Source organism: Dendrobates tinctorius, unplaced genomic scaffold (assembly GCF_039654945.1).
Source record: "Dendrobates tinctorius isolate UK_male_01 unplaced genomic scaffold, ASM3965494v1 ptg000287l, whole genome shotgun sequence".
Taxonomy (NCBI): domain Eukaryota; kingdom Metazoa; phylum Chordata; class Amphibia; order Anura; family Dendrobatidae; genus Dendrobates; species Dendrobates tinctorius.
The window spans coordinates 1-144179 of NW_027361954.1; the positions used below are offsets into that span (position 1 = coordinate 1).

General features: G+C 44.2%; 3 protein-coding genes and 1 long non-coding RNA gene across 5 annotated transcripts in view; 3 read left to right on the forward strand and 1 right to left on the reverse strand.

The window, feature by feature from the left end:
* Positions 1–9200: 9200 nt before the first annotated feature.
* Positions 9201–26452, reverse strand: LOC141072817 (RNA polymerase II-associated protein 3-like). Its single transcript, XM_073559976.1, has 4 exons — positions 26422–26452; positions 16817–16982; positions 10495–10638; positions 9201–9359 (listed from the first exon to the last, which is right to left on the reverse strand). Exons 2-4 carry the CDS (start codon positions 16967–16969, stop codon positions 9216–9218), a joined length of 441 nt encoding a protein of 146 aa, XP_073416077.1. The 5' UTR covers positions 16970–16982; positions 26422–26452; the 3' UTR covers positions 9201–9215.
* A 226-nt stretch (positions 26453–26678) lies between these two features.
* LOC141072816 (mitochondrial inner membrane protease ATP23 homolog) lies at positions 26679–48298 on the forward strand. Its single transcript, XM_073559975.1, has 6 exons — positions 26679–26946; positions 27387–27432; positions 27993–28074; positions 33446–33583; positions 35032–35115; positions 47856–48298. Exons 1-6 carry the CDS (start codon positions 26805–26807, stop codon positions 48057–48059), a joined length of 696 nt encoding a protein of 231 aa, XP_073416076.1. The 5' UTR covers positions 26679–26804; the 3' UTR covers positions 48060–48298.
* Positions 48299–51153: 2855 nt separating this feature from the next.
* On the forward strand, positions 51154–63131 carry LOC141072818 (mitochondrial inner membrane protease ATP23 homolog). 2 transcript variants are annotated; one of them, XM_073559979.1, is made up of 6 exons: positions 51154–51317; positions 52429–52474; positions 53040–53121; positions 57633–57770; positions 59909–59992; positions 62283–63131. In XM_073559979.1, the coding sequence occupies exons 1-6, from the start codon at positions 51269–51271 to the stop codon at positions 62484–62486; spliced, it is 603 nt and encodes a 200-aa protein (XP_073416080.1). In that variant the 5' UTR covers positions 51154–51268; the 3' UTR covers positions 62487–63131. The 2 variants fall into 2 exon arrangements, with proteins under 2 accessions (XP_073416080.1, XP_073416078.1); XM_073559977.1 differs by having other exon boundaries at positions 51173–51394.
* A 41209-nt stretch (positions 63132–104340) lies between these two features.
* The window catches only part of LOC141072823 (uncharacterized), a 58397-nt gene continuing 18558 nt past the window's right edge, over positions 104341–144179 (forward strand). The window contains exon 1 of the long non-coding RNA XR_012226871.1: positions 104341–104534. This is a non-coding gene — a long non-coding RNA (uncharacterized lncRNA). The remainder of the gene's footprint in view (positions 104535–144179) is intronic.

Consider the following 144179-nt stretch of genomic DNA (forward strand, 5'->3'; position numbering starts at 1 on the left):
GAAGAAAGAGAAGAGAAGAGAGAGAGAAAGAGAGAAAGAAGAGAAAGAAGAGAGAGAAAAGAGAGAAAGAAAGAGAGAGAGAAAGAGAGAGAAAGAGAGAAAAGAAAGAGAAGAGAGAAGAGAAAGAGAGAGAGAGAGAGGAGAGAAGAAAGAGAGAGAAAGAAAGAGAGAGAGAGAAAGAGAGAGAGAGAAAGAGAGAGAAAGAGAGAGAGAGAAAGAAAGAGAGAGAGAAGAGAGAAGAGAGAAGAGAGAGAGGAGAGAAAGAGAGAGAGAAAGAGAGAGAGAAAGAGAGAGAGAAAGAGAGAGAGAAAGAGAGAGAGAAGAGAGAGAGAAAGAGAGAGAGAAAGAGAGAAGAGAAAGAGAGAGAGAAAGAGAGAGAGAAAGAGAGAGAGAGAAGAGAGAGAAAGAGAGAGAGAAAAGAGAGAGAAAGAAAGAAGAGAAAGAAAGAGAGAGAAAGAGAGAAAGAAAGAGAGAGAAAGAGAGAGAAAGAAGAGAGAGAAGAGAGAGAAAAGAGAAGAGAGAGAAAGAAAGAGAGAGAAAGAAAGAGAGAGAGAAAGAAGAGAGAGAAAGAGAGAGAAAGAAAGAGAGAGAGAAAGAAGAGAAGAAAGAAGAGAAAGAGAAAGAGAGAGAAAGAAAGAGAGAAAGAAGAGAGAGAGAAGAAAGAGAAAAGAAAGAGGAGAGAAAGAAGAAGAAGAGAAGAAAGAGAAGAGAGAGAGAGAAGAAAGAGAAGAGAAAGAGAGAGAGAAAGAGAAGAGAGAAAGAAGCGAGAGAGAAAGAAGAGAACGAAAGAGAGAGAGAGAGAGAGAAAGCAAAGAGATCAATTCTGGGTTAATTTTCTCCCTGACTTCGTTTCTCCAGGCATGCGCAACGGAAAATGCGGATCCAACAACAAAAAAAGTTGCAAGGTCCATCAAGCATGCCGGCGGACGAAAATAATTTGGCGGATCCTCACAAAGACGGATCCAACGGATGGCCATCCGTCAAGATCCGCCAGTAATGCAACTCAATGGGGAAAAAACGGATCCGCAAGAAAAAAATGGCGGATCCGTCTTTTTCAAAACCTGGCGGATTTTGACTGATGGTCAAAAACAGAAGTGTGAAAGAGGCCTAATGCAGGACATGTTTACTGTTTTCAATATGGCTATCTGCAGTGGTTTTATGTGTTATTAACCTCTAATTTGAGCAGGCTATGCCTTTATATATTATATCAAATGGTTGTCTCACTTTTTTCTGTCCTCCCTTTATGGGATACATTGAAGAAGCATGTGTGGACAATGGTGTCTTGATATTTTTGTGATGAGCTATCAGCTACTATTTTATATCTTGTATTGTTCCTTGCCCTGTGTCCAATCAAGCAATTTTATATTTTGACCTTTATTCACACTAAGCAGTAGGTGGCGTTCACACAAGCAATGAGGTTTGATCCAAATGTGTGTCGTTTTTCTGCTTTCCTAAAACTCCAAGGGATTCATAACCAAAAAAAGACCTCCTCTGGAACAAAAGTATCACAGCAATGAACAGTTCATCAGAAGGCACATATATGTCAGAGTGGGTTCACCCAAACAGATTACAGTCTTTTCTCCCAGAGAAAACTTTACACATAGAAGAGGTACAGTCCTACAAAACAGAAGTGTTCAACCTCGGGAACAGTTCACAAGGACCAGCTGCAGTTTCTACACGTTTTCTCTGCAGCTCCACCACACCGACAGCTCCTCTTTTCTAGCTGATCTATGTGTTCTGCCTTCAGAGAGCGACTCTGGCATGTCTGTCCACACAGCAACAACTCACAGTTTAGCTGGTCACTCGCCATCTTCAACACATTCACTCTGCTGAACATCCCCAGCAGATTGAGCACTTCCAAGTGAACAAGTCATGGTTCTTAGTCACAGCTAGTCAGGTGCATCTAATCAAGAAATGCAGTGCTAGTATTTAACCCAATCCTACCTGGTTTCCCTAAAAATATACATTTATACATATATTTGTTTTGTTTTGCTATGAAAACGAACAGCCTTCTTTCAATTAGCAACAGAAGCTCTACAATGTTTCAAATAAAATGTAATGCAATACTCTAGAAAGGGTATTCCAATGTCTGCCATTCATGGCTGAAGTAGGAGTATCCATCTCAATGCAGCAGCCAAAAGAGCTTGGGACTATGGAAGCAGCCGTGTAGAGACAGACAGGAACACCCTTTAAGCAACGGCATTTTTAATAGAAATCAGTCTGCATATTCCAACCACACCTTTGCCATGTTCATGAGTACTTTCAATGATGTACCACTATTTATCAACTTTCTCTCTATGCACAGTAAGTCCTGAGGCTCACAGCACTCTGCTGAAGCTACACCAGATAAACTATGATTTGCTGAATGTTACACCTCATTGACAAGTAGTAACACATCACTAAAATCCGAGTCTGTCACTATTTTATTCTGTTCGATCTAAGGTGAATAACCCGGTGAATAATTTGCTTTCAAGTCATAAACAACCTAAAAGGAAATCCATGTCAAAATTAAGCTTAACTTCACTGCAAACTATGGACACTTCAGCAGTCAGAGCGCCTGTATTCCTCACAAAAGAGTGGAGATTTTCACATTTATGGATCTCTCTCTAGAACCACCATGTCCATCTCAGGGCTCATTGAGTAGAGCGTATTGTACAGACGTGTTGTTAGGGTATGTTCACACGCTGCGGATTACTCTGCGGATTTGGCCCTGCGGATCCGCATAAATCTCATGCGGTGTACAGTACCATTTAAACCTATGGAAATCCAAAACAGCTATGCACATGCTGCGGAAAATTCCGTGCGGAAACGCAGCGGTTTATTTTCCACAGCATGTCAATTCTTTGTGCGGATTCCGCAGCGTTTTTACACCTATTCCATTCTAGAAATCCGCAGGTGTAAAAACGCACAAAAACCACAGTTAATCCGCAGTGAATCTGCAGGTAAAATGAAGGTCATTTTACCTGCGGATTCTGCAGATTCCACACGGAAAAATCTGCACTGTAATCCGCAACGTGTACACATACCCTTAAAGTTAAAATAGAACAGAACCCTGACCAATGTTATTGAATAGGGATGTGTAAATGACTAAGTCTGTTTGAAAAAAAAAAAAAAAAAGAAAAATTTTAAAAAATTACAGCATGCACTATTTTCTTCCTAGTATCATATGAGACTCATCTATTCAATTCTATAGGTGTGCAAAAAAATGTTGAAAAAAAAAAATCAGCACCCTAAGGCCGGTTTCACATTAGCGCTTTTTAAGCGCACGCACGGCCGGGGGTAGCTCCGCCCCCGAGCCGGCTCTCTGCCCGGCGTGCCCGCCCCTTGCTTGTAGCGCCGCCTACTAGCGGACAGAGGCGCCTGCGATCGGCGCACCCTATCTTTAGCATAGGGTGCGCAGATCGTGCGCAGGCCGTGCGCTAGTTGCGCTTTGACCTGCGCTGCGCACTTTTGACGGTGCGCCGTGCGCGCCAAAATCCGAAAAGTTTGATTTTGGCGCGCACGGCGCACCGTCAAAAGTGCGCAGCGCAGGTCAAAGCGCAACTAGCGCACGGCCTGCGCACGATCTGCGCACCCTATGCTAAAGATAGGGTGCGCCGATCGCAGGCGCCGCTGTCCGCTAGTAGGCGGCGCTACAAGCAAGGGGCGGGCACGCCGGGCAGAGAGCCGGCTCGGGGGCGGAGCTACCCCCGGCCGTGCGTGCGCTTAAAAAGCGCTAATGTGAAACCGGCCTAATAGATGGTCCATATTGCAGCTGACTTAACGATGCACTATTATTAACATAAGAATCTACTTCATTATAGTCATTTTAGACTGATGATCTATAAATACAATGATTCATGAATGACAATACAAATAAAAATTTTCTGAGTTTTCTGACTGAAAGAAATCAGACTAGTTTTCATACGATCATCTGCACCTGCCCTAATGTCCCCATACTGCTCATGGTAATTAAACACTACTCACATTGCTTACTAGTATTCTCTAGACTACCTCTGTCCTACAGAAAAAAGAAAAAAAAAAAAAAAAGTTTACTCCTCTTTTCCCAGCAAAAATATAAATTCAGTGGGCCTGTGCTTCATCAGGATTCAATTTCATCTCCTCTCTCCTGCCACCAGCACGGAGAAACAGTCAAAGCCTACCCATGTTTGACCACAGACATACTGTCCACATAACATTCATGTATGATCTTGCAAATGGTGCAGATGTCATTAGAAACTGTTATTACACACATAGTGCTGCTGGAAGATGGGTCTTTCTTACAGTAGCACCATGGACACAGCAAATTCTAAGCATGGGCCGGATTTCATCAATGGGAGCAGAGAAAAGAACCTGTCACTCATGCTAGGTGTGTGGTGATAGTTTGCAGCCTGAATACACTTGGAATCTGGCAGTGCACAGCTGGACTCATAACATGCTGAGCGTCATTCTGGGAAGGATCGTCCTCATCATGGCTAGGTGACTTATTTCATGAAACAGATTGTTAGATCTGGTGACCAATCCTCTTTTGAAAAGGTTATCTGTTCCAAAATATTTACGTAACAGTCCTAGGAAATGTCAAATAATCAGCGATGGAACCTGTACACAAGTGGTCAAAATTGTTGGTACTCCTCGTGCAATGACAGAAAAACCCACAATGGTCACAGAAATAACTTGAATCTGACAAAAGTAATAATAAATCACAAATCTATCAAAACGAATAAATGAAAGTCAGACATTGCTTTTCAACCATGTTTCCATAGAAGTTAAAAAAAAAAAAAAAAACTCATGAAATAGGCCTGGACAGAAATGATGGTACCCCTGAAAATAATGTGAGAAAAGGGACATGTTAAATCAAGGTGTGTCCACTAATTAGCATCACAGGTGTCTACAATCTTGGAATCAGTGAGTGGACCTGTATGGACTACCGGTGCTCACTGTGCTGTTTGGTGACATGGTGTGTATTATACTCAACATGGACCAGAGGAAGCGAAGGAAAGAGTGGTCTCAGATTAGGAAGAAAATTATAGACAAACATGTTAAAGGTAAGACCATCTCCAAGCAGCTTGATGTTCCTGTGACTACAGTTGCACATATTATTCAGAAATGTAAGCTCCATGGGACTGTAGCCAACCTCCCTGGACGTGTCCGCAGGACGAAAATTAATGAAAAATCAAAGAGACGAATAATACGAATGGTAACAAAAGAGCCCAGAAAAACTTCCAAACAGATTAAAGGTGAACTTCAAGCTCAAGGAACATCAGTGTCAGATCGCACCATCCCTTGTTCTATGAACCAAAGTGGACTTCATGGGAGACAACCAAGGACACCATTGTTGAAAAAAAAAAAAAAAAATCATCGAAAAGCCAGACTGAAATTTGCTAAACTACATGTTGACAAGCCACAAAGCTTCTGGGATAATGTCCTATGGACAAATAAGACAAAAATTGAACTTTTTGGCAAGGCACATCATCAAAAATAAAGCATATTATGAAAAGAACACTGTCCCTACAGTGAAACATGGAGGAGGTTCTGTTATTTTCTGGGGCTGCTTTGCTGCATCTGGCACAGGGTGTCTAGAATCTGTGCAGGGTACAATGAAATCTCAAGACTATCAAGGTATTCTAGAGAGAAATGTGCTGCCCAGTGTCAGAAAGCTTGGTCTCAGTCGCAGGTCATGGGTCTTGCAACAGGATAATGACCCAAAACACACAGCTAAAAACACCCAATGGCTAAGAGGAAATCACTGGACTATTCTGACAGGGCTGTGGAGTCGGAGTCGGTGCTCATTTTGGTGGAGTCGGAGTCGATATAAAATGTACCGACTTCGACTCCTAAAATATATAATAAATTGGGTACAGTAGTTCAATGAAGAATGTGCTTAATATTTTTTCATAGGAATTTGGGAAAGTTATGAAATGTCCTATAAATGGCTGCTCTATTCCTGATCTAAGGCTACATTCACACAAGAACTGGTTCTTGCAATTGTAACGGACAATGCTTCAAACATAAGTAGAATTAAACTGATGAATGAGAATAATGAACAACAGCTAGAAGAAAATTTAGGATTCAGTATGTTTGAGATAGAAGGCCACAGTGCTGTTCATGTAACTGAGGAACAAAGAGATATTACAACAGAAGAACAGCAACATTATACTGTAGAAACAGATGATCTTGTTGAAGGTGCTTCAAAACACTTTCCTATTCATCACATGCGCTGTTTTATGCACACGCTGCAGCTGGCAATAAGAGATAGTCTGCAAGAGGGACATGCTGGAAATCTGATTGGAAAAGTGAGGAAATTGGTTATTGCCTCCAGAACCCCTAAAATTGATTCCATCTTGAAGAGACGTGCTGGGAAAGGGGCAATTGTCGATCAAGCCTCTCGATGGGGCAACACTTATTTAATGATTGAGCGATTGCTTGAACTAAAACCGTTTCTTATAGATATGGCGAACCCTCAGGTAACCCTAAATGAAGGTCAATGGACACAGGTGGCCGAATTGAAGAAATTGCTTCATCACCTATTTACCGTGACTAAAAAATTACAAGCTGAGGATTTAACTCCTGACATTTTCATAAGGGAGTGAAAGAACTTGCTGTTTTGACTGTCCCAAAGAGGAGGTTTAATCGCATATGGCATTTCTGCTTCAATGAAATGGAGAGAGACACAGATATTGGAAAATAAAATTTTTCTGGCAGCTGTTTATGTGGACCCAAGTCATCTTATACTGCATGATGATCAAAAGTTTACTAAAGGGAAAGAAGCTCTGACTGAGGTAGGGATGAGTGGTCTACAGGAGGACTACCAGGCGCAAGAGGACTTGGGTCCTGACAGTGCTACTGCTGCCATATCTTCATCCTCATCAGATGAGGCGTTTGACTTTGACAAGTATTTGCATGACATGGAGCAGGCAAAGCGTTGCCGCAAGGAAAAAGATTTCACTCCGTCTCCTATAGCAAGAAGGTTGACCATATTTCAGCAAAATGTTTCACTTGCTCTCAAAGAAATAGAAAATTCAACTGTTCATCAAAACTGACTGCACATGAGGCAATTCCTTTATACCCGGAAATTGTTAGAGATGTGCCCATGTGGTTACTGCTTTGCCTCCAACCCAAGTTAGTGTAGAGAGGTTGTTCTCTAGCCTTAAAATTATTAGGTCAGATTTGAGGTCATCTATGAAGGAGGATCTGATGGAGGCAATTCTAGTTCTTAGAACAAATTCATAGACTGCAAAAATCTTATTTAGTTAGTTATGTTTTTGTCGAAAACTGTGTTTTGCCACTCACATAGTTTATTACATGATGATATATATATATATATATATATATATATATATATATATATATATAATCTATCACCATGTAATCGATATTACATAGTGTATTACATATTTACAATTTATTACAGTTTTTTGTGTTCTAAAGTTGTATTCCAATAAATATATATTATGTTCTATCTAAATATCTTGATTATTGTATCATAAAAATGATTAAATGTCTGATGTTCACATTGTACTACAATACATTTTTCACTTAAATATAAGCAATATATGTTGGAGTCGGAGTTGTGGGGTCGGTGTAAGGGAAATTGAGGAGTCGCAGGTTTGGCTTACCGACTCCACAGCCCTGTATTCTGAAGTGGCCTTCTATGAGCCCTGACCTAAATCCTATAGAGCATCTTTGGAAAGACATGAAACATGACATCTGGAAAAGGCAACCTTTAAACACGAGACAACTGGAGCAGTTTGCTCTTAACGAGTGGCCAAAAATATGTGTCGAGAGGTGCAGAAGTCTCATTGAGGCTGTGGGCACACGTAGCGTTTTAAAACGCTCACTAAAAACCGCACTCCTTCCCAGAAATCGCGCGTTTTTTTTCTGTGCGATTTCACCGCGATTATGATAGCGATTTTGCCGCGATTTTCGCGTGCGATATTCAAGCACTTTCCAAGCGATTTGAAGCATCGCTTGGAAAGTGATTGACAGGTTGGTCACACTCGTCAAACATAGTGTTTGACAAGTGTGACCAGGTTTTTACTATTGAGGCCGCCTATGCGGCATCAATAGTAAAAGATAGGATGTTAAAATGCTAAAAAAAAATAAAAAAAAAAAAAAAAAAAATCGGGGTATATTTACCTTCCGGCGTCCCGCGATGCATTCCCGGGCCTCAGCGTTCCCAGTAATGCCTTGCGAGACCTGTGATGACGTAGTCTCGCGTTGCTATAGCGATCTCGCGAGACCGCTAGAGTCACGCGAGACTACGTCTTTACTGGACAGTGCCGCAAGGCATTACTGGGAACGCTAGGCCAGGAATGCATCGCGGGACGCCGGAAGGTAAATATACCCCGATTTTTTATTTTTTATTCTTTTTTTACAGGGGTATGGTACCCAGGGCCTGGAGGACAGTCTCCTCTCCTCCACACCGTGGGTACCAACCGCACATGAGACGCTTAACTTCGCGCATGGTGGGCATAGCCACATGCGGGAAGTAAGCGATTCTCATGCATTCCTATGGGTGCGGAATCGCGGCAATTCTTTGCGATTCCGCACAAAAGAATGAGCATGCTGCGATTTTTTCCGCGATGCGATTCCGCCGCGGAAAAAAGCGCAGCATTAGCACAGCATGTGCGGAATGCCATAGGAATGCATGGAGGGCGTTCTGTACACAATTTTTAAGCGTTTTCGCGCCGAAAATCGAGGCAAAAACGCTTAAAAATCGCTACGTGTGCACATAGCCTCACAGTTACAGGAATCATTTGATTGCAGTTATTGCCTCAAAAGGTTGTGCAACAAAATATTAAGTTAAGGTACCATCATTTCTTTCCAGGTCTATTTCATGAGTTTTATTTTTTTTTTAAATTCTGTGGAAGCATGGTTGAAAAGCAATGTCTGACTTTCATATGTTCTTTTTCATAGATTTTTGATTTATTATTACTTTTGTCAGATTGAAGTTATTTCTGTGATCATTGTGGTTTTTTCTGCCATTAAACGAGGGGCACCAACAATTTTGACCACGTGTGTATGCCTCAAGAACAAGGCTTTGTCGCACGACACGGGAATGGATGTGGTGGAATCGGATGTGCACTGCTATCTCCACTCATTTGTGGAACTATAGTAAAATGTTGGAAATAACATTTAATACCTAAATTAGACAAAGTAAACAAAGAAATTTAAGAAACAGCAGAGAAAAAAAAATGTCTACCAGACGCTACCCAAATTATTAAAATATTTAATTTTTATAAGTGTTTGAATACCTTTTCTTTTTCTGCTAACGCTTTTTCTGTATCAATTATAATGCCATCTTCGCCCTCAGAATCAGATTCGGCAGACATTGATTCATTAGTGTTTTCTTCTTTATCAAGTTCCTGTAAGGCTTTGTCCTAAAATGATAAGATATAGAACTTACATGCTTACACTGGAAAATCTACCATGCGTGTGATAAAATAAATAGAGAGGAGTCTACTACAAAGACAACATGTAATAAGCTACTCTATCAAAATTACGCAAAAAAATACTTATGTAGTCATTAAGTTACACCAAGGCAACCCATTTTTTAAAACTAAGTTGAAGCGGAAATCAGTGTTACTGTGGGGTCCAGCTTCTCTAGACCCTGTCAACCACACTTAGAGGGAATCTGTCAGCAGGTCTTTGTCAATTAATCTTACAGCAGCGTGATTTTCCGACAGCGATGTATTAGATGTGACATAATCAAGTTTCTCTGCTGCATATCTAGCAGTGCTCTAAATGCTGAGCCCTGTATGACACACAACGGATTGGCAACTTTCTATGTACATAGTATATTGACAAAAAGCTGCTAATAGATGGTGTGGGCAAGGTGGGACCAGGAGGCAGGAAAAACCTACCCCTCTAGTGAGCATGTCATTCTGCTAAAACACAGACTTTATTGAAAACAACAAACCACAGCCCAGTAAATGACAACACTGGAATCAGGGTCTCTGCCCCTATATTGTGCTGCTTTCACCTTACATTACAAAAACAGACAGATTTCCTCCAGCTATCAGCCTCGATCACGAATCAGAAGGTCCACAGGAGAGAACGACTTGTGTTAGCACTAGTGATCAGCGAGCATGCTCAGGTGCTAATCGAGTGTCTAACGGCTGCTCAACAGCCATAACACATGCATGGAATTCCTGTTTGTTAGGAAATCCCTACACGTGTTGTGTCTGTTTAACAGCCGCGAGACATGCAGCTGCGGGACCTTGAACATATTATTCGAGCACATAGCGAAGACACTAGGTTAACAACAGAGCACCCTTGGATAACACCGAGCGTGTTCGTTCGTCACTAATTAGCACATCTTTACATACAGAGAGGCCGCTTTGAGATGACCACCTAAAATACCATAAATACGTGGTCTTTTAGGCGGGTAGTCTTCTCAAAGAAGATGACCAGTATGAGTAATGTATGGTGGAATATAGAAAATCTAGTCTGGATAGACGGATCTTCTGAAAAGAGGTGGTCTTTTAGAGCTGCATTACTACAAATTACAATTACCACATCCAGCTTGTCCCAGTAGTCATAATCATGTAATTTTCCTTTCGGATTTTGATTCTTTTCATTTTTCTTAGTTTCAGTAGATACTTTACTTCTGTTCTTTTTCTTTTTTCTATAGTCTTTGTTTCTAATTGGTGGTAGAGTCTATAAGAAAAATGTATGAAAATATTAATATAGGGTACAAAGTGTTCCAGTTCTTATACCAGTAATATATTGACCGACATAAAGGCACAATCTGTCACTACGATTAAGCTGCTCTGTGGGCAGAAAAAAATATTGACACAGACCATTATTCCATTGCTGGATGACTTATTCACCAAGAAATGGAATAAGGGTCTGTGTCAACATTGCAGGACTTATATAAAGTAGATATGACAGGCTCAAACCCCAACTTAGGTGCTCTGGGAAAAAACAAGACTAAAGTATAGGAGTAACCCCGGCACACTAATAACATGAAAGTAAAGTCTTCTCAACGACAGTCTTTAATTGTTGTGATTTTATTGATTGTGAAAAAAAAGGGTGGTGTTACAATCCAAAAAAGGGTGGTGTTACAATCCAACGTTGGATTGTAACACCACCCTTTTTTGGATTGTAACACCACCCTTTTTTTTCACAATCAATAAAATCACAACAATTAAAGACTGTCGTTGAGAAGACTTTACTTTCATGTTATTAGTGTGCCGGGGTTACTCCTATACTTTAACATTGCAGGACTTGTCATAAAAACTGACCTGTTAGTCGACGAGGAGCAGAGATGACATTTATTGGGCTTTTTTTTTTTTTTAGGGTTTCAGCATCCGAGGTCAGTGATGAAGCTGTTGGAGAAATCAGCGAAAATAGGGTCTTATCCAATATATATTACAAGTCTGTCATCAGATTATACTAACCTGATTTGATCCTTTGACTAAATTGAGTAAGGGTTACTTCACACTTAGCGACATAGCTGATGCGTCACCGATTTTGTGACGCATCAGCGATCTCGCTGTGTGTGGCACGCATCAGCAACCGCCCCCGCCGGGTATCGCTGATCGTGCAGGAATGTCCTGGGCCATTTTATGATCGTTGGTCTCCCGCTGGCCGGCGCGCATCGCTGCATGTGGCAGCGGGAGACCAATGATCAGCGAGCTCCCAGTGCTATATGCAAACGCTGGGAGCTTGTATCCACGGTAAATAGCGGGTAACTAAGCACGCGCGTCGCTTAGTTACCCACTGTTTACCCTGGATACCAGCTCCGAGTGCGAGCACGCTGGTATCCATGTTAAACAGCGGGTAACTAAGCGATGCGTGCGCTTAGTTACCCGCATCCTCGCTGGTCCTGATCGCTGGGGAGTCTTCCTGTTTGACAGCTCACCAGCGATCATGTAGCGACGCTCCAGCGATCCTGACCAGGTCTTATTGCTATCAGGATCGCTGGTGCGTCGTTTAGTGTAACGGGAACCTAATACAATGTGGGAGATATCAGCTGCAGTAGATCCACAGGTCAGCAGGTGACCGTATCAGAGCCAGAGTATGGTAGAATGTGGATATTATCCGTGCTGCTGAATAAAACATTAATCCAGATATGATGAAATAGAAGATGGTGGTTTATTCAACGCGTTTCAAAGTATAAGTTTGGTGTATACATGTGGTAATTTCCTGATGAAGTAGTAACTTAGGCTACTTTCACACATCAGGTTTTCGGCGTCAGGCGCGATCCGGCGTCGTGCCGGAATGCCGGATCCGGCAAATGTTTTGTAAAACCTGATGTGCCGGATCCGGTTTTCTGCCGGATCCGTCTTGTTCTTGACAGACAAAACCGGATCCGTCTCATCCGGTTCATCCGTTTTTCTATCCGTTTTTTCGACGGATTACGCCGGATCCGGTTTTTAAAATTGACCCTTGTGGCCCCTCAAGGCAGAGTACACTGGCAGGATGACAGAGTGTGAAAGATTTGTGCCCTAACCAAACTTGTGTACCTTCTGGACCAACAGTATATACCTTTGCCAACCAAAGTTGGCTATCTTGTCATGGTCTACTATTTTTAGCTTTAGGCCACAGGTGTGTACCTGGTTGTGTTTTATGCAAAGTATTTCACCTTTTAACAAAAGTTGTGTACATTGTTAGGAAATCACCAACAATAAACACAACTTTTTAGGTGAAATACTTTGCGTCAAACACAACCAGGAACACAACTGTGGCAAAAAGCTAAAATTTACCCACAGTTATACCTGGTTTTGAATACCTTTTTACCTTTGAAATACCCTGTATTTAACCTTTTTTTTAAACATAGTTCGCCGCAGAAAGAAAAGACAGACAACCATTGTGAAACGATAATTTAACTCTTATTTAAAAAATTTTTTTTTTTGTAAAATGTTTTTAAAGTGCAAAAAACTTTTTTAATAAAGGTTTTAAACCCAATGGGCATTTTTATTAAAAAACACACATTACAAATCTGTGTATTGTGGGGTGGAAATACTGCTGGAGGGGCTGCGGGACACTTCGACACTGGGTGTGTGGAGAGAGGACTGGGATCGTGGTGGGGAAGGAACAGTTAGAGGTGAAGGTGTGGAAAAAACTACAGAATGGGTGGACATGTGGGAAGCAGAAGAGGTGGTGGAGTGGAGGGTTGGGCAGGGACTGTAGGAGCAGATGATGTTGATGGAAAGTTGTATGGGGAAGGAGTTTGGTACGGGGAAGGAGTTTGGTACGGGGCAGGTTGCTGGAAGTGGGGAGATGACTGGTACTGGGGAGGTTGCTGGTACTGGGGAGGTTGCTTGTACTGGGCAGGTTGCTGATATGTAGTAGGAGGGGGAGGATGAAAAGTGGCTGGAGGGGGTGCAGATGTAATAGGAGGGGGAGGATGGAAAGTGGCTGGAGGGGGTGCAGGTGGAGGAACTACAGTGGTGGGAGGTGGAGGTTGGGAGGTAACCTGCTGTAGAGCACCGTGGCACGAATGCATTACATGCATCTGCTGGGCAGGAGAGAGCGTTTCCATGCGCTCCACAACAGACCTGAAAAAGGTGTGGTTTGGCGAAGATCTTGCTTCTGAATGCATGGTTTGCAGAAGTGTCTTCACCTCCAGAATGCTGGAGTTGATCTGCTGAAAGCCTGCGGAGATTTGCTCTGACAAGACTTTGAGACAGTTCTGGAAAGATGCATTCAGATGCAATAACTCTTGCGCATAACTCTTTTCCTGACCCCTCTGCCGCTGCCGCCCAGTACCCGCAGGTGTACTAGAGGCGGCAGGGGCAGAAGGGTGGGGTAAAGGGAAAGCGATCTCCTCACCAGCAGCTTCATGTAATGTAGGCGGCCACGATGCTCCTGTGCTGGTGGATGGGACAGATGGGTCGAATGTGTGGGAAGGCAGGGAAGGTGCAGATGTACCGGGGCGGTCGAAGTGTCCCTCGGTGCCGGTCTCCTCAGGGATCGCCTCAGAAGGGTCCAATCGTGCAGGCTCCCGAGTGCTGCTCACCGTGCTGTGGAATAAAGAGAAAAAAAAACAATTAAAATACTGACATGGTATGGCCCTGGCTGAAAAAAAAAAGTTACATCTTTTTCACATGTGGTGTGTAATATTTACCTTCTGGTGAGCATTGTTTCCCGGAGGAACGACAGGGCTTGTGCGTACTTGTACTTGCTCCTGCGTCCTCCAGATCCACTCGGGGCCCGCATCTCTTTATTGAACTCCTTCTTGAAACGATCCCTCACAGACCGCCACCGATTCACAATTCTGTTCCCTGAAACGAGAAAGGAGTGGTTAGTATACAACATCAGTGTTTCACAAACTCCAGTCCTCATGGTCCCCAGGGGTCATGTTTTCAGGATTTCAATAGTAAATAGAAATCCTGAACACATGATCCGTGGGGACCACGAGGACTGGAGTTCGGGAAACACTGGTTTACATCAAGCAACCGTTACTGTATATACTTACGCTCTTTAATCTGGTCCCGAGCTTCGAGGTCCTCCCAGCGGCCCACAAGGAGAGAACAGATTTCCTCCCAGAGTCGTCGGGTAATGATCAGGTCAGCGTGGCGGCGGTCAGCCATATTCCAGAGCGGCTCCCTTTCTCTGACGAGATCGATGAGGCCGTCCACATCAATCCCTCCATCCTCACCGTCAGAGTCGGGAGCACGCTGTGAAGGCTGTTAAAGAAAAAGACAAAAATAACATAATTAGCCTCCACAAAAGAAATGAAATAAAAAGTGCAAAAAAACAAAGCAAAAATATTTATACTTACACGCTGGTGACTGCCGCGTTGCTGTCGCCGACGACCCTGGGAGGCACTGCGAGGACCTCTTGGCCGAGCACCAGATTGGGAAGACTAGAGAAGAAAACAAAAAATGTTATGAGTTTGGATGTAGGCATTTGTTTGCTGTGTGTGGTCTGCAGAACATTGTTTTCTATGTGTTGTGTGTAGTGTGATGTTGTGTTTCTGCGTTTGATGCAAAAAACTTACGAATTGTGAGCCCACTCCAAGCGTCTGTCCACCCCTTCCTTCTTCTTCTGGGAGCTCCTCTTCATCTTGTGATTCCTGTTTTGAAATAAAAGGCAATGAATAGACATATATTACAGAGATGATGGATTTTGGAAATAAAAACTTACCGTCAAACGCTGACGATGCGAGGGAGGGCTCCCAGAAGAAGATGTGCTGTCCTGTTGATGGCCAGACTCCATGGCTGTGGGTATTGCTGCTGCCAGTGATGCCATTTCTGCTGCTGCTGCATCTCTTTGGCGGCTGTTGAATAAAGAGAAACAAAGGGCCAATGAATATCTTGATATTCCATGGCCCTAGTTTGGAGGAATGGGGGATTTGATAATTACCGTCTCTCATCTGCTTCTGGACTCCCCTCCCGTTCAGCATGCTGCTCCATTTGGGGTGTTGCTGATGGTGCTGCTGCTGCATTTCTTTGGCGGCTGTTGAATAAAGAGAAACAAAGGGCCAATGAATATCTTGATATTCCATGGCCCTAGTTTGGAGGAATGGGGGATTTGATAATTACCGTCTCTCATCTGCTTCTGGACTCGCCTCCCGTTCAGCATGCTGCTCCATTTGGGGTGTTGCTGATGGTGCTGCTGCTGCAGATGTCTGCTGCCTTCTCCTGCGCCTGGTTGCTGTCTTGGGTGGCATGTTGGGTGTGGCTGAGGGTCCCATTGTCTTGCTTTTATATATCTCCTGTGGGCAGAGCTACTGAGCATGCTCAGACCAATTGCGGCGCTCATAGGCTTTCATTGTGTGAAAAAGCCGGACGCGCCGGATCCGGCGTGTCCGGCTTTTTCGCCGGAGACAAAAAACGTTACAGTAGACGTTTTTTCCAGACGCCGGATCGCGACACATTGCGACACATTGCCGGATCCGGCGAAAACCGGATGAAACGCATGGCCATCCGGCGCGATCCGGCGCAAATGCAAGTCAATGGGGGGGAAACCGGATCCGGCATTGCATTTCGCCGGATCCGGTTTCTGTCAAAAGCGCCGGATCGCGCCTGACGGCGAAAACCTGATGTGTGAAAGAGGCCTTATACTTTGAAACGCGTTGAATAAACCACCATCTTTTATTTCATCATATCTGGATTAATGTTTTGTTCAGCAGTGCAGATAATATCCTTATTCCATTATACTCTAGCGTCTGAGGTCAAATAGGGCAGATATCGAGGTTCTTCCAGAGATATCACAGTGGAAATCGTGGCTGTGGAATCAGTAACCCAAACCTCCGACTTCCCAGCCCTGGTCACTGCTGAGCATGTATATAAAGCGCAGCACAGATTCATCTCATCTACATCTCCACAGCACTGGTCACTACTGAGCATGTATATAAAGTGCAGCACAGATTCATCTCATCTACATCTCCACAGCACTGGTCACTACTGAGCATGTACATAAAGTGCACCACAGATTCATCTCATCTACATCTCCACAGCACTGGTCACTACTGAGCATGTACATAAAGTGCAGCACAGATTCATCTCAACTAAAAGCCCAGATCCTCAGATCAGGAACAGATCAGACATTTATAGGACATTTTATAACTTTCCCAAATTCTCCTGAACACTTAACAGCACATTCTGCACTGTACTACTGCACCTAATGTATTATATATTTTCAGAGTCAGTCCAGTTTTTACCGACTCCACAGCCCTGGCAGACATCCGATTGTCTTCTTGTCACTTTATTTTACTTTGCTTCTCCAAATCTAAACACTTTAGGGGAAGCTAATTGGCTGCAGGGGGCACTGCAAGTCAGTATAAGGTCTAACTTTATTTATGCATATGGGATTAGCTAAAAAGCTGCAAATAACAAGTAGAGAATGGTTCTTCTTTTTGTACACGTATTGCAGACACGCTTACCTCTTCACCCACGACTGTCTGATTACTCAGCTTAGCATCCTTCTGCTTTATGTCCGTTTCCCAGGTTTCTAGCTCTCTCATAAAGTCTTGCAGCTCCTCGGCATTCTGCTTCATTTGTAACTGCAACTCAAGAGCTTTGTTTGGAGAAGACATGTTGGTGATGTGCCTTGAAAGAAATATTATACATGTTACATATATCCATACGTACCTCCTCACAGCAACAAACAGAAAGCAAAACTATCCTACTACAACAAAATATCAGTGCTATAAGTGGGACAGCTTAGATACTGAGCAATAGCAAGGGAGCAAAGCCTTAAAGATGTCCGGTCTTCTGAGAAAAGACTGCAGTTACTCTATGTGACGGCTGACTTCTGAATCATGACAGCATGTGGTGCCCGAGGTGCCAGGAGTCACCGGTATTGTCGGTGAGAGCGGGCGGTCATATGCCTGCAAATATGAGGTCACATGCCAACTAGATGTGCCGGACTTCTCTCAAATCACTTGCATAAAGTGAGGCCAAGTCTGTCTAATCAGGACATGGCTGGGAGTAAGTAAATCACATTCCTGTGGACACGTGCCTGCCCGCTCTCACCAGTAATATCGGTGAATTCTGACAGCATATGCCCTGCAAACTGTAAAGATTCAAAAGTATGTGGTCAAATAATGACTACAGACATCAGAAGACAGACAACCCTTAAATTGAACCTGTCACGTCATTTTTCGCATCTACACTGACCCCAGTGTGTTATTGGTGCAATGTGCATTACCAACAAGTTGTTTTCAATCAAAACGGCGCCGTAATGATCTCCAAAAATCACTTTGTATAGTTATATAGGACCTCTCCTTCAGTCATAGAGGCGGTGCTTCATTCTCTTTCAGTCACATGCTCGTCATATTGTTGATGCCCACGTACTCTGATTGATGTTCCGGGGTGCACAGACGTCATGGGAATCTGCTCTAAAATCCAGCACTAGCTCAATGTCGCGCTGCTACCAGTGCTTGCGCAGTGATGAGTGTGGTCACAGATACCATGACTCGCAGCAGCTCCGGCGCATGCGCGCACAGTCAATGAAACTGGCTATGTACACCCAGACTGTGCACATAAGCGGGGAGCCACTTCACACTGCGCAAATGCAGAGATTTGCAAGTTCGGGATTTTTAGGGAGTCGACAATATGACGAGCCTGTGACTGAAAGAAAATGAAGAGCCACCCCTATGACTGAAAGGGAAGAGTCTAGTATATAATTATACAAAGTGATTTTTGGAGATGATTACGGCGCCAATTTGAGTGAAAACGTGCTAGTGATGCACATTGCACCGATAACACGTTGGGAACAGTTTATTTGCTAAAAGGGACGTGACAGGTTCCTTTTAAATGCAGAGCTGTCAGTATTATACACTACATGCACAGGATACAAGCCTTAATATATTGCATTACTGTCCATGGGGGTATATTATAATCATATCATGGATACGTTATCATTAATGGTAACATTTGTAGGATAGACATGGAAGGTAAAGAAGTGGCTCAGGAGGACCTAGCAAGTAGCCGGGTTAATGTAGTTAGGGACCGTGGGAAAAGGTCTAAGAAAAGGAAAGCAGCTCCTGTTTCTGCACTTCTAAGGAAAATTGGGTGATGGTGCAAGGGTGTCATTGTCTGAAGTGGCCACCTTAGTTGATATTGCTCTCCTTAACAGCTGGAAGGCTGGTAATGGTAGGGGAACACAGTTGCTGGACATAAGGAATTCTTAAATCAAGAAGATGGATAGAATCATTTATTGTGAAGACCACCTCAACTGTCCTCCTCGTGCCAGAGCTCGGGATGTGGTGGAACTGGTTGATAAATTATTGGTGGTGGAGGGGGGGGTGTATTGGTGATGATCCAGCTGTTGTGGTCCATGTGTGAGCCAATAACAGAATAAGTGGTTGGTGAGTGATCCTTAAGAATAATTTTACAGGGAACCTGACGTCAGAAAAGGGCCAATAACCTGCAGGTTAATAGTATTAGTAACCTGCCTGGCACCTGCACGTAGCATAATGCTTGCGAGGTGAAAATGAACTTCATTCCCCCAGCAGCATGAGAATACAGCGCGACATCTATAACTGCACCCCTGACTGACACTGGCTCTGCATTAATGCCATCATTCTCATGGCCATCTGTGGTGAACTCACTGACTTTTTCTCACAGTGCTGAGATCACCACAGTTCAGCCCGGCTGGGAACGCAGCCCCAGTGATTGGCAATAACAGTGATGAGGTCACCGCTGGTCACTGACTCTATGCTCACAGAAGCTCATTCATCAGTAGTTCTCATCCTGGACAGTCGCATATTGGCACCGTCCAGGTTTAAAACAGTTTATCCCCAGACATGGATTACAGTGTGGCACAGAACAACGGACAGGTATGGTATATTGTTGTTTTATTACAGGAGAGAAGGGCTTCGGTGGAATTAGGCGTTAGGTGAGTATAAATGTGTTTGTTATTTTTAAACAAAAATGGAAATGTGTTTTATTTAAAAAAACAACAAAAAAAAAAACAACACTTTACTCTTGCTGTGTGTTTATTTAACCTTCCAACTAGAGGATTAGTAATGGGGGTGACTATAGACTCCTCTCCATTATTAATCTGTGGGCTTGATGTCATCAGACAATACAAAGGTGACATCAACCCCACAAACATTACCTCACTTGCCATCGCTACAGGACAAGTGGGAAGAGCCAGGCAAAGCGCCAGAATTGCTGTCTACTTCAGCAAGGCTGGTTGTCAAAAGTGAGGGGGACACCACATCTTTTTTTTTTTAACTTAAAAAAGAAAAAAAAAAAAAAACTATGTTGGGACCCCTCTATTCTTGATAACCAGCCTTGCTGAAGCTGACAGCTGAGGGTTGCAGTCTGCAGGTGTCAGTTTTGCCTGGTTGGTTATCAAAAATACAGGGGAAACCACTTTTTTTTTTTTTTTTAATTCATTTATTCATTGAGCAGGTGGCGGCTGATGAATGCTCCTATCAGCCATCGCCTGCTCTCACTGGTATTAGCGGCAGCAGGCGTAGGCTGATTGGAGTAGTAGTCCCATCAGCCACCGCCTACTCTTGCTGTTATCAGTTGAATATAACTCACTATTCTCCCCTGCTCGCGCTGATCACAGTACAAGCAGGGGAGAATGAGGAGAGCCGCCTTCAGCACCCGTCGCTGGGGAACAGCACTAACTGTACCGCGGATTCCCAGGTGCCGCTACGTGTCACACTTATGTCATCCGTGTGCATATGTGCGAGATGCTTTGCTGCTAATAAAAACTAAACATGTCAGTGCATTTTGCCCATGAATACACGGTCCGTGGAAACACCCTGACATGCGAATGTGTGTAAGGATCGCTGGTACGTGTGAAAACTGTCACAAGTACCGGACACACTGACATCCGAAAGAGGCCTCACACATGGTAGGGTTGGATACATGAACGTACATTCACAACTTAAAATCCTAGAGAATCCTTCTGCCATTTTTACCATATCAATAAAAAAATAAAAGATGGATTTTTGGTTCTTACCGTAAAATCTCTTTCTTGGAGCCTTCATTGGGGGACACAGAATACCATGGGTGTATGCTGCTGCTGCTAGGAGGCTGACACTATGCAAAACAAGAAAATTAGCTCCTCCCTGTCAGTATACACCCACCGACAGGCACTAGGCACCTCAGTTGGTGAAAAAGCAGTAGGGGACGCAACGAAACCACTCTAAACATATGTACCAACCCAACAAGGGACTCAAAGACCCAACACGGTACAATTTAAACAGGGAGGGTGCTGTGTCCCCCAATGAAGGCTCCAAGAAAGAGATTTTACGGTAAGAACCAAAAATCCATCTTTCTTTATCGCCTTATTGGGGGACACAGAATACCATGGGACGTTCCAAAGCAGTCCCAAGGGCGGGAACAGCAATAAGGAACGAAAGAACAGGAAGGGCTTAGGTCGGCCGGTGCGCCACCGCCGCCTGCAGAACCTTCCTACCAACAACTGCATCAGACGCGGCCTGGGTATGAACCCTGTAGAACCTTGCAAAGGTGTGCAAGGACGACCAGGTAGCAGCCCTGCAAATTTGTAAGGCCGAGGCCTGGTGACGAACGGCCCACGACGCCGCCACGGCTCGGGTGGCATGAGCTCTCACTCCTGGAGAGGGCCGTTTTTCCTGTAGCCGGTACGCTTCCAGAATGGTAGAACGAATCCAGCGAGCGATCGTGGATTTGGATGCCGGAAGTCCTTTCCGGCGACCTTCATAGATGACCAGCAAAGAATCGGACTGACGAAATGAAGAGGTCCTGGCGAGATAGACATGCAAGGCTCTAACTACGTCCAGCTTGTGGAGACTTCTCAAGAGAGTGAGAAGGAGGAGGACAAAAAGATGGAAGAACGATATCCTCGATGTGGAAAGAGGACACCACCTTCGGAAGAAAGGCAGGAACGGGCCTGAGGACGACCTTATCTTGATGGAGGACCAGGTAAGGGGAACGACATGACAATGCCGCCAGCTCAGAAACTCTTCTGATGGACGTAATGGCAAACAAGAAGATTACCTTCCATGAGAGAAGGGACAACGGAATGTCCTGGATAGGCTCGAACGGCGCTAAGGACGAGATTGAGATCCCACGGTCTATCGGTGAATGATGAGGAGGAGCCACGTGGGCAACCCCTTGGAGAAAGGTCTTAACCTGCGACAAGGAAGCGAGCTTTCTTTGGAAGAGGATAGACAAAGCGGAAACCTGACCCTTGAGGGTACTGAGAGAGAGACCCGAATCTAAGCCAGACTGGAGAAAACCCAGTATGGACGGAATGAAAAAGGACATTGGAAAGACTTTCTTATCGTCGCACCAACGGAAAAAAGCCTTCCAGTACCTGTGGTAGATGTGGGAAGAGGCTGGCTTTCTGGCTCTGATCATAGTCTGAATAACCTGGCTGGACAGACCTGATCCTTTCAGGATGGCGGCCTCAACGGCCATGCCGTTAAACTCAGAGACTGAGAATTCTCGTGGTAAAGGGGGCCTTGCGAGAGAAGGTCTGGAAGCCTCCAGGGAACGTCTGCGAGCATGTTCAACAGCTCCACGTACCAAGGACGTCTTGGCCAGTCTGGCGCCACTAGAATCACTGGTACGCCTACCGATTTTATCTTTTTGACCACTCGCGGGATCAAGGCAAGGGGTGGAAACAGATACGGAAGTTGGAACTGGGACCCTGGAATCACTAGGGCGTCGCAAGCTACGGCTAGGGGGTCCCTGGACCTGGCCACGAAGCGCGGAACTTTGTCGTTCATCCGAGATGCCATGAGATCGATATCCGGAGTGCTCCAGCGCTGGCATATCTGATCGAAGACTGTGGGATGAAGAGCCCATTCGCCTGATGCTAGGCCTTGACGACTCAAAGTCGGCTGCCCAGTTTTCCACCCGTGGAATGTGAACGGCGGAGATTGCCGGAACGTAACGTTCTGCCCAGCGCAGTATCTTGGCCACGTCTGACATGACTTGCTAGCTGCGAGTGCCCCCCTGGTGGTTTATGTACGCCACAGCCATGGCGTTGTCCGACTGAATGCGTAACGGCTTTGCCGATGAGGAGAGGCTGCCATTGAAGAAGGGCCAGGGAGATTGCTCTGATCTTCAGAAGATTGATAGGAAGATGAGCCTCCTGTGGACTCCAGCGTCCTTGGGCCGTTTTCTGATGGAACACCGCTCCCCATCCGAGAAGGCTGGCATCGGTGCTGATGACTTGCCACTGGAAAGGGAGAAAAGACCTCCCTTGTAGAACTGATGCTGGCATTGCCCACCAAGTCAGGGATTGCCTCACTCTGAGAGGGAGGAGAATGGGATGGTCCAAAGACAGCGTGGTCCTGACCCAGGCTGAAACAAGGGACAGCTGGAGGGGGCGAAGATGAAATTGTGCAAAGGGCACTGCTTCCATGGAAGCTACCATCTTCCCCAGAACCTTCATGCAGAACCAAAGGGGAATGGGAGTTGGCCGTTTTAGGATTCTGATGCCTTTGGAAAGAGCCGCAAATTTGTCCCTCGGAAGAAACACCCGGGCTAGGTTCGTGTCGAATTCCATGCCTAGAAAGGTCAGACGCTGAGTGGGAATTAGAATGGACTTCTCTTTGTTGACTATCCATCCCAGACGGCGGAGAGTATCCAGGGTTAACTGAAGACTCTGAAGGCAGTCTTGACGGGACGAGCCCTTGACCAAGAGATCATCCAGGAAAGGGATGATGAGGATCCCCCTGTAGCGAAGGATGGCCATGACAGTCACCATTACCTTCGTGAAAACACGGGAAGCGGAGGCTAGGCCGAAGGGAAGCGCCGTGAACTGGTAGTGATCTTTCTGAATCGCAAATCGAAGATATTTCTGATGTTGCACACAAACAGGAATGTGCAGATACGCATCCCGTATGTCCACAGAGCACAGGAATACCCCGGGTTACATTGAGTCTATCACCGACCGACCGAAGGGACTCCATTTTGAAATGAAGAATCTTCACGTGGCGATTGAGCAACTTGAGGTCCAAGATCGGACGAAGGGAGCAGTCTTTCTTCGGGACTACGAAGAGATTTGAGTAGAACCCTGAAAACCGTTCGTTTGGGGGAACGGGAACAATCACTCCGGCGGAAAGTAGGGAGGGAAGCGAATTCGATTTTGTATCCGGATGCGATGATTTCCCTGATCCAAGCGTCGTCGACAAGAGAGAGCCAAGCATCCACGAAAAAGGAAAGTCTGCCTCCCACCCTGGAAGAAATTCCAGGTGGGGGTGACCCGTCACTTAGGAGGAAAACCTGCCGGAACTGGCGCCTGAAGATCTGGAGTATTGTCCTCTAGATCTCCAGCGAGGAGCGGGTTTGTAAGGTTTTTTCTGCTCCAGCTCCCTGGTGGTGGACTGACGATCTTGCTGGGCAGATCTTTCCGTGGAAGAGAAGGGATGAAAGGGCCTGGAACGGCCGAAAACCCTTTCTGTTGAAAAAACGTTATGGTCGAGACTGGGGGCGAGAGTTGCTTTTACCACCCGTGGCATCGGAGATTATCTGATCCAGCTTGGCTCCGAAGAGCCTAGAGCCCTGGAATGGAAGATTAGTAAGCGACTTTTTTTGAAGTAGTATCCGCATTCCATGACTTTAGCCAAAGGACTCTGCGTATAGCTACTATGTTGCTGTTAGCCCTTGCTACGCAGCCGGCCGCGTCCAAGGAGGCGGCTAAAAGATATTTTACCGCATGGTTAATCTGATCCGCTAGATCTGCCAACTCATCTTGAGGAGCTGTCGCTAAGACGCCCCTGCGAAGAATTTTTGCCCAAGCGGAAATGACTTTCGCCACCCAGGCGGATGCAAAAATAGGGCAGAGGGAGGCCCCGGCTGCCTCAAAGATTGAATCTCTGGCTAAATCTATCTGCCTGTCAGTAGGATCTTTGAGCGATGCCCCATCTGGAAGGGATAGAACCATTTTTGAGGCTATCCGGGAAACTGGGGGATCCACCTCGGGAGCCTTAGTCCACTTTGTGAGCAGGTCTGCATCAAAGGGGTACAGCACGTCTAAGTACTTGCGGACTGAGAAACGTTGCTTCGGGCGCTCCCAGTGTTTGGACAAGGTAGTATCGAACTCTTTGTGATTGGGAAAGGTTCGAGATGAGGCCTTGCTCGTTTAAAGAGAACAGAGCATTCCTGAGGGGAAGCCTTATCTTGCTTAATTTTAAGGGTTTGGAAGATAGCCGAAATGAGACTATCAACCATGTCCCGTGTTTTAGAAACGCTGTCTGCTTCTGAACTAGATACTGATTGAGAGTCATCGCCAGACTTAAGGTCGTCATCCGAGGAAGAAGGGAGCCTGGGAGAAGTAGAAGGACCCTGCGAGCTAGAGGACGAATTAGATAAGGCTTGCTTCCTAGAACTCCTGCCCTGTCTGTCTCTCTGAAGGTCGCGGTCAGGTGCGGACGACTCACCCTGAGAGGCGGTCGGAGCACAGGTGGCTGTAGATAGCTAAGGTAATCCTTCTAAGACCTGGACCAGCGACTGAGAAACTTTTGTCAAGTCAGATACTGACTGAGACATTAAAACGGCCCACTCCGGGGGGGGGTGGAGTGTCCACAGGCAGGGACTCGGTGCGCTCCTGAGATGCAGACATAGTGGAAGGACTGCAGGATGGGCAGAAGGGGGACGACTGACCCGATGCCCACTTCTTTTTACTGCACGCGCAGGCGTGATGGGTAGCGGTGGGCCTGAAGCAGAGATCCCCTGAAGGGTTGGGCATAAGTAAACTGTGCTGAATGGCCGAAGGAATTAGGGAAGAACTGCCGAGGAGAGCTAATTCCAGCCTCAGAGCAGAGCCTACCGAGATTCAGGCGAGCAGCAGAAACGACGAAGTGTCCCCCAAGCAGCGCAGGAAGAGAAGTGAAAACCCAGGAAATGCTTGATGATGGAAGTTGGGGGCGGAGCTTAGCGGCTGAGCCGCGATTGGATAAGAGCAGCGGGGGGAGGGGGAGGCGAGGAGGAGGGCTGGCCAGGCCAAAGAGAAGGAGCCCTGTGATGGGCTAGAAAAAGCGCGACAGAAAGCGCGCTCAGAAGGAGGAGTGAGCGCGCTGAGAGCGGCGAAAGTGAAACTGACGTCGCCGCAGCCCCATGCATGATAACTCAGGACAATAAAAAATGCCGCTATTAAGGTATCTATGCCCGCAGATTTCTTGAAATCCCTCCCCAGGCCATGTGCTGTGCCCCCATGAATATAGAAAGGGAGGCGCGCGCTGATGAGAGCGGTGCGCGGCAGGCAGGGGAAAGAGGCGGGAGATTCAAATGCCAATGGGTTCTGAGAGTTGCGATGTGGGATCCGCCACACTGCTCGCTCAGCCGCCTGATATGGGAAAGCAGGGTGAAACTTACACCCTGTTTCCAGACTTGAATCTGAAAAACAAAAGACAAAGAATTAAAACGTTCTACTAGAAAACCTAAGGAAAAAAGTTAACTGCGGATCTGGGGAGATCCCGATCTGCCTCCTACAGACACTAAGCACAAACTGAGGTACTTGGTGCCTGTCGGTGGGTGTATACTGCCGGGGAGGAGCTAATTTTCTTGTTTTGCATAATGTCAGCCTCCTAGCAGCATACACCCATGGTAATGTGTCCCCCAATAAGGCGATAAAGAAATTAGAATTACCCTTGTTTGTAGGGTTTTTTGTCACAATTTCACACCATGAACAATTAATGGTGATATTCAAAACTCCATCTCATTCCCCGGAATAAGAAGCCCATGTATGGGGACAACAGAATAAGAGGTATGGCTCTTGGAAGAAAGAGAGCGCAAGAATGGAGACTGTCCAGGCCTGACAGGTACTACACGGGGGAGAGGCCTTGTCATGTGTCTACAGCACATGGCGGCTTCCTCACACTGCGGGGACGTCCTGGACAGTACCAGACCCAACCGTAGCCAGGTGGGGGCACTGTGCCTGACAGAGGAGGCATGCTTCTCTAGTGTACAGCCCCTAGTATACATAACCTCGTGCTGTGCGCACAGTAAGGCACAATACAGACACCCTGCACAATGCCACACGCTCCGCCGGGCAGCACACGTGACTGGCATGGCATAGTACACCTACAGCCGTAAAGCAGACCCGTGCCTGTCACTCACCTCCAGCTTCTCCCGCAGCCGCTCGTCTCTCTTTAGTCTACTATCACTTCCCACTCAGTCCCGGCATGCTCTGCGCACACACTGTAGCCATAGAGACCAACGTCGCCAAACCACCTATCGCCGAATTATGCAGCAGCGCACCCTAGTGACACGTCCGGTGTACTGCAACTTATCAGATACATACACAGAGCATGGGGAATTTGGAGACTTTAGTTTGCCACAAATAAAAATGGCTGAACGTGTTCCGCGTGCTTAGCACGTCACGGAGTCACGCGTGCACACAGTCCAAGATGGCGGCTTCCTGTGCGGGCTCGGAGGGGTTCGTAAGAGAGTTGTAAAGGGGGAAGACAGATGGAGGGAGACAGGGCGGCCCATAGAGACCATGGCTGCCCTCCGTCCGCTGACAGAAACAGCAGGGGCGAGCGGCTCCAACCTGAGGCCCAAGGAGCTCACCACAAATGCCACAAGATGCTGCAGATGGCCATGGAGACAAGTAGGTGACAGCAGCCTGTACGTGTGGGGAGAGTGATCTGGCGGGTGTGTGCATACACTATGTGTATATAGAATATATGTGATGTGTGTGTGTATATATATATATATATATATATATATATATATATATATATATATAATGTGTTTGCAATGTGTGTGTATATATATATATATATATATATATATATGTGTGTGTGTGTATATATATAATGTGTGCATGTAATGTGTGTGTGTGTGTGTGTATATATATATATATATATATATATATATATATATATATATATATATATATATAATGTGTGTGTGTATATATATGTGTGCATATATAAATGTGTGTGTATATATCTATATATTATGTGTGTTTTACAGAGAGCCATACATGCAATTAACATCTAATATCTATTACACTAATGCTGACCCCTGTCACTTTCTGCCCCTCAGGTCCATACGCCAGGCTCCTTTTAGATGCCATGAAGAGGTCTGGTTGGTAAGTGTCACTTCCGGATCAGTAGAATTCCTTCGTTTTCCCCTGTCAGTGTCCCTAGAGTAAGGTAAGCCTTGTCCTGTTTCAGTGCTGCAGTTATAGAGATCATTTATATAAGGGTGGGCCCTTACTATGCTCCATTGCCTAATTGGCACAGGAGCTGATTTCGAGGACCTCCAATCATGGCGGGCACTCAGCAAACCTCACATATCCGCATCGGAATGGTCATAGTGGCAAAGCTGTGTTAGCTGCTGCCACACATTGGATAAACAAGCCATGCCGAGCGGGCTGATAGAGGTACCCTTGTGTCTCCTTTGGGATTGAAAGGGAGCAGTGGGCAGCAATAGAGGGAGATGTGGGTGGTCACAAGTGCTAGATACAGATTGTATGATTAGGCAGCTGACCATCGTGGTGATAACCGCATTTTCTTGGCCAGAGTAACACACTAGAAATGTTCTCTGCTTTCTTGAATGGACCAAATACAACAGTTGGGACATAGCAATGAAGCTTTGATGTGTTCCAGCCCTCCAGAAATCCCTTTAAGTGCACTTTGTCTTTTTCAGCACAGTTTCCCGAGATCGACATTTTTCCTGTGAGGATTGTGATGGATCAGTAAGTGGAGGCTTTGATGCAGATACGTCTGAAGTAAGTGAACATCTTAAAATCAAAGATTGTCCTTTAGCAGCGACACCTGTTGTGCGACCAATATTCACTCGATGCTGATACTTCATGGCAGCTTGCAACAAGCACGTTGCTGAGAATCCAACAAGGTTGGTCACACTACCATTCAATGCCCCCCATTCCCTTGTATCACGCTGCAATGTAGGAACAACACCAAACACACCTTGTTTGCACAAGTGTCATGGCCGAGGTTGCTGTGTAACTCCAGCCTTAATATATTTACAATGTCTCATTGCCATTGGGTCATCAATATCAGTTCAGTGTGAGTCTGACACCAAGCACCCCCGTTGATCAGCTGACATCTCTGGCAGAGGCCGAATGAAAGCAATGTGTTTAGCAGAACACAACCGCTCCATATATTGCTTACTGGCTGTTGCTGAGTACTGCCGTCTATTCTCCAATCTCATCCATCTTCTGCCAGTGCAGCCATCAGCTGATCTGTGGGAGTAGCAGATGTCGGACCCCTGCCGATGAACAATCCTATGGTTAGGTATCGGGAACTTTAGTCCTGGACGGCCATTTATTATTATTATGATAGCACAATTTATTCCATGACGCTTTTCATGTGAAAAGGGGTATACATAGCAAAAACGAGTACAGTAATCTTACACAATAGAAGTCATGATTGGTATAGTAGGATGGAAGAACCTGCCCGCAAGGGCTCACAATCTACAAGGATTGGGTAAGGATACAGTAACTGAGGGGAGAGCTGGTTTTGCAGCAGTATGGTGGAGCGATGGTTAGGCTGAGTTCACACGTGGCGTTTTTTTCGCATTTCCGCGGCGGTTTTAACCGCGCGATTTTGCCGCGAAAAATAAGCATCCCATGCATTCCTATGGGATTCCGCAATGCTGTGCTAATGCTGTGGTTTTTACCGCGGCGGAATCGCTTCGCGGTAAAAAACGCAGCATGCTCATTAATTTTGCGGAATCGCGGCGATCCCGCACCCATAGAAATGCATTGTTCCGCTTACTTCCCGCATGTGGCTGTGCACACCATGCAGAAAGTAAGCAGAACAATTGCGGATGGTACCCACGGTCCGGAGGAGAAAAGACTGTCCTCTGGGCTTTGGGTACCATATCCCTGTAAAATATAGAATTTAAAATAAAAAATATTGTTATTCTCACCTTCCGACGTCCCGCGCAGCCTTCCCGCCTCTCTCCACACTCTCGTTCCCAGTAATCCTTTGCGAAAATGCCCGCAATGACGTCCGTTCTCGCGGGATCGCAAAGTCTCGCGGTCATTCGCGCGACGTCATCGCGAATTACCGCGAGACATCGTGATCCCGCGAGAACGGACGTTATCGCGGGCATTTTCGCAAAGGATTACTGGGAACGGCTGCTCGGGACGTCGGAAGGTAAGAATAACACCATTTTTTAATTTTTTTTTTTTTAACATCCTATCTTTTACTACTGATGCCGCATAGGCAGCCTCAGTAGTAAAAAGTTGGTCACACTCGTCAAACACTATGTTTGACGAGTGTGACCAACCTGTCAATCAGTTCTCCAAGCGATGCTACAGATCGCTTGGAAAACGCTAGCATTTTGCAAGCTAATTACGCTTGCAAAATGCTAGTTTTTCCGCGGGAAAATCGCGGGAATTTAAAATGCGATTTTCCTGCGGAATGGAATCGCTGTAATTTCCGCGAGAATTCCGGTACGTATGAACCCAGCCTTACTGTACGTTGTAGGCTTATTGGAAGAGGTGGGTCTTCAGGTTCCTTTTGAAGGTTTCCACTATGGGCGAGAGTCTGATATGCTGGGGTAGAGAGTTCTAGAGTAGGGGGAAATGGGAAACACAGAAGAAATCTTGTATACAATTATGGGAAGAGGGAAGTAGAGAAAGAGATATTGTGAGAATCAGAGGTTACATGCAGGTCAGTATCGGGAGACTAGGGCACAGATGTATGGAGGACACAGGTTGTGGATAGCTTTGTATGCCATGGTTAGGAGTGTCTGAGTAATGGGGAGTCAGTGAAGGGATTGATAGAGGGGAGAAGCTGGGGAATATCGGTGGGACAGGTGGATTAGTTGGGCAGCAGAGTTTAGGATAGAATGGAGGGGTGCGAAAGTGTTAGAAGGGGAGGTTGCAGTAGTCTAGGCGGGAGATGATGAGAGCATGGACTAGGGTTTTTGAAGATTCTTAGTTGAGGAATGTATGGATCCAGGAAATATTTTTGAGTTGGAGTTGGCAGAAAGTGAAAAGGTCTTGGATATGTGGTTTAAAGGAGAGATCGGTGTCAAGGTTTACCCCGAGGCAGCAAGCTTATTGGACTGGGGAGAGTGGGCAGCCATTTACTTTAATGCATAGATCTGTTGGGGGGATTGAGTGACATGTAGGAAAGATGATGAATTCTGTTTTGTCCATATTAAGTTTTAGAAATCTAGCTGAGAAGAAGGATGAAATAGCGGACAGACATTGAGATTCTGGTTAGTAGGGAGGCGCTATCTGGTCCAGAGATGTAAATCTGTGTGTCATCAGCATAGAGTTAAGTTTGCCAAAAGGCAACAAATCCCTTATCTAAAGATCTAAAAATGTAACTTTTATTATTAACTACTAAAGGAAACAAAACATTAAAACTTGCACTAGGTCAGTTTCAATTGGTGGACACTAGCCTGCTAGTATTAGAATAATCTTCCATCCTGTTTGTAGTGTTAATAGTCCTACCTATATATCTATATCATTTCATTCAGGTATATGGGTGAAGGTGTGGCCGCTACCTCTATACCATATCTGTTGCCCCAAGAGAGTTCACTGACGTGCTATGAAAAACTGCCCTAAGCCTCCCCAACATGTTTCACCAGTACCACTGGCATCATCAGGGGATTGAGCCTCCATTAGGTTTTTAGATAAGGGATTTGTTGCCTTTTGGCAAACTGTTAATTATTTTTATTACCTTCACTGACAGCAATTAATGTGTTAAGTCATCAGCATAGAGGTGAATAATAAAGTAACTTGGCCCTCAACTGAATAATCCTTTTCAAGACAAGGTTTTATTTTGGCAGTCACAAAAGCCGTTTCGGCCTACAATTGGCCTTCGTCAGTCTGCTGTAATTTATACAAACAATATATAAGAGGCAAGATCAAAATCTATCCTCAAACGGTACAGCAAAATGAGATCTGCATTTACAATTTATATGTCCAGACATGCAGGATAATATAAGAATACCTATAAAATGAAACACGTTAACCTGTGATGATATAGAAAGAGAACCAGGTGGGAGAAAAGTAGAGAAATGAATAAGAAATGGCGGCCTACCCGACTGCTGTAAATAATGAGGTTAAAATGGAAGACTCTGTAAGATCCTATAGTGGAAAAAGAGGTGGTTCAAGATTGTCCAATCGGATGAAAAAGACAATAAAGTGCAGTGCTGGAGAAATCATACCTATTATGAGGCAGTGGTTTGAAAGCTACTGCAACATCCAACCGTCTATAAGACGTATAAAATGGGTGAGTAAATAATTAGTGGTAACTCATTAGAGAGAGAGTGACGAATAGAAATATATAAATATACACCTGGTAAATCAGGGAGAAATTGATGTTGGTAATGGAGATTGAATCTCTGAGGCTTTGTGCCTGTGGGGATATATGCCTAAGAAAAAATGGAGATTCATCAATATATCATACAAATGTTGAGAACAGATAAAAACTATGAGATTATATATATATATATATATATATATATATGTATGTGTGTGGTATCATATAGGGATTGATACCTGGTGGGTACAGGTTAATGCCTGTTGATGCTTTATCAGACTTGTGTTGGAGAAGCAGGTTTCATGCGACACTGGGAACGAGAATGGTGGCCAGTAAAAAAAAAACTGGGCCGTGAAAAATGCGGACAAAATAAATGGAAACCCAGAGGACTATAAATACATAGTATCACACAAAGGGTTGATACCTGTTAGCGCTTTACCATGGCAGTGTTAGGTTACATCCAGACGGACGCAGCTAGTGACTTCCGGTCCTTGAGTTCCGGTATGCGTGGACTAAGTCCCGCCTCCCTTCTATTTAGACTGACCTGTTACAATCCACTGGGCGTCCGGGCTAGCAGCGGATACTGCGTCCAGGTCTACACGCCCAGGCACTACACCTGCACAGTAAGCTCATAATGGCACAGTCCAGTGTAAACTCTTGTACCGCGGTTACACACCCGCAGTCCTTACCACCTAGCGCTTTTTTTCACAGCGTCACATGTAACCTGACCCGTCAATACAAGCATGATAAAGCGCCAACAGGTATCAACCCTTTGTGTGATACTATGTATTTATAGTCCTCTGGGTTTCCATTTATTTTGTCCGCATTTTTTACTGGCCACCATTCTCGTTCAGTGTCGCATGAAACCTGCTTTTCCAACACAAGTCTGATAAACCATTAACCTGTACCAGCCAGGTATCAATCCCTATATGATACCACACATATATATAATCTCATAGTTTTTATCTGTTCTCAACATTTGTATGATATATTGAGGAATCTCCATTTTTTCTTAGGCATATATCCCCACAGGCACAAAGCCTCAGAGATTCAATCTCCATTACCAACATCAATTTCTCCCTGATTTACCAGGTGTATATTTATATATTTCTATTCGTCACTCTTTCTCTCTAATGAGTTACCACTAATTATTTACTCACCCATTTTATACGTCTTATAGACGGTTGGATGTTGCAGTAGCTTTCAAACCACTGCCTCATAATAGGTATGATTTCTCCAGCACTGCACTTTATTGTCTTTTTCATCCGATTGGACAATCTTGAACCACCTCTTTTTCCACTATAGGATCTTACACAGTCTTCCATTTTAACCTCATTATTTACAGCAGTCGGGTAGGCCGCCATTTCTTATTCATTTCTCTACTTTTCTCCCACCTGGTTCTCTTTCTATATCATCACAGGTTAACGTGTTTCATTTTATAGGTATTCTTATATTATCCTGTATGTCTGGACATATAAATTGTAAATGCAGATCTCATTTTGCTGTACCGTTTATGAGGATAGATTTTGATCTTGCCTCTTGTATATTGTTTGTATAAATTACAGCAGACTGACGAAGGCCAATTGTAGGCCGAAACGGCTTTTGTGACTGCCAAAATAAAACCTTGTCTTGAAAAGGATTATTCAGTTGAGTGCCAAGTTACTTTATTATTCACTTTTGTCTGGGTAACCTACTTGTGCACCCTGTAGTAGTGCCACGCTATACTTTACATCAGCATAGAGGTGACACAGAAAGCCGTGGGACTCTTGAGTGGTCCCAGGACAAGCCATAGGGATTCCATGTAAAACAGCAGAAATACTATCCGATGTCTGAATAATATTTCCCTGCTTTCAGATTGTGTTGTGCCAGAATAACATCCACAATCAGCCACACATGGACCGCGTGGTGACACACGAGCTGATTCATGCATTTGACCACTGCCGTGCACACGTAGACTGGTTTAGCAACATTCGCCATTTAGCGTGCTCTGAGGTAAGCAGATCACTTGCGTACATGAAGATGGCTTTCTGCATATGCCCATTATCAACTGATCGCTTAGTGATCTAAGCTGGCAAAGAAGGGTTACTAGCATTATAAAAGATCTGGTCCAGCTGTTGGATCCTTCAAGCAATAAAAGGGATATGCACCCAAAACATAAAGCACAAGGGTGGCAAACAAGATGGCGGAACCTTCTGTTTTCATATATTAGATCTGCCACAACACAACATTGTCTAACCTACTTCTCCACCTCCTGATTTACTGATACAAGGCTAGTTTTCAATGTGGGTGGAAATGTATTTTTTTTTTGTTCTGTTTTTGATATTTTTTTTTATGCTCATATAATAGAAAACTTGGGAAGTACAAATGTATAATATTTTTTACAATCTATATTTATTTAGAGGAAAGTGATAGACCTCGTGAGAAGTGTCCATATGTGTATACGGCTTTCTGATTGGCGTACAGATAAAGTACCACTCCAGCGCGGATCTTTTTATGTCCCTTCTGTATGCTACCAGTGTTTTATGTTAATTGTATGCATTAAAATACTTATTGGTCAGTGTCTTCTACCATTTTCAGCACTCCTCTGTCTCAGCAATAGATGACTGACGTTGTTACCAGCCCCCACAGCATTTCTAGGTGTAAGTTTATGAGACTCTGAAGGTCTCCTAGACCTACAGTAATAATGGAAGTAATGGTCTCTAGTGTGAGTCTGCAATCACATGATGCCGAAGAGGGCACTTTAGAGATGGCAGAAGACAGCGACCAGTCTTTTAATGAACATACTACACACCTTACTAATTGCCTACGAAGGGGGCGAAAATATAAAAAAACAAAATAAACTCCCCTGAGTTCTCCTTTACCTAATAAGGAGAGAATCGTTGTCTAGGAGAAGTGCACAGGGCCCTTACTCTCCCTTCATATCTTATATTGGATGTGAAGACCTCAGTGGGCTCTGGTAGGTACAGTTATGGCATCCATACAACGTTTGAGGAGTCTCATGAATGAGTCCCATTAATTAGGAAATGACAATGCGCAATAATCCTTGAGCGTGCAGAGACGCTAATGCCAACTATACCAGCCGGAGTGCGTCAGTTTCTCCGCACACCTGATTGGGAGGGAGTGTAGAGGCACCGTGACTATAAGGCCAATTTCACACCTTCAGTATTTGGTCAGTATTTTACGGCAGTATCTGTAAGCCAAAACCAGGAGTGGGTGATAAATGTAGAAGTGGTACATGTTTCTATTATACTTTTCCTCTGGTTGTTCTTCTACTGTTCTAGGCTTATAAATACTGAGGTAAAATACCCACCAAAACTCAGTATGTCCACATGGGCCAAAAGGACACGTGTTTCTCAGTAGTGACCAGTACAGATGTCGGTTTGACGGGCCAATGCTCCACTTTGATATTCTTGTAATTTACATTTTGCCATTTTCTACAGATCAGAGCTGCCAATCTCAGTGGGGACTGCTCACTTAGTAATGAAATTAGCCGCTTTAACTTTGGCTTGAAACAACATCATCAGGTATGTCCCGAAGTGTGGGTACCTGTAGTGCCCTGAAAACATTCAGATAGCCTAATAAAGGGACACCAGATCTAGAAGTGAATAATAAGCTAGTGGGAGATAAATGATTATTTCTGTGAGGTAAAACATTGCTCAAAAACGGGCAGTGAAATGTTTTACCTCACAGAATCAGCTGTGATTCCAGTGCTATCTTGTCTATATTCTCTTTTGCTTCCTCCCCTGTCCAGGAGCTGTGGTACGATCAGACCATGTCCCTGTACGATCCGACACGGCCATTACACAGCACGGGCACATTTATAAGATTATCTCAGCACAGGGACTTTTTTTAACCCCTTTCTGACCTTGGACGCAATAGTACTTCCAAAGTCAGATCCCCCGCTTTGAGGGCTCCGGCGGTGAGCCCGCATCAAAGCCGGGACATGTCAGCTGTTTTCAACAGCTGACAAGTGCCCGCAATAGGCGCAGGTGGAATCGCGATCCACCTGCGCCTATTAACTAGTTAAATCCCGCTGTCAAACGCTGACAGCGGGATTTAACTAGTGCTTCCAGCCACCAGGCCGGAAATACGCGCATCGCTGACCCCTGTCACGTGATCGAGGATCAGCGATGCGTTGCCATAGCAACCTGAGGTCTCCTAGAGACCTCTATGGTTGTTGATGAGGCATTGCTATGAGCGCCACCCGGTGGTCGGCGTTCATAGTAATGCTGTAATTCTGCTACATATAGACGATCTGCTCATCGCTTATATGTAGCAGAGCCGATCGAGTTGTGGATGCTTCTAGCCTCCCATGGAGGTTATTGAAGCATGGCAAAATTTAAAAAAAAGTTTTAAAAAATATGAAAAGAATAAAAAAATAAGTTTAAATCACCCCCTTTCGCCCTATTCAAAATAAAACAATTTAAAAAAAAAAAAATCACACATACACATTAGGTATCGCCGTATTCAGAACCATCCGATCTATCAATAGAAAAAAGGATTAACCTGATCGCTAAACGGCATAGCGAGAAAAAAATTGAAACAATAGAATTACGTTATTTTGGTCGCCGCGACAATGCATTAAAATGCAATAACGGTCAATCAAATCACTGTATCTGCACATAAATGGTATCCTTAAAAACATCAGCTCGGCGCACAAAAAATAAGCCCTCACCCAACCCCAGATCACGAAAAATGGAGACGCTACAGGTCTTGGAAAATGGCGCAATTTTTTTTTTCTTTTTTTTTTTTTAGCAAACTTTGGAATTTTTTTCACCACTTAGATAAAAAAGAACCTAGACATGTTTGGTGTCTATGAACTCGTAATGACCTGGAGAATCATAATGTCAGGTCAGCTTTACCATTTAGTGAACCTAGCAAAAAAGCCGAACAAAAAACAAGTGTGGAATTGCACTTTTTTCGCGATTTCACCGCACTTGGAGTTTTTTTCCCGTTTTAGAATACACCACATGGTAAAACCAATGATGTCGTTCAAAAGTACAACTTGTCCCGCAAAAAATAAGCCCTCACATGGCCATATTGACGGAAAAATAAAAAAAGTTATGGCTCTGGGAAGAAGGGGAGTGAAAAACGAAAAAAGCTCCGTTCATTAAGGGGTTAAACACATCAAATAGTGTTACAGTATTTTTATTCTAAGATATATTGATTAAAATACACTTTTGTTCGTGGGAAAACCCCTTTAAAGAGAATCTGTCAACTCATTTTTGGCCTATGAGATGCGGCCACCGCCATCAGGGGCTATTTACAGCATTCTGTAATGCTGTAGATAAGTCCCTGATGTAACCTGAAAGATAAGAAAATTGAGTTTTTGAAATAGAAATCCCTAATGCCATCTCTAGGAATATAATACTTACATGGATGAAGAATTTCACTTTATTAATTAATGCCTCTCCCATCACCTCTAGTTAGAGTAATGGATCTACCAGGACTATATTTGGACCAAATTAAACTTAAGTCCACAGACTCGCTACACTCATTCAAAGAAGACTTAGATAATATTCTAACAGAGGGTACATTATTACCACTTTCAGAACTACAAAATAAATTCCCAAGCCAACATATTAATTTTCTCCGCTATAATAGGCTTTAAAAAAAACAGTTAATTCGTACTTACAAACCAGACTCCCAATTAGAGAATTTACGACTTTTGAATCATTAATAACCCAACACAAACAGCCCAAAGGAATTTTAGCAAAATTATACCAAACTCTCTTCTAGCAGACTCGCTACTGTAAGGTAGCGCTGTTATTCAAGTAGGGGATACTCGCTAAGCCGCCACAAAACCAGATCCGGCACGGGTTGTCCATAAACAATCATAGTCCATGCGGTTTATTTAGCATCATAAACCCACAGCAGCAACATAAACTTCATAATATCAGCATAGCGTCCATGACACAGTTCAGCTTTGTAATCCCTGTGGTCACACAAGTTAGGCATACACAGGCTCCTCAGCCTCAGTTATCTCACCCACGTCAGGGTTTCCTCATAGTCCCTTCATCATGCTGCAGATGTCCATTCCATCCAGGGAATCATCAGGCACATGCAGCCATTCAACACAGCGTTCCTTGCTGTCAGGAAGACAGCCCCCATCTCTCCCAGACGGGCCCTTCCAAAACGGACCAACCAGGTCCCTGCATTCACCTATGTGACCTACCCTGGCCACCTTATATGGTCCGTAGCCACGCCCACCGGGTCACATGGCTATGACCTCATCACAGGTCCTTGAACCACTCATATACACTTTATACTAGCGTTCTTAAACACATCCCCTGGGTGGGTTTGTAGGTAACTAGTCCCTGACACATTGAACCAGCTCCTCAGCAATATCACTGCTGATCAACACACACACAAATCTCCATCTCAAGGCCACCCACCTTGAGATACATAACGGTCATTCAGTATTTTGCCATTCATCCACTCTCCTGGGACATCCATACAGTGCCCCCTAGCGGACACGGTGGTCACTACACCACACTACCTATTAAACGGGCCTATATTTCAGCAAGGGAGAAAGAACTTGACATTAGACTACAGGACTGGGAGGTTGAGCACATATATAAAAATTCGTTTGGCCCATCCAGATGTGTAAGAGTCCTTAGAAAATTCGTATAAGACCATTATAAGATGGTACAACACCCCAGTAAAGATGCATACATGGTGCCCCAATGTATCTCCAACCCGCTGGAGATGTACTAAAGAGAACGGGACATTTCTGCATATTTGGTGGTCATGCGATAAAATAAAACCGTTTTGGGATATCGTCTTGAAAATTATAATCAGTGTGCAAACTTTCAAACCCCCCCCCCCATCTACGCCTCATCTTTTTAAATTGGTCAAGTGACGTTCCTAAGATCAAAGATAACTCACTGCTTCTATAGCAGCGGCCAAATTAATCATCCCCACGAAATGGAGATTATTATTATTATTATTATTTATTGTTATAGCGCCATTTATTCCATGGCGCTTTACATGTGAGGGGGGTATACATAAAAACAAGTACAATAATCTTAAACAATACAAGTCATAACTGGTACAGGAGGAGAGAGGACCCTGCCCGCGAGGGCTCACAATCTTCAAGGGATGGGTGATAATACAGTAGGCGAGGGTAGAGCTGGTCGTGCAGCGGTTTGGTCGATCGGTGGTTACTGCAGGTTATAGGCTTGTCGGAAGAGGTGGGTCTTCAGGCTCTTTTTGAAGGTTTCGATGGTAGGTGAGAGTCTGATATGTTGTGGTAGAGAGTTCCAGAGTAGGGGTGATGCGCGAGAGAAATCTTGTATGCGATTGTGGGAAGAGGAGATAAGAGGGGAGTAGAGAAGGAGATCTTGTGAGGATCGGAGGTTGCGTGCAGGAAAGTACCGGGAGACGAGGTCACAGATGTATGGAGGAGACAAGTTGTGGATGGCTTTGTATGTCATGGTTAGGGTTTTGTAATGGAGTCTCTGGGCAATTGGGAGCCAGTGAAGGGATTGACAGAGGGGAGAAGCTGGGGAATAGCGGGGGGACAGGTGGATTAGCCGGGCAGCAGAGTTTAGAATAGATTGGAGGGGTGCGAGAGTGTTTGAGGGGAGGCCGCAGAGCATGAGGTTGCAGTAGTCAAGGCGAGAGATGATGAGGGCATGGACTAGGGTTTTTGCAGATTCTTGGGTGAGGAATGAACGGATGCGTGAAATATTTTTGAGTTGAAGTCGGCAGGAAGTGGAAAGGGTTTGGATATGTGGTTTGAAGGAGAGATCAGCATCAAGGATTACTCCGAGGCAGCGAGCTTGTGGGACTGGGGAGAGTGGGCAGTCATTTACTGTAATTGATAGGTTCGTAGGGGGGGTCACGTGAGATGGGGGAAAGATGATGAATTCTGTTTTGTCCATGTTGAGTTTCAGATATCTAGTGGAGAAGAAGGATGAAATAGTGGACAGACATTGAGGGATTCTGGTTAGTAGGGAGTTGATATCTGGTCCAGAGATGTAGATCTGTGTGTCATCAGCATAAAGATGATACTGAAAGCCATGAGATTCTATGAGCTGTCCCATCTCAGAACTGCCCGAGTGTTATTGAGTGGATCCAAAAGGTAGATCAGATTTATTATATAGAACAAATTGGAACTTACACTCGTTTTTTGAGAGAGAAATTTAGGGTAATATGGGCGCCGTGGATATCCTATAGAGTCTGCTGAATATCTTAAGGCAGTAAACCGGGAGTCTGAGGCAGTGGATTAGTGTCGGTCAGATCTCCACTCCAAAACCCATCAAACTATAACCAGTTACCAAAGCTCTGCCTGCTAGGTCTCACGGAATTGGCACTCATTAACCCCCAATACCATTACCCATCCTTGAAATTAAAGTGTACCATCGTCCCTTCCCCCGCTCCCCCTCGAACCCCCATTTTCTATACTTTCCATTTATGTTTATCTATACTAATGTTGTATAGGTATGTAAGCATTGGTTCACTATTCTACGAGATACAGCAGTAGGAAAAATACAGATAATTGCTTTAGCATTAAGATTTGAAACTACTAGTTCTAAGAAACTTGTCATGTAAATTGCTATCGCTTATAGAAGGATAATACTGTAATATCTTATTGTACCTTTTTTGGATGCATACCATGTTAAGATACGATTGTAATTTTCATAAAAACCTAATAAAAAGATATTTAAAAAAAATTAAATTAACTTTTTGATGATTATCTAATTTTGTGAGAAGGACCTGACTCTTGCACAGGACACTGGTAAATCCTTTCTGAGCACTTCTATTTTTGACTGGCAGATGGCTGAGGAAGGGGGTTAGCCAGGTGGGCTGGACTGGAGGCAGTTGTCTTTCTAGAAGACACCAAGTTTCATCTAACTGAATTGAGAACTTTGAGTTAATAGAGGAGAAGGCGTCCATCTTTCAGATTCTTCATCTCTTGGTCATGGAGAGCAGTTACAAAGAGATTTTGCACAGACAATGTATCTTTTGGTGGCATAAGGGATATTGAACTGTATAATGTGCCTGACTATAGCGCACTTCCAGGTTTTAGATCAGTGAAAAGATATGAATTCTAATTGAATTTTCACTGTCTTTGGATGATTGACGTGAACAAACTCCAAGTCCAGTGCAGTGGGATATGGAGATTTGTGGCAATTGCAGTCGGTTGGTTTTGACCAGGTTCTTGCGACAACACACTTAGAGGACAAGTGAGAATTAAAGGGAATCTGTCACTTATTTTTGGGCCTATCAGCTGCTGGCACTGCCATCAGGGGCTTATCTACCGCATTCTCTAATTCTGTAGATAAGCCCCCGATGTAACCTGAAAGATAAGAAAAATGAGTTATAATATACACACCCAGGGGCGGTCCGGTTTTGGTCCGCTGGGTGTCGTGGTCCGGTCCGGCGCCCCCCATCTTCTAACGGTGACGTCCTCTTCTTTGCTTCCCGGCGCAGGCGCACTGCTCTGCCCTGTTGAGGGCAGAGCACTGCAGTGCGCAGGCGCTGGACCTCTTCCGGCGCCTGCGCACTGCAGTACTCTGCTCTGCCCTCAACAGGGCATAGCAGTGCACCTGAGCCGAGACGGGAAGCAAAGAATAGGATGTCACTGCATAAAGACGGGAGGCACCGGACCGCGACACCCATCGGACCCGACCCCGGGGTGAGTATAATCTAACTAATTTTTCTTTCAGGTTAAATCGGGGGCTTATCTGCAGCATTACAGAATACTGTACATAAGCCCCTGATGTCGGTGCCGGCACCTGGTAGGCCCGAAAATAGGTGACAGATTTCCTTAAGTCTTATATTTTTGTAAAAGGACCTTGGAGGGATCGTATGGGTAGGAGATGTGAGAGGTTCATAAATCTTTGTGGAATGAGGCTCTACTCCAGACCAGGTCTCTGATGCACTGTGTTGAACAGCATTTCCAAATGTGTTTTCCCTTCACCCATGACAGCACCACATGAGAGAGGGATCCGCCCCGCCAGGACAGGAACCTACTGAAACATAAGGGGCGGCACCTCTCCCCCGCTTCAGTTGGGTTCCTGTCCTGGAAAGGAATCCCTCTGACAGCGGCGGCGCCTGTCAGGATGAAAGACCCAGGGCCGTCCCGGCGTTTAAATTGCAGGGCTGACTTACCTGCAACGCCGGCCGTCGGCAGCTGGTAGCGCAGTCCCGGGGTGTTGCCTGATCCGGGCCCCGGGTTCGTGCGGGCACGTCCCGATGTCCTCCCTTCGGAGGTTCCTCCACGTGCCGCCCTCCCCCTGCGCGCGCGCCCGTCCTTCGCCTGCATGCAGGGGAAGCCGGGGGCGGAGACCGGCGTCCGACGTCAGCGGCGCAGAGGACTCTGGGAGCGCGACCGCTGACATCATCAGGACGCGACGGTCATGGCGCCGGGCGCGACGCCGGCCAGGAGAAGCGGCTGGCGGTCGCGGGGGGGGAGGGGTAATGAGGGGCACTCACCGATTAAAGAAGGAGCAGAAGCGGCTGCAGGGGTGACAATGGCGTCTCAGGAGGATCGCTCACCGTCCCCATTGTCTCTGCCCCCATCACAAGCTTCTGGTCGCAAGAGCCGCTCGAGCGGCAAAAGCAGCAGCCGTCCAAGTCACCGATCGAGGGATTCCTCGAGGTCAAAAGAACGCAGAACGCACGCTCCTTCGCAGCCCCAGAGCCCGGTATCGGTCTTTCCTGGGTGGTGAGTGTTCTCTGTGAAAGTAGACAATGTTGTAATAGGCCTTCCTACGTCTTTTTCTTTTTTTTTTTTTTTTTTTTTTTTTTTTAGGGAGGCAAAAAAGCTATAAGCAAAAAGAAAAATAGAGTATGTGCCATATGCCACAGCCCTTTAGCGAAAGACTACCAAAAGGACTTATGTGTCAGCTGTATCCAGCGGACTATGGCTGAAGAGGCACCGAGCCTGGCAACAAACCTCAGATCAATAATTAAGTCGGAGGTACAGGGCTCGCTTAAAAAATTATTAAAAAAGAAAAGTAAGAGTAAAGCCTCCCCGAGTTCCTCGTCAGGCTCCTCCTCTTCGGAGTATCAAGTTGAGCACGGGTCATCTTCATCCTCAGACAGTGATACGGGGGGCAGACCTTGCTTTCCCATAGAAGATACGGACGCCCTCCTTAAAGCCATCAGGTCCACTATGGGCCTGCAGGAGGAGAAAGTAGAGAGATCACTGGAGGATGTAATGTTTGGCGGCCTACAAGAAAGGAAAAAGCGTACCTTTCCGGTCAATGACAAGATTCACGCCCTAATCGAGAGAGAGTGGAAGAAACCGGAGAAGTCAGGTAGCCTTCCCTCCTCTTCAAAGCGAAGATACCCCTTTGAGGCTAAGGATACGGACATCTGGGACAAGGTCCCAAAGATTGACGCAGCAGTGTCTAGGTCTTCCAAGAAGTCGGCCCTGCCCCTGGAGGATTCAGGGGTTTTGAGAGATCCCTTGGATAAAAAAGCGGACTCATACCTAAGGCACACTTGGGAGGCAGCGGCAGGGGGTCTGAAACCAGCAATAGCCGGCACCTGCACAGCCCGGTCATTAATGGTCTGGTTGCAACAACTGGAAGAAAAATTGGTCTCCAAAGTACCAAGAGAGAAAATATTAGGAGAAATGTACCTGCTACACGGAGCTGCCGCCTTCTTGGCTGACACCTCCGCCGACTCGATGAGGTTAACGGCAAGAGCAGCGGGGCTGTCGAACGCCGCAAGACGGGCGTTATGGCTCAAAGGCTGCCCTGGGGACATTCAATCTAAGGCAAAATTATGCTCGTTGCCATGTGATGGGCAGTTCTTGTTTGGAAAAGACCTGGATGACATCCTGGAAAAAGCCGGTGATAAAAAGAAGGGCTTCCCCAGATTCATGGGTGATCAAAGGAGACCGCCCTTTCGGAGGGGAAGGTTCAATCGAGGCCGTCCCCCGGGAGAACGGAAAAGGTGGGACGACAAGAGGAAAAAAGAACCAGGGTTCATGTTTGGGGGAAATACCTCAACCGCCAAAAAATCCCCGCAATGACACCAGTCCTCCTGTGGGGGGAAGATTGAGGCTCTTTTCTCAAGAATGGGAGAAAATATCGGCCAACAATTGGATCCTGAAAATTATAAAGAATGGCCTAAAAATCCCCTTCTTCCAGTATCCAAGAGCTTCATTTGTGGTGACCCCCGTCAGAAAGGAACCAGGAGAGCAATCAGCCATAGAAACAGAAATCTTAGGACTATTGGAGAAACAAGTTCTGGTAGAGGTCCCGAAAGATCAAGAAAGAAGTGGGTTCTATTCTCCCCTCTTCCTAATAAAAAAACCCGACCTTTCCTTCAGAACGATAATAAATCTCAGGCGCCTCAATCAATGGATCATGAACCAAACATTCAAAATGGAATCAGTGACTTCGGCCATAAAGCTGTTACACCACAACTGCTTCATGGCCGTAATAGATTTGAAGGATGCCTATTACCATATCCCGATGCACCAAGAGTACCAGAAATACCTGAGGGTAGCCCTATACATCCAGGGCGACCTCAGGCATTTTCAATTTACAGCTCTTCCGTTTGGCATCTCCATAGCGCCAAGGATTTTTACAAAAGTAATAGCGGAAATGACAGCTTTCCTTCGAATCCGCAATGTGATTATGGTGCCTTACTTGGACGATTTTCTGGTCATTGGCAATTCAGAACATCACTGCGCACATCAGGTAGAGAAGATAACAGAGACCCTGCAAAGACTGGGTTGGATGGTAAACTTAAAAAAATCAAAACTTCAACCCCTAAGGAAACAAACGTTTCTAGGTTTCGTCTTGGACTCCGACCGTCAAGTTTGTCTCTTGCCAGAGAAAAAACTAGAGAAGGTGAGAGAAATGACCCTTCCGGCAATACAGCATCCTCACATGACCCTAAGAAGGGCAATGTCCCTGTTGGGCACGCTAACAGCCTGTATCCCAGCGGTCAACTGGGCACAGTTTCATACCCGACAACTGCAGGCGGAAATCTTGTCAGCCCAGAGACGATTGAAAGGGCGTTTAGAAGGGAAGCTGGAACTTTCCGAAAGGGGGAAAAACTCTCTCACTTGGTGGCTAGACGACTCAAATTTAGCAGGGGGAACTTTGTGGCACAGGCCCGTGTCCGATGTAATATTGACGGACGCAAGCTCCTCGGGATGGGGGGCACACCTGAGAGAACATATGGCCCAAGGGTCCTGGGGTCACATAGAGCAGAAGGCTTCCTCCAACTTAAGAGAGTTAAGAGCGATAAACAGAGCCCTAGAGGCATTCATTCCCATGTTACAGGGTCAAAACGTCCGAATTATGTCAGACAACAGGGTGGCAGTGGCGTATGTCAACCACCAGGGAGGGACAAGGTCAAACTCCCTAATGGACGAAGCCAAAAGAATCTTCCTCAAAGCAGAGCAACATCTAACCTCCCTAACAGCCCTACATATCAAAGGGACAGAAAATGTTCAAGCCGACTTTCTAAGCCGCAACAAGTTAAAACAGGGAGAATGGACCTTAAATCGTGTAATATTCCAGAAGATAGTACAGTTATGGGGGCAGCCAGTAATCGACCTCTTTGCCACCAAAAGCAACCGGCAAGTGAGGAGGTTCTGCTCATTAAACCCAGGGGAAAACCCGTGGGCAGTAGACGCTCTACAAATCCCGTGGCTGTTCAAACTGAGCTATGCCTTTCCCCCAGTAGCGTTAATCCCGGCAGTGGTAAAAAAGATAAGAGACGAGCAAGCCAGAGTAATCCTCATAGCCCCGTTCTGGCCAAAAAGACCGTGGTTTTCACTACTACAAATGATGTCTCTCTCGGACCCGTGGGTACTGCCAGAGATTCCAGATTTGTTAGCTCAGGGGCCGATATTCCACAAACAAGTCAAGGGGCTCCATCTGACGGCGTGGAATTTGAGAGGTCACTTTTGAGAGATAAAGGGTTTTCCCCGGGGTTGGTGACTACTCTAATGAAAAGTAGAAAACCAATAACAACCAACATATATGGCAGAACGTGGAAAAAATTCCTACAATTCCTGGGAAAACCGTTAGGTCAAGAACCCCCAATCGAGTCCATCTTGGAATTCTTGCAGGCAGGCCTACAGCTAGGCCTGGCGGTTAATACCCTCAAGGTACAGGTTTCAGCGCTGGGTGCATTATACAATTGCAATATAGCGGCAAACAGATGGGTAGCCAGGTTTATTAAATCTTGCCACAGATCTAGGCCAGTTTCCTTACCGAAAATAGCTCCATGGGATCTAAATCTGGTGCTGGAAGCCCTTACGAAGGAGCCGTTTGAACCCATACAGCAGATTTCAACTAAAAATCTCACTCTAAAAACCATCATTTTGGTAGCTCTAACGTCGGCACGTAGAGTTAGTGACTTACAGGCCCTTTCAGTCAACCCACCATATACCCAGATATACCAGGATAGGGTGGTTATGAGAACAGACCCTGCTTACTTGCCGAAAGTAGTAACTAACTTTCACCGAAACCAAGAGATTGTCCTCCCTTCCTTTTGCGAGAATCCGAAAAACCCAGGGGAGGAGAAATTTCATAGCCTAGACGTTAAAAGAACCCTAGTAGAGTATATGTCTATAACCAGCCAGTGGAGGAGGTCCCAGTCCCTATTTGTAGCCTTCCAGGGTGCTAGGAAAGGTTATGGAGTGTCAAAGGGGACTATTGCCCGATGGATTAGGGAGGCCATTAGTGTAGCCTATTCAGCTAGTGGCGTCCCGGTTCCTGACGGCATCAAGGCTCATTCCACCAGAGCCGTGGCGACCTCCTGGGCTGAGAAAGCAGAGGTATCAATAGAGCAAATTTGTAAGGCCGCTACCTGGGCCTCACCCTCAACTTTCTTTAGACACTATAGACTAAATCTGTCCTCCTCTGCTGACTTGACCTTTGGTAGAAGGGTGCTGCAAGCGGTGGTCCCTCCCTAAGGTGTTCGAAGTCTCCAGAATCTCTCATGTGGTGCTGTCATGGGTGAAGGGAAAACCACCATGGTTACTTACCGGTAGCCGGTTTTTCCGGAACCCATGACAGCACCCGTATATTTCCCCCCCTTTTTCACCGTTTGGGTGTGCACAATAGTCGGGTGTATTTGCGTGATGTGGTGTTGGATAAATATGTAACTAACCGGGAAGTCCTCTCAAATGCTCTGTAATCCAACTGAAGCGGGGGAGAGGTGCCGCCCCTTATGTTTCAGTAGGTTCCTGTCCTGGCGGGGCGGATCCCTCTCTCATGTGGTGCTGTCATGGGTTCCGGAAAAACCGGCTACCGGTAAGTAACCATGGTGGTTTTTCATCTGCTTCCGCATAGCGGATAAGACGACGTAAGACTAGAGACTAGGCCTTGTTCACATCAGAGGCTGCGCCGCATATTCCTTACTAACTGTAAGATATATGCAGAATAGGGAGGACAAGGAGTAACAAAATTCTGTTTAAAAGTTATAGAAATATATTTTATTGATAACAATAATATCACATTCCATAAATATATTGGGAAGAATGATAAGGTCAAATAAGCATAAACAAATTTAGAGTGAAGGACTCGGATGTAGTGGTCTGAGATCAACACAATAAGTATAAAGATCAGAAACTCGCATTTATAAGAGTAAGAAGATTTATGTCCCAGGAGTGCAAGACATAGCAATTCACACTGCTAACAATATTCCCATATATAGATGAGTATTTTTAGGAAAAGGATCACTCAGTACTTGTTTATAACCAAGGATAAGCCTATAATACATATATAAAACAATAAAGTGTTGCAGGATTGCTCCTTACCCATATAAATCCCTGTGTGACGTCAGACCACATAGCCCCAACGCGCGTTTTGCGTGGGCATTTTCAGTGGACCATGATGATGCACTGTATTGAACAGCATTTCAATTCAGGAATCCAAATGTGTTTTTCTTCTGCTTCCCTATAGTGGATAGGAAGCCATAAGACTTGAGAATAGGCCTTACTGCCCCGCATATTCCCTACTTTACTGTAAGATATAGTGTAGTAGGCCGTGCTATTTCTTACAGGATAGTGACTGACCCCATCGGCCAGGTGATGCATCCATCTGCTGGAAATTCTTTGTTCTGTTGGTTTTCCAGGTTTTTTTTTTTTCTCAAACCAAATTATTAACACACGTGAAAAGACTCTTGAATAGAAGAATGTATTAATGCATGCTCTGTTCTTCTCTTAATAAAAAACAAATGATATTGATTTTATGCCTCATGCAAATAAAACATGTTACTGGACGTGCGTGATAATGATTTCTGGTGTCACCTAACCTTTTCCATATTTCCCTACCAGGCCTGTGTAAGAGACCGTGCTCTCCGCTCCATACTGGCAGTCAGGCAGATCAGTCGGGAGGCAGCAGAAAAAGCCATAAATGACGTGTTTGAATCTTGCTTTAATGACCATGAACCATTTGGTCGTATTCCTCATTGCCCAAGGGAAGCTGATATGGCGCACAGAGATCTTAAAAACCAAGGAAGACCTTACGCAAACCTTTGAGCTACAGAAAAGCACATATAAATCAGGGTTCAGATGAATTCTTGCTTTGATCTAGTAATCGTGAATGAGAATTGCACCCCTCTAGCAGCTTTTCTCAGATATGATAGAATGTATGAGGTTATGCCTCAATTTCTGTTTGTCTGTTTATTGTATGTCCTTTTTAATTTTATATTTAATTCTGTGATTTTTAAAATTGATTTATGTGTTGTGAGGAATATAATAAAGTTTATATGACAGTGTTTTCTTTACTCACTGGAAGTAAAACAAGGTTTTATGTACGTTCTTATTTGTGGATTCACTCTGCTCAAACTTTTCCAGTGGAGTTTACCGTTCTGTCCTCCGCACTGTGCGCACAATACACTATAGGGATTGTCACGTTTCTGTCTTCAGCGTGCATCCCTTCTGTGCTTGGCCTTCTGATGATTGACAGTTTGTGGTGGCAAAATGGTTGTACTGCTGGCCAGAACTATTCATTCTCCAATGCTGGCAGAGGAAGCTTTACCACTGCACCATCGGGAACTGAGCTTGGTGAGATTCAGCAATCTGGCCGGCATTAGAGCTGCACCTTCAAGCTGTATAGCAAACCGCTTACAAGGACACGCGTCTTTCCTAAAAGATCATCCACCTCTGGCTTATTTTGCATCAATATTTTGTTCTATAATTTGGGTCCTTTTTGGCATACTGTTGTTATTTTGAAGTCATGCTGTCTTTGCTGGCCAGTCACCTCTTCTGCTTGGCCCCTGTGTTTTAGCAAGTAAAAAAAAAGGAACTAAACACAAATTAATTGTGGTGCAAACATCAAAAAGATGGTTTATGTAAATGTATCCAGAATTCCAGAGCACGTATTTCTAAAATCTTACCAATTCGTGAAACAGTTTGTGAGGGTGAACTTTCTTGGTGATACGGAACAGAGTGCATTAGAGGAAAACCATCTAAGAAGACCGGTTTGAAGCTGTTCATGAGACTCATTCAAATGAATGACTGTGTGTAAAACACGCTGACGTGTCCGTTTTTGAGCGACAGCACGGATCACACAGACCCATACAAGTCAATGGGACCGTGTAAACGTTCCGAACACGGATGGCGTCCGTGTGTATTTTAAAAGTCATAGGGTTAACATTGAAACAAATTGTTTCAATACACGGACAGCACACGGATGATACACACGGATAGCACACGGATCACACACAGATGATACACATGGATAGCACATGGATGCCACACGAATGTGACAAATTGACACATGGACACGGATATCTCCGGTACCGAAAACACTAGGACGTGTGAAACCGGCCTAATTCACTAAGAAGCATATACCTCTTAATGAATGAATTGTCTTAGGAGTGTCATCTGCCTCCATGTGCGCCTTACTACAACTCTTAGTCCAGTCAGAAACTGGTGTAAGGAATAAGACCGATTGGTATGAGTTAGACGAGCTGTGGTGTCATGCCCCCCTTTTCATCCTACCTGTGTCCATTTTTTTTTTTGCTTGACACAACTGATGTGAAAATGCCGAAAGTCATAACGTTTTTGTGCAACTCGACAAAAAATTCAAACATTTTGGGGATATACACAAGGAGTGGACTGCTGCTGGAGTCATTTTTTCAAGAGCCACCACACACAGACATAACCAGGACATGGGTTACAAGTGTCACATTCCTTGTGTCAAGCCACTCATGACCAATAGACAATGCCAGAAGCGTCTTACCTGGGCCAAGGAGAAAAAGAACTGGACTGCTGCTCAGTGGGTCCAAGGTGTTGTTTTCAGATGAAAGTAAATTTTGCATTTCATTTGGAAATCAAGGTCCCAGAGTCTGGAGGAAGAGTAGAGATACACACAATCCAAGCTGCTTGAGGTCTAGTGTGAAGTTTGCACAATCAGTGATGGTTTGGGGAGCCATGTCATCTGCTGGTGTAGGTCCACTGTGTTTTATCAAGACCAAAGTCAGCGCAGCCATCTACCAGGAAATTTTAGAGCACTTCATGCTTCCCACTGCTGACAAGCTTTTTGGAGATGGAAATGTCATTCTCCAGGACTTGGCACACTGTCCACAGTATCACTGTGCTTGACTGGCCAGCAAACTCACCTGACCTTAACCCCATAGAGAATCTAAAGGGTATTGTCAAGTGAAAGATGAGAGACACCAGACCCAACAATGCAGATGATCTGAAGACTGCAATCCAAGCAACCTGGGCTTCCATAACACCTCAGGAGTGCCACAGGCTGATCGCCTTCATGCCACGCCACATTGATGCAGTAATTGATGCCAAAGGACCAAGTATTGAGTGCATTTACTGAACATACATTTCAGTAGGCCAACATTTAGGATTTTAAAATCATTTTTCAAGCTGGTGTTAGAAGTATTCTAAGTTACTGAGATAATGATTTTTGGGTTTTCATTGGCTGTAAGCCATAATCATCAACATTAACAAAAATAAACACTTGATATAGATCACTCTGTAATGACTCTATATAATATATGAGTTTCACTTTTTGTACTGAAAAACTGAAATAAATGAACTTTTTGATGATATTCTAATTTAGTGAGAGGCACCTGAAACTCTCCTCATTCTCCCCAGCTCACACTGATCGCCGGCAGAGCAGGGGAGAATGATGAGAGCCGTCGTCAGCACCCAGTGGTGAGGAACAGCACTCACTGTACCACGTGCGTGTGCTACTGACGCGGCACACGGTTGCCACACACGTGCTGCAACTATTACAGACACTGACATTTCCACTACCATTTTTTTACAGTACCAGAAAAAAAATGGACGTGTGAAACCAGCCTAATGGATAGTCCAACTACTGCGCCACCTCTATGGCTGTCATTACACACTAGTAGCCATTATTTGGTAAGATGATGGGATACATGTCCTATAATGTTAGATTTAGATACACAGGGGGCTTCCAAGGGCAGAAAAAGCTACTTGTTGTCATAGCAACCAGTCCCCCCACCCACATGACAACAAGCACAGATGTGACCTCCTCATGTGCAGCCCTGCTCCCTCCAGCTGCCAGTATCCAGAGCACCGGACCTGTAAGCAAACAGTGCTATGCATATTCTTTGCCCACATCTAACATGGCCGCCGTGGCTCCGGGGCGCCTGACGTCATCTTCCTGCGCCTGAAGGTCAAGGCTGCGGGCTCTGACAGCTGCATGTGTATCACACAGGGTCGGACCGGTATGGGTGACGGTAAGGACGGAAAGGATGAGCACGGTTACCACCTGTTCCCGGAGAGGGATCCCCGGAATCCCAGGCAAGAACCGTTCTTATCCAGGGTGTACGGGCTGAAGATCAGATGTAAAGCGAGGCTGAAGATCGCAATGGACACGAGTAGGTGTGATGGCTCCAGTGCACCGCCGGGGCTATATGCTGGAGTCTGTGCGCTGGAGATATCCTTGCTAGTTTTGGGGGATCTGATCATTAAAGAGGACATTTTTTTTCTTCCAACTTGAATGTGTGTCTCTGGGACTAAAAACAATATGTGCAGTTGAGATATATTACAAATGTCGCAGTTTCCTTTCTTTGGCCTCTGTGGTGCACTGTCTATTTCTGGCTGCAGAATGGGTTTTCTGAGAATCCATCAGTGAGCTCATTCTGAATGACAGGGAAGTTGGTGACTGTTGTACGCCTTTTCCTCAGCTTCTCTGATTTATGACGGCAGGACACATCAACGTTGAATATACAGGGAAGCAAAGAGCTTGTGAAAGCCAAAAGGTCCAATAGTTTTAATGCGACCCAATTGCAAAAATGATTTTTAGCCCCATATGCATGCATTTAAGTTAAATAAAAAAAAGTGTACATCCCATTTAATGGACATGATGAAATGTATGCCTTTACTGTAAACTAAGAATGTTACACGTCACGTGTGACCATATTTAAGATACATGTTACAGACGTGCTCATCCGATCGCTGCCGTCCTCAGAGATAAGACATTTTCTAGAGCCTGTCTCTGAGGAGGTGGCGCTCATCTGGGTACGCCTTCCTTCATGTTACTGATTGCGGGGGTCACATCACACATCCCACCCCCCCCCACCTGCAGCATTGTGCTTTTATAGGATTACTTAGTGACCAGACATTGGAAAAGCCAAGAATTGTTGATTAAAGGGGCTGTCCGGTCTTCAGTGATTCTATGTAAATCCTCACAGTGCGCTCCATATGTATGTGTTGTGTACACTCCTGGCCAGAATCCTACACAGATGTCCTGGTTTTGGTCTCCACTGTGTACTTATTTCCTTTACCTCCTTACTGACCGCTGTGGCAGCTATGTTGGCGATTACTAATACAGTGGAGGATTACATTATCCCTTATGTGAAATGACAAGCTGTCAGTGTATTCTTGTACTAAGCCTTGTGTTCCTCGTTAGGTCCTCATGTCAAGTTACTTTTAGACGCCATGAATCAGGCTGGGTGGTAAGTTCCTTATCTTTGTAAACCCCTTTTATACATTAGAAGTTGGATGCTTGTAGCCATGACGTATCAACACCGGCGTCCGTTGTACGGATTTATTATCTGTCGCCCTCATTGATACAGTGCTCCTCTGTAATAGGATTATTGGAATTTAAAGGGGGTTTCTGGTTTTGGGAAAAACGTCCTTTCCTGACCTCAGTTGAAACAACCACACTGTGCATTACTCACCCTCCCTGGGTCCAGCACTGAGTCTGCCCCATTGGCTCCAGTGTCTGTTCTTGCCTGCAGCCAATACCAGAGCTCATTGGGTCTATGTGACTGGTGGCAGTGGTGTTGCTGGTGTGCCAGCTTCCGACAATGGCAGACATTTGGAGCGGTGGCAGAGACTCATTGCCGGACCCAGTGAGCTAGGTATTAAAAAAAACCTGCCAAAACTGGAAACCCCCTGTAATGCTGACTATTGATTACAGTTTCTACTTTTCTCCACTTTAGGATTCATGTATGTTTTTGTTTCAGTATAACAAGATACGACATGCCATCTGATTTTCCATGGATTTGTTTTTTTCAGCACAGCATACAGGGATAGACATTTTGCGTGTGAAGAATGTGATGAAAAAGTTGGAGGAGGGTTTGATTCTTCGACCTCTGAGGTAATTCAAGCCAAGGTATCTGGTGCAAAAAATGTCTTGAAGGGACTCTCCGAGGAGAATAAACAAATCCACATTTAAATATGAAACCTTTTTCTGATTCCCATTATTTAGCTTTACCTACTGCGCTCTGTCAGGATCTTACGCATGGCAGCTGCCTGGTCATGCAGTAGGGCGGAAGCACTAAGCTGCCAGGACATGCAGTAGGGCGGACGCACTAAGCTGCCAGGCTGCTTACTTCTCCATTACTCCGGCTTCGCTCAGGGTCCTGTCAGGGTGACTGATCACAGGGATGCGCGTCACGTTGCCTGACAGGACACTGCTCTGACGCCATCTCCATCCTACTACGTGTCATCTGAGCTCGAGAACGGGGTGTGATTGATGGCAGTTGCCATGTTTAGAATCCTGACAGAGGGCAGTAGATAAAGCAGACACTTTTTTTGCTAAATAAAAGTATTTAGAAAATTGCTTAACATTTAAATGTTATTTATTTTAGTACATTTCTCTGAGAACCCCTTTAACCTCTTCACGACATTTGATGTAAGTTTACGCCATGGTAGGGAAAGGGTTCCCACAAAATGGCGTTAATTTACGTCACGGCGATCATGCGGGAGCAGTGCCTGCACAATCGCCACCTGGAGCTCGGATTAAGTGAAAGCTGAGCCTCGGCTATCACTGCCCACATCATCTCTGGCCATTATATCCCCTAAATGTCATGATCGATAGCGATTGTACCATTTAGAAAGCAGGGAGAGGGAGGAGGCACCTTCTCCCTTCAGATCGGCGTCATCTAGAGGACCCAATCATTGCTATGGCAATCTGTGACAACATCCGGTCACCCAGCTACAGAAAGACTGTCAGATCATGCTCAGAGCATAGTCTAAAAGGCTTATGTCAGTGCAATACTGGTGCATTGCAGTGCATTATACCAGCAATCAGACTAATAAAAGTTAAAGTCCCATAGGGACCTAGTAAAAAAAAAAAAAAATTGTTAAGGCAAACCTGTCGCCAGGTTTGGCCGATATAAGACTGTGCCATCACCTTTCAGACTGATATACAGTTTTCTATAATGCTGTATATCTGCCCCCAGTGCGACCTGCAGGAGAAGAAAAATAAGTTTTATTATACTCACCCGGGGGGCAGTCCGGTCCAAGGGGTGTCGCTGGTCCTAGTCCGGCGCCTCTCATCTTCTTGCAATGCAGTCCTCCTGCTTGCTTCATGTGGATGATGCGCCCGAGTCATCCACGCAGTCTCCCTGGCATCGCGTTCTTGCGCAGGTGTACTTCTCTGCCCTGTTGAGGGTAGAGCAAATTCCTGCAGTGCACAGCTGCTGGGTCTCTCTGACCTTTCCCTGAGCCATGCAGTACTTTGGTCTGCCCTCAACAGGCCAGATAAGTACACCTGCGCAAGAGCGCGATGCCTGGGAGCGATAATGAAGATGGGAGGCGCCGTATTTAGAAGTGCGACACTCCTCGGACCGGACCGCCCCGCAGTGAGTAGAATAAAACTTATTTTTCTTCTCTTGCAGGTCGGATCGGCGACTTAGCTACAGCATTATAGAATGCTGTAGATAAGCCAAAACAGCTGACAGGTTCCCTTTAAAATATGTTTTAAAAATATTATACCACTAAATACACAATTATGTAAAACTAAACAAAGAATTCACATATTTTGTATTGCTGGACCAACCTAACCTATAAAATGCACACTATTTAACCCCTTCAGTGAACTCTGTTGAAAAAAAGAAACCTATAAAAAACGTGGCAAAAAAATCTATGCTTTCACCATACCTCCCAAGAAAAGTGGAATAAAACACGATCAAAAAGTCAAATGTAAATGAAAATGGAATCGCTGAAAATGTCATCTTGTCCCACAAAATACATTGGGAGAAGATGACGTTTTCAGCGATTCCATTTTAGTGAGTGGAGAAATAAAAAAGTTATAGCAACAATTCTTTTCTTTCTTCTTCTATAAATGTTTTTTGTGTAAAAGAGCCAAAACTTTAAAACAAAAAATAATACTGACCCGAAGATAGAAGCTGCTTAATGCTGTTCACCGTATGGTAAAAGTGATAAGAAAAGCGCCCAAAAAAATTCCTGAATTGCTGGTTTTTGTTCGTTCTGCCTCCCAAAAGTCGGAATAGAAAGCGTTCAAAAAGTGTCATGTGCCCGAGAATGGTACCAATAGAAACATCAACTCGTCCCGCAAAAAAACAAATCCAGACATGACTCTGTGGGCCGAAATATGGAAAAATTATAGCTCTCAAAATGTGGTGATGCAAAAACTAGTTTTCTCAATAAAAAGCGTTTTTTAGTGTGCGACAGAAGCCAAACATAAAAACCCAATCTGGTATCACTGTAATCACACTGACCCGAAGAATAAATCCCTTGTATGTTATCTGTGTATACAGAGCGATGGCTGTAACTGCGCCCCCGGCACTGACTGACACTGCCTATGCATTGGGGCTGGCTGTCCGTCTGGGCCGGGGTCGCGGCTACAGCCGTTGCTCTGTATACTCAGTCATGACTGATACTGGAACGCTGCCAAGTGCCATAATAATGCTATTATCCTGCAGACTAACCCCATATCTGCAGGTTAATAGCTGTTTTTCTGCTCACTGGTTCCCTTTGACTAACACTAGCCTTTCTGGGGCCCGTTTTCCACATGGACATCACTTGGACTGAGACTCTGTTCATGTGAATGTTGCCTTATGTTTGTGGGATTTGCAGAGTTGGGTTGCCTTTTGATAAATATGTGCTTGGGAGGTTGTATGGTGGATGAAAGATGGCTGTAGAATGATAAAGAAAAGGTCCGCTGTCTGATTATACTCCCATTGGGGTACATTTATATTCGGATCAGTACTGTATGGAAGCTTAGTACGGCTTTTCAGGCGTGTCCTTATTTCATTGTAGAAATATTGTGGAGAAAATAACAAGTCTTCCTGGAGCCTTCTGCTCATTGTCAAAGGAGTTTTTTGGTTTCTGCAAATGAATCTTATTATTTTTACAATGGAAAGTTATTCAGTTGTCAATTTCTCATAATTTGTATCAAATAATTTTGTATCCTAACATGTGGGGGAAAAAAGCACTATTAACTTGCATGGGGTCAATCTGCAGACCTAACCTAAAGTTATGGGGTTATGTTATGAATGGGTCACCGAGGAGGAAAAAACAACACAAGCCAAGTCTCAGAAAACCAGAGAGGTTGGTAACTATGCAGATTGCAGATCCCTGATCTTACCACACAACTAGCAGCAGTCGTGGAGCATACCTACGATGATCCTAGACGCCTCGTCACAACCGGAGAGCTACATAAGCCTAAAGCAGGAAAAGAGGAAAACTAACTGCCCCAGAGCAGACCCCAAAGGAAAGACAGCCCCCCACATGTATTGATGGTGAAACAAGATGAAAACACAAACAAAGGCAGAAAAATAGGCTGAGCAAATGATGGGGCCCGACTAACTAGAAAGGAAAGACACTGCAATCTGCCAAAAAGCCTACCAAAATAATGTCCAACACTTCTGATAGCAAAATTAACCCTGAAGTCACTAGACTTCTCCCACTATATCAGCACTCTGAAATATTCTGAGACAGAGCAAAAAGAGGCCAATCTAATAAGGGACCAAAAGGCAAATACAGATAAATAGGAGTGGAAACTCAGCACAACCCCAGCAGGGGCTGGCTGACCACAAAAAACTGAATTGACCAACAAGAGCAAGTGAGAACAATAGCAAAAACAAACTTAACTTGAGAAGACTGGAACAGAGCTGAAGTCCAAGACCTGAGAAGCAGACTGTATCACCAGCACCAGGATAGGGCGTCGGCTGTCTTATATCCAGTCTGATACTCCAGAGATCCAATCATTATCCTCCTCATCAGGTGGCAGATCACTACCAATTAAACCAACCTCACTACCTCCTGTCACCACCAGAGGGAGAACGGAAGGAAGAGCAGAAAATGAGTTCAAAACAGGGTTAATTTACAGGTTACTAGCATCCTGGATCCATGTGGCTGCCGCACTGACAGCCCGGCTGCCGGGAGGAAATTACCATTATTTCTCCCAACAGCCTCCATCTTTTAGACATAGAGACACGGCCTCAGTCACCGCTCAGTACATAGCGAACAGCAGCTCAAACCGCGCCCCACACCGCCACTGACTGACAGCCAGCTCTATACTGATGCACTGCAGAGCCGGCTGTCAGTCAGTGCAAGGACATGGTTACCGTTGTCGCTCCATACATACTGACCTCCATGGCTGGAGGCTACCGGGAAGAATAAAGTTAATTTCCTCCCTGCAGCCGAGCTGTTCATACAGCAGCCACAGGGATTCACAACACTAGTAACCTTCAGATTAATTCTCTATCTGCAGGATGGTAGGTATGTGTGTCCTGGACATGGATGCCATTCTGGTAAAAATGACAGCACAAGCATCAGTGCTCTGATTTTTTATTTTTACAAACTGTTTATTACAATATTTTGGGAATAATGTATTTTTTTTCTTTTTTTTTTTTCTAGATTGTAATATGTCAGAATAATATTAATGATCAGACAACCATGAACAGAATGCTCACACACGAGTTGATTCACGCTTATGATCACTGCCGCGCACAAGTTGACTTTTTAAGCAACATTCGGCATTTGGCCTGCACTGAGGTAAGTTCATTTTCATATCATAATATTTCAGTAACTTTTTAGGGGAATGTTTTTTTTTTTTTTGTTTTTTTTTTTAATAAAGGATGGTGAATTAAAGGGTCAAATTTAGAAAAAGCATTCCTTAGGGAATTTACACCCAAAATGCAAAGTCTATAGATTCGCAGAATGGGTGATGACTTGCTGATCACTTGGGTCTCATCACCGGGCCCCCACTGATTATGAGACCATGGCTCTGGTGCTGTGGTTTGCAGGCAGGACCGTTGCTTTATTCAAGCTAGGATTCCCAAGCCTCTTTTATAGACCTGCGGGGTCAGGCCAAAAGTTATCACATGCCATTCAGGACAAAAGATGACATACAGCTTAGCCACATTCATTAAAACTCATTTTTGTTTTAATTCATGACAGGTCCTAGCACATATTTCCTCTCTGAGGGTCTATATTTCAAGCATGTGAATTGTCACAATAATAAGAGACAATTTTCTTTTTTTTTCAGCTGTTATTTCTATTATCACATTTCCACTGGCTCAAATTTTTTTACATACACATGGTTATTATTTAGTAATATTGTCCACCTTTTGTCACAGATTTTGGGCAGCCTTCCACAAGCGTCTCACATTAAGTTCCACTTTTTTTTGTGTATGGGTTAATATACTCACCTGCCGCCGTTTTCTGCATGATCCAGCGCTTTTCTGCTCCTTTTTTCAGTGACTTTGCTGCTCTTCAGACTGTCCGGCTCACTCGATGCTATATGAGGAGGCCGGAAGTCTCTTACAGTCTACCCTATGGGGACTCATTCTCACGCTCCCATTATAATGCAGAGCGCATAGTCAGCCGGACAGTCTGAAGAGCGATAAAGTCACTGAGAAGTGGGATGGTGTTGGATTCCAGCGAAGGCGGCGGTAGGGGAGTATATTAACACACACTACAGTATATGAATATATATTTAGGCAAAAAAGAGTTCATGGGAGGGCTTCTTTAATAAATTACTACAGTGGCTTGCGAAAGTATAACTATTCACCCCTCCATAAAGTCAGTACTTTGTAGATCCTCCTTTTGCAGATGCAAGTCGCTTTGGATAAGCTTTCCACATCTTGCCACTAGGATTTTTGCCCATTTCTCAAGGCAAAACTGCTCCAGTGTCATTTTGTAGAATTTTCTAAGCTACGTAAAGGCTGAGTCAGCTTGGAGTCTGTAAACTTCTGTCCCACCTGAATTTTTAAATCGCGACTTATAAATGAGAATATCTATCTTTAACTATTTTTGTAGGAATATTTGTGTCTTGTACAAAGTAGATATCTGAAACCACTTGTTAAAAGTAGAGTGTGACACGGGAGCTGTGGATGGGGATAAATACAACTTCACCCCGAGTGGATGTAAACCAATGCCGTCAGCTGTATACTGTGGCTAGACCATTCCTTACATTAATAGTACAATCACGCTAAGGCTAGTTTCACTTTAGCATTTGGAGGCGCAGCGGGCACTCGCCGTGAAACTCCGCCCCCTGCCGCTCCTCCTCCGGTCAGCTTCGCCTATGGGCGCATGCCGCTGCATGTGGCCTGCGTACCCTATGTTTAGCACTGGGTACGCAGTCCATGCGCAGGTATGCTTTTGCCTCCGCATGACTCCTTTTGACGGTGCAGCGGCCGCACCAAAATGCAACACGTTCGTGGGAAAACCCTTTTCATGTGACCAGCTTCCTCTGCCTGTAGACACGTCGCGCATATGCCGCCGGGACCAGTCGAATGATTGCCTGCGCGGATTTGGCGCAGTGCGACGTTGTTCCGCTGGTGGTATCGCGCAAGAGGCTGTGTGAGTGTGTGGTGCGTATAGTGTGTGTGTGTGTGTGTGTGTGTGTGGTGCAATGGTGTTCCGCTGATATAGGTATAGGTTGGTACCAGCAGCAGTTTCCATATTGAGACACCCATCACTTGGGTGTCCTAATATGGCGGTCGGTGAACTTCCTCCGCTTGGAATTCTGGGATACGGTGACATCTGGACAGGACAGAAAGTTATAACATTACAAGGCAAATAAATATATATCTCATAATACTGTAATCTGTAAAAGCAAGGCTGTCACAGATTTTTTTTTTTTAATTGGACGTTCATATCCTTCAAAGCTTCTTTGTATTTTGCTTTAGATCCGAGCTGCGAGTCTTAGCGGAGATTGCTCCCTTGGCAATGAAATGTCACGGTTCAAATTTGGTGTAAAGCAGCATCATCAGGTATGTAAGGAAAATGTCCCCCCTTGAAACGCTGCCCAGATATCATTGTGATATATTCGTCTTCATTGGTTCCTCAACAGCAGCTAAAACATATTTTGGAAATGCCTGACAGCTCTGTGTTCATGAAGCATATTCATTCATACCATATTTTAGCAGAGTTTTGTTTTGATGATAAAGCGATCTGGTTTCAAATAAACCACTGATAGTTTTTTTTTTTTTTGTTTTTGTTTTTTTGTTTTTTAATATACAGTATATAAAATTCTGCTCACATTTCTTATACATTTGTAATATTTCAAGCAAAATGATTTTGTACCCAGATTAGTCTTGTCTAGTATATCCATAGATAGATGCATGGAACAGCACTATAAACTTCTCAATAGGTTAAATGTGGCAAGTTTTGCTCTTATTTTCACTGCATGCCGTGGTATTGCAATATAGTCAAAATGAAATGTACCAAGACGGCGGCACGCCATGATCGCATTACAGGTTATGGGAGGAGGCTATGGGACCTGGGCTTGCACCACTTACATGTCACAAAGTTATGTAAGGGGTAAAATTGTTAAAAAGTAGATGTCGGCTTTATATATAATGGAGAAGAAAAAAATTTGAAAGTCCAGGATTTTTCGGCTACAGCGCTATCTTATTCCGCAGTGCCTTACATACATTATCATCGCTGTCCCCATTGGGGATAACAATCTAAATTCTAATTGTCTTTGGAATGTGGGAGGAAACCAGAGAACTCAAAGGAAAGCCACGCAAACACGGGGAGAACATACAAACTCCTTGCAGATGTTGTCCTTGGTGGAATTTGAACCCTGGGCCCCAGCGCTGCAAGGCTGCAGTGTTAACCACTAAGCCACTGTGCTACCCAACCCCTATTTAAAATCAGCAAAAAGTAATCGTATGAACCACACATTGGTCCCAATAAAAATGCCAGCTCAATACTCGAAAACAAGTCTTCACTCCGCTTCATCAATGGAAGAGTAAAACAGTTAAGAATCTCAAATAAACCCGTCTCCCCCGTCCGACCCAAACAAAACATACAGGTTTAGTAATATCGCTATAATCATATTGACCTGAAGAAGCCTACTGCCAGGTCACTTTTAGTACTCAAAGACCACCTTAAATACAAAACACAAAAATCGATGGCAGAAATGCATTTTTTACGTTTTCTTCCACCATTTCAACCCACTTGGATTTTTTTACTGTTTTTTTTTTCCTCTGTGTATAATTTGCTAAAATGAATGGTGTCATTCATAACTACATCTCATCATGCGAGAAACAAGCTTTCATATGGCTATGTCAACAAAAAACTAAAAATGGTTATTGGAAGATACGTAGAAAAAATAAAAGCACAAAAAAATTGCCTGTAGAGCAGGGGTTAATATTCTCACATATTATGTTTTGTTACGACGACTCCTCATGGTGCTGGACAGGAGTTACTCCCTAGTTTTGAGGACTGTTTGGAGTAAGGTCTGTGCAACCTTAACCGAGTCAACCTTATAAGGTCTCTGGCACAGAGAAATAAAACTTGTAAGGTGAGTACTGGCTCTGCTCCTTTGAAACCATGCTCCAGACTTTAAAGGGGTTGTCCACTACTAGGACAACCCCTTCTTGATCTAAATGTTTGGTGCTGATAAAACAAAAAAAAAAGCTTATACTCTCCTCCCATGCCAGCGCCGTTCTATTGATGTCGGCAGTTGCGTTCCCGGGCTCATGTGAGCATGTTATGACACGTGAGCCTGGCACCCAATCATCACTGGCGTCACTGGCCCCGCCTTCTGCTGCTGCGCTTTCAATTCCTCTTGATGTTCAGTTCGTCTGAGGGCAGGGCCAGTGATGATTGGGTGCCAGGCTCACATGTCATAACCACATGAGAGCCCTGGGAGCGCGAGTGCCGGCACGAGACGTGAGTATTAGCATTCTTATTTTACCACCACCAAACATTTAGATCAATAAGGGGTTGTTCTAGCAGTGGACAACCCCTTTTAAGGGAGTTTTTTCTGTTGATTTTGGAGCAAAATCTTGCAGGTTCTTCTCCTAAACCTCTACAAATAGACTGTGCACATGCCCTGACTTTTCTTACAATGCTGCAACCCAGGAGACGACAGCCCTTACTATTGTAGTTGGTATCTGCTATTCCCAGCTTATCTGCCATATTACAGCTTCAAGATATTGCTACCAATTGAAGAAAATGTTTCTTGTGTGTTTTTTAGCTTTTCTGCCTTGTATTAATATTTCATGTACGGCCGAGTAACACAAAACTTGTTTGTATTTCTTTCTCTAATAGACATGTGTGCGAGACCGAGCCGTTCGCTCCATTATGGCTGCAAGGAAGTTCAGTCAAGAGACTGCAGAGAAGGCTGTGGATGACGTGTTTGACTCGTGCTTTAATGACAGAGAGCCCTTTGGTCGCATTCCTCATAACACAGCTGAAGCAAATATGGCATACAAGGAGTTTAGAAATCGTGGAAGATATTATGCGAATATATGATATAGATAACATATTAATCCTCCAGAAGTCTAATGTAGAACCTGTAGTTGAGGACACAGCTTTCTACAGTCTTCTTCTGAAGGGTCTGTGCACACAATTTTTTTTTTCTTTTGGAGAAGATTTTAGTTTTTTTGATATTTTTGTAGCTTTCTGTGAGCACAGTGCCTAGTTTCGGAGTGTTTTCCATCAGAAGTCACTTCACAGAAAAGGAGACATGCCCTTCCTTTATTTTTTCTCACCTGCTATTTTTCAAAACCTGAAGTAGAAGTAAGACGCTCAAAGGACTGAACATACAAACAGCAAATTATTACTTGTATCCTGTGTTTTTTCTTTAGTTTTTCCCCCTGTGGGTTCTAGCGCTCTAATTTTCAGTTGTCTCTGAGCTATTGGGTGGAAACTCGCTGCTCTGATGTGCTCCATATGCTGTAATATAAGGGATTCCTGCTCTTCTGTCTCAGATGTTGAGAAGCAGCATGGAGGACACTATGCTGCTGTGAATCTAGCTGACTGGAAGCTGCAGCACGATCTGCCTGTCTCTCTGCCTCTGATTGTTTTCTGACTGCTCCTGTAGAGCAAGCTGATGAGTTAAGTGAGGAAGTAATGAAGTGGCTCATAAATGGCGAATTAAACATTTTTCTTGGATAAGATGTGAGTTTCATCTATTATCGTGTACTACTGATTTATGGAAAGTTTATTGAAGGCCAGCGGCCATTTTAGTTGTTGCGGGTGACTATTTTCAATGCCCTCACCATGTTGAATGAAGCTCCACTCACTACAAGATAATTCTACTGTGTAGCCCTAGGCTTAAGAGATTTATAAGAATCTGTTGGTTTTCAGAAAACACTTATTACTATGTCATTTGTAGAAAAGCTAAATTAAATACGCTTAGTAGTCAAAAACGCCCCTAACACCACCGGAGCACTGCCTCTACCTACGCTGGTGATATGTTTACAGTATGTTCCTATGTGGTGAAAATGCAGCAGATTTTTCTCAGCAGAAGATCCTCTATGTTGCAGACCTCATTCAGACATTTTTTCACGTACGAGAACATTTTTACTGAGTTTGGTCCAAGTGTCATCAGCTTTTCTTGTACGTGAAAGAAAAAAGTTTCTCTTTTCTATTCCTATCGAACAGCGCATGAAAATCGAGCCGCAATCGAATGGCAACCGAGGACTGTCCGATTTTCTTTTACAGACCAATAGACTTGCATTGCTAATTTTCAGCCGACAGTTGGATGAAACGTGGCTATATCTCTGCCATTTTGCACGTATCACTCAGCCCACGGAAAATCCGTCTTATAGGTACAAGTGCTGTGAAAAACATGAATAGCTCTTATATGGAACTACCGGGCGTGCGAATGAGGTCTTACATTAGCGCCATTGTATTTTTAAGAAATGTAATGCACACGCAGGGAAAAATTGATCGATGTTGAAATTAGCAGTATATTGGTTTGATGCATATGATTTGCTATGCAAAGGGTGAAATATGGACTTTAACCACCCACCTTCACAATGCTTATTACCGTATATACTCAAATATAAGCCGAGATTTTCAGCCCATTTTTTTGGGCTGAAAGTTCCCCTCTCGGCTTATATTCGAGTCATATACACCAGAGGGGGGGAGGGGGGCGGGGGTGTCAGGTCATACTTACCTGTCCTGGCACGGTCTCTGCAGCCCCCCGCTTCTCTGCGATCTCCCATCCTTCAGCGGTCACATGGTACTGCTCATTACACTCATAAATATGTGCATATTCATGAGTGTAATGAGCGGTACCACGTGACCGCGGAAGGCAGGACGTGAGATCGCGAAGAAGCTGGGGGCTGCAGAGACCGTGCCAGGACGGGTAAGTATAGCGATACTCACCTGTCCGGGGTCCATCGCTGCTTGCTGCTGTCTGGCACGTCTTCTGTCAGTGACGTTCAGACAGCAGAGGGCACGGTGACGTGGTTAGTGCGCGCCGCGCCCCCTGCAGTCTGAACGTTACTAACAGATGACGTGCCAGACAGCAGAAGCAGCGATGGACCGGGGAACAGGTGAATATATCAGGTGCCAGCAGTGACACCGGCACCTGGCCCCCAGCGACGGAGAGGTGAGTGTGTCTTTTTTTATTTTTAAATGCAGCAGCGGCAGCACATGGGGGGCATAATCTATGGAGCATCTTATGGGGACATAATCTATGCAGCATTTTACGGGGGCAGCATATAGGGGTATAATCTATGGAGCATCTTATGGGGGCAGCATATGGGGCAATAATCTATGGAGCATCTTATGGGGGCTGTTAGGATTGGGTCACCGAGGAGGAAAGCAAGACCAAACTAAGCCACAGAAAACCAGAGAGGTTGGTAACTAAGCGGATTGAAGACCCCTGATCCTATCCACACAACTAGCAGTAGCCGTGGAGCGTACCTACGATGATTCTAGACGCCTCGACAGAGCCGGAGAACTAAATAAGCCTAAAGCAAGAAAGGGGAAATCTAAACTGCCCCAGAGCAGACCCCAAAGGAATAGATAGCCCCCAAACATAAATTGTCGGTGAGACAAAATGAAAACACAAACGCAGGTAGGAACATAGGCTGAGCAAACGATGGGCCCAAACTAACTAGACAGGAAAGGAAAGACACTGTCTGCAATCACGCAAAAAACCCTGCAAAAAATGCCCAACACGTCTGATAGAAAAAACACTGAAGTCACTAGACTTCGCCCACTATATCAGCACTCTGGTATATTCTGAAAGCAGAGCAAAGAGAGGCCAATCAAATAAGGGACAAAAACAAACTGGCACAAACAGTAACATAAGGATTGAAATTCAGCACAGGCCCAGCCGGGGCTGGCTGACCACACAAAACTGAAATAGACAAAACCAAATCAAATGTGAACTATAGCAAAAGAACACTTAGCTTGAGCATGCAGGGACTGGGCTGGAAACTAAGACCTCAGGAGGCAGGAAAAAATCACCAGCAGGGATAGAGGGAGTCAGCTGTCTTAAATCCAATCAGAAACTCCAGATGTCCAATCGTCCTCCTCATTATCAGGTGGCAGACCTCTGTTAATTAGATCAGCACCATTACCTCCTGTAACCACCAGAGAGAGCCCGGAAAGAGAACTTGCGACCCCTCTGTCAATACAACCAGCTCCACTACCTTCACTAGTAACCAGAGGTAGGCCAGAAAGTGAATTTACAACAGGGGGCATCATATGGGGGCATAATCTATGGAGCATCATATGGGGCCTATTCTATGGAGCATCTTATGGGGGCAACATATGGGGGCATAATCTATGGAGCATCTTATGGGACATAATCTGTGGAACATCTTATGGGGCCATAACCTTTATGGAGCAGCATATGGGGCATATTCTATGGAGCATCTTATGGGGCTATCATGAACTGTATGAAGCATTATGTGGGGCTCCTGATTCAATATGGATATTCAAAAACATTTAACCTACTGATGTCTCAATTTTACTTTTATTGGTATCTATTTTTATTTTTTAAATTTACCAGTAGCTGCTGCATTTTCCACCCTAGGCTTATACTCGAGTCAATACATTTTCCCAGTTTTTTGGGCAAAAATTAGGGGGGCCGGCTTATACTCGAGTATATACGGTACCACTGCAGTGCCATCACTATGGACAGTATATCGCATCCTGCTACTCTATATGGAGAACTACTATTAGAAGCAGCACGGAGGCAGTAGTTTATTGGATGGTAAGACTTCCTACATATGGGATCTTAGAGCTGTATTATATTACCAGCAAAAGCCAATGAGCTTTCACAAATCTTAAATACTCGCTGCAGAAATTGCCGTGCGGTGCACATTTTGAGATCTACAGCACATTCATTCGTTCTGAATTTGCACCAAGGATTTCACCCGGTACAATATGAAGCCAATGGAAATTCATTATTAAACTTGCACCAAATCTGCATGGGATAAATATAGCTAATTTTTCACTATGAAATTCGCAACAGATGGCAAAAAAAGTCTAGAAATTGTAGATATTCGGTGCAGATTCCGCAATGAAAAGTTGCAGCAATGTGCATTTTATTTACTGTATGTCTGGATTTGTTTTTTGTTTTTTTTTTTCTCTAGGGAAAGGTTTTCTGTGGCTTCAAAGCAAGAGTGTCAATTTTGTAATGTAACAGTAGGAGATTAACACAGAATTCTACAAAAAAAAATCACATAATAACTTATTGGTTTCTCTGCCAAATCCACAAAGGAAAACTACATGATATGCGGCTTTAGCCTAAATATTAATCTAGTGGTTTAATTTCCTACACAGATCATAGCTGAGGAGGTTTTCTGAAAAAATTCAGCCAAATATTTGAAAAGCCTAAAAATAGAAAATAACTCCCCTGCCAATGTACAGAAGCAAAGTTTTATTTTATTGTATCAAAACTATTCCACCAATGCACAATTCTGACTAAAATGACAAAAAAAATGTTTCCAATTACGAACATAAAATAAATGCGTTCCTGGGTGTATTATTTGCACTATGTGATAATAGTACAGCATGAGCATAGAAGAGGCTCGCACAGCACGCGGCCCACCGAAGGATGTATTGAGGCCTGCAGAGAAGCGGGACACTCTGGTTTTCATCCTCCTATATTCAACTGTATTCACGTCTTTCAGCACAGCGCTTATCAGACCCTGCCCCGACGTGCTGCGGTGGGATGAGGCCATGAGCTGGTGAGTACACGGCCGGCAACAGCGTTCCATTGAGATGATTAAATATCCCATTATAGAAGGAATTGGGTTGGTGTTACCATGTGGGCACCTTATGTGGCAAAGGGGAGGGGTGATTGTGAAGGCATAGTATGCAAAAGAGCAATGTGGGGGAATATTTTGGAGAGAGGCAGTGTGGGGGGGAGATATTACAGAGAGGAGGTGTGTGTGTGTGTGTGTGTATATATATATATAGCTAGGGGGCGCTATGTGGGCTGCCCAGGTCATGCATACAGGTGTTCCCTTTGTGGTGGTGCAGAAACAGTGACTGGCAGGTTTGTGAATGGCCGACACAATTAGGTCCATATATATTTGGACAGAACATTTTTCTAATTTTGGTTCTAGACATTACCACAATGAATTTTAAACAAAACAATTCAGATACAGTTGAAGTTCAGACTTTCAGCTTTCATTTGAGGAAATACACATTAAAATTGGATGAAGGGTTTAGGAGTTTCAGCTCCTTAACATGTGCCACCCTGTTTTTAAAAGGACCAAAAGTAATTGGACAATCCCTTCGTTATGTTATTCTCAATTAAGCAGATAAAAGGCCTGGAGTTGATTTGAGGTGTGGTGCTTGCATTTGGAAGGCTTTGCTGTAAAGGAAACATGCGGTCAAAAGAGCTCTCCATGAAGGTGAAACAAGCCATCCTTAAGCTGCAAAAACAGAAAAAACCCATCCGAGAAATTGCTACATTAGGAGTGGCAAAATCTACAGTTTGGTACATCCTGAGAAAGAAAGAAAGCACTGGTGAACTCATCAATGCAAAAAGACCTGGGCGCCCATGGAAGACCAGGGCTGCCACTAGGAATTTCGGGGCCCCATACTGGTAAAATTTTCAGGGCCCCCTGTGTGACTCCACTCCTCAAACTGTCCACAGTCCCACCGCTCTCTCTTGGAATAACTCCACTTCTCACCTATCACACATTATCAGTTCCCATCACCAGATCACACATATAGCTGGCAGCTTTTGCTTTGGACAAAAGATTTTTTTAAGCCGCCACCATAACAGGGTAGACACTTTTGGCCTGGCTCTACTGTAACCTATTAAATATTTGTTAAAATATGCAATACACTGTAGGTATATTTTTATTTATTTTTCAATTTTTTAAATGACCAAAAATATCACATACAAGGAACAAATACCACTACACCATGTCCAGACCACATATTACCACCACATAGTGACCTATAATACCGCATACAAGGAACAAATACCGCCACACCATGACCAGACCACATATTACCATAGTGACCGAATAATATCACATACAAGGAACAAATACCATGGCACCATGACCAGACCACATATTACCACCACAAAGTGACCAAATAATAGCACATACAAGGGGACAAATACCACCGCACCATGCCCAGACCACATATTACCACCACATGGTGACTGAATACTACAATAGTGATCATTAATAAAAAAAAAATACTATCACCATAAGTGCCATTATACACAGGAGATCTGTATTTAGTATGCAGTGTCTGTGTACAGGTAATATAGTGATCAATGACGTTATACACAGGAGCTCTGTATATAATGTACAGGTAACACAGTGATCACTGGTGACATTATACACAGGACCTCTATATATATATATATAGTATACAATGTATAGTGTCAGTGTACAGGTAACACACTAACTCACCAGTGATGTCTCTAGGTGAAGTCCTTCATCCTTTTCATGCATCCAGCACAGACCGCCATCACGTCTTCCAGCCAGGGCTCATCTCTGCAGGAAATAACAGTTATCTAGAGCTCCGCTTGCAGAACACATTACTTATTTTTTCCCAACTTCTACATTACACCACATGAAGAAAAAAAGGCGACATAGTGTCGCTCTGCACAGTAACAGGACCGCCCCCCCATTTAAAAAGGTATCCTCAAAAAATTAAATACATCACTGCAGTAATAATATCCCTTAATTAGCCCCTATGGTAATAATATCCCCTATCCTGACCCCCGTGTGTCTCATTCCTGGCTTTAGCCATGTGTTCTCACATTCTGCCCTCATGAGTATCCATTCTTCTCCATATGATCTCCATCGTATCCATCCTGCCCCATGATCTTGTGCGGTCTGTCTCCAACCCTGCCCCATCTGTCTCCAATCATGCCCCGTATCTCCATTCTGCCAGTGTCTCGCATTTTGCCCCCATGTCCAGCATTCTGCCCCAGTCTACAGCATTCTGCCCCAGTCTACAGCATTCTGCCCCCATGTCCAGCATTCTGCCCCAGTCTCCAGCATTCTGCCCCAGTCTCCAGCATTCTGCCCCAGCCTCCAGCATTCTGCCCCAGCGTCCAGCATTCTGCCCCAGCGTCCAGCATTCTGCCCCAGTCCAGCATTCTGCCCCAGCATCCAGCATTCTGCCGCATGTCCAGCATTCTGCCCCAGCATTCTGCCATCTGCCCCGGGCCCTCCAGATCGCCGCTGTCAAAAAAAACAAACAAAAAAAAAACAAGTTCTTCTTACCTGGCCGCGCTCCAGCGGCGGGCGAGGCTCCGTCCCTCCAAGCTGCTGAAACGCGCTCTAGCCGGCGACTGACACTGACGTCAGACACCGGCGAGGTTTGCGCTGCGGCTGACGTCAGCTGCCAGCCTCCGATTGGCTGGCGGCTGTTTCACTGCACATTGCAAGCCACTTATCAGCATCAAGAATAAAAAGGCTAGACTGGACCATGCTAAAAAAAAACATCTTAAAAAGCCAGCACAGTTCTGGAAGAACATTCTTTGGACAGATGAAACCAAGATCAACCTCTTCCAGATTGATGGAAAGAGAAAAGTATGGCAAAGGCGTGGTACAGCTCATGATCCAAAGCATACCACATCATCTGTAAAACACGGCGGAGGCAGTGTGATGGCTTGGGCATGCATAGCTGTCAGTGGCACTGGGTCACTGGTGTTTTTTGATGATGTGACACAGGACAGAAGCAGCCGAATGAATTCTTAGGTATTCAGAGCCATACTGTGTGCTCAGATCCAGCCAAATGCAGCCAAACTGATTGGTCGTCGTTTCATACTACAGATGGACAATGACCCAAAACTTAAAGCCAAAGCAGCCCAGGAGTTTATTAAAGCAAAGAAGTGGAATATTCTTGAATGGCCAAGTTAGTCACCTGATCTCAACCCAACTGAGAATGCATTTTACTTGTTAAAGACTAAACTTCAGACAGAAAGGTCCACAAACAAACAGCGACTGAAAACCACCACAGTGAAGGCCTGGCAGAGCATCAAAAAGGAGGAAACACAGAGTCTGGTGATGTCCATGAGTTCAAGACTTCAGGCAGTCATTGCCAACAAAGGGTTTTCAACTAAGTACTAGAAATGAACATTTTATTTACAATTATTTAATCTGTCCAATAACTTTTGGTCCCTTTAAAAACAGGGTGGCACATGTTAAGGAGCTGAAACTCCTAAACCCTTCATCCAATTTTAATGTGGATACCCTCAAATGAAAGCTGAAAGTCTGAACTTCCACTGCATCTGAATAGTTTTGTTTAAAATGTATTGTGGTAATGTCTAAAACCAAAATCAGAAAAATGTTATCTCTGTCCAAATATATATGGACCTAACTGTATATGTCACAGAGATGGATGCTCCCTGAGATGCAACCCAGAGTGTTTTGTTATTAGTGCACGTGAGCACTAATATTACGGTTAGTGCACCTGGGTCTGGGTTGCGGGTAGCTATGAGAGATGGGAGGGTCAGGCTACCCATATTACCTCACTTTTGGGTGAGGGTGCTGGCTGTACCCCTGTTTTTCTTTGGGACCTGCAGGTATTTTCAGGAACTGCAGTGAGGTCATGACCAGGTGACCAGCCATGTGATCCATACCTCAGCTGGGGATGGGGTTACAGCCTACATAATGAAGGTGTGTTTAGCACAAGAGATAGTGTTGGGAGTCTGGATTATGCACAGACTTCCATGTGACCAGGTGGGACACTACTGAGTTGTCTGTAACCTGGGAGGTAGAAGGCCTCCTGTGTGTGTGGATCCAGGCCAACCCTGCTTGCTGGATATCGCACAGCCTGGGGAAACAGTGCTGGCTTTCCTGAACCAGCGGAACGAGGTCTGTGAGATACCTCCAGAGTGGACGGTCGGACAACCGTGAGTGGCACTGACCCCGGTCAGTAAGAGACTGTACTGTCCTATGCAACTGAGTGTTTAATGGACATTGCCCTGGCTTGTGTGTGAACAGGGTCTGAGGGAGCAAAGCCCTGTTTATGGACATTATTATTTTATGTTGCCGGACCTAAAGGCTGACTACTCTGTGTTTGGGCTGCTGGGGATATAGAGCAATAAACCCAGGAGAACTTTTAAGGAAATTGAGTCTTCCTGTATGTTATAGTGCTGCCAAGTGGGCGTTCCCCAATGCACTCAGTGAGCGCTGCCTTACAATAAATATATACAGTGCCTTGCGAAAGTATTCGGCCCCCTGGAACTTTTCAACCTTTTCCCACATATGCTTCAAACATAAAGATACCAAATGTAAATTTTTGGTGAAGAATCAACAACAAGTGGATCACAATTGTGAAGTTGAACGAAATTTATTGGTTATTTTAAATTTTTGTTGGAATTCAAAAACTGAAAAGTGGGCGTGCAATATTATACGGCCCCTTTAAATTAATACTTTGTTGCGCCACCTTTTGCTGCGACTACAGCTGCAAGTCCCTTGGGGTGTGTCTCTATCAGTTTTGTACATCGACAGACTGAAATTCTTGCCCATTCTTCCTTGGCAAACAGCTTGAGCTCAGTGAGGTTTGATGGAGATCGCTTGTGAACAGCAGTTTTCAGCTCTTTCCACAGATTCTCGATTGGATTCAGGTCTGGACTCTGACTTGGCCATTCTAACACCTGGATACGTTTATTTGTGAACCATTCCATTGCAGATTTTGCTTTATGTTTGGGATCATTGTGTTGTTGGAAGACAAATCTCCGTCCCAGTCTCAGGTCTTTTGCAAATTTCAAAAACTGACCGTCACATCCAAGCATAAACATTGTGTGAACAGGTGCTTAACCTAGAGTCACCAACTCATATACATGCAAGCAAAAAAGGAAGCACACTGTAGAGCCATAACATGCAAACATGAAAAATGAATTGCATTACTGCATTAGAAATATGAAAAATTGAGAAAGTTTAGCGCATAAAATGGCCAAGTTATGTGTACCTGGAAGCCAACGTTAAGGCATTTCTCGTTTTCCAGGTCCCTGCCTATGCCAATTTGTATTCATTTACTTTCTGACTGAGCACTCCACCTGTTAGCCGCAGGCGGTTTTAATCAAAGCAGGGCCACTTCCCCTCCACAGAGATATAGACTTCAGTCTAAACAGAGGATTTTTCATAGGTTCCCATTCAGATGGAGACTTCAGTCTTAGTGAGGATTGGCATAGGCAGGGACCTGGAAAACAAGAAATGCCTTAACGTTGGCTTCCAGGTACACATAACTTGGCCATTTTATGCGCTAAACTTTCTCAATTTTTCATATTTCTAATGCAGTAAAGCAATTCATTTTTCATATTTGCATGTTATGGCGCTACAGTGTGCTTCCTTTTTTGCTTGTATGTATATGAGTTGGTGACTCTAGGATAAGCACCTGTTCACACAAAGTTTATGCTTGGATGTGACGGTCAGTTTTTGAAATTTGTATTCATTTACTTTCTGACTGAGCACTCCACCTGTTAGCCGCTGGCGGTTTTAATCAAACCAGGGCCATTTCCCCTCCACAGAGATATAGACTTCAGTCCTAAGGACTTTTCATAGGTTCCCATTCAGATGGAGACTACAGTCTTAGTAAGGATTGGCATAGAATAGGGACCTGGAAAACGAGAAATGCCTTAACGTGGCTTCCAGGTACACATAACTTGGCCATTTTATGAGCTAAACTTTCTCAATTTTTCATATTTCTAATGCAGTAATGCAATTCATTTTTCATTTTTCATATTTGCATGTTATGGCGCTACAGTGTGCTTCCTTTTTTGCTTGCATGTATATGAGTTGGTGACTCTAGGTTAAGCACCTGTTCACACAATGTTTATGCTTGGATGTGACGGTCAGTTTTTGAAATTTGTATTCATTTACTTTCTGACTGAGCACTCCACCTGTTAGCCGCAGGCGGTTTTAATCAAAGCAGGGCCACTTCCCCTCCACAGAGATATAGACTTCAGTCTAAACAGAGGATTTTTAATAGGTTCCCATTCAGATGGAGACTTCAGTCTTAGTGAGGATTGGCATAGGCAGGGACCTGGAAAATGAGAAATGCCTTAACGCTGGCTTCCAGGTACACATAACTTGGCCATTTTATGCGCTAAACTTTCTCACTTTTTCATATTTCTAATGCAGTAATGCAATTCATTTTTCATTTTTCATATTTGCATGTTATGGCGCTACAGTGTGCTTCAGTTCTTTTGCAGACTCCAACAGGCTTTCTTCAAGAATGGTCCTGTATTTGGCTCCACTGATCTTCCCAACAATTTTAACCATCTTCCCTGTCTGTGCTGAAGAAAAGCAAGCCCAAACCATGATGCTGCCACCACCATGTTTGACAGTGGGGATAGTGTGTTCAGGGTGATGAACTGTGTTGCCTTTACACCAAACATATCATTTGGCATTGTTGCCAAAAAGTTTGATTTTGGTTTCATCTGACCAGAGCACCTTCTTCCACATGTTTGGTGTGTCTCCCAGGTGGCTTGTTGCAAACAAATGACACTTTTTATGGATATCTTTGAGAATTGGCCTTCTTGCCACTCTTCCATAAAGGCCAGGTTTGTGTAGTGTACGACTGATTGTTGTCCTATGGACAGACTGTCCCACCTCAGCTGCAGATCGCTGCAGTTCATCCATAGTGATCATGGGCCTCTTGGCTGCATCTCTGATCAGTCTTCTCATTGTTTGAGATGAAAGTTTAGAGGAACGGCTGAGTCTTGGTAGATTTTCAGTGGTATGATACTCCTTCCATTTCAATATGATCGCTTGCACAGTGCTCCTTGGGATGTTTAAAGTTTTGGAAATCATTTTGTATCCAAATCCGGCTTTAAACTTCTCCACAACAGTATCACGGACCTGCCTGTTTTGTTCCTTGGTCTTCATGATGCTCTCTGTGCTTCTAACAGAACCCTGAGACTATCACAGAGCAGGTGCATTTATACAGAGACTTGATTACACACAGGTGGATTCTATTTAGTCATTTAGGACAACATTGGATCATTCAGAGATCCACAATGAACTTCTGGAGTGAGTTTGCTGCACTGAAAGTAAAGGGGCTGAATAATATTCCACGCCCCACTTTTAAGTATTTTGATTTCCACAAAAATTTAAAGTAACCAATAAATTTAGTTCAACTTCACAGTTGTGTCCCACTTGTTGCTGATTCTTCACCAAAAATTTACAATTGGTATCTTTATGTTTGAAGCATGATATGTGGGACAAGGATGAAAAGTTCCAGGGGGCCGAATACTTTCGCAGGGCACTATATATATATATATATATATATATGTGTGTATATAGGACATTACGGAGAAGGGCAGGACGTGAGGGGGAATATTATGGAGTGGGGCAGTGTAGAGGGGACATGATGGATAGGAGCAGTGTGTTTGGGGAGAATACTATGAAGAGGGGCAGTGTTGGGAGGTATATTTTGTGTAGAAAGCACAGTGAGGCTCATTTACTGAGGGTCATAGCATGGAAGATATTTTTATTTATGGGGCAATATAATGATGCTTTTATTTTTAGGGGCACAGTGTTGGGAAGTGCTGCAGACGACTGGAAAAAAGGGAGGTCTGGAGAGATGAGCTGTGGGCATGGAATCTCAACATGACGTCTGTACTGCATGGAGACAAAAGAGATGGGAACGACTTCAATCAGAGAAGATACAAAAAAAACTCCAGATTTTCAAAGCCAGCTTACCCGTACACCCCGGTGTGTGAGATCCAATATCAATCCAGGAGAAAGTCTGCACGGAGACCAGAGCAGGAGCCAGCCACGAAAAATTCAAATGAAAAAATGTAACTTTAAACTCCAGCGGACAAAATCCAGGATGCAAAATTTTAAAAAGTTTTTCTTTGCATTAGCAAAGATTTTTATTATTAAAGTCCATCATAAAATAAATCCACACTTCTGGACAGTAGATAAATAGATTAGGGGAAGGGGGGGGTTAGCTTCTCAGACTACGCGTTTCGGCGAATTAAGCCTTCTACATGGTCTGTCCAACTGAAAATTAAGATACCAATATATAAGGAAGAGGGGGGAAGGGATGAAAAAAGGAATTAAAATCAAGAGTAAGTCCTCCCATACTTTAACCCTATGATGACAAAACCTCAATCAATAGTGATACATGGAAAGAACATATGAAAAATCAGTTAACAAGTATACAAATATATATATGGGAAAAAAATGTTCCGACATTCTACATCATAATAATGTCACTAAATAAATATCTTGACACAAAAATACAACAAACAAAAAATATATATATATATGCATAAATATACATTCACCAGATGGATAGATCATCAATTTTAATTATAAATTTATTATTTCTTATTTATTTCTTGTTCGATTCCCTTTAATCCTTCTCTCTTAAAAAAAAAAAAAAAAAAATTAAAAAAAAACAAAATAAAAAAAATATATATATAAAAAAAAACAAAAACGGAAACACATTCAATAACAAGTAATAAGGTCCTGTCTCTTATTCATGCCATCTGGTGTACGACTACCTAAAGTAAAAATCCAAAAACTCTCCCTATTTAATAATTTGCATTTATAATTACCGCCACGTGGAGGTGGAAAAACCTTTTCAATGCCCATAAAGGAAAATGAATCTGTGTTTCTTCCATGGACTATCACAAAATGTCTAGATGCAGCAGAAATAGTAAGTGCCGTAGTGCTCTCAATATCGCTCAGATGTTTACGAATACGCCTTTTTAAGGGTCCTGAAGTACAACCAATATATTGGATCAAACAAGTGGTGCATTCTATTGAATATATGATATAGTCAGAACTACAATTAATAAAGTTGTTAATTACATAAGTATTTTTATAAACAAATGAAGAAAAAAGTTTCGATTTTTTCGCAAAATCACAGCACTTGCACTTTCTTGCACCACATGGAAAAAACCCTTTCATATCCAACCACGTTGTTGGAGTGGTGGATTTTTCAGAAAAATAACTCGGGGAAAGAATATCCCTTAAAGAAGGTGCTTTTTTGGCAATAAATTCAATTTTGTTATTTCTCAAGATTTCCCTTAATTTTGTGTCCTGATTAAGAATGGGTAAATATCTCAGAAGAATTTTCTTGATATTATAAAAATCTGTACTATATTGTGTTGAAAAAATTATTGTAGATTTCTAGTATCAGAATCTTTTTTCTTTTTGCCAAAAAGGTCACTACGTTTTACTTCATTAACAATTTTATCCGCTCTATCAAGACACCATCGGGAGTATCCTCTTTTCTTTAATCTCTTACAAGTTTTTCATTTTTCACTCTCAAAGGTAGCAGGGTCTGTACTATTCCTTTTAATCCTTATTAATTCACCAATGGGAAGATTTTTTATAACATGGGGTGGATGGCAAGAATCCGCCGCTAAAATGTTATTAGAGGTTGTAGGTTTTCTAAAAGGTAAAATCTCAACCTTCCCATCTGTATTAGTCCTCAAAGTAACATCCAAAAAATTAATCGAATTTTTGTTAGAACAAAAGGTAAATTTCAAATTGAAATCATTGATATTAATATAATATATAAAATTCTGTAATTCCAATTGTGTACCTCTCCAGATAAACAGCAAATCATCAATGAATCTACCCATCCATACCACATTCCTTTTAAAGGGATTACTATCATTATGTAAAAATAATTCTTCCCACCTCCCCATTACAATATTTGCAAGGGAGGGGGAGAATTTAGATCCCATTGAAACACCAGATCTTTGTAAAAAAATACCGATCATTAAAGGAAAAATAGTTATGTGACAACAAAAAATCAACTGCTAATGCTAAAAAATCTTTAATGACAATATCATAGCTACTGAAATGATCCAAATAATAAACAAGAGATTTTAAAGCTATAGAATTTGGTATGGATGGATAGAGAGCAGTAACATCACATGAAAGCCAGATATAATCGTCCTGCCACTGAAACCCCTCTAGCATGGATATAATTGCCTTAGTATCACGAATAAAACTTGGAATTTTACAGGCAAGAGGTTGTAGATAGAAATCCACTCACTCACTCAGCCTCTCCCCTAAAGATCCAATACCTGCTACTATAGGTCTTAAAGGTGGAGGAAATATATTTTTATGGATCTTGGGGAGGGAATGATAGAGCGGGACAACAGGATCACAAACATAAATATATTCCATAAGATTTTTATATATGGCACCTGTATAACATCCTTCCTCAAGTAATGATTTCAATGCAATATTAAATTCTTTAGTAGGATTCCTATTCAACTCCATATACATCTCCTTATCCTCCAATACCAGAAGGTTCAGTTTAGCATACAATCCCGCATTAAGGATCACCACTGCACCTCCCTTGTCTGCAGGGCGTATCAAAAGATCAGGATTATTTTTAAAAGGAATGTGGTATGGATGGGTAGATTCATTGATGATTTGCTGTTTATTTGGAGAGGTACACAATTGGAATTACAGAATTTTATATATTATATTAATATCAATGATTTCAATTTGAAATTTACCTTTTGTTCTAACAAAAATTCGATTAATTTTTTGGATGTTACTTTGAGGACTAATACAGATGGGAAGGTTGAGATTTTACCTTTTAGAAAACCTACAACCTCTAATAACATTTTAGCGGCGGATTCTTGTCATCCACCCCATGTTATAAAAAATCTTCCCATTGGTGAATTAATAAGGATTAAAAGGAATAGTACAGACCCTGCTACCTTTGAGAGTGAAAAACTAAAAACTTGTAAGAGATTAAAGAAAAGAGGATACTCCCGATGGTGTCTTGATAGAGCGGATAAAATTGTTAATGAAGTAAAACGTAGTGACCTTTTTGGCAAAAAGAAAAAAGATTCTGATACTAAAAAATCTACAATAATTTTTTCAACACAATATAGTACAGATTTTTATAATATCAAGAAAATTCTTCTGAGATATTTACCCATTCTTAATCAGGACCCAAAATTAAAGGAAATCTTGAGAAATAACAAAATTGAATTTATTGCCAAAAAAGCACCTTCTTTAAGGGATATTCTTTCCCCGAGTTATTTTTCTGAAAAATCCACCACTCCAACAACGTGGTTGGATATGAAAGGGTTTTTTCCATGTGGTGCAAGAAAGTGCAAGTGCTGTCATTTTGCGAAAAAATCGAAACTTTTTTCTTCATTTGCTTATAAAAAACTTATGTAATTAACAACTTTATTAATTGTAGTTCTGACTATATCATATATTCAATAGAATGCACCATTTGTTTGATCCAATATATTGGTTGTACTTCAGGACCCTTAAAAAGGCGTATTCGTAAACATCTGAGCGATATTGAGAGCACTACGGCACTTACTATTTCTGCTGCATCTAGACATTTTGTGATAGTCCATGGAAGAAACACATATTCATTTTCCTTTATGGGCATTGAAAAGGTTTTTCCACCTCCACGTGGCGGTAATTATAAACGCAAATTATTAAATAGGGAGAGTTTTTGGATTTTTACTTTAGGTAGTCGTACACCAGATGGCATGAATAAGAGACAGGACCTTATTACTTGTTATTGAATGTGTTTCCGTTTTTTTTTTTTTTTTTTAAGAAAGAAGGATTAAAGGGAATCGAACAAGAAATAAATAAGAAATAATAAATTTATAATTAAAATTGATGATCTATCCATCTGATGAATGTATATTTATGCATATATATATATATTTTTTGTTTGTTGTATTTTTGTGTCAAGATATTTATTTAGTGACATTATTATGATGTAGAATGTCGGAACATTTTTTTTCCCATATATATATTTGTATACTTGTTAACTGATTTTTCATATGCTCTTTCCATGTATCACTATTGATTGGGGTTTTGTCATCATAGGGGTATGGGAGGACTTACTCTTGATTTTAATTCCTTTTTTCATCCCTTCCCCCCTCTTCCTTATATATTGGTAGCTTAATTTTCAGTTGGACAGACCATGTAGAAGGCGTTAATTCGCTGAAACGCGTAGTCTGAGAGGCTAACCCCCCCCTTCCCCTAATCTATTTATCTACTGTCCAGAAGTGTGGATTTATTTTATGATGGACTTTAATAATAAAAATCTTTGCTAATGCAAAGAAAAACTTTTTAAAATTTTGCATCCTGGATTTTGTCCACTGGAGTTTAAAGTTACATTTTTTCATTTGAATCAGAGAAGATGTCACCTATAAGGTATCCGCAGTCTGATGACTATTAACAATTTTCAACATCTCTTTGCTGTTAAGGACCTACTAAGAGTTGCAGGTTCACTTGATAAATGTGCAGATTGAGATGACTTTAAACTGCAATTGATCACTGTACTAAGCTTGATGATGTGTTCTTGTAGTGATGGTGGTTCTGGTGCTGCATTCGTGGACTGACGGTGGTTGTGGTTCTGGATTCATGTACAGTGGGTAAAACTCAGTGAAAAAGATTTGGATGTATTGGTAGATGACAAACTCCACATTAATGATCAGTGACAGGCAGCTGCTGTCAGGGCAAATAAAATAATGGGATGCACTCCAAAGACTAGATGTTCAAGACGAGAACTTAGTTTTGCCTCTATACAAGTCACTAGTGTGGCCACACTTAGAATACTGAGTACAATTTTGGTCTCCAGTTTATAAGAAGGATATGACTGAGTGGGTGCAGAGACAAGAAACCAAGGTTATTAAGAGAATGGGTGGACTGCAATATCAGGACAGGTTATTAAACTTGGGGTTATTCAGTTTGGAAAAACGAAGGCTTAGGGGTGATCTTATTACAATGTATAAATAAATGAGGGGACAGTACAAAGATCTAGTGATCTTTTTACACTTAGGCCAAGGACAAGGGGGCATCCTCTATGACTAGGGGAAAGAATGTTTAATCCTAACAGTGTATGGTTATTGGTAGTGGTATTCAGTGATTTTGGTGCCAATGATGTCTTAACGGCAGAGGCGTAGCTAGGGTTTTGGTTCAGGGGGGGCGAAACTTCTGAGTGGGCCCCTAACCAGAGAACCTCAGCAGATGACCACGCTGTTGCCAAAAATAATCTATATAATATATATATTCCATTATTGCGGCGTCAGCGCAGCCCCCCTGTGCGTGCCGTAATAATGGAAGAGGGAGCGTCACATGACGCTCCCTCTCCCATCATTGCCCTCTTCCTCTGACATACAGTGTGTGCGCGATGTGTTGCGTCCCAGCTGTGTGCCGGTCTGACTGCAGCGCAGCTCCTGATATCAGAGCAGAGCCGCTGCCGAAATCAGCGTGGGAGCGAGGAGGAGAGGCGTGTATAATTTTTTTTTTAAATTTATATATTGAGTCCTGGTTGCTTGATTATGATACCCCGTATGGGGGGGGCAGCATAATACCCGTATGAGGGGGCAGCATGATATACCCCATATGAGGAGGGGGCAGCATGATACCCCGCATGATGGGGGGCAGCATGATACCCCGTATGAGGGGGGTAATATGATTCCCCGTATGAGGAGGGGGCAGCATGATAACCCGTATGATGGGGGACAGCATGATACCCTGCATGAGGGGGGCAGCATGATACCCCTATAAGGGGGGGCAGCATGATACCCCATATAAGGGAGGGCAGCATGATACCCCATGAGGGAGGCAGCATTATATTCTGAATGGGCTACATTATAATCTTTGGGGGGGGCTGAATTATACCATATAAGGGGGCTACATTATAAAGAAAGAAAGACAGAGAGAGAAAGAGAGGAAAGAAAGAACAGAGAGAGTGAAAGAAAGAACAGAGAGAAAGAAAGAGAACAGAGAGAGAAAGAAAGAGAACAGAGAGAGAAAGAAAGAGAACAGAGAGAGAGAAAGAAATAACAGAGAGAGAAAGAAAGATTAGAGAAAGAAAGATTACAGAGAAAGAAAGAGGGGAAAGAAAGAAAGAACAGAAAGAGAGGAAAGAAAGAACAAAGAGAGAGAAAGAACAGAGAGAAAGAAAGAAAGAACAGAGAGAGAGAAAGAAAGATTAGAGAGAAAGAGGGGAAAGAAAGAACAGAGCGAAAGAAAGAACAGAGAGAGAAAGGAAGAGGGGAAAGAAAGAACAGAGAGAGAAAGAAAGAAAGAAAGAATAGAGAGAGAAAGAAACAGAGAGAGAAAGAAAGATTCTTTAAAGATACTATAGCAGCCCTGCTCCCATTGTAGTGCTCACCTGAGCCTCCCGTTGCAGTACATATCATGATCCGTTCATATGCCCGACATCACCGAGTCCAAGGCGATCCCGCTGTCCGCGCTGTCGTAGACGGTGTTGGATCGTAAGCATTCCCTGAGGTGCCTCCATGGTTCTGTCACAATCTACTCCCGAAATGACCTCATTTCCGGTCAGCTTCCAGCATGTCACTTCCGGTGGAACGTCACAAGCAAATTATAAAGTGCTCCTCGTAGCTCTACCGTGTACTCCTGTGTCCGCAGGAAAAGTAATGCTCCTGACCGGGGCAGACTCTCTCTCAAAATCGAGATGGTTGGGAGGTATGAATGCTCCCCACCATACACCTCATACACACATGGTTCTGCTTTCTATGCCTCGTATACACACGGCTCCACTCAGTACACACATGGCTTCACTCCATAAACCTTTTACACATGCGGCTCTGCTCTGTACACCTTGTACACATGCGGCCACTCTCTGTACACCTTGTACACACATGGCTCTGCTCCGAAAACCACGTACACACGCGGCTTTGCTCCGTACACCTCGTACATACATGGCTCCGCTCCGTACACCTCGTACACACGCATCTCCACTCCGTACACCTCGTACACACATGGCTCCACTCCGTACACCTCGTACACACGCGGCTCTGCTCCGTACACCTCGTACACACGCGGCTCTGCTACATCCACCCTGTAAAGTTCTCCTTACCCCACACAGAAACTTCCCTTCAACCAGCACCATGACAACCAGCACGGCAGAGTCCTGCATACAGAGAGCCCCCTGATCATGTGACCTCGACTCCTCCCCTTCTGTGACCTCATCACAGGTCCTGTGGCAGTCGGAGAAGACAACATAGCAGCGGCAGAGCAGGGAGATGATCGATTCTCCCTCTCTGCCGCAGATACAGTAATTACAGTGCAAATCCAGATGGGCCCCCTCAGAGCACGGGGCCCGGGGCGACCGCCCCCTCTGCCCCCCGGTAGCTACGCTATGCTTAACGGTTTTATATAGGTTATGGTGCTGATTAAGAATATGACTTTGGTTTGCTGGACTGGATCTAGTTTCTGAGATATTTAATAGCTAATTACAGTAGAATTCTGGCTTCAAAAAATTGTTTTTATAGCATTGCAAGCCTGCAAATTGAAATGCAAAATAATTAGATGAGACACGATTAAAAGAATCAAACGACCAAGAGCTATTGCATTTGTTATCACACACACAAGTCGCATTGGGGGAATGCATTATATTCATGGATGAATTATCTGAAAAACTAGAACCAATTCAGTAAAATCTATTCAAAAAACCTTGGCACCTGAAACATTTTTTTACAGACCTGTCGAATCTCTTGCAAGAGCAGTGAGACTATTGAGTCCTCTACCACAGGATTGTAAAGGTAGATTCAGTACGAAACTTCAAGCAGGGCTTGGATGTCTTCATTGATAAATATAATATTGCAGGTTATGGACACTAGATTCTGTGACGGAGCGATGATCCAGAGAACTAGTCTAATAGCCATATGTAGAGTTGAGCGATACCTTCCAATACTTCAAAGGAATCTTAAAAAAAAGTATCGGTATTGCCGATTCCGATACCAGAAGTCCTATTCAAGTCTATGGGACTTCCGGTATCGGAATAAGAAAAACCCTGTTTTTGCCTTGTACAGCCTCTCTGGGGTCTGTACGGGCCTTTCGGGGGGCTGTGCCGGCCTGCCAGGGGGTCTGTGCAGGCTCCGGTGGTCTGTGCCGGCCTGCCGGGGGGCTGTGCCGGCCTGCCGGTGGTCTGTGCAGGCTCCGGTGGGCTGTGCCGGCCTGCCGGGGGGCTGTGCCGGGCTGCCGGTGGTCTGTGCAGGCTCCGGTGGGCTGTGCCGGCCTGCCGGGGGGCTGTGCCGGCCTGCCGGGGGGCTGTGCAGGCTTCGGGGGTCTGTGCAGGCATCGTCCGATGGGACTACAAGTCCCATCGGGCGATGCCTGCTACCATGACAGTGATTGACACATTAGCCAATGATGGGACAGTAGTAGTCCCATCATCCGGCTAATGTGTTGAATGTAAAAAAATAAAAATAAAAAATTACATGCTACATACATGCTACATACATACAACATGCATACTACATATATACTACATTCATACTACATACTACATACATGCTACATTCATACTACATATATACTACATGCATGCAACATGCATACTACATATATACTACATGCTACATACATACTACATATATGCTACATACATACTACATATATACTACATGCATGCTACATACATACTGCATGCTACATACATACTACATGCTACATACATACTACATATATGCTACATACATACTACATATATACTACATGCATGCTACATACATACTGCATGCTACATACATACTACATGCTACATACATACCACATATATACTACATACATACTACATGCATGCTACATGCTACATACATACCACATACATACTACATACATACTACATGCATGCTACATGCATGCTACATGCTACATACATAACACATATATACTACATGCATGCTACATACATACTACATGCTACATACATACCACATACATACTACATACATACTACATGCATGCTACATACATAATGCATGCTACATACATACTACATATATACTACATGCATGCTACATACATACTACATGCTACATACATACCACATACATACTACATACTACATACATACTACATGCATGCTACATACATACTACATGCTACATACATACCACATACATACTACATATATACTACATGCATGCTACATACATACTGCATGCTACATGCATGCTACATACATACTACATACATACTACATGCATGCTACATACATACTACATGCTACATACATACTACATATATACTACATGCATGCTACATACATACTACATGCTACATACATACCACATACATACTACATACATACTACATGCATGCTACATACATACTACATGCTACATACATACCACATACATACTACATATATACTACATGCATGCTACATACATACTGCATGCTACATGCATGCTACATACATACTACATACATACTACATGCTACATACATACCACATATATACTACATACATACTACATACAATACATTCATACAATACATACATAGACATACAGTACATATAACATAGAGTAACATACTTACCAATACTTGTCACATTGTTCCCCGAAGCCATTGTCTTTTACGGAATAAATATTAACATAACAAACCACAAAAATACTCACCCACGATCCGAAGCAGTCCACGAGTGTGTCCCACGACGATCTTGGGTAGAGAACTGCAGCATCAGTTGATGCTGCCGTTCTCTACGGGCTGCAGGAATCCAATGACGGAAGGTAGGTATCCTTCCGCACTGTATTCCTCCGCCACTTAAAAAAAAAAAAGTCCCTAGTCTCACTTTATGCCATTGCTGTGTGGGAATTTCCCACGCAGCAATGGCATAAAGTGAGACTAGGGACTTTTTTTTTTATGTGGCGGAGGAATACAGTGCGGAAGGATACCTACCTTCCGTCATTGGATTCCTGCAGCCCGTAGAGAACGGCAGCATCAGCTGATGCTGCAGTTCTCTACCCAAGATCGTCGTGGGACACACTCGTGGACTGCTTCGGATCGTGGGTGAGTATTTTTGTGGTTTGTTATGTTAATATTTATTCCGTAAAAGACAATGGCTTCGGGGAACAATGTGACAAGTATTGGTAAGTATGTTACTCTATGTTATATGTACTGTATGTCTATGTATGTATTGTATGAATGTATTGTATGTAGTATATATGTGGTATGTATGTAGCATGTAGTATGTATGTAGTATGTATGTAGCATGCATGTAGCATGCAGTATGTATGTAGCATGCATGTAGTATATATGTAGTATGTATGTAGCATGTAGTATGTATGTAGCATGCATGTAGTATATATGTAGTATGTATGTAGCATGTAGTATGTATGTAGCATGCATGTAGTATGTATGTAGTATATATGTGGTATGTATGTAGCATGCATGTAGTATGTATGTAGTATATATGTGGTATGTATGTAGTATGTATGTAGTATGTAGTATGTATGTAGTATGTATGTAGCATGCATGTAGTATGTATGTAGTATATATGTGGTATGTATGTAGTATGTATGTAGTATGTATGTAGCATGCATGTAGTATATATGTAGTATGTATGTAGCATGTAGTATGTATGTAGCATGCATGTAGTATGTATGTAGTATTTTTTTTTTTTTTTTTTTAACATTTAACACATTAGCCGGATGATGGGACTACTACTGTCCCATCATTGGCTAATGTGTCAATCACTGTCATGGTAGCAGGCATCGCCAGATGGGACTTATAGTCCCATCGGACGATGCTTGCACAGACCCCCGGACATCAGCACAGCCCCCCGGCAGGCCGGCACAGCCCCCCGGCAGGCCGGTACAGACCCCCACAGGGTGCACAGACCACCGGCAGGCCGGCACAGCCCCCCGGCAGGCCGGTACAGACCCCCACAGGGTGCACAGACCACCGGCAGGCCGGCACAGCCCCCCGGCAGGCCGGTACAGACCCCGGGCAGTCCACACAGCCCCCCGGCAGGCCGGCAGAGACCCCCGGAAGGCCCGAAATGACGGCGCATCATGATGACGTCAGGCTGTCAATCAACTTTGAACTTCCGATTCCGATGCCGACTTCCGATATTGAAAAAATATCGGAAGTCGGTATCGGAATTCCGATACAGCAACTATCGGCCGATACCCGATACTTGCGGTATCGGAATGCTCAACACTAGCCATATGTCGTCGAGAAGGAATTTCCCCCCTAATTTGGAGCTATTAATGTCTGTCCCATGGGGATTTGTGCCTTTCTCTGGGTCATTATGCAAGGCTATAGCTGGAACTCAATGGATTTAAGGCTAACTTCAACCGTAAAATTATGAAACTATGTACTGATGGTTGTTCTGCCACTGCGTTCATGTACTGACTGTGTTTCTGATCATGTTCTGAGACATCCTCAAAACTTAGTTTGGACTCTAAGGAGGATTTGGTTGAGTTTTTGTAAATTTGGGTGTGTTCACACAATTTTTTTGTGCCGAAACTCCAAATCCTTCTCAAATACTCAACACTTGGTTCTGCTGATGTATTAACTTACTGACTGTGGTTCTGATGCTGGATTTATGTAAATACCCCTTTAAAATTATTTGTGGCTTTTTGGATAGGTTTAATATGACAATGTGGCCATTGGACCAGTAACTGTGGCTTAAACAGTAACTTTTTGATGCGTTATGCAGTGCATTGGGGCTGTAAAATTTAGTATATTAGTAAGTAGTGTAGGATTTCTCTACAATTTTTTTTTCTTGAAAAATATGATTAATTTTACTATATAAGATAGAGAATATTGTCTAGAAGTCCTGCTTTACCGCCATGTTGAAAATAATGTGGTTATTAGAGATGCTATGCCTTACAGCCAGACTTTGATTCCAGCCTATTACTTCTGCCTGAAATTGGAATGGCACGGTGTCTGACTATAGCTCCTGTCTAGTTACTGTATCTCAGTCTGCAAGAACATCCCAGAATGCCGCGCTGTTCTTCACAATAGAACCAGTGTATTACTGGGGTCTATTACAATCCATCATATTTCAGATCAAGCATAGCATTTTGGCTTCAGCAGTGGAATCCTAGAATATAAATTGAAACAGGTGCACTTAGCCTACAGTATCGCGGGAACATTTAACCACCTATACTGTAACTTGCTTATGGGTCTCCAGTCAACAAACTGAGGCCAAAAGTGTGTTCTGTCGGCCTCCATCTAGCCAGTATGCAATTTCATATCGTTTGATTATATATAAGGACAAAGCAGACTGCACTTTGCTATACAGAGAGCTACTTCAAAGAAAGCATTTTATTGCATGAAATAAGTATTTGATACAAAAGAAAAACAGAACTTAACATTTGGCACAAAACATTTGTTTGCAATTACAGGGGTCAGACATTTGCACACACTGCAGCAGGGATTTTGACCCAGTCCCTCCATACAGATCTTCTCCAGGTCTTTCAGGTTTCGGGATGGTCGCTGGGCAACATTGAGTTTCAGCTCCCTCCAAATGCTCCTTATGGAGCCACTCCTTTTTTACCCTGAATGTATGGTTTGGGTCATTGTCATCCTGGAAGATCCAGCCATAACCCATCTTAAATGATTTTACTAAGGGAAGGAGGATGTTTGCCAAAATCTCACGACACATGACCCCATCCATCAGCTCTTCAATATGGTGCAGTTGTCCTGACCCCGTTGCAGAAAAGAGCAAGTAAATTTCTCCCACCAAGCTTCATGGTTTGGGACGGTGTTCTTGGAGTTAAACTTATCCTTCTTCCTCCAAACATGAGTGGAGTTGATACCAAAAACTTCTATTTTGGTCTCATCTGACCACGTGACCTTCTCCCAGGCCCTACTCTGGGTCATTGGTGTCATGCCCTCAGCTGCAGGCCCAGTCTCTGCTGCTCAGGGAGACCGGCGCCTATCTCACAGCTCCACTGGTACTACTCACCCTGTCCGTGGCTCCAGACAATCAGCGGCCCCTTTCTCTGCTAAGAACTTGCATGCTCTTGGCAGGTCTCCTGGTAATGCTCTTAGGAGATGTGTCCCGCTTCCTGCACAAACTTAAAACAGCAGGGCACCTGTTCTCTATTAGGGATATGATGCTCTGTGCATAAAAGGCCTCCTCCCTTTGAGGGAGGTGCCTGAACAACGTGTTCATTCTGTGGGATCTCTGCCTTCCACTCAGGTCACACTCGGCTTTGCTCTGCATACTGAAGGTTGTTGCTATATCTTAATCTCTCTGTCTCCTCAGAATCCTCTGCTGGCAGTACCCTCTCCTGGATCCTTCTGGACTCTTCGGTTTCTACCCCAGACTGACCAAGGCTCTCATCTTGGAATCAGCCAGTTACCATTGCCAGCTAGAAGTTCACACAGACCTTCCAGGATTCATGCCACCTCCTCTATTCGGTCTGTATGGATCGTCCCTCTGGTCCGGGTATCGCGGCATTAAGGTCACCTGGTGTTGCGACGGGGGAGCCCCTGTATAGGGGTACACCTTGCCCGGTGCTCCACTATGTGGTTCTGTGTCGTGGTCCAGAGGGTTCTTCCCTCAGGCACCTTTTCCATTTGTTTGCTTCATTTAATAAACATCCTTGGTTTTTGGAAGCTCATTCTCCAGTCTCTTGTGTATCGGGTATACAGTACAGCTACCACTGCACCATCAGTGGTCTAGTGAGTCCACTATACACCTTCACGCCCTGTGGGCGTAACAATTGGCGAGCTTCAAACAAGCCTGGATATGTGCTGTCTTGAGCAGGAGGACCTTGCATGCCCTGCAGGATTTTAATCCATGAAGGCGTAGTGTGTTATTAACGGTAATGTTTGAGACTTTGGTCCCAGCTCTCTTCAGGTCATTAACCAGGTCCTCCTGCGTAGTTCTGGGCTGATTACTGACCTTTCTCAGAATCATCCTTACCCCACAACGTGAGATCTTGCATGGAGCCCCAGACCGAGGAAGATTGACAGTCATCTTGTGTTTCTTCCATTTTGTAATTGCGCCATTTGTTGCTTTCTCACCAGGCTGCTTGCTTATTGTCCTGTAGCCCATACCAGCCTTGTGCAGGTTTACAATTTTGTACCTGTTGTTCTTAGCTCTTTGGTCTTGGCCATGGTGGAGAGGTTGGAGTGTGATTATGTGGACAGGTGGAAACAGGTGCAATTAATACAGGTAATGAGTGCAGAGTAGGAGGGCTACTTAAAGAAAAACAAGTCTGTGAGAGCCAGTATTCTTTCTGGTTGGTAGGTAATCAAATACTTATTTCTTGCAATAAAATCCAATTTAATTTAAAAAAAAAAATCATAAAAAAAATTATTCAATGTGATTGCTCGGGTTTTATTTTTAGATTCTGTTTCTCACAGTTAAAGTGTACCTAAGATAAAATCTACAGACCTCTCCATTCTTTGTAGGTTGGAAAACTTACAAAATTAGCAGTGTATTAAATACTTATTTCCCCACTGTATCTCTATTGTATAAGTATGGTCTATATTACAGTAATAGTTTAAAATTCACATTAAAATTTGCCTATATTTTGGCACACAGTGTGCAGCTGTATTCTTGGCTTTATATGTTCAGCAATATCTGTACCCAGAGCATTTTTTTTATACATTTCCATATGATCTAAGAGTACATGACTATTTCTTGGATAGCCCCTGTTAATGTTACAGTATATGCAGATGTATTATTGAGCCTCCAACTTTACACAACTAGGCTCCTGACAGATATATTTACATGGGTCTGCTGTATTTGAGCTCCAGGGTTTTGCACCCTTTCAACTCCATTGAAGATGAATTAAAATTTCAATTGCAAGCCATGTCTTTGCATTGGTCAGCAATGCATGTATATCCTTTCATCTGAATGCCCAAAATCTTCCCTAGACACATTTCGCTTACTGAAAATTTCTACCAAGTTCATATAGGAGATATGAGATGGTGTCCGCATCCAATTGATTTTATTAATGCCGTGTGCGGCTCGCTACTAAAATTGATACTTATTGGTAAACTGCTGCCATATTTCCTAGATTACTAAGGCTCAGTTCACACGTAGCGTTTTTTCGCATTTCTGCGGCGGTTTTAAACGCACGATTTTGCTGCGAAAAATAAGCATCCCATGCATTCCTATGGGATTCCGCAATGCTGTGCTAATGCTGCGGTTTTTTCCGTGGCTAAATCGCTTCTCGGTAAAAAACGCAGCATGCTCATTAATTTAGCGGAATCACAGCGATCCCACACCCATAGGAATGCATTGTTCTGCTTACTTTCCGCATGTGGCTGTGCACACCATGCGAAAAGTAAGCAGAACATTTGCGGATGGTACCCGCGGTCCTCCGGGCTGTGGGTACCATATCCCTGTAAAAAATAAATTTAAAATAAAAAATGTTGTTATTCTCACCTTCCAGCGTCCCGCGCAGCCTTCCCGCCGTTCTCCACGCTCCCAACATCTTCTGGTCCCAGTAATCCTTTGCGAGAATGACCGCGATGGCGTCTGTTCTCGCGGGATCGCGGCGTCTCGTGGTCATTCGCGATGACGTCGCTCTCCAACGTCATCGCGAATGACCGCGAGACATCGCGATCCCGTGATAACGGACGCCATCGCGGTCATTCTCGCAAAGGATTACTGGGATCAGGAGCGTGGAGAGAGGTGGGAAGGCTTCGCGGGACGCCGGAAGGTAAGAATAACAACATTTTTAATTTTTTTATTATTTTTTACATCCTATCTTTTACTACTGATGCTGCATGGGCAGCATCAGTAGTAAAAAGTTGGTCACACTCGTCAAACACTATGTTTGACGAGTGTGACCAACCTGTCAATCAGTTCTCCAAGCGATGCTACAGATCGCTTGGAAAACGCTAGCATTCTGCAAGCTAATTCCGCTTGCAAAATGCTTGTTTTTCTGCGGGAAAATCACGGGAATTTAAAATGCGATTTTCCCGCGGAATGAAATCCGGAATTCCCGCGGTAACTTCCGCGAGAGTTCCGCTACGTGTGCACATAGCCTTAATGGTAGAACTAAATCAAGAAGGTTGCCAGTCAGATATTACAAGCACAGAGACTGATAAACAACATATGAACTGGAATACGGATTTAACAAAGTTATAATACGTTTAATAAGTAAAGTTTATTATGTGGAATTTTATTGCAGATCCTTAAGTCTTAATTCTATCAGTCAGCAATGGAGCATTTTAGGTAATTTTATAATTCCAAACAGCAGAGGGCGCCACAAGGCAAAAAATAACTTAGTAATGCCCGGGTAAAGGAAAGCACTGCTGGTAAATCAGCTTATGTTCTAGTTAGTATGTTGTTACTGTGCTGCATGGTGGACGACTTCTCTCTGTCTCTCATCCTTTCATGCTATTGCTCCTTCCATAGCCATAAGTTATAGCGTCTCCATCGCCCCTACAGATTGCGGACCAGTAAATGGGTTGACATTGATGAACTCCGTTATTGTGGTCTTGTCATTTCCAGGTGCGATCAGTTTATCTACTGGATTTGGCAATGCTGGGATAACAAGACTGGGACAAAAAGTGGCCAGAGTGTGCAGTCGCCTAGGGTGCTATTAGGAGGGAAGCGTAATTTCTGAACTATAAAGCCCACACAATGTGCTACTTTAAAAGGGTTTCCTGAGATCTTAACATTGATAACCTATGCTTTGGGTAGATCACCAACTCAGAATCTGATGTTTGGGACCACCACTGATCAGCTGATTATCTGTGTTACAACGCCCCGGGGGTGGAATGGCTCTGTACATTGTGTAGTGGCCATTAATGGTATTGCAAGCGTACACCTACATAAGTGAATATTATGACCAGTGCAGATTGTATGAAGCTGTTTCAATTTTAATTCAGTTGGTGAGGGTGCCAGGTGAGGACCCCCACCAATTTAATATTGATGACATTATTAAAATCCTGGAATATGCTTTATTTGCACAATAATTTAAAGGGAATCTTCCCCAAGTTTTTACTATCCTATTTGACAGTAGCAAGATGTAGGGACAGAGACTCGGATTCCAGCAATCTATTACTTACTGGTCTCCTTACTGCAGATCTACCAGATTTCTGAATGCTGAGCTCTGCATTAGGCCGGGGTCACACTAGAGAGTAATACGGACGTGTGAGAGGCGTTAAAAGCACGCATTACACACGGACCAATGATTCTCTATGGGGCAGCTCCCATCAGCCGTATATATCTCGTCTGTATTCTACGGTCCGTGCCAATCGCAGCATACTGCGATTGTCAGCGTACTACGCCCGTAATACGCCATTGCAAGTCTATGGGTGCGCAAAAAATACGTGTTACACACGGACCAGATGTGTGACCTGCGAGAAATATGCACCCGGTGTCCTTTACAAAAGCTGGCAATTCAGTGCACGATACAGTAACATCACACTGACAGGTTTTATAACACAAACGAAAGAATAGATATATACACATAGAATACATATATATATACACATGTCATTGAGACACATATACTGTATATATATATATATTTATATTTCACAGAGTTCGTCATAGCAGAATAGCCGCTAATTCAATTGCCGGCTTTTGTGAAATCATTCCCCAAACCGACATGAAATGACACCTGGTTTACATTCAGTAAAGCATTTCATTTCATGTTTTTGAATATGTCCCAGACTAATAATTAGATGAGGGTTTGTGTGCAAAATTTGTGAGTTGTAGTTGTTATTTTAAGGGGTTAATTCGTTGTTAAAAAATGCGTGGTCTTCCCATTGCACTGTAGTGGTGGCGAATGGGTTAATCTAACAAAGGGTTAATGTCATCTTACAATCGAATGGTGACATTAACCCTTTGTTAGATTAACCCACTCACCACCACTATAGGGCAATGGGAAGCCCACGCATTTTTTAACAACGAATTAACCCCTTAAAACAACAACTACAACTCCCAAATTTTGCACACAAACCCTCATCTAATTATTAGTCAGGGACATATAAAAAAACATGAAATGAAATGCTTTACTGAATGTAAACCATGTGTCATTTCATGTCGGGTTGGGGAATGATTTGACAGAAGCCGCAATTTAATTAGCGGCTATTCTGCTATGAAGAACTCTGTGAAGTATAAATAAATATATATATATGTTTGTCACAATGACATGTATTTATGTATATATATATATATATATATATATATATGTATTCTATGTGTATATACTGTATCTAGTCTTTCGTTTCTTTATTAAACCTGTCAGTGTGAGTTTACTGTATAGTGCACTGAATTGCCGGCTTTTCTAAAAGACACCGGGTGCGTATTTCTCGCAAGTCACATGTGTGGTCCGTGTGTAATCCGTATTTTTAGCGCACCCATAGACTTGCATTGGCGTATTACGGGCGTAGTACGCTGACAATCGCAGCATGCTGCGATTGGCACGGACCGTAGAATATGGACGAGAAATATACGGCTGATGGGAGCTGCCCCATAGAGAATAATTTGTCCATGTGTAATGCGTGCTTTTAGCGCCTCTCACTCGTCCGTATTCCTCGCCAGTGTGACCCCGGCCTTAGATCCCAGTCTTAAGCTTCTCACCTGGCCAAATCAGATCTCTGACGAGGCAATGTGTAAATTTAAAACTCTGTTCACATGATGGCCTAAAATCCAATCCTATATTTCCTCCGCTGATCCTGAGATTGCCACATTGGATGTGTAAGGATAGGACTAATTTTCTGCATTTTTGGGTGAAAAAATGAACATGTTACCGAGTTCTGTTCTAAATAATTTAGCCTATGCGCACACAAATCGACACGTAATATTTCTATTTCATGTCAAGGACACGGATGTGACGTTGATGGTCTTCAGATGTGACACCAAATCCAAACCAAAACGTAAAACTCCCTCCAGTGTTCACAGTTTTTTTAACATGGCTTTTATAGTGGATCTGCTTAAAAAAACAACTCCGAGCGAGCGTACCCTAAGGCTGGAGTCACACTAACCTGCGCAAAATACGGTCAGTATTTTACATGCGTAATACGGATGACAGACCCCTAAACAGTGCTCCGTATGTCATCCGTAATCAAGGTGTGGTCGCGTATTTTGCGCATGTCAGCATCCGTATGTAATCCGTATGGCATCCGTATGCTGAGATTTTCTCGCAGGCTTGCAAAATGGACATATAATGGAGCCCTATGACAGTTTTAATAAAGAAACAAAAGAATAGATATAGACACATAGAATACATATATATATATATATATATGTATTCTATGTGTCTATATCTATTCTTTCATTTCTTTATTAAACCTGTCAGTATGAGTTTACTGTATAGCGCACTGAATTGCCGGCTTTGCTAAAAGACACCTGGTGCGTATTTCTCGCAAGTCACACGTGTGGTCCGTGTGTAATCCGTATTTTTTGCGCACCCATAGACTTGCATTGGCGTACTATGGGCGTAGTACGCTGACAATCGCAGCATGCTGCGAGTGGCACGGAGCGTAGGATACTGAGGAGAAATATACGGTTGATGGGAGCTGCCCCATAGAGAATCATTGGTCCGTGTCTAATACGTGCTTTTTGCGCCTCTCACTCTCCCGTATTCCTCGCCAGTGTGACTCCGGCCTTACCACTGGCGAGGAATACGGGTGCGTGAGAGGCGCAAAAAGCACGTATTACACATGGACAAATTATTCTCTATGGGGCAGCTCCCATCAGCCGTATATTTCTCCTCAGTATCCTACGCTCCGTGGCACTCGCAGCATGCTGCGATTGTCAGCGTACTACGCCCATAGTACGCCAATGCAAGTCTATGGGTGCGCAAAAAATACGGATTACACACGGACCACACGTGTGACTTGCGAGAAATACGCACCAGGTGTCTTTTAGCAAAGCCGGCAATTCAGTGCGCGATACAGTAAACTCACACTGACAGGTTTAATAAAGAAATGAAAGAATAGATATAGACACATAGAATACATATATATATATATATATATACACACTCACTGGCCACTTTATTAGGTACACCTGTCCAACTGTGTGTTAAGACTTAATTTCTAATCAGCCAATCACATGGCGGCAACTCAGTGCATTTAGGCATGTAGACATGGTCAAGACAATCTCCTGCAGTTCAAACCGAGCATCAGTATGGGGAAGAAAGGTGATTTGAGTGCCTTTGAACGTGGCATGATTGTTGGTGCCAGAAGGGCTGGTCTGAGAATTTCAGAAACTGCTGATCTACTGGGATTTTCACGCACAACCATCTCTAGGGTTTACAGAGAATGGTCCGAAAAAGAAAAAAAATCCAGTGAGCGGCAGTTCTGTGGCCGGAAATGCCATGTTGATGCCAGAGGTCAGAGGAGAATGGGCAGACTGGTTCGAGCTGATAGAAAGGCAACAGTGACTCAAATTGCCACCCGTTACAACCAAGGTAGGCAGAAGAGCATCTCTGAACGCACAGTGCGTCGAACTTTGAGGCAGATGGGCTACAGCAGCAGAAGACCACACTGGGTACCACTCCTCTCAGCTAAGAACAGGAAACTGAGGCTACAATTTGCACAAGCTCATCGAAATTGGACAGTAGAAGATTGGAAAAACGTTGCCTGGTCTGATGAGTCTCGATTTCTGCTGCGACATTCGGATGGTAGGGTCAGAATTTGGCGTAAACAACATGAAAGCATGGATCCATCCTGCCTTGTATCAACGGTTCAGGCTGGTGGTGGTGGTGTCATGGTGTGGGGAATTTTTTCTGGGCACTCTTTGGGCCCCTTGGTACCAATTGAGCATCGTTGCAACGCCACAGCCTACCTGAGTATTGTTGCTGACCATGTCCATCCCTTTATGACCACAATGTACCCAACATCTGATGGCTACTTTCAGCAGGATAATGCGCCATGTCATAAAGCTTGAATCATCTCAGATTGGTTTCTTGAACATGACAATGAGTTTACTGTACTCAAATGGCCTCCTCAGTCACCAGATCTCAATCCAATAGAGCATCTTTGGGATGTGGTGGAACGGGAGATTCGCATCAGGGATGTGCAGCCGACAAATCTGCGCCAACTGTGTGATGCCATCATGTCAATATGGTCCAAAATCTCTGAGGAATGCTTCCAGCACCTTGTTGAATCTCTGCCACGAAGAATTGAGGCAGTTCTGAAGGCAAAAGGGGGTCCAACCCCTTACTAGCATGGTGTACCTAATAAAGTGGCCAGTGAGTGTATATGCATTATATGTGTCTATATCTATTCTTTCATTTCTTTATTAAAACTGTCATAGGGCTCCATTATATGTCCATTTTGCAAGCCTGCGAGAAAATCTCACCATACGGATGCCATACGGATTACATACGGATGCTGACATGCGCAAAATACGCGACCACACCTTGATTACGGATGACATACGGAGCACTGTTTAGGGGTCTGTCATCCATATTACGCATGTAAAATACGGAGCGTATTTTGCGCAGGTTAGTGTGACTCCAGCCTTATAGTTGCATACAGCCGTCCAACCCTTGATAGACAATAGACAGCCATACGAACTATACTATGTCATGGGTTACGTTGACCCCTGTGATGGATTTCTTATATTTCTCTGTATACCTAGATGTGCACATGTTTATACAAAGCTCAACTACTACACCGGCTTCTGTTTTCTTTCTGTTAAAGAATGCCCAACCTGGTAACTGTGTGTTTGTCTGCCGCGGAGCTGTTTGGGGACATGTCTCCTGGGAGCGTTGAACCTCTGCTGGCTGGTAATCTGGGATTCTGCGCCGCTCACAGTTTAGCAGACTTCATATTTCCATTAGCATCGCTATTCACCTGGCCTCACACCATCACCGCTTCCCCGTCCTCTACAGCCTGAGAATAGAGCATCTTCAGCTTTACCGTCAGCCATTTCTCTCTTGCCTTCACGGTAAATATCTCTATTATCAGTGAATTTCCCCAGCGCCACCGCACTATGCAAACTCCTGCACACACATGAGTCTTGTTTTATGTCATTCTAATGTTAGCGCTTTGCTGATTTTCATTTGCCATTTTGTCTTTTCCTTCGAGATGAAGTTTCCTACTTTTTGTCCCTAGTGCCAGGTGTCTCATGGAAGATTTTGCTTGGCGAAGCATAAAATCTGCTTCAGTTTTTTTTAATAAATTCATTTTTTGTCATCATTTTACTTATATTTATTTATTAAATGTAGCTATAGCAAAAAAAAAAAAAGAAACACAATAAGAATATACATTAATGCAAGTTGTTGGTTTTTTTCAATCGACTTCCATGGCTGTCGTATAGTATATGCAACTGTATGGGCATAGACATATCCGCTGACAGTTGCTGAGCTGAGCAGTCTCGTGCGGTCTGCCTCGCTATGACCACTGAGGTCAGTGATTGGCTGCAGCAGTCATGTGTTGTAGATGAGGCGTCAGCCCTGTAAACAATGACCGACACAGAGATGGCATTGGGGCAGCAGTATAAGTAATAAATGTGTGTTTCTTATTAATCAATGTCACCTGCTAGTCCTCCACTTTTTAGGGGAACCAGACAACTCCTGAGTTATTTGTTTTTTTTATAAATCCATCTTGCAGTTCCAGAGATATGGGCACTTTTAGTTTAGTGCTAATTTTATGGTCTTTACAAGTAGGGTGTAGCTCACAGGATTCTTTTGGGGCATGTCTTACCAAATGAGCCATGCCCCCTTGGTAAAAATCCTAATAATTAGCATTAAATAAAAAGACCCATTTTATAGCAGAATAAAAAAATTATATACTTGAAGCACTGGGAATAAAATCAGTGTTAGGCCAGGATCACACATGCGAGAAACTCAGACGGGTCTTGCATCTTAATACCCAGCACTGCTGCCATATCCTGCCCCCCATATGAGCGCCCATCCTGCCCCCCATATGAGCGCCAATCCTGCCCCCATATGAGTTCCCATCCTGCCCCCTATATGAGCGCCCATCCTGCCCCCATATGAGCTCCCATCTTGCCCCCCATATGAGCTCCCATCCTGCCCCCCATATGAGCTCCCATCCTGCCCCCATATGAGCTCCCATCCTGCCCCCATATAAGCTCCCACCCTGCCCCCCATATGAGCTCCCATCCTGCCCCCCATATGAGCTCCCATCCTGCCCCCCATATGAGCGCCCATTCTGCCCCCCATGAGCTCCCATCCTGCCCCCATATAAGCTCCCATCCTGCCCCCCATATGAGCTCCCATCCTGCCCCCCATATGAGCTCCCATCTTGCCCCCATATGAGCGCCCATCCTGCCCCCATATGAGCTCCCATCCTGCCCCCATATAAGCTCCCACCCTGCCCCCCATATGAGCTCCCATCCTGCCCCCCATATGAGCTCCCACCCTGCCCCCCATATGAGCTCCCATCCTGCCCCCCATATGAGCTCCCATCCTGCCCCCCATATGAGCTCCCATCCTGCCCCCCATGTGAGCTCCCTTCCGGCCCCCCATGTGAGCTCCCATCCTGCCTCCCATTTGAGCTCCAATCTTGCCCCCATATGAGCTCCCATCCTGCCCCCCATATGAGCTCCCATCCTGCCCCCCATATGAGCTCCCATCCTGCCCCCATATGAGCTCCCATCCTGCCCCCCATGTGAGCTCCCATCCTGCCCCCCATTTGAGCTCCAATCTTGCCCCATATGAGCTCCCATCCTGCCCCCCATATGAGCTCCCATCCTGCCCCCCATATGAGCTCCCATCCTGCCCCCATATGAGCTCCCATCCTGCCCCCCATGTGAGCTCCCATCCTGCCCCCCATTTGAGCTCCAATCTTGCCCCATATGAGCTCCCATCCTGCCCCCCCATATGAGCTCCCATCCTGCCCCCATATGAGCTCCCATCCTGTGTCAAAAAGATAGATAAAAACAATAAAAATTCTCCTTACCTGCATGCGGCCTTGCGGTGCCCTCTCTATTTGAGGTGCGGACAAGCTGAAACATGACAGTGACGTCATATGCCAGCGACGTGCGCGTCGATGTCAGCTCCCGGCCTGTGATTGGCTGGCAGCTGGTAACTATTGCTGTGCAGAAAGCCGGTGGCTTTCTGTACCACAATATATTGCAACTGAATGTGCATCCTTAGATGCACATTTAGTTGAAAATTGCGAGCCAAGATACCGGATTGCAGCACCGCTTCTTGATGGTTCGGACAACCACCTACTATTTTTTACAAACAGTGTCACTGAACTGGTGAGAGCCCCCTGAATCCTACCACTGCAGCCAGTGTCTTATATATTACATTCGCACCTGTGTCTTGCCTCTCTGTTGTGTTTTCTGTCTCTCTCTCTTCTCGCTTCTTCCATCTTTTCTTTCTCCTGCTCTTATTTTTATCTTTCTTTCTGCCTGCTTCTCCCTGTTTGTCTGTGGCTCCACCCCCACCATTTAGCCCCGCCCCTCCATGTCTCTTCACAGTCTGATAGCTGTGATGCTGCTGGAGGGGAGGGATCAGATGCTTAGGTCCTGGCTGTGCTGCTAACTGCAGGCGTGGGGGCTGGGTATTGTCACTGCGTGTGTGACTGCGCATCCCCGCTCCACAGCAGTCGGCAGCTCTCTGTTGAGTGTGAAGGAGCAGAGAGTGAGTGCATGCGACCATGCTGATATCCGGCATTCCAGCACTCCGGCTTAGTATCAGGTAAGCAGAAGCAAAAAGTGAGGGGCTCGCTCCGGCTCTGCTCACCGGGCCCCATATGCTAGTATGGGCAGTAATGCCCTGATGACGGCCCTGCCCATAGTACTTGAGTGTATATAGTAACGTGTCTTGTAGAGTACTCACATATAGCATAGCACTGAGACCAGCATCAATCCTGGTCAAGAATCCAACACCTTTGGCTGTAAAACAACCCTGTATTGTAAGAACTTGACAGTCTTCAATTTCTCTATCCGTTAGCCCCTTTTTGCCTTGTTTTTTCCAGACGCACTTTTTTCACCCATCAGAGCCTAGTCTATTGACTTTCGTCTAATCCCTCAAATCACCGGTTTCTAATCTCCTACTGCCCACTTATCATTCTTTTTTGCACATTCGAGCCAATGCTTCTTATGACGAAATTGAAGTCAAGGCTCCCTCACCTTTTTTTGAGCCACCATTCCAGACTTGGGTAATGTGTGTTCCACGGTGCATGCATGGAAATTTGTGATCTCACTTTTATGAAGCATACAAGCCACCTCCACTGCCATGTTTGTCATAGCAGAACTGATAGACCATGTGATGAGCCAACTTGTTGACTCGGATATTTTGCCAGTAGGTCCACCTCTTGGCTTTGGAATGGATGAATGGATTTAATTCCATATTCTTCCAACTATCATGGCCATCACATGATGCAGTTTTGCAATTTTCTTGGCCGAAAGGCCACTATCCATGAGCTGGATGGTGCTGTTTCTCTTTTCTCTTCTTCATAGCTGCTCAATAAAGCTGGGTTCACACTGCATTAGGGGGCAATGCGCTGACGGATCTGTTACATAGCGGCACTAACGCTATGTAACGGATCCGTTAACGCACCCATTGCTCGCAATGATACTAACACATACTAACGCATGCCAAAATCCGCATGCGTTAGAAAGTATGCGTTAATTCATGATGCACCCTCGAACGTTGCTTGCAGCGTTTTTGGGTGCGTTGGCAGTAACGCACAGCGACGGACCAGTTCGCTGTGCATAGAACTGTATGGGCTAACGCTAGGTAGCGCAAGGTACCTGAGCGCTACCTAGCGTTAATGCATACCGTTAGTACTAGGTCACTAAAGATGTCAAAAATGACATCAGCGTTAGCGCATCCGTTAAACGGATGCCCTAACGCAATGTGAACCTAGCCTGATTCGAACCAGAGACCTTTCACTTGGGAATCAACCTAATAACACAGGTATAGAGGAAGAAAGATTATTCCACCACCAGGAGCAAACCAGTAACAATGCAGTGACATGACAAGAATGTGCATAACTAATCATATGTTAAATAGTACCAAGTCAGATTTATGCATGAGATAGCCAAGATGATTGTATATATAATGATGGTAGTCTCACATTCGGAGCAATAATGGATGATGAGATATGGAGACTGAAAGTCAAAAGTTAAACACATTGTTACCCTTTTTGCTCATCAGTGTATATAAAATATCTACAACTCTTCAGATAAATTGTGATACTCTGTGCACCATGATGGCACTTTGCATTAATATTTTAGAATGTTGTATTAAAAATCAGATTTATGTTTAGCATCTTATATTCTGAATATTTTAATATTGCTGTACTCAATGCTTTTTCTTATATTCCTTGAGTTTATGGGATAAGTTTTTAGAAGACACTGATGTTGTGTGTTTTATATATCTATGTTGTAAATACTCGGTGGCTTTAACTAGTCTGCAGGGACACTTTCCTTCCATTCATATAACTGATAAGTTAGAGTGTTAGAAGCCAGTCTAAAGTCCCCCCCCTCGTAGTGAGAAGTTGAGGGCCAGCAAGTACTTAAATAATAATTTACCAAATTCTGCAATTCACAGAGAGGGTAGCATGAATTCTATAAGTATTGGATTGGCCTAACATGTTCTTTATGTATTGATTATTAACTACCCCCTTCCTGACATCTGCTGTACATGTGTAAGGAGATGGACCTACTGCCTAAATTACCCCTTGAGGTCATGAGTATTGTTATGGTGTATAATGTGTATTGTCACATGCGTTATTAGGTATAAATTGTATTTTACCTGTCAGTCAGGAGAGTTAGGGTTAATATTTGGGACTAGCCCAGAGTTGGAGTGGCTAAGGCCGGTTTCACACTAGCGCATTTTCAGCGCGCGCACGGCCGGGGGTAGCTCCGCCCCCGATCCGGCTCTCTGCCCGGCGTGCCCGCCCCTTCCTTGTAGCGCCGCCTCCTAGCGGACAGCGGCGCCTGCGATCGGCGCACCCTATCTTTAGCATAGGGTGCGCCAATCGTGCGCAGGCCGTGCGCTAGTTGCGCTGCTAGGAGGCGGCGCTACAAGGAAGGGGCGGGCACGCCGGGCAGAGAGCCGGCTCGGGGGCGGAGCTACCCCCGGCCGTGCGCGCGCTGAAAATGCGCTAGTGTGAAACCGGCCTAAGGTGAAGGGACAGACAATTTCCTGACAGGAAGTTAGATAAGGCCCAGCGTATAGTAAGAGCGGATCTGTGGTCTTACTAGCAAGCAGAGCTGCATGACGTGGGTGTCCCTGACATGAGTGGAGACTGAGGCAGTGGATAGGGTGATCCTGAGCAAAGATAAAGTGGGAAAGCGAGAAGTGACTGAAGGACCAAGTAATACCCTTGAGACGGGTCCAGAGACAGGACGCCTAGCAGCATGGACCCGAGTTTATAACTCCGAGGTAAAGGGCTAGGATGGAACAGGGAACGTAAGATGAAGAGAAAGCCCTAGGAGGGAATTCCAAGGCGTCAGCAAGCTGAGAAGATAAGAACCGGCCATGTTGGCAAACTAGTTCCCTTAAGATGTGGAACTGCGGGTTGAGAACAGAACTCTCAGTTACTGGACTGTGGTACTGTGCTTGGTTGTGTGAAGGCATGTGAACTAGTGGACACAGAATCCAAGTGAGGTAGAAAGGAGCTGAGACTGTGAAAATTCTTCGTATTGTGAATCGTATTGTGAATTCTTCGTATTGTCATCCTCCTTGCTTCTCCCTCGGCTCCCTGTGCACGCGTACTTTATCTGCCCTGTTGAGGGTAGAGCAGAGTACTGCAATGCGCAGGCGCTGGACCTCTCTGACCTTTCCCGGCGCCTGCGCACTGCCATACTTTACTCTGCCCTCAACAGGGCAGATAAAGTACGCGTGCACAGGGAGCTGAGGGAGAAGCAAGAAGGAGGACATCATCGTATGAAGATGGGAGACGCCGGACCGTACCGCGACACCCACCGCACCTGACCCCGCCCCCCGGTGAGTATAATCTAACGTGTTTTTCTTATCTTTCAGGTGTCATCAGGGGCTTATCTACAACATTACAGAATACATTACAGAATGCTGTAGATAAGCCCCTGATGCCCGTGGCCCCAGCTTATGGGGCAAAAATGGGGGTGACAGGTTCCCTTTAAAGGAATTTGTCAGCAGGTTTTAGCTAAGTAATCTGGGAGCACCATGATGTAGGGGCAGAGACCCTGATTACAATGATGTCACTTATGAGGCTGTGTTATGCTGTTTCAATACATTCATTTTTTTATCAGCAAATGGTTATCACTGCTGGACAAGCTGACTTTGTGCCTTAAAGTCCAACCCTGTCCCCAGCACTGATTAGCAGCTTTTTGTCCATATACTGTGAGGCAGTGACCGGTGTCATATGTGAGGGTCGCATTGTGTCCCCCAGGATGTGCTCTGAAATGTATTAGATCTGCTGGAGTGCCTTGTGATCACAGCAACGTGCCTGTGACTAGCAGGGCAGAATAAGGCTGTGTTCCCACGTTAGGCTATGTGCACACGCTGCGGTTCCGCTGCGGTTTTAGCCCTGTGGAACCGCAGCAGTTCCGCAGACATGGTACAGTACCATGTAACCCTATGGGTTTTCAAAACCGCTGTGCTCACGTTGCGTTTTTTTCACGCGCTTTTGCTGCGGTTTTTTTTCCGCAGCATGTCAATTGTTTCTGCGGATTCCGCTGCGGTTTCACACCTTTAACATAGTAGAGGTTTAAAACCGCAGCAAAACCGCAGGTCGCTTTACCTGCGGTTTTACCTGCGGTTCTGCGGGAAAAAACCCGCAGGTGAATCTGCAGCGTGTGCACATAGCCTAAGTGTTTTTTTTCACGTTTTTTAAGCATTTTTATCAGCAAAAACGCTTACAAGAAGCATCCCATTCATTTTAAAGAATTCCGCACTTTTTGTGCATATTGATGCATTTTTTCCGCAAAAAAAATGCATCACGGTAAAAAAACGCAGCATGCTCATTAAGTTCGCTGAAAAATCCGCATTTCTAACTATATTCTATGAGCAAGAGGATGCTCCTGTAAAAAACACGCGTTTTTCCTGGGAAGGAGTCCGTTTTTTCCTGCATACGTGGGTACACAGCCTAAAACTAAGTTCGAACCTGGTCAAGCTATTTGGACCAAGGAGTTTATTTAGGAAAACCCGGTATGGGCTTTTATTTTTGAAACGTACTGCAGGAAGGTAGTGGGGTCCGGTCCGTTTCCACCAGCCCTGGTCTTATGAGTGGCCTATGGCCACAGGTTGGAAAAGGGAAAAAAAAAACGCTGCTGGGAGGGTTGATTTGTTCAGTGTTGCTTTGGTGAGGAAACAGAGCAGGTGATCTGCAGAGCACGCGCTGTGTGAGTTACCACAGGGCCAGCGGAGCCAAAGGGACTGGCAACCCTCCCTGCACACCCGGCAGTACGTCGCTCACGGCAACTGCCCTGGACTGGCGTTTTGTTTACCCGGCTGCGATCCGGAAGATACAGCGTGCTGTGCACTGAGTGAGTTTTGTTGGACATTAAACACCTTTATGTTTTTGAACTTGCTTTGGGTCACTGCCTCATGACTGCACAGCGTGGACACAATACACAGTACACCGATAGCTGTAGGGCTCAACACTCCAAGCTCTGCTAAATCTGCAGCAGAGAAAACTGTGATTCTTTCACAACTGCTGCACCCAGTAAAATAAGTAGCACATTGCAGCAATCAGGGTATCTTTCTCTACATATTGCTGCTATCAGATTACAAAGCAAAACCTGCTGACAGATTTAATTTAAATGAAACTGTCAATCTCTAAAAGGAGCATTTAAGGCAGCAAATTGCAATGTCTCACAGTCTTTAAAAGTCCTTTTGGCCAAGCGATACAAACAGGGTATGTTCACATTGCATCTTTTTCATTAGTTAAAAACCAGCTCATCAAAGCAATTTCGCTAGAATTCTGCCATAAATTGCTTTGAAAAATCACAAGACTTTAGCACAACACTGAATACTGCACAAATGTTGTGACATTTTTCATTTTCAATTCAGTTTCTGATGGCTCTGTCAAAATGGACTTATCTGGGGTCATGCAGGGGCGCGGCAGGGGCATGACGCCACGGTTCGTCTAATTCATGATGACATTCCCTACAGCAGAAAATTTGGGGCTTAGCGCATGGAGGTGCAGGCCACCTCTGACACCAATATGCCCCTGATAAAGGCAAACGAGAATATCGCCATTCTTGATTAACCAAGGCCTAAGCGTTTTTCAAGTGGAAATGCTTTTTTTTTTTTTTTTTTTTTTTTTTTGTCCTAGAGCATTTTTGCTAACATTTGGTTAATGTTAATCTTAAAGGGAATTTGTCATGCTGTAGATAAGCCTCCGATGTAACCTGAAAGAGAAGAAAAACACGTTATATTATACTCACCGGGGTGGGCGGTCTGGTCCGGTGTTGAGGGCAGGGCAGAGTCCTGCAGTGCGCAGGCGTCTGGAGAGGTCCGGCGCCTGCGCACTGCAGAATTCTACTCTGCCCTCAACAGGGCAGTGCGCTTGCGCCGCTGCCATTACAGGACGGGAGAGGAGGACATCATCGCATGAAGAAGGGAGGCATCGGACCGGACCGCAACGCCCACCGGACCGGACCGCCCACCCCGGTGAGTATAATACAACGTGTTTTTCTTCTCTTTCAAGTTACATCGGAGGCTTATCTACAGAATTACAGAATGCTGTAGATAAGCCCCCGATGTCTATGCTGGCAGCTGCAAGCCTAAAAAAAGGTGACAGATTCCCTTTAAGCATTTTCTGTCAATGTTGCAATCTTTATTTTTAATAGAATTTTTAAGCTTTTTTGGGGAGGCAACTTTCTTGTATTTTTTTTATTAAGCAACGAATAAACTTCGAAATGTGTTTTATTTTTTTTTTTAATAGAATCCCTCAAGCTTTATTTGCCTGATTTTTCCTGGTAAAACCCACTCAAAAAACACTGAGGGGGGAAAAATGCAGAATGAACATACCGTGTGAGGAGATAAGTCGCGAAGATTGCTTTCTTCCGTGATCTAAAAACCCATAATTTTCTCTCCAGCATGCTATGTGCTGAAGGGGTTAATCAGCAAGGGTGTGGCTGGGAAGTTAAATGTTCAGCCTCTGTTTTTTTTTTTTGTTTTTTTTTTCTCTGTGTTGTGGTTTGGAGAGGAAAGTCTCCAGAGGTGGCTTCAGGAAGAGCTGAAGACATATGCTGGTCTGAGTGGGCGATCCCCTCAGATATATGACTTTGCTGTGATTTATCTTTTGTTTTGAATGTGGGCAGTGATCCAGGAACACGCATAATGGCTGTGGACAAACTGCGTGTCCTGGGTAAAATCAACCATCCAGCATGAGACGTCAGCATAGAGGAGCTTGTCAAGCTAAGGTCCAGGTTCAACAGCAGCAACTGCTGGCCATTCAACAGCAGCAAATTGTGCAACAGGAAATGAATAAACTGTTGGCACAGCAGCTCCAACAACAGCTGCAACAGGAGGCGCTAACGCGGCAAATGGAACTCCTTGCAGAGGCTGTTCGTGGGAGGTCGGTGGACTTCTCCCCATCTCCAGGTGATGACTCATACATCTAGAAAGCGGAAGGATGAGCCATGCAAAAAATGACCCCGTGGGATGATGTGGAAGCTTTTCTGACTGTTTTCGTGAGGGTGGCTGAACAGGAGAAACTTCCACCAGAGTAGTGGGCGGAGATGCTGGCACCGTATTTTCGGGCGAATCTCAAAAGGCGTCTTATGACTTAACACTCCAGGATGACAAGGAATAAGCCAAATGAAAGACTGAAATCTTGGCATGCCTGGCAGCAATTATGTCCGTTAGATCTCAGCGAGTCCACTGCTGGGTGTATGCTTACGATTAACACCCTCGATCACAGATGTTTGACTTGTTGCACCTAGTCCAAAAGTGGTTGCAACCAGAGACTTCCACTCCTGCTCAGATGGTTAAATGTGTAGTGATGCACAGGTTCATCCACTCCCTTCCCAGACCAATACAGCCCTGAGTTGCCCAGGGCGACCCTCGGAATGCGAACAAAGCCAAAGTGGAGGAGGTCACAATTGCAGAGATTCTAACGGCAGCCTAGAAGCGACAATATGGGGAACTGCTGCAGTGGAACCGTGACCTATTCTCTGACTTGCCAGGGTTTACATGGGTGGTGGTGGAGCATGATGTGTTAATAGAGCCGCATATAAGGTTGAACCTCAAGCCCTATAGAATTCCTGACATATGCCAAGAGATATCAAAGGAGGTTAAGAAAATTCTAGACTTCTTGATGATAGCGGCATCAAAAAATGGATGGTCGAGTCCCATCATCCTCGTGTCTAAGCCTGACAGCGAGTGGCAGTTTTGTAATGACTACCACAGGCTGAACGAGGTATCCAGTTTTGATTCATATCCGATTCCCCGTGTGGATGAACTCATGGAGCGACTTGAGCCCACGAGAAATACTGCAACCCTCGACCTGACGAAGGGATACTGGCATATCCTCATGTCCCAGAATGCCAAGGAGAAGATGGCTTTCTCGGCACCTGATGGATGTTTCCAGTATACCAGAATGCCCTTCAGACTGCAGGGGGCCCCAGCTACATTCCAGAGGGTGATGGACCGGATGGCTCCTCATAAGAAGTATGCCGCAGCCTACCTTGACGGCATTGTGGTCTCCAGCTCTGACTGGAATAGTCATCTACCAACAGTACAGGCAATCCTGGATGCTTTAAGAAAAGCTGGGTTCACCGTAAATCCGAAAATGTGCCATAGGAAAGAAAGAGGCCAAGTACTTAAGCTACATCATCGGGAGAGGCGAATTCAAGCCACAGTTAAATAAGATTGAGGCAATGCAGAAGTGGCCATAACCGCTTTCCAAGAAGCAAGTGAGGGCATTTCTTGGAATTGTGGGGTATTACCAGCGGTTTATTCCAAGTTTCGCACCATTAACAGATCTCTTTAAGGTCACTAAGTCGACGATGGTTAAATGGACTACTGACACAGAGATGGTGTTGCAAGAGCTGAAGCGGGCGCACCGGACTTTGCCAAAGAATTAATGGTCCAGAAAGATGCTTCAGACGTTGGGTTGGGTGCCGTGCTTTCGCAGCAAACAAATGGGAAAGAGCATCCTACCCTTTATCTGAGCCAGAAACTCTCTGCTTGCAAGAAAAATTATGCTGTTGTTGAGACGAGTGCTTAGCCATAAAATGGGCAGTGGATACACTGAGATATTACCTACTAGGCTAAAAGTTCAAAACTAGTGTCAGACCGTGCCCCTCTGAGATGATTAAGAGGAAAGAAGGGTAAGATTGCCTGGGTGCAGGCTCGGACTGGCCCATAGGGGAACATGGCAATCCCCCGGTGGGCCCCTGTGCAAATCTGGCCCCCAACCTTACTGTATGGGCAGTACTTTGTACAGAAAAAAAGCAGCATTTCATTAATTAACTAAACTACACAGTTTATTATATAGAGATATAGGTACATTTGTGAACCAGGGTCATGTAATATTTGTATGCAGGTGAAAAGTGGGCTCCCAAAGTCAATGTTACTGGTGGGCCCTTGGCACCCCAGTCCGACACTGCCGGGGTGACTAGGTGGTTCTTAGCCCTTCAAGATTTCAGTTTCCACGTAGAGCATAGACCATTCAAGTTACATCGTAACTCAGATGCTCTCTCCCGAATCCCCTGTTTGGTGTCTGAAGGTGCCAAAACCCGTGGCTTTAGGCAGAGGGAGGGATATGTTGACAGGGTCACTGGCACTGTATGTGAGGGGAGATGTGTGTCACGAAGATTGCTTTCTTCTGTGATCTAAAAACCCATAAGTTTCTCTCCAGCATACTATGTGCTTGAAGGGGTTAATCAGCCATGAAGGGACAGTTTTTTTGGGGGGGGAGTAGGAAGTGTTCCTGTGTCTACTTCTGAAAGCAGCTGAGTGAGTTAACTCCTCACAATACCCATATATAAGCCCATGCTCAGGTAGATGGTCAGATGCATACATCTACGTAAGTATGCTTTTATGATATCGGTTTACTGAAAAACTTATGAAGACCAGATAAAAGAAACTTTGAAGAGGATATATGGGCAGCACGGTGGCTCAGTGGTTAGCGCGGCTGCAGCGCTGGGGTTCTGGGTTCGAATCCCACCAAGGACAACATCTGCAAGGAGTTTGTATGTTCTCCCCGTGTTTGAGTGGGTTTCCTCCGGGTACTCCGGTTTCCTCCCACATTCCAAAGACATACTAATAGGGAATTTAGATTGTGAGCCCCATCGGGGACAGTGATGATAATGTGTGCAAACTGTAAAGCGCTGCGGAATATATTAGCGCTATATAAAAATAAAGATTATTATTATTATTATTATTATTATTATTATTATTATTATTATTATTATTATTATTATTATTATTATTATTATTATATCATTTTATTCCAGACTGAGAACAGTCAGTCTAAGGTGATGGATGTACTGCAGTAAACAGAGCACTTCAATCTCAGTGACATAGGAACGCCCTAACTTTCCAGACGTATTGCTGTAACAAATTCTGTTCTGTTTCACCACAAAGCCTTAAACCAGAATAGCCAGCAATAGAGAGAGACATTTGGAAGACATTACTTCTACTTCAACCTTTAGTAACATTGCATGTAAAGGAATTTGTGGGAAAAAAGGGGAAATACTCCTGGGGGAGGTATAATAGTATAGCTATAAAAAAAAAAAATAAAGTCAGAGAGAAGAAACCGATATAAACAAGATACAGTATAAATGAACAGACTTGTTAACATTTATAAAGTCAGATGTAAATGTTATGTCTTCATAATATAAAAACATAGCTAACTAGTGTGAATAACTGAATCAAAATCTATCCATTTCTGCCAATTCTCCTGCAATGTTGTCCAGGGAAAGAAAAAATCCTTAGGTGGAAGTAATTTTTTTTCTCAGTTTAGGAAAAATCCCTTTATTGACATCAAATATCATCTCTGGATCAATAACTAATCTACACTGTGTGCAGAATTATTAGGCAACTTGTATTTTTGATTATTAACTTAATTATTGAACAACTACCGTGCCGTCGGTCAATCCAAAAGGTTAACAAACCTGGAACATAAATTTTATAAAGGGTATCTGTCACCCCCTGGGACGCTTTTAAGCTATTACAATGGGCATACAGGTGATAGAATTGTAAAAATAATCCTGCCTGTATGCCTCATATCTACGGTCTTGTTGGTGAGAGAGAGACTTTTATTCTTTTTATATAAATTAATTCTTCCAGGCTCCAGGGTGTGCGATACCTGGAAGGAAACTCTGCCTCCAGTGTTAATTTGTGTACCTGGGTCGCACTCCCAGGGCTGTGGGGTACTCGGTACCGGGCCGGTGTCGGTGGGATGTGTCACAGCAGCGGTGACCCGGTCCGTGGCCCTGGGCGCCCAATGTAAAAAAAAAAAAAAAAAAAAAAAAAAAGGAGATTGGGTGGTGGAATGTAGTTAATGGAATAGTTTGTGACACCACCTGTGGTGTTCGGCAAGGGAGATGTTAAGCCGATGCTGCATGCAGATCCCCTGGGACTGATGGTATGGTGCAGCAAAGATGTAAAAGCTCCCCACAGGTGGAGCTGTAGTCCCAGGGAAATGTAGATGTAGTTGGCACGGGGATGTAGTGGTGCCGGAAGGGTAGGAAGCAGACAGACACAGCGGGGTGCAGTTTCTGTACCTTTAGGCCTCTTTCACACTTCAGTTTTTTGTGTCAGTTAAAATCCGCCAAAAGGTCAGATAGCGGATCCGTTTTAGTACTGATGACAACTGATGGCACCCGTCCGTTTTTTTGACGGATCCGCCAAATGAAGAATGTTAAAGGAATCGCAGCCTGGAAAAAGAGAGAGAGAGATTTTTTTTATTTTTTGGTCCGGCACCCAGACAGAATTTCGGGTTAAATCAGTGTCTGGAGGATCCGCTGGCCAAAAAAACGTTGCAAGCTCCGTTTGGAAGTTTTTGACGATGTTGACGGACAGCAACATTTTGGCGGATCCGCACAAAAAGGATGCAAGGGACGGCAATCCGTCAAGATCCACCAATAATGAAAGTCAATGGGGGGAAAAAACGGATCCGCAAAGAAAAATGGCGGATCCGTTTTTTTTTCCAAATCGGCGGATCTTGACTGTCGAAAACGGAAGTGTGAAAGAGGCCTTACCTGACAAATGCAGTCCAGGATCCTGATTACAGATGGTACCGGAGTAAGCTAGCCTGGAAGCAACTCAGGGATTCTCTCAGCAGATGGGCTGTGCAGTCTCCTTCCTAGCGCTTATTTGAATGAAGTACCCCTAGTACTGAGTTACACTGAGGTTCCTCTCTATTCTCTTCTACTCTCACTCCTCATATGACAGACAGTTGTAGCTGCTATTCCTCTCTTGGCTCACTCCGTGCTGTTGTGTGTTGAGTTCATTTTTCCCTTCACCATTGAGGTCTGATGAACTCCCTCCTCTGGTGAAGGAAGGTAGTGAGGCTGATTACCAAACACATGGGCAGCTAGATGATGACTGGGTGGCTGGAATTGAGGACTGGATATAAGGCTGCCGACGCCCTTCTTCCTGGCTGGTGATTTTCCTGCTGGATTCTTGGAGACCAGTCTGATTCCTGCATCTCAAAGCTAAGTTTTTCTGCTCTGCTTTGTACTCTTCAGTTTTGTTTTTGTTTTGCCTTGTTTTTTGGGAGTTCTGCCATCCCTGGCCGGGGGTGAGCTGAATTCCATTTTTGTCTCTGATCTGTTGATCTTTTGCTCTGTCTTCAGAATATACCTGAGTGCTGATATAGTCTTTTGAAGCCTAGCGTCTTCAGGGCCTGTTTTTCCTATCAGTCAGTTGGCTCATTTTGATAGGGGTTTTGCGGATGGCAGACAGCAGCTTTCCTATCCTGTCCTATGTAGTTAGCTTGGGCCCCATCATTTGCTCAACCTATCTTTCTATCTGTGTTAGTGTTTTCATCTTGCTTCACCGTCATTATATGTTGGGGGCTGCCTATTGCTTTGGGGTCTGCTCTGGGGCAGTTTAGTTTTTCCCCTTTCTGTCTTTAGGCTATGTAGTCCTCCGGCTGTGATCGAGGGGTCTAGGGCACCGTAGGAACCCCCCACGGCTACTGCTAGTTGTTGTGGATAGGTTCAGGGGTCTGCAATCCGATAGCTGCCAACCTCTCTGGTTTATCTGGATTTAGCTGGTATTTTGTTTTTTCCTCCTTCGGTGACTCATCATAACAGTTGTGCCTCCGAGTCTTAGTTGGGGGTAGGGCATTTACAGCCTCCTACTCCCCTGGTGTCTGTTGCAGGACTGTTAGTATCCGTACAACCGTGGAGACCAGGCTCCAGTTCATGCGCTCTCACTGGAGATGAGCCTTTCCTCTCTGCTCGATCTCCGCGCTTCTTCCACACGTCTGCACACTTCACCCTCCTCAGACTAACTGACCACTCCTTCCTCTTGGCCCTCAGAGAGCACTCCTCCCTTCAATTCCGGTTTAGAGTCCCCCCTGCTGGCCTGGAGTGGAACTGTGTTGCATGTATAGGTTAACTGCGAGAGAGACCCTTCATTGCCTCCAAGCCTGGTATTACCCTCCCTGAAGGAAGGCAAAGCCACTGTGGCGGCCATACTCCTGGGGGCGCCACATACCACCTACCTCTCATGCACGTCACATTACCATGTGACGTGCAGTTGTGGGGTGACTCGCCGGCGTCTGTGCAGAAGAACAGTGAAGACAATGCCCATAGAAGGGCGGAAAAAGTACACATAGTTGCGTGACACTCTTGTGTGGGGCCCGGCGGCCTGCGGTGACACTCCTGATGTTAGTCTCATCAGCCGGCTTCCTGCAGCTTCCAGGTGTTCACGTGTGTCCGCTACTTAAGGCAATGAATATTCACTGTTCTCCACTCCCATAGGCGTGGAATGCAGTGAATATTCATTCCCTTTAGTAGGGGACACACATGAACGCCCGTCAACAGGAAGCCTGTGCCTGCTATTTAAAAAGAAATGAATATTCACGTCTCTCCATGCACATAGTCCCAGTGTGGAAAGCAATGAGTATTCCGGCAGCTGTCCTCAGCTTGTAAGCAGCACATGACATTCCTGCCATGCGCTGCTTACAAGCATAAATCAGCTGTTGGCATCGGAACAAGATGCTGCAAGGAAGCGCAGGGAAGGAAAGAATAATAGTTTATTTATTTTTTTTGTTTTTCTGTTGGGGACCATGCATACCAGGATGGGGATGAGGGCCAGTCATACCAGGATAAGGGTGGGGCCATACATAAAAGGGTGGAGATGGGGGGCCCCGCATACCAGGATAGAGATGATGGGGACCATGCCTTCTAGGATAGGGATGAGGAGGCTATGCATGCCAGGATGGGGATAAGGGGGCCATGCATGCAAGGATGGGGATGAGGAGGCCATGTATGCTAGGATTAGGATGAGGGACCATATATACCAGGATAAGGAATATTAAGTACAGAATTGACCACATTTTTTGCTAAAAATTTTTGTTTCTTATTTCCTCCTCTAAAACCTAGGTGCGTCTTATTGTCTGGTGCGTTTTACAGTCCGAATAATATGGCACATCTCTTTTTTTATGGCCTAGTTTGCCTGAGGAAAACAAGCTGCCTGAAAATTTTACACACCTTAACCCCTTTCCTACAATGGACGTAATATTCTGTCCATGTGAGCTGGGACCTAAGCCCCATGGACGGAATATTACGTCATAGCTATCAGCGGCGCCCACATGGTGAGCGCCGCTGATCACGGCCGGGTGTCAGCTGATTATCACAGCTGACACCCGGCACAATGTGTCAGGGGCGGTCACGGACCGCCCCCAACACGTTAACCCCTTGCACACCGAGATCAAACACGATCGCGGTGTACCGGGGGTTAAAAGGAAGCATCGGCAGAGAGGGGGCTCCCTCCGTGCTTCCATGAGCCCCCCACAGCAGCGCAATGTGCAGCGCGGCTGCGGGGGGCTCCATCCCTGCAGGTCCCCGAATCCAAGATGGCGACGGGGGCCTGCAGGGAGTTGGCTTCCTCATGCCTGCAAAGCGCAGGCATGAGGAAAGCCTGTGCAGTGCCTGTGACAGATCGCTGATCTGTCACAGTGATCTGTGATGTCACAGATCAGCGATCTGTCACAGGACAGTGATGTCCCACCTGGGACAATGTAATAAAGTTAAAAAAAAAAGTGTAAAAATAATATTTACAAAATCGCTAAATAAATTAAAAAAAAATATTCCCTAATAAATTCATTTTTTGGAAATAAAAAAAAAAAACAATAAAAGTACTCATATTTGGTATCACCGCGTCCGTAACAACCCGCCCTATAAAACTGTCCCACTAGTTAACCCCTTTAGTGAACCCCTTAAAAAAATAAATAAAAAACGAAGCAAAAAATAATGATTTTATTATCATACCGCCGAACAAAAAGTGCAATAACGCGCGATCAAAAAGACGCATATAAATATCCATGGTACCGCTGAAAACGTCATCTTGTCCCGCAAAAAACGAGCCACCATACAGCATCATCAGTGAAAAAATAAAAGTTATAGCACGCAGAATAAAGCAATGAGGTATCGCTGTAACTGCACCGACCCAAAGAATAAAACCTCTTTATCAATTTTACCGCACGCGGAACGGTGTTGGCGCACCCCCCAAAAGAAATTCACGAAACGCTGGCTTTTGGTCATTCTGCGTCCCAAAAATCGGAATAAAAAGCGATCAAAAGATGTCACGTGCCCGAACATGATACTAATAAAAGCGTCAACTCGTCCCGCAAAAAATAAGACCTCACATGACTCAGTGGGTCAAAATATAGAAAAATTATAGCTCTCAATATGTGGTTATGCAAAAACTATTTTTACAATAAAAAGCGTCTTTTAGCGTGTGACAGCTGCCAAACATAAAAAACGCCATAAATAGTAAATCAAACCCCCTGTTAGGGAAAAAAAAGAAAATAAAAAAAATATATTTATTTCCTTTTTCCCATTAGGGTTAGGGCTGAGATTAGGGTTAGGGGTGTGTTGGGGTTAGGGTTGGAGTTAGAATTGGGGGTTTCCACTGTTTGGGCACATCAGGTGCTCTCCAAATGCAACATGGCGTCTGATCTCAATTCCAGCCAATTCTGCGTTGAAAAAGTCAAATGATGCTCCTTCCCTTCCAAGCTCTGCCATGCGCCCAAACAGTGTTTTACCCCCACATATGGAGTATCAACGTACTCAGGACAAATTGAAAAACAACTTTTGGGGTCCAATTTCTCATGTTACCCTTCGGAAAATAAAAAAAAAATTGGGGACTAAAAGATCATGTTTGTGGAAAAAATACGATTTTTTTATTGTCACGCCCGGGCGTTATAAACTTCTGTGAAGCACTGGGGGGTTTAAAGTGCTCACCACACATCTAGATAAGTTCCTTGGGGGTCTAGTTTCCAAAATGGTGTCATTTGTTGGGGGTTTAAACTGTTTTGGTACATCAGGGGTTTTCCAATCGCGACATGGTGTCCGATCTCAATTCCAGCCAAAAAAGTCAAAAGGCGCTGCTTCCCTTTTGAGCTCTGCCATGCACCCAAATAGTCGTTTGCACCCACATGTGGGGTATCAGCGTACTCAGGACAAACTGCACAATAACTTTTGTAGTCCAACTTCTCCTGTTACCCTTGGTAAAATAAAAAAGTTGAACCTGAAGTGTTTTTTTTGTGAAAAAAAGTTAAATGTTCAATTTTTTTTAAATATTCAAAAAATTCCTGTGAAGCACCTGAAGGGTTAATAAACTTCTTGAATGTGGTTTTGAGCACCTTAAAGAGTGCAGTTTTTAGAATGGTGTCACTTTGGGTATTTTCTGTCATATAGACCCCTCAAAGTGGCTTCAAATGTGATGTGGTCCGTAAAAAGAAAACAGTGTTGCAAAAATGAGAAATCAACTTTTAACCCTTATAACTTCCTAACAAAAAAAATATTGGTTCCAAAATTTTGCTGATGTAAAGTAAACATGTGGGAAATGTTACTTTATTAAGTTTTTTGTGCACCATATCTCCGTGATTTAAGGGCATAAAAATTCAAAGTTGGAAAATTGCGAAATTTTCAAAATTTTCGCCAAATTTTCGTTTTTTTCACAAATAAACGCAAGTTACATGAAAATTTTACCACTAGCATGAAGTACAATATGTCAGGAGAAAACATTGTCAGAATCACCGAGATCCACCGAGCGTTTCAGAGTTATTACCTCATAAAGAGACAGTGGTCAGAATTGTAAAAAATTGGCCCAGGAGTTAACGTGCAAACCACCCTTGGTAGTGAAGGGGTTAATATAAAGGTTGTTGATATCCTTAGGCCTGACCCTCCCTCCTGACACAAATACACATCACCTGATCTACTTCATCCAATAATCAGTCAAGTTTATTCAGCTTGCAGTTGGAAAATCTGCAAAAAAATTATCAAAATATTCACTTGCCTAATAATTGCACATAGTATAAATTGTACAGTCAAATTAAACATTTCAGTCATACACACATTTGTATAGACACACAGTGTACGTCTTTATCACCTCTATGGTACCCCTTTTATGGCTTGGTACAAAACAATTGTCTTCATACCCAAAATGAAATTTCAGTAAAATCCTTGCTAAACTGAAATGTGTTTTCTTTATTTTGTGCATTCATTTCTGCCTTATTATATGTGGCATTCAATATGTATTCATTTGTATAGAGTGTCTATCTATTGCTGAAATAATAGAGAAAGTGATCATTTTAATGCATTAGTGGAATGAAATTAAACAGTGCGCTGCCTGCATTTAACCACAATTGATATGCAGAGAACAGGCTAAAGTTGGGTAACTGCTGTACTGGCAATAGTAAAATCCCTCATTTGACATAAAATATTTGCTATGTTCAGAAATTCTAATTAGAGAGGGTTTAATCAGTCCTAAAATCACATATGCACTAAATCAAAGGTATTAATCCTAGCTGCTTAGCTATTATGTGGCTCTGTGAAGACCGCATTCCTGCTCAGTTAGATGCCACAAATTTGGCAAATATTAATCCATCAAGTGTCCATATAATCCTAAAATTTTGATGTGGATATTAAACAGCTCTTTATGGCTCCTGAGTCATAGTCAAGAAGGAACAATATCACAAGAAAGAGAAGCAATACATGATTTTGTTCTATTCAAAACAGGACAAATATGTTCAGATTAACTGAATTGTAGTAACAGTACAACCAGCTAAAGAATTGCCCCCACATGATCGAATTTTCAATTTATTTTCCTTTACCCCTTCAAATCTACTTTGTGTATTGAAGGGAGCGCTTTGATTGCTGATTGCTTTTAATTGCATATTGCAATTCTTCAAATCAGGCTGACATGGTGATAACTTGATGAAGGATTATATGTGAGAAAGAGCTGATATAATTGCATCCTTGTTACCAGCTCCCCAAATTCAGAAGAAACACTTTCCTCCTTTCTTTTAACCTCTCCCCAAACATGCAAACTATACACTACCCAGCCTACAGTATATACACATTTATCATGCTTCTCTCCTAAAGTCAATACCCTATACAGGATTCAATGTACTATTTCACAATGTGCCCTCATCATGCAGAGTACAGACTTTCCAAAGCCCAAAAAGCTGTATTCATTAGAAGAGCTGACTGACTGTCTCTATAACTTATCAAATATTGTCCAAAAGTAGAATGACTGGCACTTCATACCATAGTATTCAAACAAGGAATTCGGACTTGCATACCAGTAGCTGAAGAAGAGAACCTGAAGGTAAGATATAAAATCAATTTTTATTTATCATATTAAAATATCATATAGAAAAAAAAACATAAAAAAGTGGAGTGCCCAGAAAGGGGAATGTATACCATCAATAAATCTTGAGAGATGGAAGTATGGACATGGTCTTATATGTCACTGCCAGAGTGAAGTAAATTGTGGATAGTATGCGTGCTGTGGAATAAGACATTAATCCAGATATGATGAATTAAAGGATGGTGGTTTATTCTATGTGTTTCGAATTATGAGTTATATCAAGAAATTACCACCTGCATACCATCTGTGAAGGGGAACTGCCATCCATCCAACTACCCGTGCTCCTGTTCCAGACTGAGGAGGTTATCTTTATACATACTTATGTATTCACTATTATTTACTGTCCTCTCATCCGCTCTGGCCTTTTATGCTTCTGCCTTCCATATACCGTTTCTAAGTGTCTACATCCTTCTAGTGCTCATATGTATCATACAAAAATTTATACAGGATCTTATCACCATAGACTCTTTAACACCTTATATGTAGAAATGAGCGAAAACGGGTCGGTCATATTCAAAAGTCAGCGACTTTCGCTGAAGTCGGGTTTCATGAAACGAAACCCGACCATAGCGTGAGGTCGGCCACGAGGTCGGCGACCAGAGTGCCTAAGTCGCGTTTCAAAAGATGCTACCAGCGCCCTTTTTGAGCCAATGATGGACGCACACTGTGGGCAACGCGATGACATAGTCATCGGTCACCACCATCTTTGAGAAGGGCATGCAAGTGATTGGCTGGCTTTGTGTGGCATCACAGGGGCTATAAAAGGGCGTGAACGCCGACCGCCATCTTACTTATGCCGATCTTAGCATAGGGAGGGCTGCTGCTGATTCTGTAGGGAGAGCATTAGGCAGGGAAGCGATTTCCACTTACAACACAACACTTTGTGTGCAGTGACAGGGGAGGCTCTATTTTTGTGCATCAGCTCTGTTGGTTATTAGGCTGCCTTATAAGGCTCCCTGATAGCTGCATTGCTGTTTGCACACTGCTGTGCAAACTGCTTTTTTAAAAGCAAAAATACTTTTCTTCCTCTTTTCTGCACAGTTACCAAGTGTTCATTTTTCCAACCTTTTGTGTGTACAGCAGTCCTGCTTATTAGGCTGCCTGAGTCCATACTTGGACTGAGAGCATCATTGTCAGCGTCCTGAAATCTCTAGTGAAATCCAAATTCTCACCAATCCTATAGACACCCTCCACCTTGTCATACACCATCCAATTTCAGCCTGTTACATTGAGGTGTAATCTCTCCTGGGCCTGAGACAATAGTTCTGCGTCCTCAAATCTATAGTGAGATTCAAATTCTTACCAATAGTAGATACACCTTCTACCTTGTTTTACAGTACCATATAGCTGGTGGTATTTTGGGTACATTTTCACAAAAATGAGGAAGTATGGTGGAAGACGCCATGGAAGTGGGCGGGGGTTGCCAGCTGGTCCCGATGGTTGTGGTGGTGGTGCATCTGTTGGTAGTGGCAAAAGCACAATAGCACCTAAGGCAGGAGGTGTTGAGCCTGCGTCATCGTCTGGCTCCACAAGGCCTCGAAGGCTCTCTTTTCTGGGAGTAGGTAAACCACTTTTAAAGCCGGAGCTCCAGGAACAAGTTTTGGCTTACATTGCAGACACAGCCTCCAGCTCTCTCGCCTCCTCTTCAGAAGTTTCAAAAAATAAAAGCACTGAGTCATCATTGGAGGCTCCTGGTCAGGAACAACACCTTTCCTTGTGTCCTTCACCCCTACCAAAAGTGAAGGATGTGGCAGGCCACACTACCGATTATTCCATAGAGCTCTTTTCATATACCATGCCTGGGTTAGCAAGTCAAATCGTGAATTCCCCAGTCCAAGATGAATCTGACATGGAGTGCACTGATGCACAGCCACGGCTAGATTTTTCTGCTGGTACATTCACTCAGAGCACTACATTGTCCTCGCAGTGTACTGAGGCAGAATCAGACCCTGATGAAACTCCAGTGCTCCTTCCCGCATACTATACCACCTTACAAGGTGACATAGAGGAAGGTGCACATGAAATTGAAGAGGAGGTGATGGATGACCCAGTTGTTGACCCAGATTGGCATCCATTGGGGGAAGAGGGTGCCGCTGCCAATAGCTCAGAAGAGGAGGAGGATCCGCAGCAGGCAACGACATTGCAACAGCTGCTATCTGGCATGACCGTAGAAGTCCAAAAACGTGTTACAAAAACCAAAAGGGTTGCAGGACAGCTTGGCCAGACAGTCAAATTAGCACAACGTGCAAGGTCTCAAAATGTCTTCCATAGTAGGAAGAGTGCAGTGTGGCACTTTTTTGAACAAAATCCTAATGATCAGGCAAAGGTTATTTGTGAGAAGTGCGCAAAGACCTTTAGCCGAGGGAAAAATCTGAGAAATTTGAATACCAGTTGCATGCTTAGACATAACCACCATGCACTTGCAAGCGTGGACAGACTACCAAACCTTACGTACCACATGTGCACCTGCTCCGAATGAAGGTAGTCAGCAACGCTACATCGCTTCCCCCACTGTAAGCCCACCGGTTAGCACACCACCAGCAGCAAATGTCGGTGTCGTCGCAAGGGCAAAGCAGTCATGGAATCACAATGTTATTGCTACGAAAGACTGAATCTAGGCCATCAGCAACACCACCAATAGCATCAACAACCCTATCTCAGTCCGCCATGTCCACCGCTAGTTCCACCATATGCAGCTCTCAAGTCCAGCTCACCCTACCAGAAACTCTGAGTAGGACAAGAAAATACTCATCCTCTCATCCGCGTACACTGGCTTTGAATGCCCACATTGCCAAACTAATCTCGTTAGAGATGATTCCCTACTGGTTGGTTGAAAGCAAAGCTTTCTGCGAGCTCATGGCCTACGTAGTACCACGCTATGACCTACCCAGTCGCCACTTCTTTTCGCGAAAAGCCATCCCAGCCCTCCATGTGCATGTGAAAGACCGCATTGTCCATGCACTCAAGTAATCAGTGAGTGGAAAGGTGCACCTCACAACAGATGCATGGTCCAGTAGGCATGGCCAGGGCCGTTACGCGTCCATCACTGCGCACTGGGTTAATGTGGTGGATGCAGGGTCCACAGGGGACAGCGGCGGTGGGACAGTGCTGCCTAGCCCACGGTATAGGAAACAGTTGGCTGTAGGCGTTCGACCCTCCTCCTCCTCCATAAGCGAAAGCTCGTCCAAAGAGCGCAGTCGCATGAGCACTCCATCCGCAGCTGCCAGTGTTGCACACGAGATGTCTCACTATCGAACAGCTAGTGGTAAGCGTCAGCAGGCTGTGTTGAAGATGTGTTTGGGCGACAACAGACACACCGCAGAGGTACTGGCCGACTACGTGCAGCGACAAACTGAGTCATGGCTGGGCAGTCTACATCTTGAGGCAGGCAAGGTAGTTAGTGATAACGTCCGGAATTTTGTGGCAGCCATAGCCCTTTCAAAACTCAGACACATACCTTGCCTGGCTCACACCTTGAACCTGGTGGTGCAGTGCTTCCTCAATAATTATCCGGAGTTAACACCCCTGCTCTATAAGGTGCGAAGACTGTGCTCGCACATCCGCCGGTCGCCCGTACACTCCAGTCGTATGCCGAAGCTGCAGCGGTTGCTCCACGTTCCCAAGCACCGCCTAATTATCAACGTTGCAACAAGGTGGAACTCCACCCTGCATATGGTTCAGAGGCTGTGCGAACAGAGGCAGGCTGTAATTCATTTGTGGGAGGATACACGGGCAGGCAGTTTGCAGGCAGACAAGAAGTTGTCTGGTGTGCAGTGGTCGAAGCTGAAAGACCTCTGTAAAGTCCTTCAGCGTTTTGAGGAATGCACAAGGCTGGTAAACGCAAACGACACCATCATAAGAATCCCACTTATGCGTCTGCTCATGCAAACTTTGACGCACATTAAGGAGCAGGCGTCTGCAGCCGAGGAGGAGGGAAGCCTTGATAACAGTCAGCCATTGTCTGCTCAGGGAAGTCTCGTGGATGAGGTGGAGGAAGAAGAGGAGGATGATGGGGATGATTATTTTGGGGAGGATGATGCTTCTCAGGGGGCAAGAAAAAATGTTGGCGTGGCAAGGTCAGGTACAGGGTTTGTGCGTGACTGGAGGGACGTTGATTTGCCAGAAAGTGCTCCTCCACCCAGCACTCGCAGTGCATCATTGACAACTGGAACATTGGCCCACATGTCTGATTATGCCTTGCAGATCCTAAAAAGGGACCTCGCATTGCCAAAATGATGAACGATGACGACTACTGGTTGGCCAGCATCCTGGATCCACGCTATAAAGGCAAATTCCAAAACATCATGCCACAGGAGAACCTAGAGCTAATATTGGCTAACAAACAAGCAACTCTGGTAAACCGTTTGTTTGAGGCATTCCCAGCACACAGCGGCGGTGATGTTTTTCCAATGAGCCATAGGGGGCAACATGGAAGAGGTGTTCGTGGTGCACACAGCCGAAGTGGCGTTGGACACAGGGGGTTTCATGACCATGTTGTGGACTGATTTTTCAAGTACCGCTCACACGACTGGTAATACTGCATCGATCGAAAGTGACAGGAGACAGCAGTTGTCAACTATGGTAACAAACTACTTCTCCTCCCATATCGATGTTCTTCCTCACCGGTCATTCCCCTTTGACTATTGGGCCAGTAAACTTGACACCTGGCCTGAATTGGCACAATATGCCTTACAGGAGCTCGCTTGCCCTGCTGCTAGTGTGTTATCTGAACGAGTCTTCAGTGCTGCTGAATCAATCCTGACAGAAAAAAGGACCCGTCTGTCGACCCAAAATGTTGATGATCTACCCTTCATTAAAATGAACCATGCATGGGTTTCAAAGGATTTTGTCCCACCCTCCCCCTGCTGACACGTAGATTTCTGCAATCAGTCGACTTTCTGTCTCTACTTGTATCCATCTCGTTTCCTCTTGCGGAGAGTCTGGACTGTCTTACTGACATTGAAATATATATGAAGATTGAAAAATACCCCAACAGTGTATACTGGTGTACGCTTCGAATACATAACCCTTTTTCTACTTTTTAGATTCTTGTCTAATCCATACTGAGGCTGTGAGTGTCTTTGTCGGACTCTGGAAATATACACGCAGATTTTTAATGTTTAAACTATGCTATATATACCTGCTATCCAGTGATACAGTACCCTTTCTCAACTTTCTACAATCACGTCAAATCCATAATGGGCCTGAGACCCTCTGAGTCTGCCTCCTGATTAGAGATGAGCGGTGTTCGAGTCGACCTGTTCGCCAAGTTAAAATTCCAGCTGTTTTGGGTGGTGTTCGAGCCGTTCGTCGAACTCGAACACTTTGCTTAATATTCGGCTGTTCGAGGTTCCATTCGAGAACGGTTTGTTCACCAAAAGCGTAACTTCATTTTCACATTAATAATGGTTTTCAATGTTAATAGACTGTTTCATGGCATAGTAGCGGTGTGTGGTAGCAAGCGGTGTAGTACACCTGTCAAGGAGCTACACCGTGTGTGTTTCTGATTATTTTTTACCGCATCTTGTCCAGAAAATCCTTTTGGGCCTTGTAGCACTGTCTGCTACTCAGCAGAGGAGCCCACCAGTGAACCAAGCTATGCCGCTTGTTTATGTAAGAACTGCGTGCTACTCAGCAGAGGAGCCCAGCTGTTACGCAAGCTACAGCACCTACACTTAATTTTTTCCTTTTTTCTGGAATGCCGGGTAGGCCTAATTCCGGAATTCCGGTTGACCTGCACTTACTGGGAAATCCTCGTTCGTGGGGAAGAATTGTAATCCCAGATCCCCATCACTAACGGGGTTCAGCGGGTTATCTGCACCTGTAAGCGACACACGCTGGACCTTTCAGTGTAGTGCGCATGCAGCCCCGGACATGTAAGGGCATGACAGACCTGTTATTCATCGATCTCGCATGCCAGAGCCTCTCGTGTCCCTCTAGTAAGCGTGACGCGTACCGCGGGGGCATGCTGGAGTCTTGTTCGTTAACGGAATTAAGCTGACAAATCGCTAGCACATCTAAAAATGGACATCCACCACCACCCACAGAGTCAACAAAGCTTGCAATCTGTCAATCTTTTCTGTAGCTGGCATGGTTGAGGTTTCCTGGGTGGAGTCGAATTAAGCCGCAGGCTCCGCTCCTGGTGGTGCCCTTCTGGATATTCCTTTAAGGTTCAGCTTTGCAACCATACTGCCCCCAGAAACCAAACACTTTGCCTTCATGGACGCTGTTCGGAGGTTCGTGGGAATAACGCCGCCCGATCAGCAGTTGGCCTAATTTATGGTGGGAAGTCCGACGGTATATGATCGTCTTCGATTTCATATTTTTTACTGTTTTTTTGGTATTTTACATTTTTATTCCAGCCTTTCTTGACTTCATAAGGGCATGACATGCCTATATCTGTGTCTCCTCCTCCTCCTTTCACTCCTCCACCTCTTTTCCATATGTAGTTGCCCATTTCCATATGTTCTTTTTGTCGTCTGAGCATTGTGTCTGCTTTGGGACACCTTTTAAGGTGTTTTGTAATTGTTTTCTATGTGTTTATATGTGTTTGTGTTTGCCTGCCATTGTTTTCAATGGTGTTCGACGTTGTTCGACAAACATTCGACGAACTTGCTTCGTGTTCGATGAACCAAAACTAACTGGAACACTAGCAGGGTGGCTCAACACTACTCCTGAATATATAGATGTACATTTTTAATGTTTAAACTATGCTATATACAGTATACCTGGTATCTGGTGATACTGTACCCTTTCTGCCAGGAAGTCCTCCTCCAACCACCATTCTAAATGTATCATTGACACCTGGAACATTGTCCCACATGTGTGATTATTTCTTGCGGATCTTCTTGTTAAATTGTGGTGTGATCCATCCTGAGCATGTGACAGTCTGTGGGTTACTGCTGCAATTTTAGATGTACATTTAAAAATTATCCCAACACTAGTGTATACAGCTCTACGCTTGTGGTACATTACCCATTTACTGCTTTTTATATTCTGGTCTAATCTAAACTGACCAAGTGAGAGTTTTTTTCTGACTGTGGAAATAAATACTGAGATTGACAACAATGACCCCTACACTGTGTACAGCTGTACTCTTCAGATCCATTACCGTTTTACTGCTTTTTATATTGTGTTGTAATCCATACTGAGCCTGAGAGTGTCTGTGTCTGCCTCCTGAAATATCTACGGAGATTTAGAATGTTTAAACTATACTATATATACCTGCAATCTGATGATACTGTACACTTTTTTCTACTTTTTATATTCTTGTCTAATCCCTACTGAGCCTGTGAGCGTCTGTGTGACTGATGGTGTATATATAGGGAGATTGACAATCATCCTTTGACTGTATAGAGCTGTACGCTTCTGATACAGTACCATATATCTGATGTTATTTTGGGTTCATGTTCTGCAACATTTTGAAGTTTGGTGGAAGAGGACGTGGGCGTGGGGAGGCCAGCTGGTACTGATGGTGGTGGTGCATCTGCTGGTAGTGGCAAAAGCACAATAGTAGCTAAGGCAGGAGGTGTTGAGCCTGCGTCATGGTCTGGCTCCGGAACGCCTGGAAGGCTACCTTTTCTGGGAGTAGGTTAACCGCTTTTAAAGCCGGAGCATCAGGAACTGGTTTTGGCTTACATTGCCAAAACAGACTCCAGCAAATATGCCCTCCTCTTCTGAAGTTTCAAAAAATGCAAGCACTGAGTCGTCAAGTGCTGGCTCCTGGTCAGGAAAAACCCCTTTCCTTGTGTCCTTCACCCCCACCAAAAGTGAATGATGCAGCAGGCCACACTTCACATTAGTTCATGCAGCTCTTTCTATCATACCATGCCTGGGTTATCAAGTCAAATCGTGAATTCCCCAGTCCAAGTTGAATCTGACATGGAGTGTGGGTGGCCAGCCAGGGCAGTGGGGTTAATCGGTACCGGGCCGGTGTCTCAGAGGGATGTGTCACTGTTGTGAGTTCATTTTCCCCTTCATTACTGAGGCCCGAGGAACTCCCTCTTCTGGTAAAGAAAGGTAGTGAGCCTGATTGTCAGACACCTGAGGCTGATGATGATGACTGGCTGAGTGGAGTTACTGACTGGATATAAGGCTGCCGACACCCTTCCGCCCTGCGGGTGATTTCTCTGTGGGATCCTTGGAGACCAGTCTGAATTCCTGCTCCTCTAAAGCTAAGTTTGCTGCTCGGCCTTTTGCATTTGTGCTTTGACTTTGGTTTGCTTTGTTTTTCTGGATTTCTGCCATTCCCTGCTGGGGTGTGCTGAATTCCTTTAGCTCTGTCTTCTGAAAATACCTGAGTGCTGATTTAGTTTTTGAAGCCTAGCTGCTTCAGGGCCTTTTTCATATAAGCTTGTTAGTCATTCTATAATGTCAACTGTATGCAAGATTTTCTTGGCTGTAATGCAATAGCTTACAAACATGTGCCAACAGCACATGCAACTTTCTAAGATTTAGGCCAAAAAATTTGAGGTTCGTAGCTCAAGTTTTGATTACCGTAATTTGTGTGAGCTCATCTCCTAACAATAGTGTAACCTCTTTATGACTATCCTATACTGGGCCTGCACCTGCAAAATAAGGGGTAAGTAGGGTCCAGGTCATTCAATTGTAAACAGCCTTTTACAGATGGGCGGAGGCACGAATAAGAGATGTAGTCATCGTATGAAATGTATAGCTAATGTAATAAGCAAAATTAAATTAAAATCAGCACCTCTGAATAATTAAATGTACAATTTGCTCTGACTGTATAGCCCCCTTCACACGTCCTGATACTTCCGGTAATGTAGAAACCAGTGCTGGTGCTATCCGTGCCCGTGCGTGGCATCCATGTGCCGCCCATGTGCACGATCCATGTGACACGTACTGGAATAATAGAATATAGAATAGAATTGACAGATATTTAGTTGTTAGATGTGCAAGGATAGAGAATAGTTAGATAAATCCAAAAGTAGAGGCAGCACTGCAAGACAAAAAAAAAAATATTCTATTGACCAATTGTATTGGCGACGTTTCGTTCCAAATGTGGAAGTTTCTCAAGCATTGCAATGTCACATGTGTGATAGATATATAGGTACATCAATTAGATAAGCAATTAATAGATTTATAAAATTAATAGTTTAACATAGTATAAAGTGCAATTAATCTGTCATATAGTACACCAGTTGGCAACACGATTCATACAGTGCATATTAAAAGCAACATATCTGTAATAATATAGTGTTTAATTACTTTAATAAAGTGACACAAGTGCAGCGTATCATTATAAGATTATGATTCACCCCACCGCATAGTAAAAGAGTACATATGACCAAGGCGGCGTCCTGGAAATGCCAATGCGCATGTAAGTATTGTATATAACATAGAAGAGCAAGTATCGCCTCTATGTGCATGTGCCCGGCCATTCTGAAGTCTGATGTGCCATTTTATCATAGCCACGTGGTCTGCGCATGTCTATTTTCGCAATTCATACATAGAACTCCATTTTTACATTCTATCTCAAAATTACACTGCTCTTTTATATGGCAATAATCAAATCAACACTATATTAAAATATACCATATACTGATTATAATTAAATACCCATATTGATCATTTAGTCCCTTTACAGGGGTTGATTCATATATTCAATATATCTAAAGAGACAGTGTATATATTTAAATTAACAACGCTACATTGTTACAACTTCATTCCAATTAATATATTTACTACAGGACAGCTAATTACTTATACAGTGGGGAAAAAAAGTATTTAGTCCACCACCAATTGTGCAAGTTCTCCCACTTAAAAAGATGAGAGAGGCCTGTATTTGACATCACAGGTAGACCACAACTATGAGAGTCAAAATGAAAAATCAAATCCAGAAAATCACCTTGTCTGATTTGGCAAGATTTATTATACAAATTATGGTAGAAAATAAGTATTTGGTCACCTAAAAACATGCAAGATTTCTGGCTCTCACAGACCTGTAGCTTCTTCTTTAAGAGGCTCCTCTGTCCTCCACTCATTACCTGTAGTAATGGCATCTGTTTGAACTTGTTATCAGTATAAAGGACACCTGTCCACAACCTCAAACAGTCACACTCCAAACTCCACTATGGTGAAGACCAAAGAGCTGTCAAAGGACACCAGAAACAAAATTGTAGCCGTGCACCAGGCTGGGAGAACTGAATCTGCAATAGGCAAGCAGCTTGGTTTGATGAAATCAACTGTGGGAGCAATAATAAGAAAATGGAAGACGTACAAGACCACTGATAATCTCCCTCGATCTGGGGCTCCACGCATGATTTTACCCCATGGGGTCAAAATGATCACAAAAGCAGTGAGCAAAAATCCCAGAACCAAACGGGGGGACCTAGTGAATGACCTGCGTAGAGCTGGGACCACCACAACAAAGGCTACCATCAGTAGCACAGTACGCCACCAGAGACTCAGATCCTACAGTGCCAGACGTGTCCCCCTGCTTAAGCCAGTACATGTCCGGGCCTGTCTGAAATTTGCTAGAGAGCATTTGGATTATCCAGAAGAGTATTGGGAGAATGTCATATGGTCTGATGAAACCAAAGTAGAAGTGTTTGGTAGAAACAAAACTCGTCGTGTTTGGAGGAGACAGCATGCTAAGTTGCATCCAAAGAACACCATGTGAAGCATTGGGGTGGCAACATCATGCTTTGGGACTGTTTCTCTGCAAAGGGATCAGGCCTCTCTCATCTTTTTAAGTGGGTGAACTTGCACAATTGGTGGCTGACTTTTTTCCCCACTGTATGTATCTCCACCACTCCAAAACCTTGGTAAAGGTGGGATACATAGAAAAGTGCCTCTGCCAGGCATATTGGCACCCATGGCGGTCCCACGCTTTTGAGCATAAAAATATCGCTAAATAAAAAAAATAATTGTGACTCAAAACCAATTTGAACAAATCCATAACCAGTTTCTTTACAATCAGGTGTATAGTCTGCTCTAAATCTACTGTGTACTGCCCTCAGACCTATAACATGGTTTATGGATGTGTACAATGGTCCTTGATAGCATTTTGAGACCGCTTTCAAGATGCACTGTACATGATACTACTGATTTTTTTATGTAATGTTGATAAGATTGTACTGAATGGTGATGCTATCTTAACCTCATTTGATGCAATATCATTGTACACATCAATAGACCATGATAAGGGTCTGAGGGCAGTACACAGTAGATACCTCAGTGTTACCGCAATGCAAATTAAAATGAATATACAGTGAAGAAAATAAGTATTTAATGCACTGCCAATTTTTCAAATTTTTCCACCTACTAAGAATGGAGAGGTATATCATTTTTATCGTAGGTACACTTCAACTGTGAGAGACAGAATCCAGAAAATCATATTGTTTGATCTACATAATTACTTTTCATTTTATTGCATGAAATAAGTATTTGATACAATAGAAAAACAAAATTTAGTATTTGGTACAGAAACCTTTGTTTGCAATTACAGAGGTCAGACATTTCTTGTAGTTCTTGACGAAGTTTGCACACACTGTGACAGGGAATACAGCTCACTCCTTCATACATATCTTCTCCAGATCTTTCAGGTTTTGGGGCTGTCGCTATGCAACATTGAGTGTCAGCTCCCTCCAAAGATTTTCTATAGGGTTCAGATCCGGAGACTGTATAGGCCACACCAAGACCTTGAAATGCTTCTTACGGATCCACTCCTTAGTTGCTCTGGCTGTGTGTTTCGGGTCATTGTCATGCTGGAAGACCCAGCCACAACGCATCTTCAATGCTCTTGCTGAGAAAAGGAGGTTGTTGGTTAAAATCTCGCAATACATACCCCATCTATCCTCCCTTTAATAGGGTGCAGTCGTCCTGGCCCTTTTGCAGAAAAGCACCCCCAAAGTATGTTTCCCCCCAACATGCCAGCATGCTTCACGGTTGGGATAGTGTTCTTGGGGTTGTACTCGTACTTCTTCTTCCTCCAAACATGGCAAGTGGAGTTGATACCAAAAAGTTCTATTTTGACCTCATCCTACTACATGACCTTCTCCTAAGCCTCCTCTGGATCATCCAGATTATCATTAGTGGGCCTGGATATGTACTGGGGTTAGCAGGGGGACCTTGTGTACACTGCAGGATTTTAATCCAAGAGGCATAGTGTGTTACTAATGGTAATAATTGACACTGTGGTCCCAACTCTCTTCAGGTCATTGGCCAGGTCCTCCTATGTAGGTTTGGGCTGATTCCTTACCTTTCTCAGAATTGTCCTTACCCCACGAGGCGAGATCTTGCATGGTGCCCCCTGACCGAGAAAAAATGACAGCCATCTTGTGTTTCTTCCATTTTCTAATAATTGTGCCAACAGTTGTTGCCTTCTCATTAAGCTGCTTGCCTATTTTCCTGTAGCCCATCCCAGCATTATGCAGGTCTACAATTTTGTCCCTGGTGTCCTTAGACAGCTCTTTGGTCTTGGCCATGGTGATTAGATTGGAGTGTGATTGAGTGTGTGGACAGGTGTCTTTTATACAGATAACGAGTTCAAACAGGTGCAATTAATATAGGTAATTAGTGCAGAGTAGGTGGGCTTCTTAAAAAAAAACCTGACAGGTCTGTGAGAGCCAGAATTCTTTCTGGTTGGTAGGAGATCATATACTTATTTCTTGCAATAAAATGTAATTTAATTATTTAAAAATCATACAATGTGATTTTCTAGCTTTTATTTTTTGATTCTATCTCTCACAGTTGAGGTGTACCTCTTCATTTTTCACAGGTGGGAATGCTTGCAAAATCGGCAGTGAATCAAATACTTATTTTCCCCACAGTATTTAATGTTAAACCATAAGAGAGGCATGTATGACCCTATGAGTAAGGTAATGAAAGTAATGTGCCAGAAACAGCTTGATGGTACAGGCACTCTTACGGCAACCCCTTTTTTAACCCCTTAGTGACAGAGCCATTATGCAGCTTAATGACCAGACCAATTTTTACAATTCTGACCACTGTCACTTTATGAGGTTATAACTCTGGAACGCTTTAACAGATCCTGCTGATTCTGAGATTGTTTTTTCGTGACATATTGTACTTCATGTTAGTGGAAAAATTTATTCGCTATGACTTGTGTTTATTTATGAAAAAAACAGAAATATGGCGAAAATTTTTAAAATTTTGCAATTTTCAAACTTTAAATTTTTATGCCCTTAAATCAGAGAGATATGTCACTCAAATTTATTATTAATAAATAACATTTCCCACATGTCTACTTTACATAAGCACAATTTTGGAAACAAAATTTTTTTCTTGTTAGGAAGCTATAGGGGTTAAAATTTGACCAGCGATTTCTCATTTTTACAGCAAAATTTACAAAACCATTTTTTTAGGGAACACATCATATTTAAAGTCATTTTGAGGGGTGTACATAACAGAAAATACCCAAAAGTGACACCATTCTAAAAACTGGACTCCTCAAGGTGCTCAAAACCACATTCAAGAAGTTTATTAACCCTTTATGTGCTTCACAGGAACTGGAGTAATGTGGAAGGAAAAAATTAACATTTAACTTTTTTTTGCAAAAAATTTACTTCAGAACCAATTTTATTTATTTTCACAAATGTTAAAGAGAAAATGAACCACGACATTTGTTGTGCAATTTCTCCTGAATATGCCGATTTCCCATACTGTATGTGGGGGTAAATCACTTTTTGGGCGCTCGGAAGAGCTCGCAAGGGAATGAGCGCTGTATGACTTTTTCAGCGCAGAATTGGCTGGAATTGAGATTGGACGCCATGTTGCATTTGGAGAGCCTCTGATGTGCCTATACAGTGGAAACTCCCAACAAGTGACCCCATTTTGGAAATTAGACCCCCAAGGAACTTATCTAGATGTGTGGGGAGCACTTTGAACCCCCAAGTGCTTCACAGAAGCTTATAACGCAGAGCTGTGAAAATAAAATATTTTTTTTTTCCACAAAAGTGATTTTTAGCCCCCAGTTTTATTTTCCCAAGGGTAACAGGAGAAATTAGACCCCCAATTTGTCCTGAGTATGCTGATGCCCCATATGTTAGGGTAAACCACTGTTTGGGCACACGTTTGGGCTCGGAAGGGAGGGAGCACTATTTGACTTTTTGAACGCAAAATTGGCGGGAATCAATGGTGGCGCCATATCGCATTTGGAGACCCCCTGATGTGCCTGAATCCTAACCCTAATGCCAACACTAACCCTAATCCTAAAACTAATTCCAACCCTAACCCTAATTCTAACCCTAAAGGAAAAATGAAAATAAAGAAAATATATTTACTTCATTATATTTCCCTAACTAAGGGGGTGTTAAAGGGGGGGGGGGGGGGGTTATTTTATTTTGATCACTGTGATAGGGTTTTATCAAAGTGATCAAAATGTACATTGAATGAATGGAATCTTCCGGCCGGCAGATTCGGCGGGCGCACTGCGCATGCGCCCGTCATTTTATTCCCGGACCAAGATGGCAGTGCCCACCGGAGGAGGCAGGAGGGCCCGAGGACCACTGGGAGGTACCCTGGGGGGGATTGGGGACCCTATTTCTCTCTCCTCTGATGTGCGATCACATCAGAGGAGAGAGAAAGTGAAAGGAAAATCACGGCGTTTTTTTGGTCGCCGTTATACGGTTAACGGTGATCGCAAAAGAAGGGTCGGTAAAAACCGACCCGAATCATGTTCTCTGGGGTCTCTTTTACCCCCTGCAGCCAAGACCCTGGAGAAAATCCAACTCTGGGGGGCGCTATACACTTTTTCCACACCGCCATTAATGGTGCTGTGGTTTAAGTACCCTTAACTACCGCCGTTAAAAGGCGTATCGGCGGTCGTTATGGGGTTAATGATTAACAAATAAAGAACTTACCTTTTTGTAACTTCTTTGAAATTACACCCAGACCGTAGTGTGGCCTTGAGCCCCATTTGTATCTTCTGATTGTTGGTAAGTTGGCATCTTTTTGCTTTAATTGTTTTGCATAAACTGTAGTTCGCTCAGATTGGTGTGTAGTATATTTTTGTTTGTATGATACTTATAAACATGCATGAAAATGACAGAAAAAAAAAACACTCCCCAAAAATTGTAAACACAGCTTGAGTTTGAAATGAGCCTCCATCTGTTAATTTGAGGAAAAAAGTAGGTAACAAGTGAAGCAGAAAGGATTTATAGGAAAATCATCTGGAATTACCAATTGAATTAACACTTAAAGAACTTATATTGACACATTTATTCTGCATTCTATCAGCTTGATGACATACAGGTCACTTGTACAGCTGGTATATTTAATGGAATTACTATCAGCAACACTCAGGAATTCTAAGCTGATGCCAAACATGATCTTCCATCTGTTTCTGTCTCTGACCCATTGAGACAAATGCTGGGGCCATGCGTCCTTTTTTCTAATAATAAAATCAGACTATTACTTATTAATATGTTGCATATGTAACCAGAAATTCTGTATACAACATTCAACCTAATTTAACATTTTCATATTAACACAAACTCTTCTCCACCCACTGCCTGCCTCTGACTCACATGTCAATGAAACATGCGTGACCTAGAGACAGGAGGCAGACAGCAGGCAGGGCATAGGGAGAAAGATAGGAGAGTTGAAGTGTAGTGCTCACTAACTGTACTTACAACTCACTAACATACAATTTCAACTATGGATTTCTCTAAAATAGTGTAATGCAGGTGACTGGATGCAACACACAGATAACAAAAGAAAAGCACAGTCAGTGAACAATATAATTCTGTTTAAATACAATAGTAATTTACAGTAATTCTAAACAGTTGATAATAACAATGGAAATCAAACAATAAACCAAATAATGATACTAATGACATAGCAACGAAAGTTCTTCACTATATAATACTAATGTCCTCTTCATGAAGGTGGTACTCCCATTCACGGGAGTTATAACGTAGGTTATCTCTTTAATTCAGGCCCTAGTGTGGTTCACTTGGTTTTCCTTCTGGGCCGCAAGTCTTTCTGACGAAGTCTATTAAAGAGTGTTGAGCCTCCCACACTCCAACCGGCCACCTCTCAACCTGTTATCCTGACCTCGGCCAACACTGGTTACCATATTTCAAAGCTCGAAGGGACAGCCGTGCTCACTCGCGCTGTCCACTTGCAGTCACAGGCGTGCCTCTCTAGTTGTCCTCGTGGATTTTTGTTGCTTGACCCTTGGCGAACGTCTGCTGGAGCGGAGAGGACTGGGACTTGGCTCTTTACAGGCGATGTCTTGACTAGTATTGGGCAAAGGTTCTGGTTTTAACTGGAGCACAATAGGTCTTCCCGAACGTAGTCTGGACCTTGTCAGGTGGTGACTGGCACAGACGTCCCGCTGAGGCCTCTCATGCTGGCATTCGCACCATCCCTGGTCCACGACTGCCCCTCCCTCTCTCGGCACCAAATTTTCCTGTTATTTGGTGTGAAAGGCTTATTTATCCCGTCACTCTGTCCTGCGAGTCACCTGACCAGGTCCATCACACAAAGCTGCTCTTCCTGCGACTCTTCTGGTACAAATTGGTTCCACCTGATTGTGCCTGGCCAGCAGATGGCAGTTTTTCCTAACTATGGTCACATCCTGCAAGGGCTTTTCAGGGGAGTTACTGCTTCCTTTGATATTCCTCCACCCTCCTTTTAGCTCATCAGTTCTTGGGCGAGTGGAATTTTTGCATGTTTGACGTTCCTCCAGAGAAATCTCAAGTTCAGCCAACAGTTGAGCGCACTCCCAGGTTTTCTGCTGTATCTGTGACCAGACAAATTCAACTTGAGTGTACCCATTAGTTGGAACTCTGGTATTGGACCACTCGGTCCTGCAAGGCTCTTTGTGACGCGAGTCACGCTAGTAAATATACCTACTACTTACTGTAAGTAAAGGGAGGTCAAACAATCCGAGATCAGGTCCAGGAAATGGCGCAATACGACAAGGGGAAGTCAGAGGCAAAGTCCAATACATGAGCAGAGGTCAAGAAAGCCACAGAGACAGAACAGTTTACAGGGAGCAGGCACAAGCAAAGTCAGGTCACAAGCAAAGGGTCTGAGTTCGGGAAGAGAATCAAGTAAAGCTGGGTCAAGCACAGCGCAGAGGGATCAATGTTCCACAGGCAACAGCAAGTGTATGATTGACACTGGGGGGAGCATGCTTAAGTAGAATGAACACAGGTGATTGCAGCACAGACTGACAGCCCAGACACAAAGTAACAAAAAGACAGAAACAGTGGAAATTGTGACAGGACCCCCTCTTCAAGGGGGGGGCACCGGACCCCCAGGTTTCCCAGGAAACCTCCGATGAATGGCCTGGACCAACCGATCAGCTCTTACAGAATGAGCTGGAACCCAGGATTGTTCCTCAGGTCCATACCCCTTCTAATGTACCAGGTATTGAAGGGAATTTCGGACCATTCGGGAATCAATGACCTTTGGACCTCATTCTCCAAGCTTCTCTCAACAGACACCAGGGGGAATAAATTTCTTCAACAACGACTTGTGGAACACATTAGAAATATGGAAAGACCGAGGAAGCTTTAACCAGAAGGCAACTGGATTGACAACCTCCAGAATGTCATATGGACCAATGAATATAGGACCCAACTTTAGCAAGGGCGCCTTCAACTTAATATTCTTAGAGGAACCTTATCTCCCACTTTGAAGGCGACCCCTGACGAGCACCTCCTATAGGCCTTCTGCCAATGCTGAGCCACCCCAATGTTCTTTTTAACCTTCCTCCAAACATTCCCCAGCTCTTAAATGGTGACAACCAGCCCACGACACCCAGAACTTATCCTGGAAAACTGACCAAAATAAGGATGAAATCTGTAATTACAGAAAAACGGCGAGGTCCCCATGGACTGATTAACCCTATTGTTAAAATCAAACTCAGCCAGCGGAAGAAACTATGATCAAATCTCCTGCTGATCGGCGACAAAACAACTTAAAATTTGCTTCAAAGACTGATTTGTCCTCTCTGTCTGACCGTTAGTCTCAGGGTGATAAGCAGAGAAAAAGCACAAATCAATGTCCAGTTTTCTGTAGAAAGCCCTGCAAAATCTAGAGATGAATTGTTCAAATTGTACACCCCTATCAGATATAATATTTACAGGAATCCCATGCAATCATACCACATGAATAATAAACAGTTTGGAGAGAGTTTCAGCATTGGGTAACCCAGATAATAGGGCAAAGTGAGCTTGCTTGCTGAAGTGACCGACTACCACCCAAACAACAGTCATTCCCCCAGACCGCGGTAAATCTGAAGTGAAATCTATGGACAAATAAGTCCATGGTCTTTCCGGAATTGGCAAAGGAGCCAATTCCCCGGCCGGCCGCCAATGTTGTACTTTGGCGCGTGCACAAGTTTCACAAGCATACACATAATCTCTAATATCCTTAAGTATACATAGTGGACCACCAAAAGAGTCTAGCAACTGCCTTCTGGGTGGCAGTGACTCCAGGATGACCACTCAACACAGAATCATGGAATTCCTGCAAGAGGCATAATCTGAGATACACAGGGACAAACAGCTTGCATTCAGGGGTATTGAAAGAAACCAAGGACTGAGCAATACAGATCTCAGCTTCCAGCTCAGAGGAAACCATGGCCACAACAACACCCTGAGGAGGAATGGAGGAAGGAGGTGCTGGAGGAGACACAGAATCAAGACTATGAGACAGGGCATCCGCCTTCACATTCTTAGACGCTGGTCTGAACATAATAGAAAAATTGAATCGTGAAAACAATAAAGACCATCGGGCCTGTCTAGGTAGGTGTCATCCACTTGGCAGATTCAATATAAGCAAGATTTTTGTAATCCATCACCACGGTGACTGGATGAACAGCTCCTTCCAAAAAATACCTCCACTCTTCAATGGCCAACTTGACCGCAAGCAACTCCCGATTACCCACATCATAGTTTGTCTCAGCAGGAGAAAGACATAGTCGCAGGTTAGTTAAAGTCTCAGGACCTTGAGACAATACAGCCCCCACCCCGACCACACAAGCATCTACCTCCACAATAAATGGCCTCTGGAGGTCTGGTTGCTCAAGAACAGGAGCAGACATAAAACATTTTTTCAAATGCCCCAACCACTTCCGACTACCAAACCTTTAGCTCTGCCCCTTTATGAGTGAGGTCAGTAAGAGGCTTGATGATCTGAGAAAATCCTCTAATAAATTTTCTGTAATTTGCGAACCCTAAAAAGCGTTGCAGAGCCTTAAGGTCGCTGGGTTGAACACAATCAAAGAGGGCCTGATCTTTCCCAGGATCCATCTTAAACCCGGAGGCTGACACAATGAAACCCAAAAATTATATTTCTTCAACAGAAAAGGGTATATTTTTCAATTTTAGAGAACAATTATCCCACAACCTTTGCAAAACCAAACCGACAAGTTTATAATGTGAATCCTGGTCAATTTTGAAAAACTGCAGGTGCATTCATTAGACCAAAAGGCATGACGAGATTTTCAAAGATACCTTCCACTCCTCACCCTCACAAATCCGTATCAGATTATATACCTCTCTTTATCTAGTTTGGAAAACCATTTGGCCCCAGAAAGTTGATTATATAGATCGGGGATAAGTGGAAGTGGATAATTATTTTTAATCGTTATTTTGTTTAATTCTCGGAAATCGAGGCAGGGATGAAGTCCTCCATCTTTCTTTTTAACAAAAAAGAATCTGGCAGCTACCGGCGATGAGGAAGGGCGAATGACCTTTTCATAAACTCTCGCCAATATACTCTTTCATGGCTGACCGCTCAGGGCCAGACAAGTTAAACAAGAAAGCCTTGGGTATTTTGGCATTAGGAATGAGATTAATTGCACAGTCATAGGGGTGGTGAGAAGGTAATATCTCAGAATCTTTTCCCGAAAAAACATCTCTGAAGTCTTTCGGGTATTCCGGAAGACCTACCAGACTAACGGAGCAAACATGCACATGTTTAAGACATTTTTCAATACAATAAGGACCCCATTTGACAATATCTCTCCGATTCCAGTCAATAATCGGATTGTGCATTCACAACAAGACATATAGAACACAATTCCAGCAGGTAAATTGTCCAAAACATAACGGGAGATAAATTCCGTATGAAGAGACCCCACCTTGAGTGTGAACTCCATCGTAACAAACCGAACCAGATTTTTGAATAATGATGTTCTGTCAATGGCCACAATTTGAATGGGGCCTTCTAGCTTAACTGTCCCTGATCCTAACTTCAGAACCAGTCCCGCATCTGTGAAATTAGCAGTAGATTCGCAGTCAATAAAGGCAAATGTGAACAGACACTGATCTTGAAAAAGAACTTCAGGATTCAACACCTTATCAGAGGAGTAAAAGGGTACCTGTAAGTCTGAGTGACCTCCTTGACAATCACCCAGACTTAGGCGTTTCTCGACGGCTTGTTTCCTGCAGGTCGTGCCAAGCAATCCTTTAAGAAATGTCCAGCTTGGCCACAGTAGAGACAGTCCAAGTTCCCAATGGCATCTCCTTTCCTTAACCCTTGAGCTGGCAGCACCAACCTCCATGGGTTCCACCTCAGGTGCACAAACCGGGCCAGGTGGACAAAATGGAGCCTATTTTTGCATCTCGCGTCTCTCCCACATCCTCCGATCCATGCGGGATAGCCTGAGTCATGGCTTCCACCAAACAATCAGGTGGAGCATGTAGAGCCAGTGCGTCCTTAAGAGACTCCGAAAGACCCCTCAGGAATTGACATCAGATAGCTGCTTCAATCCACAGGACCTCAGAAGACCACTGACGAAACTCAGTACAATAGTTTTCTGCTGTGCGGTTCCCCTGTGTCAGGTTCATGATCCTTGTCTCTGTCACCTTGACCCTGTAAGGTTCATCATAGATTTGTCCTAAAGCATCGAAAAAGTTGTCCACCGAACTTTCAGGAGCAAGAGAGAGGGTAGGGAAAATGCCCAGGTCTGAGGACCTCCCCGCAAAAGTGACATTTCAATTCCTACCCGCTGTGACTCATTCCCTGATGACTGGGGGCGCAAGGTAAACAATAATTTGCAACTCTTTAAAAATTCTGAACTAGTACTTTTCTCCTGAAAATTTATCAGGGAGTGCAATAGCAGGTTCAGGGGGGCTGAACGAGACGTCAGATGGTACAGGAGTCATAACAGCGGTCTGAGGAGAGGGATTCTGAGGGGCAGTAAGAGTACCAAAATCTGGCCATGTAACTGAGCATGACAGGAATCCAGTTTGTGTTGTTCCAAGGCCAAATCTTGGACTAACTGAATCAGATTTGCCACTTGATCACATAACGTATGTAGCGGATCCATAGGTGGAAACTAAAATAAATTTTAACGGTCAATCGTAATGTGACGCGGGTCACGCTAGTAAATATAAATACTACTTACTGTAGGTAAAGGGAGGTCAAAAAGTTCGAGGTCAGGTCCAGGAAATGCACAGTACTACAAGGGGAAGTCAGAGACGAAGTCCAGTACACGAGCCGAGGTCAGGAAAGCCAGAGACAGAACAGTTAACAGGGAGCAGGCAAAAGCAAAGTCAGGTCACAAGCAAAGGGTCTGAGTACAGGGAGAGAATCAATTCAAGCTGGGTCAGGCACAGAGGGATCAATGTTCCACAGGCAACAGCAAGTGTTAAATTGACACTGGGGGGAGGAAGTAGCATGCTTAAGTAGAAGCCTGATTAAGGCAAATTAACCACTGGTGATTGCAGAACAGACTGACAGCCCAGGCACAAAGGAAAAAAAAGAGAGAAACACAGTGGAAATCATGACACTCTTCCTGCAAAGATGCTTCTGGAGTACTTGAAGACTCAGACACCAGAGATTGTGAGTCGATTCAACGTTCATTCTCTGTCCCATTTGAGAGACTCCTCGGCATCTCTAGTGAACTCAACGACAATCTAACCCATCCTTCCTCTTCTGAGACTCCACTTTGGGGAAACTTGGCAGCATCAGTTGGGGAGCTAACATAAGAAAAAAATTCAAAAAAACTTACATATGAAAGGTAGACCCATCAAACGCTGACTGGAGCACTAGCAGGGTGCAGCAGTCCTCCATTGATAAAGGCATAGGGCAGCACAGGTGCAACCCACTGATGAAGACAGCCAGCAACCAAAAGAAAAAGAGGAGCTGGCTACCTAGTGGGAAAAATGCACACAGACAAGGCTTGCATAAGATATCAGTCACACAGTGTGGTGCAAAGTGTCTGAACAGACTATTGATCACGCCCATAGTATTAGCAGGTGGGCTGTTCTGCACTATATACATGCATCACACAGAAAAAAACCAAGCCAACATAAAAAGGCCTAGCTGCATCCTGCAAGAATGATAAAAAGATAAAAAGACATGGGGTATTAGTTACTATTTTGGCCAAGACAGATAAGCTAGCAATCCATACGTCAAGGATGCCCAGATTTTGCGAGTCCCTAACACTAAATCTGAACAGCTAACATAAGAAAAAATTCAAAAAACTTACATATGAAAGGTAGACTCACTAAACCATGAATGATGTACTAGCAGGATGCAGCAGACTTCCATTGATAAAGGCTTAGGGCAGCACAAGTGCAACTCACTGATGAAGACAGACAGTAACCAAAAGAAAAAGAGGAGCTGGCTGCCTATGGGAAAAATGCACACAGATAAGGCTTGCATAGGACATCAGTCACACAGTGAATTATTAGGGGTACCTTGATTACGCTACTATTCTCATATTGAGTGGTCTTCTGGGAGAATATTGGGATGGAGTGAGTCTTGTGAGGATAGATGACAGAGGGAGTGCATTCGGGTGGCTCCTTCAGCAGTGCCCGCAGATCTATCCTCTCTCCCCAAACACTATTGGTCATATGCGGACGTATTCTCCAAGAGAGCTGCGGAGACCCTTCCGTCTCACCGCCCCTATGACTGTGCTATTGATCTCTAGCCTGGTGCTGAGCTTCCCCGGGGTCGAGTCTATCCGTTATCTCTCTTGGAGATGGAGGCAAAGTCTCAGTACATCAAGGAGAATCTGGAACGAGGATTCATTAAGAGGACAGTGTCACCTGCAGGGGCTGGGTTCTTCTTTGTGCAGAAGAAGAACGGGGAGTTGCGTCCATGCATAGATTACAGGGTTCTCAATGCTGTAACAGTCAAAAATATATACCCTCTGCCTCTTATCTCCGAACTCTTGCGGGGAGCAAGAGTATTTACAAAATTAGGTCTGCGGGGCACCTATAACTTGATATGCATCCGTGAGGGGGATGAGTGGAAGAAGGCATTTAACACCAGAAATGGCTACTATGAATACCTGGTGATGCCCTTCGGGCTCTGTAATGCCCCTGCCCTTTCCAAGACTTTGCAAATGATATCTTCCAGGATATGCTAACCACCTCGGTCATAGTCTATCTGGATGACATTCTCATCTACTCTCCAGATATAGACTCCCACCGGAGAGATGTTTGCAAAGTCTTTGACCTCCTATGGGCAAACTCCCTTTATGCCCTTTATGCCAAGTTGGATAAATGTGTGTTTGAGCAGGAGTCCTTGCCTTTCCTGGGCTATATCATCTCGGCCCATGGATCCTGCCAAGCTACAGGCTGTGATGGACTGTCAAGAACCCCATTCTCTTAAAGCGGTGCAGCGCTTTATGGGGTTCATCAATTACGATCGCAGTTCATTCCCCACTTCTCAACTTTGGTAGCTCCCGGGTTGCCCTCACCAAGAAGGGAGCTAGCCCCAAATTATGTTGGGAGGAAGTCTCCAAGGCCTTCCTGTCTATAAAGTCACATTTCGCTAGCGCTCCCATTTTACATTGCCCCGATGTCGATAAACCCTTTATCATGGAGGTGGATGCTTCTTCCGTTGGTGCTGGAGCCATCCTCTTTCAGAGGGATGCTCAAGGTCGCGTGTTGACAAATAAGACCACGACTGGAGTCTTGTGCCAGACACGCCTGGAGAACGGTGCGAGACACCTCCATGGGCTCTAGGGGTGGAACCTCTGGCTCGGGTAGTTCCAGAGGCTCAAAAAAATTGGGAGCCGGAGTAACCTTCCGTTTGGATTGAGCACGCTCCATACCGCGCTCCGAAAAACAGAGGTCAATGCGGGTGGAAATGGCAATCAGTTCTTCCAAACTGGCAGGAACGTCTCTAGTGGAAAGAGCATCTTTAATGTGCTCCACCAAACCTCTCCAAAACACAGAGATGAGGGCTTTATCGGACCACTCCAACTCGGAAGCAAGTGTCCGAAAATGGACGGCATACTGACTAACCGAGAGAGCACCCTGAGTCAAAGCAAGAAGCTGAAGAGAGGTATCGTGCGTGACCTGTGGACCGAGGAAGACCTGCTTAATAGCTGTTAGAAAGTGAGCAGCGGTCCGGACTTCTGGGTCACCACGCTTCCATAGTGGAGTAGCCCACTCCAACGCTTTGCCCGACAGCAGGGAAACAATAAACCCCACCTTGGCCCGTTGCATAGGGAATCGCGCAGCCAGTAATTCCAGCTGAATGGAGCACTGGCTGATGAAACCCCTACAGGAGGCGCCATCGCCATAAAATTTATCGGGCAACGGGAGGCGGGTAACTGTCAGCGCGGGGGAGGACGTGGACATACGGGAAACTGCGTCTGTGATTGCCTTTACAGCAGCTTCGGTGGATTGTGCAGCTGAGAGAGCCCTCTCAAGAGTGGCCAGCCGGCCCTCAAGCTGCCGAATACACTGTAAGAGTTGCTGCTGTTCTGCCATCACTAGCCAGACCCTGGCGCTAGTATAATGTTAGGAACGGTGGAACACACTAAATAAAAATAAATAATAAAGTGCGTTCGCTGCTCAGGGTCCACCGCGCAGTAGGTGTAACAACCTGAGTGATGACAGAGGAGCAATATGGCGGTATGATACACATGGGTTCAACGTCACCCGAAGTGCGCAGAGCGGGCTCTGTTCACACACAGAGGTGCCGCAACAAAAACATACAAAACACTGAACCTGTTATTGACACAGGCTTCAGATAGCATACAAAATGCTGAACCTGTTAGTGACACAGGCTTCAGGTAAATGCACACTCGGTATCTGGTCACAGGAGCAGGACCCAAGACAGAGAAGCTGCGTCCCTCTAGACCTACCGTGTGTGTGGCGTCGCTGCTGCGAACGCGAAGAAGGGCTGCAACTGCAGCGCGACGTAGGACACTGCTGCTCGACGACAAAGCCAGATAGCAAGCACAATATCGGATGCTAGCATAGCGGTGCGGTGTGCACAGTGGCTTAAGGCTTGCCTCTGATTGGCGCTGACTGCTAAACTAATACCATATCACCATGCGTAATATCAGAGGGAAGGAGTTTCAAATGAGTCAGTCACCAGAATCATACATCCATCACCATTCACACATAGCAAGTATAGCCTATACTAGCGCATGGCGGAACAGCCATGTGGGTCGCCCTCCCAGGGCTGTTGGGTACTCGGTACCGGGCTGGTCTCTGAGGGGAATGTCACAGCAGCGGTGAACCGGTTCGTGGCCCTGGGCACCCATGTAAAAGGGATGAAGTGATGGAATAAAGTTTATGAGTGAATGATTTGTGACGCCACTTGTGGTGTTCGGCAATGAAGGTGTTAAGCCGACGCTGCAGACAGATCCTTTGGGACAGATGGTGGGGTGCAGCAAAGATGGGGTGGCCCTCTACAGGCAGGGCTGTAGTGCCATGCCAGAGCAGATGAAGAGGGTAGGTGTTGAGGAAGAGGGTGTAGTGTTTGGCACAGAGATGTAGCAGTGCTGGAGAGTTTGCAGGAAGAAGGCAAGGACACAACAGGGTGCAGTTTCTTTACCTTTACTTTGCTTGGCAAATGCAGTCCAGGGTCCAGATTACAGATGGCACAGGAGCTGGCTAGCCTGGAAGCAACTTAGGAATCTCTCTAGGCAGATGGGTTGTGTAGTCTCCTTCCTAGCGCTTAGTTTTAGGTACTTGCAGTACTGTGTTACACTGAAGTTCCACTTGCTTATTCTCTTTAGAACTCCCTCGTATGACAGACAGCTGTAGCCTTTCTCTTCTGCCTCACACGTCGCTGTTGTGCCTCCGAGTCTTATGTGGAATAGAGCATTTACAGCTTCCTATTCCTCCGGTTTCTGTTGCAGGACCATCAGTGTCCATACAGCCTTGGATACCGGACTCCATATAATGCGCTATAACTGGGAATGAGCCTGAACTCTCTGCTTAATCCCCCAGCTCTTCTCCTCATGTCCACACACATTGCCCTCCTCATACAAACTCCTAATTTCCCCTTCCTGGACCTCAGAGAGCAGCTCTTCCCCCAGTTTTGGGTTCAGAGCTCCCTCTGCTGGGCTGGAATGAGAACTGTGTTGTGTGTTGTGATTAACTGTCAGAGTGATCCTTTATTGCTTCCAAGCATGACAT

What these genes read in the sequence shown, in the direction of transcription:
- LOC141072816 (XM_073559975.1), top strand. Translation starts at nt 26,805, where the DNA reads ATGGAGGGAGACAGGGCGGCCCATAGAGACCATGGCTGCCCTCCGTCC. An exon ending in GCAGATGGCCATGGAGACAA is followed by an intron (nt 26,947 to 27,386) that starts GTAGGTGACAGC and finishes TCTGCCCCTCAG; the next exon opens with GTCCATACGCCAGGCTCCTT. An exon ending in TTGATGCAGATACGTCTGAA is followed by an intron (nt 28,075 to 33,445) that starts GTAAGTGAACAT and finishes CCCTGCTTTCAG; the next exon opens with ATTGTGTTGTGCCAGAATAA.
- LOC141072818 (XM_073559977.1), top strand. Translation starts at nt 51,217, where the DNA reads ATGTGTATCACACAGGGTCGGACCGGTATGGGTGACGGTAAGGACGGA. An exon ending in GCCATGAATCAGGCTGGGTG is followed by an intron (nt 52,475 to 53,039) that starts GTAAGTTCCTTA and finishes TGTTTTTTTCAG; the next exon opens with CACAGCATACAGGGATAGAC. An exon ending in GTGTAAAGCAGCATCATCAG is followed by an intron (nt 59,993 to 62,282) that starts GTATGTAAGGAA and finishes TTTCTCTAATAG; the next exon opens with ACATGTGTGCGAGACCGAGC.
- LOC141072817 (XM_073559976.1), bottom strand. Translation starts at nt 16,969, where the DNA reads ATGTCTTCTCCAAACAAAGCTCTTGAGTTGCAGTTACAAATGAAGCAG. An exon ending in AGACAGTCGTGGGTGAAGAG is followed by an intron (nt 10,639 to 16,816) that starts GTAAGCGTGTCT and finishes TTTTTCTTATAG; the next exon opens with ACTCTACCACCAATTAGAAA. An exon ending in ACTGGGACAAGCTGGATGTG is followed by an intron (nt 9,360 to 10,494) that starts GTAATTGTAATT and finishes TTATCATTTTAG; the next exon opens with GACAAAGCCTTACAGGAACT.